The sequence below is a fragment of the Mytilus galloprovincialis genome, chromosome 2 (assembly GCF_965363235.1).
Source record: "Mytilus galloprovincialis chromosome 2, xbMytGall1.hap1.1, whole genome shotgun sequence".
NCBI classification, from domain to species: domain Eukaryota; kingdom Metazoa; phylum Mollusca; class Bivalvia; order Mytilida; family Mytilidae; genus Mytilus; species Mytilus galloprovincialis.
The window spans coordinates 92,466,914-92,582,366 of record NC_134839.1 but is presented as its reverse complement, the minus strand read 5'-3'; the positions used below and the strand labels follow the sequence as shown (position 1 = coordinate 92,582,366).

The window sequence follows — 115,453 nt, the reverse complement described above, 5'->3', positions numbered from 1 at the left end:
TCAACAATGAGCAAAGCTCATACCGCATAGTCAGCTATAAAAGGCCCCGATAAGACAATGTAAAACAATTCAAACGAGAAAACTAACGGCCTTATTTATGTAAAAAAAAATGAAAGAAAACAAATATGTAACACATAAACAAACGATAACCACTGAATTACAGGCTCCTGACTTGGGACAGGCACATACATAAATAATGTGGCGGGGTTAAACATGTTAGCGGGATCCCAACCCTCCCCCTAACCTGGGACAGTGGTATAACAGTACAACATAAGAACGAACTATACATATTTCTTATGAAGGGCAGACAAGTGATAAGCAATACTTCGGATGGACAAATTACGTTTTTTACTACTTGTTAGTATAAATAACCGACCATTCTTAACTCATTCAGAAACCCCTTGCAAGGCCGTAGCTACCCTTAAGGCAAGTGAGGCAATTGCCTCACTATAATTTCGACACTGATTATTTTTTTTATACATATATATCAATATAATAGTCATTTGTTGTTCTGTCTCAACCTTAATTTCTATATAACTTGTCATCATTCCTTTTAAACTATTCTTCCTGGATATAACTCAGCATCTCAACGGGTGATGTTTCTCGATAACATTAACCTAGTAATGATAATCATCATGGATCTCTAGTTAAAAACAGGCTCTTGCAGAAAAGGAAAAGCGACACTGAAGGTAAAGAAGGAATAATTCTAGTAAACTAGTTTCTTTGTGAACAGAGTCTGGGTATTGTATATAACTTCATTAGAACAATCCAAAAACGATAAGTAGACTGACAAATCAAGTACTGGTATTCGGAAGGGGGCAGTTCTGTCTGCGTATTCATTTCTCCGTTTAACCAACTTTTGACAAATCAAGTCATCGCAAGGGGTCAGTCCTGTCTGCGTATTCATTTCACGAACTTTAATCTTTCTCTTTACAGATAAGTTTCTATCCATGTTTCTTTAACATTAAAAATTGAAAGAATATCCCATATTCCAATTTGCTATTATTGAGGAATGGTAGAACCTTTAACACAGGATTTTGTCTTTACTTAGAATGAAATTCAAAACAGTGTGGCTGTGGTCATTGATTGACACATTAAATTCATCCATTGACTGGGACAATTTAGGTGAACGTTTGTATGTAACGACCACTGCTCACTGTGTACTTTTTAAAGACACTTAAACTATGGGGTCACCAAAGATTCTCAACACCTTAATAAAGTAATTCGAAAAATTAATCAGAAATAACACGACGTTTTGATTTATATCAATTATATAAATCAAAACATAAAGGTTATTCCTGATTAATTTTTCGAATTATTTTCTAATTAAAGGCGTTAAGAAACCTTTGGTGACACCACAGTTTAAATGTCTATCGTAGGTAAGTCGTGAACAGTGGTCGTTACAGACAAACGTTCACGTAAATTGTCCCAGTCAATGGATGAATTTAATGTGTCAATCAATGGCCACAGCCACACTGTTTTGAATCTCATTCTATTCGGGACTACGGAATTTCGTTTCTTTATATTCGGGGTTTCGGAATCGGACACCCCATACCCCTAACCCCTAAATTTATAGATTCTGGAACTAAAATACCACCAACTATTTCCAGAAATAATTTGAAATTATGGACCTACATGTAAACGTCAAAAAGTCCATTCCAATTCCCCTGTATCCATATCATATATACTCTATAGATAGAATCATATACATTTATCTTATCTCATTCTATCCCTAGTTTGTCTACTCTTTGTCAGCATAAAAGCGAGTTTAATCTTTTGTAACTGCAACTGTATGATGGTGCTTACAGGAAAGCATGGAAAGCTTAATTCCCTTTTGCAAACAAAACTGTTATTACCGATGCTGCTACCAAATTGCTGATGGAGAAGGAATTGGAAGAAGACATTGATCATTGTGTTGATGATAATGTGCTTCCTTTAGAAACACAGACTGCCCTGAAACGACTGAAAACTTGGAAAAGAGCATGCATGAGTGGCGAGAGATTGTGCGGGCTTGCCATGTTCATCGCGATAAGGATATCAGCAGACCAAATTATGATTCTGAAACGAGTTGACTGAAAAATTTGGCAAACTCTACTGAATCGATGTTTGTTCTATTTAATTCAAAATATTTTATTGTTCAAATATCAAATGTACATTTAAACAAAGGGATTGGACAAAAGGCAGTGCCTATACAAATCCTTTCCCATACAAGATGGATTGAATAACATGCATGATAGTATATAATTTTCTGATAAGCTAATAGATCATACGTTGTTGCAGTGAGTCAGGGAGGCAGTTCCTCCACTTCTTGAAGTATTTTTTTGTGTATACATATATAAATAACTATGTTAACAAAGTTAAAGCAAGACCTACTGAAGGTGATGTCGAATTTTATACCAAAATAATAAGTGTTGGTTAGGAATCAAGTAGATCATAAAGTGATTTTTACTCAAATTCACAAGCTCACTGCAACAAAGTTGTTCTATTTATATGAATAAAAAGAATTGATTGGCCCTTTTTTGCAATACATAAATAATTTAGTGTACCATCTTATTACATGACTATTAATTTCTTGATTTTTGAAAATATAATTACTAATACAAAAAATAAAATAAAATATATATAAATTTATTTGCAAAAAGATGCTAAACACAATTGGTTGTTTTTTGTGTTAAAAGTTAGGTTTGTCTTTAATTAAGACTAAAGAGTGGTACACTGTGGTTATAGGCTGGTTTCTAAACAGTATAATATCACATGAATTATTATAAAAATCTTCCAGTTTCATGAATATATGGTTGTACATATGTAAATATCTCTGTGTTTTCATCAATATTTAAGTCTGAGCAACCCTGTAGTAGGACATCAAGATTGACATTTTTAAAGTTACTTATTTTTCGAAAGAGCTCATATCTCTGATAAATGTAAAATGGACAAACATACAAGAAATGAAAATTATCTTCTACTGGATCTCCACATGCACACATAGAGCTGTCCGACAAATGATCACAGAAGAGATGATCTTTTAGATCACTAGCCTCATTTCTTAATTGGCAGTGGATTATATTAACTTTACGTGAACCAGTGGAAAAGAAAACAGGACAAGGACTTATGTCCTCATTCAGTTTTCTTTTAAATCCTGTGAAGCTTAAAATATTTTTAACTTCTCCATCAAGTGAATTCCACTTTTCAAGAGTATGTGGAATAAAACTGTTTTTATAGGCTGTGGTTCGACACTGAGGAGTTTTAAATTCCCTTTTTTTTCTCAGACCATACTGGTCATTAGTGTTTGTACATGACAAGATATCAGCAGCAATATAATTAGGAATATCTCCAGAAATAGTTTTATGAAGAAACAATAATTTGTTTTTCTGACGTCTATTCTGGAGGGAATCCCAACCTAATTCCTTATATAATTTCCATCTAGGAGTTCCCTTTCGAAGCCCAGTTACAATTCTGGCAGCAGCTTGTTGTACAGACTCAATTAGATCTGATTCTTCTTGTGTGCAGTTGTCCCAAATTATGTTCCCATATTCTAAAATAGGCCTTATAAATGCAATATAAAGTCTTTCAAGAGACTGTCTATCAATCTTATGTTTTAAATATCTCATAATATTAAGACGTTTACAAGCTTTTGAATAAATATCCTGTATGTGACTAGACCATTTGGCATTAGAAGATAAGGTTATACCAAGATGTTTATGTTCTGAGACATTTTCTAGAGGTGCATCATTCATGCATAGTGATGTGACATCAATATTTCTTTTTCTCGTAAAATACATAGATTTGGTTTTGTCTGCATTGAAGGTTACACCCCATTCCCCTGCCCATTGATCTAATGATTCTAGATGTTTGTTCTATGTTCTGGCAGCAGACTCAAATCAGTGATATTTGGATGATTATCTTACATATAAATTTAAGTAAAGTTGTTAAAAATTTGGTGTTAGTAAAAGTCTTAAAATATAAAAAAATATATATAAAAAGTGTCCAAATTCAAAACATTATCAAACTCTCTAAAAATGCCTAGAATGCAGGATTTTGCACCATTCATTTCATACCCTACAAAAAAACTTTTCGCCTCGCTTCGTTCGGCACAATTATTTTGCCTCACTAAAATAAGATGCCTAGCTACGGCCTTGCCTTGTCCATTGTCTGGCACACAATTGCATTTACCTTTTTATGGATTTTAATTCTTCGTATTTTGATCTATTGGTTGTTGCAATGTTTTCCATATTGATTGTTTAGTTATTTTACTACATTAAAAGCAGGACAAAGTTGCGCGATATGAATTAAACAGCAGGCTATTTATCAAATATGCAAAACTACTGTATTTACTACTAAACATATGATAAATAGAAATAATAAATACATATGTCTTTTCTCTTGTTTAAAAAAAACTTTTAAAATGTTCAAAATTTGTAAAGCCCCAGCCCCACTAGACCATGCATGATCGCACTACGCTCATCGCGATCTAAAATAAATTCAGATCGAGGTGAGGTCGCGGTATGAGCGGATTTTCATTGCTTTCACGATGCTGCTACGTCCTTATTACGCTTCTACAACGATCCCGCTATGATTATACCACGTTCTCACCGCGCTTATTCTGTGACCTCACTACGCTTATCAAGATCTTTCTACGCTCATCACGTTCTCACTACGACCATACCTCGAGTTATCCGATTGCAACACGATCTTACCACGCTTTTACTGCATTTATAGTACTTTCTTACCACGATTATGCTACGTTCATACCGCGATCTTATTACGTTATCAGTAATAACGTCAACATCGTGTTCCATATCAACACAATTCCATTCCTTCTATTTCTGATTAATACATAGATTTCTCGGAAACAATACAGTCATGCCACCAAACCTTCTAGATTACGTGGGCGTGGTGGTAGGGGTTGATGTAGAGGGAGCTCTGATAGTAACGAATCCTGATCGAGAAGAGATTTCGGACCAACCAATCCAACCTAAATTACAACCTTTTGCTGGTACATAAAGCTCCAATAACGATATTTTAGTGAACGATAGCAGAGATGACACAGGCAGATGTGTCAAACCCTCGGACCCCCCTTCTTGGTTCCGCCACTGATCAATCAATTATATCATTATATAAATGTAGTAAAATAACTAAACAATCAATATGGAAAACATTGCAACAACATATATATACAAAATATGGACCGTCGCTTCAAAAGAAACTATATAATTTACAGTGTTCTAGTTGAAAGCCTATTTAACATTTAACCGGATTTTTGCGCAATCCTGGTAAATTTGTACAGATATTCTGTTATCAAGTCACACATTAATAGAGAGACCAAGAAAACAAGATTGATACGTCTTCTCAAACAACACATAATATAGGATGGTCGGTCATATGTATAAGACAATTTTAAAAATAGAATTATTTTAAAGTTATTACGCCGGAAGCGAAACAAATGGAAATTCCCGGTCTATTTATAAATATGATAACGATACTTCTATTTATAGCGATAGATTTAATGGCAGACTAGAAGGTAAGTTTTTTTTATCTTAGCTGTTTTCCACTTTGATCGTTTTGTTACGGCTATTTTCAAATATATCTTATTGATTGTCATGTGAGTAATGGAACACAGGTGAGAAACCTTATTAAAACCTAATGTATTTCCAAAAGCAGGACAAAGAATTGCTGAATAATTTGAAAATAGTCAAGTGCTCACGATTACAAGGAAATACCCTCACTATGTCAGCAGAACATTACACCAATGAGACAAAGCCTTTTGTCTTACTATTATCTAAATCAAAATTCGAAAGTTTTCCAAGAGATAATCAAAATGTCAAAAATCACACAGCAAAAGTCACGTACAGCATTTCGTTTGTCAACTCAAGTTACTGCTTCATATATTATAGGTTAAATTATGTTAAAACAAGCAACATCAAAACAAGAAATAAAAACTTAATTTAACAACTTTTAAAATGTCAAAATAATGTCTTTATTAATATATTAGTGTCATTTTACCTGTATAGGAAATAATATTTCATGTTTTTGTTTCAATAAATCCTTCAAAGGAAAGGTGAAAAAAAAAAAAAAAAAAAAAAAATATATTAGTGTCATTTTACCTGTTCACACATGTTCAAGACAACAAAAACACACATTTATAACTATATATATATATATATAGACGTCGCGTACGGTGTTGGTGATAATACGGGTTTTGTTTTCCAGTTCGCCTTTATTGCATTTGTTAGAAGTTTCGGAATTGATAACTATATAAATGTATATATCAAAATGTGCGTAATTAAAAGTAGAAATGGAATATGCCTTAAAATCAATACTTTTATTAATTTTGTTACTCGAATGATCCCTAATAACACTGATTTTGAGCGTGTAGACAAGTAACACCGCGACATATGATCAGCGTTGCTTTGAAGTTATTCTTGTCAATTTTTAAACTTATTAAAAAAAAGTTGTACTCCTAGCAAGAGTAGTCTTTGGTGTTAATGGTGTATGTTTTATTTATGACGTCATCGTTAACTGGACGCGTCTGACCAGGACGAAAAGTTCACTTTGTTTTGTGGTCAAGCCGAAAATTGAAAAAAAAATATGGATAGGGGTGAAGTTAAGAGTGATTTTTAAAGGTAATTCAAATAGATTATTCCGAAAATGATATATCTTTTTATTCCGTATATAATCAGGAAAAAAAAAATAAAAAGTTGTGTTACAACATTTCAAAAGATCGTGGCAGAATTAATGATTTTTTGAAATTTGTATTTCTGTCACAAAACCCAAATCTCGCATATTTTTTGGAGCTCTTCAAAATTCGAACGAATGCTGCAGATCCAAACCACAATTTACATATCCACCCTTCCTGTGTCAAAATTATACAATAAATATACAACTTTTTATGTCTTCAATTAGTAAGTATTGTTTAAATTATGTCCTAAATTGTTCATTTTATTAAATCCGTTGAAATGTCACACTCGCAGTTTTCTGACGTTTTGGCGTATTGGTAAAGTGTCTTATGAAAAGTAATAGGCAGTTGCAGTCTTTTCTACGATATGAAATTTTATTCAAACGTGAAAACTTTTTTTTAAGTGTATGAACAAAAATTGTGTCGAAGTTTTAAGAGAAAATATTGGAAAAAAAATAAACGCGATCTTTTTGTTTTTGTCTAGTCAAAATGTCACAAAACGCCGTTTTTTACATTTTTGTTACAAGTATGCTAAGTCATATTATACAGTTTTGCAGGGGGGAAAATTTGAAATTATAATAGCACAAAAAATACTATATAACATTAAAATCTAATGTTCAGGGATTTTTTTGAACCCATTTTCGATCACATGTCGGAAGTATTAACGACACAGTCAGCGACTACTTTTGTCTAGTCATAATGTCACACCATGCTTTTTACTTGTTTTGACGTTACGTTCTGTAAAACTTGACATGTAGTGCCTAACGTCGAAAATTGTGGAAGCCTTTACGTGCCATGCTAATTAACTTTTTTCCAATTTGATATAACGAATTATGAATTTGATATAACAGATTATGAATTTGAAATAACAAATTATGAATTTGATATAACAAATTATAAATTTGATATAACAGATTGTTAATTTGGTATAACAAATTATCAATTTGAGATAACAGATTATCAATTTGATATAACAAATTATCAATTTGATATAACAAATTATCAATTAGAAATAACAAATTGTCAATTTGTTTTAACAAATTGTGAATTTCTCTACCAATAGTATGATTTAATTATAATAATGAGATTGGTTGAAACATTGCGTAACCCAAATTGGCGCATTTTTTTTGTGTATTGATTCATTGTTTATCTGACGTCCAGCGACAAATATGTCATTGAATGCTTATTCAAAACTTTCTTAACAGGTTTAATGTTTCTGAAATCCTCTCCCTCCCTTTTTATCTATTATTTGAGGCAGTTTGGGGGACTAGTTTGAATGTTCTCTATTCAGTACATGGGACCTGGTGTATTAGAACGAACGATTAAAATAGAAAAAGGATCAATTTATATTGCACATTTTCAAATCAGAAAGAATGGATAGTGTGTTTCTAGGGACATAGGAACATGAAAGGATAAAAAAAAGGCTGGAATGCTTCTTTATCAATTTCGATGGGCACATACAAGGATTTATAAAACATCCTTAAGTTCATCCTTGCATTTTTCTTTATATATTTGTTTCAATATTTATTTTGTTTGCAAACTTTTCATTAAAAAACAAAGACCCATGCGCGAGATCTGGAAGAGAAAACCCATGCACAATCAGTACAATACTGTTGATAAAGTTGCAGTAGGAACTGATTTTTCTCTTTATCTTGTCTAGATTGTGGTGCACATTCGCCTATACATTGTATTTTTATATATGTTGTTGTTTGCAATTTGATGATAGTATCAAGAAAAACGTAAATAGCTGAGTGACAACTATAGAACTACTTTTATTTCCATGATGAACCAAAGTGATCATATATATACATACAACTTTAATATTAAATCAGCATAAATTAATGCTCGTTGTTTTAGTATTATTCAACTAGGAAAGTTTTCGCTAAAATGGGCTATCGAAAATATAGCTGAACGGATTAATCCTGCGCTAAAATGGGCTCTAATGTCTGCGCTAAAATGTCCCCTAGTAGTTTTGCGCTAAAATTATCTGCGCCCATCTGTTTTCTTGTTCATAGTTGAGATTAAATTTCTTTTTGTTTATAAAATTGGCAAATTTTATTAAATTAATTTTATTGTGGTTAATTTGAATTTGCTTTCAACTGTTGATTCTTTTACCATTTAATACAGGCGATGAAACAAACGATTCAACTAATACAAATTTTATTTTCGGAAATTATCAAAAGCGGATAAAAGAATAAGCCCTCGACATGCACCATTTGCGAGTATGATGGTCTTGTGAAACAATGATAGTCCGTCGGAAGGGGGCGATAAATGACTGACCCGTGTTTTATTAAGAGAGAGCAATATCTCTTGCACATAAAAGTCACCAAGTTAGATTTCGAAAAGAGCAGGCTAAGGCTACAAGGAAGCATTCGCACCCTCAAAGTGGAAACGGATTAATATAAGTTGTAATAACTTGTTTCCCAATCCACTATAAATAAATATGTTTAAACTAAAAGAAAAAACAGCAGAAAAGACAGTGGTTTAAACTTTTTTTTTAAATATCCTGTTTCAATCAAAAGAAAGAGAAAATATCTTTGCTCCAAGGGGATAGTAATGTAAATGAATATTATTTTTCCGTTTTAATTTAACTGTACTTAAAAAAAATATGTGCCGCTTTTGCGTTTCGGTTCTATGCGTAGCAAGTCAAGCAAACCGCTCATATAAATTATGCTGTATAATTGAGCTGCACGAAATAAAAAAAAGTACGACGTTATCTATACAATGCATGAAAAATAACGTCAAAATAACGTTACCAAAACTAACACCAACACCGTACGCGACGTCATAGTGTTTTGGCAATCAATTTAGGATCATGTATATATATATTATAAGTATTAGAAATGAGACGATTACAACTGATTTACATAGAGAATAATACATGGCAAAATCCGTATCATGTGTCGTATCATCCCCAGGAGTTTAGGTTAGGGGGGCGCAAACATAAATTTTCCCTGAGCGGAGCGAGTCGAAAAAATTTTGGAGGTAAAATTATCGAAATTATTGCAATGTTCTTTTAGAGTGGGTGCAATGTAGATATCTTGCCAAGCAAATCGTGACGAGAAATATTTTGTGGTAAAACTAGCGAGAAATTTAAGTCTCAAGCTAAAACTGCCTCAATCCACCCTGACTACAATCACCACAATTAACAAGAAATCTTTGAGCTTATATTCATTGAGACTAGTCTACCTCTCTCTCTGTATATATATTTTTACTAGAAAACGGGACTGAACACAAGTAAAATAGAGATAATCCTGAGTGCACAAGCTGGCCCACCATATAAAATTATATCAAGCAAATTTTATGTCAATGGTTGCTACACCATATAAAATTATATCAAGCAAATTTTATGTCAATGGTTGCTACTGGTGTTGAATTACTATTAGTCAATCGGATATATTCGGGGGTTGGGGTCTTGCCCGTTTACTTTAAACAGGTTTGGTTATAGTGGATTTGGGAAACAAGTTATTACAACCTATATCAATTCCCTTCCACTTTGCGGGTGCGAATGTTGTCTTATAGCGGCATAATAGTCTGCTCTTTTTCGAAAGGGTTTTACGTGCAAGAGATAGTGCTCTCTCTTAACACAGGTTAGCCATTTATCGTTCTCTTCCAACGGACTATCATCGTTTCTCAAGACATCAATATCAGCCTAAGGGACTTTAGGCCCGAGGGATGATATTGGTCGAGGGTGATAATGCATGTGATACGGACTTTGCCGTGTATTATACGCTTTATCATATATTTCAACAGAAGAGTATTATATTAAAGGAACTGTTTTCTGATCCATAGCACTGGGTTACCGGCTTCAGTTCTACTTTTGTCTTGTTTCAAAGGCCTTAAAAGAACTGCTCAATTACTTATCCGAAGCACCTGGGTTACCTTCTGAATCAATTTGCGTGCTGTTGTTTTAAAATTTTTTGTTTATTATTTCATTTATTTGTGTGTTTTGTATTTTTTATAGTTTAGTGTGCCAAAAAAAATGAAAACTTGACGTTCGTGACGTCACATACAATATGAAAACTTGACGTTCGTGACGTCACATACGAAACAATGACGTCATTCAAAAAATTGACCGATTTTAAGGAAAATTTTTCTTAAGCAAAAAAAAAAAAAAAAACAAACAAAACTGACTTTAAGTTACAAAAAAAAAGGAGGTGTGTGATAAAGGGTATGCGATAAAGGTGCACATCAAAGTTGCGCGATATGAATTAAACAGCAGGCTATTTATCAAATATGCAAAACTACTGTATTTACTACTAAACATATGATAAATAGAAATAATAAATACATATGTCTTTTCTCTTGTTTAAAAAAAAAGCAGTTAGTTTTAACAAAACAGGAAAATTAGCATTATCTCAAGTTCTCCAGCTGCAGCAATACTTTCAACATTGTCACTGCGTTTTTATGGCAATATATATTGCTGTACTATCTTGTCTTTTTCTGGTTTAATATTGCCAACATTTATATAATCTATATAAATATAAATACAGTATGTACATACTGCACAGTTTTTTTTGTCAGTGTTTTCCACAGTTACTGTAATTTATAACTAATTATATTTTTCACATTTATATATTCAGAAAAACTCAACAAAAATGTCAGCAGACTCTGAGTGTACATTGTTTCAATGTCCAATATGTCTAGAAGAGTTCATCCAACCTAAAGCGTTGCCATGTCTACATACTTTCTGTAAGTCATGCATAAACGAATTTATTCTCAAGTCAACAACTGCAACAGACTGCTTTGTTGTATTTAATTGTCCGGTCTGTAGAAAAGAGATCAAACTTCAATCCTGTCCGTCTGATCCCGCGAAATATCTCCAGGATAATCATATAATACAAAGTATGAAGGAAGCTTGTCTTTCCAAAGGCCAACTCTGTAGCATTCATAACTCTAAGCAGGCTGACTATGTATGCACAGAACATAATCAAATTGTTTGTTATAAATGCATCATCGACAGTCATAGGTTCTGTAACGTTACAGAAATATACGAGGCTGTAGAAAGTAAGAAAAAAAGTATTACCCAAGTCCATAATCAACTTGTAGTAAGAAAAGAAAATATGGAGACTTCAATGTATGCACATCGTCAAGAGAAAAAAGGAATATTGGAAAGTGATATCAAATGTAAGGACGGTGTTAAGTTATACGTGGATGAGTTAAAAAATCTCATCTCAAAGTTACAGAGTCAAATTTTGGACGATATAGAGAAAAATACAAAACAAATGATTAAGAGAGTTGACAAGAATCTTGCGGAAACCAAAACAGATATGACATATCTTAAAACAATATTAGATGAATTCGACATAACACATCTCAAAGACATTACAGATTTCAATAGATTGACAGCAATAGACCAAGATTTAAAAACAGCACATCAGCGAATAAACAAAACATGTGACAAATCGTCAGCTGATATACACTTGCTTAGATTTCAGCCAAATATGGACTTGTTTAAAGTTCTCAAGGAAAACGATGTGATTGGGAAAATATACAATACGAAAAGGAGAGTAAATGTTAATGCAAATACGCCTAGAACAAAAGATGTATTAAAATTTACAGAAACAGAGGCTAAAACGGCACCGGTTCTTAAACGGCCTTTGGCAACTGAACATACTAGTTCTAGTGAGATAGAGGCAACGCACACAAAACCTGTGAACAAGGTGATATCATTAAAAGACGGAAACCAAAAGCTGATGTCTTTGAAAACAGAAATGGACAGGGAAGAATGCTTTATTACTGGAACTATTGTCTTGCTAGACGATAGCATGATTGTAGCTGACAACGGGAACATGAAAATTAAACATTTTAGTGCTGATTATAAGTTTGTTAGTCAAAAAGCCTTCTCTTCCGAACCATGGGATGTATGCAGAACAGGAAAAGACGACTTTATTGTTAGTTTTCCAAGTGATAATTTGATCCAGTATTTTACCTTTAGAAAAGGCATTGTCATTCCGAAGCAAGACAAGATAATAACGAACGGCAGATGTTATGGACTTTCCTATCATTGTAACAAAATAGCAACGTGTAATAGGCGAGCATCTGGTATTTTTGTAGAGGTATATGCGGGTCTAAATGGAATTATTGCTGAGTTCTGTGTTTCTGCTTCTGTACTTTCAGAGTGTTGGTACCTTTCGTTTTGCTCAGACGGACAACACTTGGTATACACCGATCAGACTAACAATTTCGTTTCCTGTGTTAATTTATTGTCAGGCAAAGAGAGGTGGAGAAAAACTATACGGTCTCCAAGAGGTATTGCAAGATGTCAGACGTTTCTGTATGTGGTCAATTGCAAATCGGCAAAGGTATTGTGTTTATCACAGGACACTGGCTTACCAAAAAGAGAGATTGATTGTAGCAGTTTTGGTGGTGAAGCATTTAGTGGTGTTACTGTCAATACCGATCAAACAAAAATATTTCTATTGCCGATGAAGGGATCAGATGCATTAGTGATCGAATAACTTGTAAAGATCATGAACAGAAAAGACTGATGTTATGGATTTCAGAATTATAATTCAATATTTTAAATCGAAAGTATGTAAATTAAATGTACTTACAAACTGATGATAAATATTGGATGCATATGTTTAATTTTGGGGAGAGAAATGTCTTCTTTTGAGGGGGAGAAATAAAGCCAACACTAGTATACCGCTGTTCATAAATCGATTGAGAAAAAAACAAAACCGGGTTACAAAGTAAAACTGAGGGAAACACATTACATATAAGAGCAGAATTACCACACAACAGAAACACTAAAATGTAACACACACAGAAACGAACACATATAACATTGGCCTTTTTCCTGACTTGGTAGTCTCGACATTTTAAGAAAAAATGGTGGGTTGAACCTGGTTTTGTAGCTAGCCAAACCTCCCGTTTTTATGGTAATGTTAAATTTAACATTAAAATTTAAGACAGAGAAACAAACAAATAATAGTTATCAAAAGGTACCAGAAGGCAGTCGTATTTCTATTTGCACGTCTTTTGAGATAGAATCATATTCAAAACAGTGTGGCTGTGGCCATTGATTGACGACCTAAATTATCTCATTGACTGGGACAAATTAGGTGAAGGTTTATCTGTAATGATCACTGCTCACTATGTACTTGTTAAAGACACTGAAACTGTAGGGTCACCAAAGGTTCTCAAAACCTAAATAAAGTAATTCGAAAAATTAATCAGGAATAACACGATGTTTTGATTTATATCAATAATATAAATCAAAACCTAAAGGTTATTCCTGATTAATTTTTCGATTTTTTAATTATTAAAGGCGTTAAGAACCTTTGGTGACCCCACAGTTTAAATTCTATAATAAGTACATACGGCCTAGCCACAATCAGATGTGCATTTTGTGTTTCACATGAAGTCAAAAATGAGTATCACCTCAGGGAAAAACTCTTTTGATATTTTGGTTCAAAAATGGTTTAAATTATGAAAAATTGCCATCGTTAGGCTAACACTGGAAGCATTTATATAATTACATGCAGTTTTTGGAAGAATTATTTAATATTTTTATTAAATAAATGGTGTTTAAAAACTGTATAATTTTCTTTAATGGTTGCCTTCAAGACATGGTCACCAGTGTCAGATTTTTGGTCAATGACAAAGACAACAAAATATGTTTAGAATAATTGAATATCAAACATTTTAATTGAAAAAAAAAAATGACAAGAACATGTTTAACTCACAGTTATTTCAAACAACAGTAGCTTTCTTTGATCATTAATCTTATCTGATAAAACTGTATCTAAACTTATCTATAAATAACAAAACTTCCAAAAAAAACCTTTCTTTTGGTGTATAGAACATTAAAATAACTTGATGCATATTCTTACAATAAACAATCAAACTTAGCAATACAATTTATATGTTTTGTCTACGGACAAGACATTGTATTCATATTTAATGAAATGCATTATTAAAACCTAATTTTGATATAGCTGAAAGTGTTCTCTTGAAAAAAAAACCATACATTTTATCAGGTTTATCTATCAAATGATGCTTAACTTCGAGGAAAATGGAAACAAATACATTTTGAAAAGTCTACGGACAAGACATTTTATTGATATTCAATTAAATGCTTTCAAAGATGATTGTTAAAGTTAAGATTAAAAGTTACTAATTAAATTTTAAGCTGTGTTTTTTAAATTTTGGAAAATATAAAAATGTAGCCATAATTCTTTACATATCTCAATAATTTATTGATTCAGCCAAAATGAAGACACATTCTTTTAACTGAAATCCATATATCTGACTGTTTAAAACAATCAAACTATTATTAAAACTCAATTTTGACATAGTTGAATGTGTTCTCTTGAAAAAATAACATACATTTTACCTATCAAATTAGACTGAACTCAAGGAAATTGGATACAAATATATTGGGGTAATGTCTACGGACGAGACAATTTCAGTTAAAAAAAAAATCTGTTAGAATTAATTGTGACTATATTTATGTTGAAAATACTGAGTTTTAATTTGAATAGATAACTTTCATCACCTATAAATAAGATTTAAGTTCCATAGCAGACAAATAATTGAATTTAATACTTGTTATGTACAAGTGTCTTGTCCGTAGACACTTCCTCGTCTGCTGTTAATACTGAAATGCAAAAGATAAAGTTAGAGAGAGAGAAGTACTTTTTCTTCATTTGATTTAGTTAATCTTTTAAGGTATGCAGCAACTGGAATAAACAATATTGAAGTAAAATAAGGTATGCTTTTTATGACTGATAATCTGACACTTTTTAAAATCCACTCCTGTAAAGTAATTTTACAAAAATTGAGAACACTTAAATTACCATTTATTTAGTAAATATAAGATATTTCTAAGTTTAAACAACACATAGGACTAATTAAGACCCATAAAGCCAAGCAATATTGATAAAAAGACATGTCTACGGACAAGACATTCTGACATATTTTAAAATTTTTTCCTCTATTAATAGATGGTAGAAAAAAATGTTAGTAGTGTTTTCATATCTACAAAAGAACAGGAACTTAGCAATGCAACATTAATGTAATTATGCTTCCAGTTTACTAGGGAATGCATGTCTACGGACAAGACATTTTTTCACTTTATTTGTATATCCAACTTTGATGGCATATATCTCCAGCTAGGGTACTGCAATTTTGATAAATGAGGTAGTTTTTGATAATGTATATACTGGAAGAGAAAACAAAACACATAATAGCCTAAATTTGATTTATTTTTCTCTTTAATCACTACACTGAGCAAGCTAAAAACAAAAGTACAAAATTGCATAACAAGCGCATAGTATTCAACTTTTTATCATAACTTTGTAACCACTGAAGATTTTTTGTTGCAACAACCAGTAAAAGAAAGATGAATAAATTGTCTATAACAGTGAACCAATAATGTAGTTCAAATTAAGTTCACTTATTAACTATCAATTATTAAAAACAGTGAAATTTTAAATGAAACAACATAACGTGAAATTTTGCCCATTTTCAGCGTGTATTTTAGTGTTTTTTTTTCAAAACGGTAACACCTATACAAGATATTTGATATTCATTGTGAAACCCATCATTCTCTTCTTCAGTTCAAAGATATTTGATATTCATTGTGAAACCCATCATTCTCTTCTTCAGTTCAAAGATGTATTACTTATGTAAAGTTTATCTTCTTGTCTTTACAAGCCTATAACATAGACCCAATATGAAATGCACATCTGATCTTGGCTAGGCCGATAGTGAGCAGTGATCGTTACAGACAAATGTTCGCTTAATCTGTCCCAGTCAATGGGATAATTTAGGTCGTCAATCAATGGCCACAGCCACACTGTTTTGAATATGATTCTAATTATTATCAACTGCTACATTAATATATTAATCATGGTAGAAAACATTTAAAAATACGTGATGAATTATATGTGTAGATTGCAACAATCCTTCAAATTGAACTGGTTTTTAATAATCTCGCTGAACACGATCATGATTTATTGTTGTAGAACTCCACTGTGTTTGATCAGTACTTCTTACTGTTTTTGTCTTTAAAGTGCATGTTTATCTTTAACGTTTTGAAGATACCAAAGATTACTGGTAATCTACTGAATGAAATGGAGTATTTACCAAACCTTCGATTATCTTGTTGTAGTCAAAATTCTCAAATAACATGTAATTAATCGTTAAACGCATCTGTTTCTACAAATTTTGGATATACATTTACAGGATCATCTTGTATTGACGTTGTGTATCATTTTATTTACTTATCTTTTTGGTCGATTATACATACAGTCTTTGAGGTTTTTTTGTTTGTTTTTTTTTTTTGGCAGGGGTGGGAGTTTAGTGTTTATGTTGCAGGTGAGCCCAGAGAAGCGATTCATATGCATGAGGTTTTTATAGTGTTGTTTTCCTTTTGTGTACCCTTATATAAAGAAGATGTGGTATTAATGCCAATGAGATAACTTTCAAACAAAACCAACATGTCGTAGAAGTTAACACATATATGTTACCGTACGGCCTGCAACAATGGGGAAAACCGATACGGTATCGGGGAAGAATGAATGCCTGATGTTTGTAAACAAATGGTAAACGGTTCAATGAAGCTTTCATGATGTCCCCAGAGGTCGGTGTCGATGATGCGATGATGGAAAAGCTACAAGGTTGTTTACGATTTAATACGTCTGGAAGACACTGTACTTTGCTGTTCTATCATGCAATTGGTGGGAGTTTTGTAGCATTGGTGATACGCTACTGCTTCTGTTGAAGTAATTTTGGACTTATGATGCGAATAGTCTTCGCACTGATTCTAGTTTGGACATGGTATCCTTAGTTATATGGTACCAGATGGTGCATGCGTATCCAAAAATGGTCTTATGAGTGTCCATTAACGAACAGTTTCTGATATTTTGTTAGAGGAATGCACTGTTTTGGTAAGCCTTATTCGTGATGTTGCTAATGTGTTGGTTACAGTTGACGGTTTCGTGTATCGTGGCCCTCAAGTTATTTGCTGCGTCGACTTCTAGGAGTCCATGTCCATACATGTTATAATTTCCTGGTATATGTTTATTATTTTTCTTTTAGTAGTAATCCGAAGCAGTTGACATTTCTTGAGGTCATGTCTGCTTACAACTGTTGTAATCCGTCCAGATCTTTTTGAAACTGGTTTTTCATCTCATGGAGAAGACACAATCATCTGCAAAATGCCTGGCTTTTGATATTGATTCTCTTGTAGATAATTGACGAAAAGTATAAACAAGAGCGGGCCCAAAACGTTCATTACAGTACCCAAGACTGTACAGGTGCTAACTCGAACGAATGTCCTTCAAGAGATACGTTGTTGCCTATCTATCAAGACGTCTCGTAGCCAGGCCAGATTTGTACAACGTATACTTTAATGGCGTGTCGTGTATAGAAGACCTTGGAGAAATCAAGTCGAGTGTCGAGTGTTTTATTGTGTTACTGCAATACTGTGTTTAAGGAAATTGACAGTTAGTGAGACAGGCCTATAATTTGATGACATGTCTTGTCTTCCTTTTTAAATCATGGGAACGATATTGGCATTTTTCAAGTCAGTTTGTAATGTACCTTGGTCTAATGAGGCTTGGGACACTGTTGTAGATATGTCGGAAATATTTGTAGCAACTGTTCTTAACAGTCTGGTCATTTACTCATCTTGTTTACACGCTTTGTGGAAGTTTAGGTATTATAGTTTAGACATTCCATTTTTGTAAATATATTTTCCATTGATTGAAATTGTTGTGTTTTCATACTTTTAATGATGGTTTGTCTTCTTTGCGTTTAAAATTTAAAAGTGTTCAATATGTTTGCTTTGACAGTGTTGTCTAAGTAGTGAGAACATCTTTGTTCTTGAGGGGTGCGATTCCTCCATTACCACGTCTTCTGCTTCTGATGAAACTCCTGAATTGTCTAGGGTTTGACTTTTGTTCTGTGATTATGATGTCATGCACTTAGGTAGAATATACCTTCTTAAATTGGTTTCTAGTGTATGCCTTTATTTCTTTGTAACGCTTGAAATCTTTTGCGGTACCGTTATGTGTTTTGTGTGCCTTTTTTGAAAGATATGTTTTACTCTTTCATTTGATTTTTTTTCTGCTCTTTTTCGGATATATAACTTTCTATTAAATTTGAATATCGTGCTAATGTCTTCGAAAAAACAAAAACTATGTTTTGATCACTTATTCCGGGTAATGATAACTGTTGACTAATAATGGTCTATTGTTTAAAAATGTGTCAATAATTGCGTTTCGTCTTGTTAGGAATTTTAATCCACAATCATTTACCATTTCAAGAAACCTATTGTTAACCAACGGAGTAGGTCCAGTAAGACCCCTTTTTGGCCCCAAAATATAGCAGTTTTACAAAACTGTTGAAATGTAAACTTTTAGTAATTTATTGGAAAGAAGAATGCTTCCACTACATAAGTATGTGCTGTCTTTGACAATACGATGCACATATATCGGGAACTAGCATAATTAAGTCATGCTTAATTACTGAAATCTTCACAATTTTACTATTCTAGTTAAATTTGAGCCCTTTTCCGTCTTAAATGAAAGTGGCCGGATTCGTGTTCATTCTTAATATTGAAATGTGAGTTGTAATTGATGATAATATATAACATATATAAAGGTTCAGGATGAACACGGATGCGGCCACTTTCATTTTCGACAAAAAAACATCAGAAAAGTGACATCTACTGATTCAGTTTCATGTGTTCGTTGTGTTTCCTCGTTATTTAAATAGTTATAATTTCGCTAATATGGTGTTTGTATTTATTAAGTCAATCATATTCAGTATGTTTTCCTCCTTGTTCCTTATGCTCTGCGAATTCACTACTAATATTTATGTGTTAGATGTAGCAGTAGTGTTCTTTTTCTGTACTGGAAAGTTTAAGCTAAAGATTGCATAAAATGCAGTCATAACCCTATGGAACTAACTTGATATCTAAATCTTCCAAGGTTTAAATATATCACTACTTTTAATATACACAAATAATAGTACATGGATCATAACAATCTAAACATCCTGTCCATTATCATTTTCAGAAATATATATCATTGATGTTATAGTTAAAAATTATATAACTTGTGCATCTTGAGGGAATCTTAGGATCAATATCAATGTAAAAGTAATCTTTAAGATTAGAGTTATCTTCCTTTGTCCTTTGTCCAATGTTTTATACACTGTAATGTTTAATTTTACTTCCCACTGATAATTTAATGTAAATATAACGGAATTTGATGAGACTGTCATCAAAGTGAGATGGTTAGCGCTATAAAACCAGGTTTAATCCACCATTTTCTACATTTGAAAATGCCTGTACCAAGTCAGGAATATGACAGTTCTTGTCCATTCGTTTTTGATGCGTTTTTTTATTTGCCAGGAAAATGGAAACTGTCATCTTAAAATTCGTTTGTTCTTTGTTACACTTCAGTGTTTCTGTTGTTTTGTTGTTTTCCTCTTATAGTTGATGTGTTTCCCTCGGTTTTATTCTTCAATCCGGATTTGTTTTCTCTCTCTTTTCGATTTATGAATTTCGAACAGTGGTATACTACTGTTGCCTTTATGTAGAAAAAAATCGGCATTCCACATATTACATATTGCTACACGATGTTTGAATTTAAGGCTTCATACACAAGTGTATATAGGAACATGCAGTCTGCATGGTACCATTTGGCGAAATCATTCCAATCCACGCATTTTTCTTTCCACCTTACTGTCTTTGTACATATTTGACAAGGGTATTTAGGTGTTCGTGAGCCTATGTTTTGTTTAACATCATTGTAACAAATCTCAGATATAGTGATTTTTTTTACGTGGGATAGGTAGCATATCATTCTAGACCTAGTTGTCATCTGAATACTAAATGAGTCCAAGAATTGTTTGTTATCTGATCTTGGTTTGTAACAAATGATCGCTCAATGTATGTTGTAACTACATATATCGGCAAAGCTAATAGAAATATTTTTTTTTAATATTCGTCAATTCCATAGTTGTTTGTATTGGTTACAATTAAAAAAATAAGTCGTGACCAAAATTATGTGAGCAAACCTCGTATTGCCTGATATTCAACAGGTTAAACTTTCTCATTCTATGCACGTTTCGGCAAAAGAGTTAATTTTTAGGTTGTCATCCCTATGGGCACAGATTGCTACCCTCAAATAACGTACTTGTTCATGTATTGCTAATAATAATAATAACAATAATAATAATAATAATAATAATAATAATAATAATAATAATAATAATAATAATAATAATAATCAAGCATATTTATAATTACAATACACAATATATATACGATACATAGAGACAAAACTAACACATATATGGTAAAATATATTGGCATTATTATGAGTGCAGTATATCCTTAAGTGTATGAAAAAAATTGCTGATATTTTTTATCAGGGATAACCCATGAAAGCTCTAAAGCTTGTTTCCAATGGGGTCCCTTCATGTAAACGGCTTATAGTTTCGACATACAAAAAAAGATAACACACAAATTAATATGACATAAAAATTCATATAAAAAATAATTTATATAAAAATATGATTAATAATATAAAAAGCAGTCTGATGAAGCCGCACTATAACTTTTGGTCAAGTGCTTTTTGACGCTAATTTTGAATTCCTTTATTTTCTTTATTTTTTAACATTAATTGGCAACATATTCCAATCTTGTATGCCATTAAAATAAAATGTGTCTTTTTGTTGAACCTAACTGGAGGAACCCAGAAGTTATATTCACTATTTCGTGTGAAATGATGATGTAAATGTCTCACCTTTGTAATATTTGAATACATATAATTAGGACAATGGTGATAATAAATATTATGTACATGGTTTAATCTCAATTGTTTAACACGATTTTCAATATCAACATAACCAATACTATTCAATACATTATGGTCAACTTTTGATCTATATCCAGTGTTTTTTTTTTTATAAATCTAACACATTTGTTTTGTAATACTTGTAACTTATCTTTATATTTTTTGCTGACACCAGCATACCATGCAGAACAGGCATAGTCCAAATGACATTGAATTAAAGCTGTAACTAAAGTCTTTCTTGATTGTTCTGATAAACATTTTACCTATATGTATAGGAACTTCAATCTTGAATTTATCTTTTGAATGATATTATTATTAAAATTTTTCTCCAGAATAATCTATATCAAGGCCTGAATATTTCACACAATTTTGCGAGGAAATTTTGTGATTATTACAAGTAACATCAAAGTTACGGATTTTAGATAATTTACGTTTTTACCCAAACAGAATAGTTTCTGTTTGTCCCAAATGAAGTGATAATTTATTATCAATCAGTCATTTGCTACAAGATTCAAGTTCCTTACCCAGTTTCTCAGATATAACTTCTGGGTTCTTATTAGAGTATAGTATGGTGCTATCATCCGCACATAATAAATTTTGCAGTCTTTACTGATACTTATAGACATGTAATTAAAATAATATAGGAATAAAAGTGGTCCTAAAATACTCCATTGTGGTACTCCACATGTAATATATCTTAAATCAGATTCAGTATCATTTTTACTAACTTTTTGTTGTCTATTACATAAATATTATTCAAACCATTTAGTACATTTGACACCCATTTTTTGTAGTTTGTTACACAATATAAGATGGTCGACAGTGTCAAAGGCTTTTTGTAAATCTAACATTATCATTACAGTAAAAAGTCCCTTAGCAGTTTCATTTTTAATATGATCTAACAAATGAATAAGACGTGTATCTGTAGAATAAGCAGATCTGAAACCAGATTGTAAATTAAAAAGTAGATCATTTTCCACCAGATATTTTTCAAGTTGTGGATATACTGATCTCTAACAATTTTAGAAACTACAGTTCAAATACTGACTGGTCGATAATTTCCGACATCCAGTCTACTATTTTTCTTAAATATAGGACACTATCTAGCTGTTTTCATCTCATCAGGTACTATGCCTGAAGTTATTGCTAGGAATCACAGAGTCTAGCAAAAATTTATTTTTGACGATGATGTTCCTTTGATCCTGTTACGGTGCGTATATCTCCAACTCGTTTGATATGCCTTGTATGAAGTGACGTTTATTATTTCAATGAACGTTATATATGTAAAACTGGAAAAATTATGAATTAATTCAAGTAACACTTTCATTGTGCGTCCGAACCACTGCTTTTCTGAATTTACCTTTATCAAAGCAGGGATTTCGTTACCAGCAATTACTGAAAACCTAAATTCTTTCATAGATACAAATTGTTTCTATTTTGAAATTTTTGTTGTACCTGAAGAATCATTATTGCAAACTGGATAACACTTAGTCTGGTATTCTTATTATGGTGGGGATGGTGTTTATAGAGCTCGTTAATGTATATATGTACTATCAATGTAATTTTATTGGTCCTTTTAATTTAATTGTTAAAGATTATCAATTTAACATCGCACTAATGTTTTAGAATATTGTCTTTATTTATACTTACGTTTATTTTCGTTTTGATAAATTAAAACACAAAATATACAATGTATACTGAATGCAGTTATGAACATTTCTCACATTAGCTTTGAACTAGCTTACAGAAACTGGGTATTCTTAGATCTGTATTTGTTTTGAGTGTGTGTGTTGTGCTCTGTGATGATCTAATGAGTCCTCTTTGAAACTGTTTTTTTTTTTTTAGGTTTTTTTGTTTGTTTACCTGTTAAACCGCTGTCCCAGGTTAAGAAGGAGAGTTAGGCCTTCACAAACTTGTTTGTATTTTTGCTAGCTAGCACTTGTTTGATGTAGATGACTAGTTGAAAATCATAGAAGAATAATGTTTTTAAATACTTTCTTAAGCATCTAGTATTCCATGTTATTAATCAGATTGCGTGTATAAAAGGAAACCAATAATCCATTGACGTACGTTGAATAAAATAGTAGTGTTAACAGTATAGCATAATTTGGCTCATATATTGAACATATAACTCAATTCAGAATCAAACACAATGGAAAACATAACCAGAAATCAATGTGTTGTTGAAAGACCAATAAATGCATTAAAACAAATAATCACAGGAAATGACTCGTGTGTCTTGGGAAACTGTTTTCATTATTTTCAGAAAACAATTATAATGAACAATAAAGCGGAAATATCGGCCGTAAATGACTTATAATAGTGCTGTCACAAAGTTGCTCTATAAAAGACATTTGTAAAGCAATAACGTTAACATGCTGGTTTCTGAATTATTGTCTCGTTAACTTGTAAAACAATAACAGTTATGCATTAATCTTTTAATAATATATCATCTAGTATTAAGTTGAAGGGAAGAAACTGCGTTATATTTCATATCATGTGTTAATGTGATGCCGAATAATATGTTTCCCTCATATAAACTTGACCTGCAATGGATTTGGCTATTCTTGTATTCCCCTTTTGGTTATATAGCCCCTCACGTATTGAATTACGGGTCTCTAAAAACACCACAAAGGATCTCCTTTGTCCACAAAGGTGCACAAGGACCACAAATAATTTTGATAAGAGCATAAAGGATCTGAATTTTCTTTAAAGCATATAAAAAATATAATTTCTGTGCTTAAAGAGGGTCATTTGTAGTGTTTTTAGAGACCGATCAATTACTTGTACTGTGTCGAATACTTTGATATAAAAAAATGGTTAGGGTTCCGGATTAATGTTAATGAAGGAAGGTGTTTTTGACTCTCCAAAAATATAAAGTTTATTTTTCTTTTATTTAAAAAATCAGAAACGCCACCGATATTGTGCAAAGTGTTTCCTTTTTAAACTTTTCTAATATGCCATTACCTACAAAATGTACTAGGTAAGAATTACGAATTGTTCATTCAATAATGAAATATTTGTAGTATGAACATGGCTATTTAAAAGATTGTATAACGAAGAAAATTATACATCATATGAGGTTTTAATACAAACATGGCTTCATGTAAATAAATGTACCAACCCACCAATATTAGTATACAGATGAATAAGTCACCATTTGACCACGGGAAAATGATACCGATGAAGGAAGACTTTGTTTCGATTATTAATCCTTTTTGAAATAGAAGTCCTAGTAAGTCAAGAACCTCTAGCCTTTGTTTATCTTGTGTGCTTTTTAATGTTGGTTCAATTGTATGTTTCGGAGTTTAGTGTGGTGTTCATTTGCTGACCTGTGTACAAATTTGTTTAGAGGCATCTGAAGCCCGCTTCTGGGTATGGGATTTTCTTACTTCTTTGAAGATCTTCAGTAGCCTTATGCTGATTTCTGCTCTTTGATCGGGTTGTTGATTGTTTGACACATTCCCGTTTCCTTTCTCTATTCTAAGATTTATCTAATAGAATAAAGTCTATATGTCAATTGGTATGAACTTTGGTCAGTGCTGAAGCAGTTCAGCTACAGGACAAGGAATAATGAATTGCTCTAGGATATATTGTGATGCTAAACAATTGCTTTGATTAGCAACACATTCTGGAATTCAATGAAGAAATAAAAGGTTTTTCCTGGCGATTAACAATTCATCAAATGACAGGTAACCATCATTGTAAACAATTTACGGAAGAACAAGCAGGTTAACTCCGCGTGAACTGTTCAAGATAATAACTCCATTAATGTCTTTCAAGATAAAAATTCTTGTTTTGATGATATCAAACATGAAGCTTTTTCGCTTTTAATTGATCATTGCTTATCATGAGTAACACAGCGAGTGCCACAAGTATATTGTAAGAATTCCTTGCCTTTTAGCGCACCTAAATCTACACGCACTGTTGTTGGGACTCTTATTGCTAAACCCCTTTTGACGTTTAAATACCAGAGGCTGAGGGATGGCAGTCTTTGAGAGTGCTATTAGCCAAATATCCGAATGTGCATTGGAAGTAACTGTGGCTTGATTCAAATGACTGCCCTTCCTCGTACACTTCACTTTATTCAACTATTTCTACTGCTTACTATAAACATTTTACTGTCCTATCTTTCCGATCTTTTTGGTCTACCGTCTTCGGCACAAATGACAACTTTAACGTCGATGGAAGTTTTAAATTGTAAACGACCTTGTCTGGTTATACAGCCCTTGCACGGTCGGTATCACTTTAACAAATGGAAGTTTTTAACGACTTTGACTGACTAAACAGCCCTTGCACGGTGGGTACAAAAGTAACTGAATAGTGATCCTGTATTTATACTACGAACGCGGACTTCGAAGAGATAACATTAGCAACAACTGTATGTAGGTAAAGCCATTGATAAAGGAATGCTTTTTGATGCCGTTTCCAATGATGAAAAGATCAAATGGGAAAATTCACAGAGAAATCTGAATATACATAACAGTAAAATTATCATAAAATTCTTAAACTGTAAATTCGTAACAATATAAAACAAACTATCAATATCATGCAGATCTTGTATAGCTTACTGTACGGATTGTGCTCATTAACGATGAAGCCTGCCGTACAGTGCCTATAGTTGTTAATATCTTCGCCTTTGGTCTTTGTTGGAATATTGTCTAATCAGCGACCATACCATAAAATCTTCCAACATTCATATAAAACCGGTTTATAGCATATATATATATCTTTATTCTCAATAAACCATCATTCTGACAAGGTATAGAGAAATACATATGTACAATATTTACAATATATACAATTTTCAATAAATACAATTAGTACAAGACATGTTACAAAAATAATTAATAGGGGTGGCGTCACACTAGATAAAGCCAGGAGTTCACACAGATTTATTTATAGTTTTGATAAATTTGCAGAGTTTAATCAACTTTACCTTCTTTTTTGATGACATTAATAATTTATACTTTAAAATATTTGGCTTTGTGTAGCTATACTTTTCTATGTATTTTTTCCTCTCCTGTTCAAAAAAATGGCATTCCAAAATAAAGTGAAATTAATCCCCGAGTTCATTGTTTTTACATAGAGTACAGTTTCTATTTTGTCTGCTGGTGTTTAACCATCTACCAGCTTCAATGGGTAATTTATGATTCGTCGTTCTAAATCTACAAAATACTACTAGGTTTTTGTTATCTAAAATATCTAGATAAGCTTCAGAACTAAAATTATCTTTAAATACTTTGTAATTTACAGCTTTTGGTGATTCTTCTAACAGTAAGTGCCAATTCTGTTCAAATTGATCTTTAAGGTTTCTACTAACTGTAAGACGTAGCCAATTCAAATTAATAAAAGTTTGTGAATTCCAAATATATGTTAAGCCACATTCATTCAAAATATTGTTTATGTTATCTAACCATAAAAACTTATCTCCATTTACAAATGACAATTGAAAACATAAGTTATAGACAATTTTTGACAATTTTGACTCCTTTCCAGAAAGAATTTTAACCCAGAATGATATCATTCTATTTTTTATGTCAATTTCTAGAGGATATCTTCCAAGTTCGCCATATATCATATACGATGGTGTAGAAGATTTAAATGTAAAAGCAATTTGCAAAATTTTAGGTGGACTTTTTCGATTATTTCGTTATTGCTAAAACCCCATACTTCGCACCCATATAATAAAATAGGCTTTATCATTTTATCGAATAATTCTAGTTGCGTTTTGATTGAAAGTCCGTGGTTTCTGCCTAATTTTAGAACCTCGTAGAAAGCCTTCGTAGCTTTATTAGCTATGGATTGTTTCGCTTTCTTAAAATTCCCACTTCTAGCTAAGTCTATCCCTAGATAATTAAAACTATTCACTATTTCTAATTCTGTTCCGTTCAAATTGAAATTTAGGTTTCTTGGAAGTGTTCCTTTAGAAAAAACCATGATTTTACTTTTATCTGCATTTACTTTCAGTTTCCATAAAGTACAATATTCTTGAAATGAGTCAAGTTGCTTTTGAGATCTGCAGCCGATTCTGCCATTAGCACAGTATCATCAGCATATAAAATTACAAATAATTTCAAATATGTATTTAGTTTGATTTCAATTTCGTTAGTTATCGTTTGAAGACCGTCTAAGTTACAGTTTGATAAATATGACTCTAGGTCGTTCATAAATAAGGCGAAAAGAAACTGAGATAAGTTTTTCCCTTGGCGTACCCCGTTACTACACGGGAAATATTCTGACTTACAATCATTATAAGAAATACAAGACTTTGTACCGTTATACATATTTACAATTATATTATACATGTTACCGTTCATATTATTCACTAGCAACTTGTACCATAATCCATCCCGCCAAACTTTGTCGAAAGCTTTTTCAAAATCAATAAAAACGCAAAACATTTTTTTCTTTTTGTTTTTTTAAATTTCAAATAAGTTAAAAATTGTAAACAAATTAACATTAAAATTAACATAAATCCACATTGATTTTCGTTTAAGATAAGAAATTCGTCAGATAACTTAGTTAACGCTCACTCAAAATTGCAGTAAAGAGTTTCCCGAGGCAGCTTAAAATTGTGATTGGTCTATAATTTTTTGGGTCCATTTTGTCACCTTTGTATTTGAAAAATGGTTTAATATTTCCAATCAGCCAACCATCTGGGACAACACCTGTTACAAAAATGATATTAAATAGTTGTTCGTAAATATCTAAGAATATAGTTTCTGTTGACTTGATATACTCATTTATAATCAAATCTTCTCCTTGGGACTTATTGTTTTTTAATTTTCTAATACATTTTTTACTTTCGTCTATTGAAATGTTTCTATTTACACTTTCGTTCAGACGATTAATATCGTTAGGGTCAATATATGGCATGTTAAAGTCTTGCTTGTCATTTGGTTCCTCGTTTAAAGATTTAAAAAATTCAAAAAGTTTTTCCATTGGAATGACGGGTTGCTCCCGGTTTTTCCCATTTTTTAATAGTTTCCAGAATTCTTGTGAATTATTTGATTTTAAATTTTTAATTTTCTTTGACAACTTTCTTCTGTGATCAAGAATAGCTTGATCCATAACTTTTTTATATCTTTTTTCAGCTTGTTTCCAGTCTTGAAAATTTTGGTCTGTTCTATTTGTTTTGAATTTTCGTTTGCGTTTTCTGAAATTTTGTCTCTGAAAGTGACAATCGTCATTAAACCATTCTTTTTTCAATTTTCCAAGTTTCTTTTTACCTTTTTTCTTAGAATTGGAAAATTTACACGTTCCAAATGTGGATTTCTCAGATTTACAGAATATTGAACATAAATGGTCAAGTAAGGTATTAATTTTTGTTTTATCGACTGACGAGTACTTTTTACTAAAATCTAGGTTTCCACTTTCAACTTCGTCTAATAGTATCTATAATTCATTCATTTTTGCCTTGTTCAATCTGATCTATAAATTCATGACATTTTTCATTATCCCATTTTTTAATTTTTTCAGAAAATGTTTGACGATTACGATTTTCCCCCGTTTCCTCTACATTTTTCAGGGATAACCCCAACAATGAAATTGCTAGTGCACAATGAACATCTGAATAAAAATGACTGAAATCAAGTACAGAAAAATTTCTAAAATATTTCAATAAACTTGTAGAACTTATACAATAATCTACAATGCTAGCATTTTTACATGTTAACTTTCCTGTCATTCTGTCTTCACCTATTCCACCATTTACAATAAATAAGTTATTTCCTTTGCAAAAATCTAAAATTTTGTTTCCGTACCTGTTTCTTAAAGGGTCTAAACTATTTCTTTTTCGTGGTATATTCAATAAGTCAAGCGTTAAAACATCGTTTTCTACAAAATTCGCCGCATTGTTTCCATGCATTTCTTTTGAAAGGAAAAAATCATCGTCGTTGGCCGTTCGTCCGTTAAAGTCTCCAATTAAGGCTACGAATTTGTAATTTAGTGAGAAATTTGTATACTCGTCCTCAAGTTGACTAAATGCATCATGTGAAGAAAAAGCAGTATATTCAGGGGGTATATATACTATACCTATAACAATATCTTGATCTAAATTTAAAAGGTCAGATGAGACTTTAAACCAAAGCACGTATTTACAATGTGTAGGTAAAGGTTTTATTTTACTTGCTATTTCTTTTTTGTAGCCAAGAATGATACCTCGAGATCGAGTTTTAGCTATAGCTTTTCTATTTTTCATATGAAATTCATATCCTGTTAGCTTAATTGTGTCAATATCATCAGTTTTTGGTTTCTATTAAGCAAATTATGTCATTTTTTCTTATTAGTTTTTCAAATTCTTCATAGTTCAATCTCTTCTTAATTCCACAACAATTTAGACCTATAATATTTAAAACATTATTATCTTTAGTTTGACATGTATCATTATTATGGTTATTTATATTAATGTTATTAACAGATAGATCATTGTCTTTTACTGATTCGTCTACACTGATAAATATATGTTCTCCTTGGCATTTCTAATGAGGTGTCTCAGGACTAGACCCTGCACGCTGTCGTTTGTATCGTCCATTCTGTGTGTCATTGGATGGAGTCATCAGAACGTCCCTGTATCCAGTGTTCCCTCCGCTACCTTCGCGCTGTATTTCTGTTGGTACTGGTTCTTGGTTTTGCGGAGTGGGGTTTTCTGTTGATCTTGGAATAAACAGTTTCCCATCGATATATAACTTGTCTCGAAACATTTTGACAAGTTTTCGTCCTGTTTTGCCAATTTCATAACGGGATAAAGCCTTTTTCGTTCTTCTTCTATTTCAACAGGAAATTGTTCCTGTATTCCGAAAGGTTTACCTCGTAACTTGTTCGCATTTTTAAGAACGTGTTCTATGTCACGATGATACAGAAACCGAGCTACTATTGGTCGTGCTCTATTTAGACTTCTCTTTCCAAATCTATGGACATTTCCAAATTCAATTGGATGTTGTATATCAAGTTCTTCGTACAAGAAGTTTTGCAGCTTTTGTTCACAATTTTCATATTTTGCAAAGGCTAAACCTTTAAAAATCAAATTGTTTTTCATGGACCTACATTGAAGATCTAAGATCGAATCTTTAAGTTTTTTAATTTCATTGAGAGGAAGCTCTAGTTGTTCTTTTGGACTTTGTTCTATAGATGAGTAATTCTTCCATTGTGGTGAATCACTTTTCTCAAAATTTGTTCGGATCGAGTTTGAATGTCATCAAAAAGGTTGCTTATGCCCGCGTCACACTGTCCCGATTTTTATATACGATGGACACCCGAATGCGAAAATTGTAAGTTCGTACGAAGTTGGTCCCGATCTCGTTAAAATACAAAAAAGTGACCGAAGCAAGTACGATGAATAACGAAGTCTATACGATGGTGCCGAAATTATATACGATAGCAAAAGATGGACATACGAAGGTTAACCGAAGACGGGTATTTAAGCTTCATATCTCAGCCGAAGCCTACACGATGGATCACGAAGGCTACACGATGGGTTACGAAGGCTACACGATGGGTTACGAAAGCTACACGATGGATTACGATGTCTAAAAGACGTCGTGTACAGCTTACGATGCATTTAAATTATATGCCGAAGGCATCACGCGTTTTAAATTGTTTGATCAATATTGAATAATATATTATATTGTACATTTAATTTCTGGTTTAATCATAAGACGGAAGATCGTGGGCTTGAAGGGTAAAACAGAATTTCGACAACATATCGTTTCTGTACAAGTCTGCCATGCATGGCGGGAAATCGATCTTTTTGTCTAATTCTTATAAAACTTAGTTTATTATCCCCTCGCCTACTACATGTAAGTTGCGTGTAGATAAAATTGTTATGGACACTCTAGAACCAAAATGCTCAAAACTTGGTATGGTGCTACTCGTTAATAATGTTTTAAGCGCTATTGACTTTAAAGTTCAAAGGTCAAGGTCACAGTGGCAGTTGTAATACAAGGCAATATCACTCTTGTGGACACTCTAAAACCAATATGCTTCGAACGATTTTAACCACATTTGGTATATTGTTCCTCCTTGTAATGATCTGACCTTTTTTACGTTCAAGGCCAAAGGTCAAGGTCATGCAGATGGACTTGTTTTTTCTCCTTGAAATAGCATAATACACAGGAAATTGGTTGCTCATTTTTTACCTGCTTGTTCTAAAGACAATATTAAAGGTATTTCCAGTTACTGAATGTTTTTGTTGATTTCTAAAAAAATAGTTTATGTATCAAATATGCATATTCAATTTACCATTTTCTGCATGTGTCATATACAAATATAGTGTCCATATTTGTCCCAAATATGTTACATACGAGGGGATGCCACGCTCGTCATTGCCTTGTTTGAACTGTAAAATGTGTGCACTAGTCTGAATAATCACCCATAATTATGCCCATATTTACTGATCTATCTTAAAGGTAAGGTAATGGGTTCGTTGATCCCTTTTATTCAAAAAGAGCTCTTTCCAGGAGAATATCATAATAATATAGACAAAAGGAAGGATGTTGGGGAAAGCAACAAATGCGGCAAAATATGACATATAGAAAACAAAACGGTTATGGAGTAAACATTCGTGTGACGACAACTCAGACGATACATAAAAAATCAGAATAATGAAGAAAAAGTCGGTTTCCCTATATACGTGTACCTGTAGTGTTGGTGTACGAGGCGCGTTTATGATTTTCATTATGTTACTTGATATGAAAAATTGACAAAAAATAATATTTTACTTGTAAAAGTAAATCCTGAGCCTGTAATAGCTGCTCTTCTTGTTCCATTTGAATAAATTAGAAACAACGCTGTCGCCTTTCTTGTTCTCATAGAATCATATGATATGAGCTCCATGTTTTGTGAACGTCTTTCTTAACTGTCGTATTAGACTGACCAGTGCATATCGCGCATGGCACTTTAAATGTATTTTAGTGCGAAAATTAACTTACATTTAGTTGAATTCATTGCCGTCGTAGTTCCATCTTGTCGCCTTCGTACTTTTATTCGATGGCAACACGACGGGATTACGAGGTCTTTACGAAGTCGTGTTGCCATTGTAAGACCTTCGGGTAGCTTCGTGATTCATTCGTGTAGATATCGTAATGTCAAAACTGCCCGATGGAAACGATGGAAACACGAATGCAATACGATGTTCAAAGATGCATTCCCGGTGACATTACGATGGTGAGGATGATGATACGAACTGAATACGAACCCTCAACATCGGACGCACCTTCGGGAATTTTTTAACATGTTAAAAAATTTAGAACCCTTCCCGAAGTTGTCCCCGAAGGTTAGAAAAAGTGGTCGATGGTTCTACGATGGTTAAAGATGGCACTACGAATAGCCCGATCTGGATACGATCAGTCCCGATTTTGAAAATTTTCATAATCGTGTTGCCATCGGCGTAAAAATCGGGACAGTGTGACGCGGGCATTACGCCTTGACAACTCGCCTGGCAATCGGCAAGCTGTACGTTGATCTCACTTGTCTTAGTTTCCAATGTTCTAACTCTTGCGGACACAGACAGCATAGATTGGTGAAGGTCATCTATACGTTGTCAAGTTTCGTTTCCATTCCTTTAACTCTGGAATCAATGTTAGTTACCACTTTCAGGATCATATTAAGTAGATCCATATTATTAGGGCCATCTTGTCCAGTCTCAATTATTTTGCGGGTTTACTCTATAAGTTTACCGGTTTCGTTTAGTGACATTTTACAGAGGTCATAGGTCAAATTTATTATACAGTTAGTTGATTTTACAAATTTCACAGAGGTACAAAGTCCAACTTCATTCAAGGTGTTGTGAACTGTTTTATCCGTAACGTTTCGCCCCTGGGTATATTCGAGCCAAGGTCTCAATGAACAAAGAAAATATTAATAAGTGCTAATAAAATGTGCATAAGACACCTCCAAACTACTCAAATTTTACACAAAACTGTATACTAAAGTCAAGATATTTACGTTTTGCGAAAGATACCTGGAAATTTAACCACGTGAAAATATTTTCAATTTGATTCAACAACCTTTATCATACAACAAATTCAGAGAGAAAACACAAGACAAATAAACATACCAAAAGTAAAACGGATGAAAGCATAAACATGACATCAAAAATAATCGTAGGGTAAACGTACGAAACATGCAGTTCTCTATTATTGATAGTGACACTTGTAATATTCTCTGGGCCGTATATGGCGATAATAAGAATGACAAAACAAAGCAGCGTGTTCATTTGTATTCCACACGAATAAAGATACAAACAATATATGGGGTTTACATAAATGATATCAGACTGATACCAAAGGGAAGTAACTCATCGAACGTAAATCAAAGTACGTAAAGTACTATATAAGAATAATGTTACATCTCCCTTCTCAACACAAATAAAAATAAAATAAAATGCACAAGCTATACAAATACAATAGACAAATTCAATTAATGTTCCAATATAAAGTCAGTGTTCAATAATTGTCCTTGCATAATAAAGTTCATTACACAAGCATAAAAGACTCAAAATGCATGTATACACCATATATGAATTAGAAAAAAATATAAGCATATACAGGAAGTTACATTGATTCAATGATTTTAGGCTTTACTATACGTCCAGATCTTGTAATGTATAAACCATCAGAAGGAATTTGTTGGGTTTCTGTAGTTTCTGTATCGCTCGTAATTTGGGGCGAGTTATTTATGTTCGAAGTAGGTTCGGCTAATTCCGGGGGAGTTAGGTTGCACTGCGGTTCGTAACGAACAGGGGGTACAATTGTGTCATTTTCAACAGAAGTAAGGGGTACTTCCTCTCTGGTTCCTATTATATGACGTCTATTGCGTCTATAAATACCACCATCTTGACTTTCTACAATGTAAGACCTACTAGCAGGGTGTTGACTAGAGATAATAGCAGGTTTCCAGAGTCCATTACTTCCCCTTATTCTGACAGAATCTACGGAATTAAAAGATGTTAATTGTTTTGAGCCCTTGTCATAGTATGTTTTTTGATAAGACTTTTTACAATCAATTTTATTCTGAACTTCGTTATAAATAGGTGTTTTTGGTACAAGTCCCTCTAGAGTGGTAGGTAGAACTGATCTGAGTTTTCTGCACATCAGTAACTGTGAAGGGGTATATCCGATATCCAAAGGAGTTGTGCGATACTCCAAGAGAGCTACATATGGGTCTTTACCATCCTTTTTACATTTATTAAACATATTTTTTACAGTTTGTACCGTTTTCTCTGCCAACCCATTTGATTGAGGGTAATGGGGACTGGATGTAACATGTTTAAAATCCCATTTTTTCGCAAACTCACTAAACTCTTGGGACGAATACTGAGGACCATTGTCAGAAACAACGGTCTCAGGGATACCAAGTCTAGAAAATGTACCCTTCAACTTATTAATAACAGTTGTACTTGTAGTACCATGTAGTTTATGGACTTCTAAATAGAGACTATAATAATCAACTATTACAATGTAATCGGCATTATTCCAATAAAAAAGATCAGTTGCTACAACTTGCCAAGGATATTGAGGAATTTTGTGCGGTTCTAATGGTTCTTTAGCATTAGAATTTCTACGTTCCAAACAAACTGAACACTTTAACACCATGTCCGAGATATCCAATGACAATTTAGGCCAAAAAAGAACATCACGAGCTCTGCGAATACATTTCTCTACTCCCATATGCCCAGTATGAATTTTGTCTTACATGAGGGCCCTCAAACTAGTTGGAATAACAATTTTGTGTCCCTTAAAAATAATACCACTATTCACAGAAAGTTCATCTCTATGGTTCCAAAATTCTAAAATTTGTGCTGGGCATTCGCTACGAGATTGTGGTCAACCTTCAAGAATTACAGATTTTAAAATATCAAACTGGGGGTCTGACAATGTGGCCTTTTCGATTTCCTCTATCTTTCTATCACTAATCGGTAGACTAGAAAAAATCATGTGAACTTGTGCCTCAAAACTATCAGAAAGACCAGGGTAAGTGTCCGATAGAAATTTGCGCGACAGGGTATCAGCCACGGGGATACATTTTCCGGGCAAATGTACAACATCGAGTTCATAACGCTGTAACCGTAAAATCATGAGTTGCAATCTTGCGGGGGCGTCTAATAATGATTTCTTCATTATTGAAACTAGCGGTTTATGATCCGTTTCAACCCTAATACTACGGCCATAAATGTATTGGTGAAATCTGGTACACCCAAAAACAATTGCGTACATTTCTTTTTCTATCTGTGCGTAATTTATTTCTGATGTTGTTAAGGATTTTGAAGCGTAAGCTACCGGTTTGTCGTTTTGCAGTAAGACTGCGCCTAGGCCGTATTTGGATGCGTCAACTTGTAAAGTTAAGTCTTTGGTTGGGTCATAATAAGAAAGAATCGGACCGGGTGACCTCGTCAAAATCTCCTTGACTTTTTGAAATGCCGCGATTTGAGGTTCGTCCCATGCAAATTCAACATCTTTATTCAATATGGCTCGCATTGGGCTAGTGATTTCCGCTAAGTTGGGCGCAAATTTTGAAAGATAATTGACCATACCCAATATAGTCTGCACTTCAGCTTTGTTAAAAGGGGTGGCATATCCGAGATAGCCTGGACCTTGTGAGGATCTGCCCTCAGACCAGATGAGGTTATAACATGACCAAAATAAGTAACCTCAGTGACCCCAACCCTTAATTTATCATCGTTAAGTTTCGTGTCTTTTTCGCGAGAGATCTGTAATACTCGCCGCAGGTTAAAATCATGTTCTTCCCGGGTTGATCCGTAAACCAGTATGTCGTCGACGATCGCGACCACACCGTCAAGTTCTGCGTAGAACTCGTCAATCTTCGCTTGAAAAAGGTCTTGTGAGCAATTGAGACCAAATGGCAAACGCTTGAAACGATAACGACCGTAGGGTGTATTGAAGGTAGTAAAATATGAAGACGGCTCGTCAAGACTAATGGTCCAATAACCTGATCGGACATCAAGTTTAGTAAAGTAATCAGCGTTCGATAATTGGGGCAGAATATCCTCTAATGTTCGCATCGGATAGTGCGGACGCTGAATCGCAGAGTTCAGATCTTTCGGGTCTAGGCATACCCTTAGCTTACCATTAGGTTTTTCGACGACGACAAGGGAATTAACCCAAGGTGTGGGGCCGTTTACTTTACAAATAATGTCAGCGTTCACCATGTGATCTAATTCGGACTTTAAACGACCACGTAACGCTACACTAGGAACGCGCCGTGGGGGATGTACAACTGGGGGTACCTCCGAATCAATGTGTATTGTTGCTTTGCCTGAAACCAGACTGACACTTTTAAAATATCTGAATAATCTTTTAACACTGACGACTTAGTCATTGGGTCAGAGTCAGAAGTACACGTAGTTTCAGTGCTGTATACCAATTTTATCAATTCATAATCCAAGCAAGACTGCATGCCTAATATTGGTGAGGAATTAGTACCTAGATAGTAGAATTCTAATTTACTATTAACAGAACCATGTTCATAAGGGAGACAACAGACGCCAAGTGAGGGCAGGGCATTACCATTATAAGCAGTCAAGATAAGAGGGGACTTTTTGAGAGTGCCATTGAATTTGAGACTTTCAAATATATGTTTAGGCAAAATATTCACTTGAGAACCAGTGTCAAGCTTAAACTTAATTGGTTTTGAAAAAACATTAATTGTAGCAAAAGCTTGATCTCTCTTTACCTTATTCTTATCATTAATGAAGGTATTATGTTCATTTATACAATCAATAAAAAACTCTTGGTCACTGTCACTATCTGTGTCTAGCACTACTTCGTCTACCCTTTGTTTGGATCTGCATACTTGGGCAAAATGATTCCACTTTTGGCAACTGTTGCACTTCTTTCCCTTCGCCGGACATTCTTCGTGTTTGGAGTGTCTTCTCCCACAATTTCCACATCCTTGCTGTGAAGAATAATGATGGGGTTCTACTTTAACTCGATCTTGGTTGACTGGACCCGTCCTAGTTCGGTCAGACGTCTTGTGGTTCTTCCTAAATGAGGCACTGTTATACTGCGAGTGTCTCGGAAGATTTAATTCGTGTACGACTGTAGACGGTTCTAAATTTTTCATCTCCTTTAGTTGTCCTTGGCTATACTCAAATGCCTGCGCGATCTGAATAGCTTTTTCCAATGTCAATGTGTCACCTTCGTTTAAAAGTTTCTCCTTCACTTTAGGCGAACTTGTCCCGAAAATAAGACTGTCTCTCGTCAGTGTCCTTAAAATTACAACAGTCTTTAGCAATGAGCTTCAGTCGAGTAATAAACTGCTCAACAGTGTCACTACTTTGTGTTTCATGTCTAAATTTACACCTTGCAAGTAAAGAGTTCTGCTTTGGTTGAACATATGTAAGAAACTTGTCAAAATGGACAGAAAGTTTCTTTGCATCGTCTTCACTTAATTGCCATGTGTTATAAATATCTCTTCCTTTTTCACCAACCCACAATAGTAGATAAGTAATTTTTACCTTCTCGTCTTTTTCGGCGAGCGGTCCATCGAGGATAAGTCCCACGTGTTGTTTGAATTTTTTCGAAGTATCAACTAGATTTGTTGAATCCCAGTTCATCTGAGGCTGTGGTACTCCGTTAAGATCCATTTCCCGTATTTATCTGACACCATGTAATATTCTCTGGGTCGTATAGGCGATAATAAGAATGACAAAACAAAGCAGCGTGTTCATTTGTATTCCACACGAATAAAAATACAAACAATATATGGGGTTTACATAAATGATATCAGACTGATACCAAAGGGAAGTAACTCATCGAACGTAAATCAAAGTACGTAAAGTACTATATAAGAATAATGTTACAACACTCTCGTCTGTTCGTCTCTAACGAATAGATGTCTTATTGACAATCATATCATATCTCGTTTGTTACATTGTAACTGTCAATCAGTAAATATGATAGTTTTTGTAATGTTTCTGCAAAATGCAAATTCTGATTCATGACAAGGGTTGTGCATACATAGAAAGATATGGTTTTTTTTTTCAATTGGTATGTGTTTCATTTGATTCTCTTTATTTTCAATGTTCATTTTTCATAAGATATGTTTGAGACAAAAAAGTTAGTTAAAGTGCAGTGAGAATAAAAAATAAAAGGTATAAACTGAACAGCAATAACCATGCACATATTAACAGTATAATATAATAGGCTGAAACAGTTGGTTAGATACAAATTTTATAAACAGGGCTCGTGCTAGGATTTTGGGTTAAAAATCTCTCCCTATTGCAGTGCATGTTTGCTGTTGAACCATACCTTAGTACTTACCTGTTGTTCCGACAGTTATAGACATATATTTAAATAATATTTCTTACCAGAAAGTTTACATAGCTGTAATATGTTTTCTGACAGGCTCCATACATTTAGGTTTCAGTCTTGTTTTATACATTTAGATCTCAGGACGGGCGCCACATGTGGAGCAGGATCTGCTTACCCTTCCGGAGCACTTCAGATCACCCCTAGTTTTTGGTGGGGTTCGTGTTGCTTATTCTTTAGTTTTCTATGTTGTGTCATGTGTACCATTGTAATTTTGTCTGTTTGTCTTTTTTATTTTTAGCCATGGCGTTTTCAGTTTATTTTTGATTTATGAGTTTGACTGTCCCTCTTCCATGCATTGAGGTTTCAGACTATAGTTCCAAACAGTTGGTTTAAACAAGTATCAGACTGAAAGGGTTTTAGACAGTTTAATTTACAAGGATCGGATTAGGTTGATAGGTGTTGAAATTCGTTTTATATAGTATTTGTTTTATATTTGGTAGTATAACTGTTTGACTTTTTGCATTACACTTCAAACGCAGGAAACTGGTACGAAACCGAGGATAAACATATCAAAACATCCCTGCCCGGTTACACAATATTTTAGGATTTAATTCTGTTAGAAGATTATTTAATTACAACCACACAATCTTTGTAAAATTATCGCAAACATTTTTAAACTAGAATCTCTTACTTTTACTATGATAGCTTCATTGTATATTTCATCCTGTAATTTCATTTCTTGGCTATTTTCTTTCAAGCAGTGTCTATATTATTTAAAGATACTGCATAGGATATTTACACTTAAGATACATAATCGGAATATCCAACCATGGAATTATTGTTTAATCGTTAAGTTTTGTGGTTAATGACTTTGTATTAGCAAACTATGATCAACTATTGATTGGAAATTTATCATTACAAGGGTAACTTTCTACTGTTACCGCTATGCTACACCAGTTTTCGAACTACGATAAAAAGAAATATACCAATTATCTCCACCGATTGACAATTCTTTCACTTCAGAAGCATTCTTTTTTTTTCAAATCAATGAAATCAAAAATATATAATCCACTGGTGGGAGAACAACACTTGTACTTCAATTATTCGCGAAAAGATGTTTAATATGCATATGTTTTTCGTATTCGTAGGTTATTCTATTGGTTGTTGTGTATAATTTGACAGAGAAAAAGGTGTTCTGCATGAATTATTATGGAATCGCTAATTTTATATTTTTTACTCTGAACACCTTCTTATTAACACTTCCTCTCTCGATTAACTCATGTTTAAAAATGAGACATAACAATAATTTTTCAAGATGATGCAACAATAGGATACGTTTGTCAATGTTCCTTTTTCATGCTTTGAATTTAGAAAATAAGCAGGCAATATAAATGTAACAAATATTTCCCTATAGTGTTTAATAAGGTCAGTATAACTAGGGCACAGAAATAGAAAGTGACATTCACGGTCACTGTGCAATACAAATATTTAACCTATAATAACACCTCAAATTGCTCTTTTTAAGGCTGTTGAATTGTCATTCCGAATGAACTATTTTATTTTTGATCATAGTTTCTGTAAAACTACAAGCTTTATTTTCTTTAATGACTTTTCATAATATATAAGAAATATTTGTAATAAAAATTATATTTTAACATGGATGAATAACAGAACTAACATACACACAAGACAGCATTTTTTTCTATCTAATGTTTTTATTTAAATGCAATTTTTAGTAGTAATATAAAAAATTATAATCCAAACCGTGAATACCGAATTAACTGTTAATCTATTGTCTGATCGATGTTTCATTGTTTACAATTTTACATTGCTTAAAGTTAGTCAAGGGGATAGTGAAGTCTTCCATATTAATTGGTTTTAATGATTTTTCAGGATCCCTTGATCAGAGATTTTAAAAACCGAATGGGTCTATGAATACACATGCTATATCAATTTTGACCCAAATAAGGAATATAGTAATTGTTATCTAATAGTTCGTTTCTGTGTATTTTGCACTGTCGTTTGTTTTTGTTGCACTTCATAAATTTGATAGATGCTGATAGATAGTTTGTGACCCGGATTTATTTTCTCTGAATCGAGCTGTGACTTTTGAGCAGCGATTTACTACTGTTGTCTTTATTTATAGACTTTTTGCATTGACAATACGGTTTGATACCCAACGACACTCACAAAGGAAGTTATTTTGAATAACCATAGGTGTGTTCTATGTTCCTTTGGAATTTCAAACAAGGATGAAAAAATGGAATTTTCTTCACTGTATACGATACATACATCACATAAATGTCATTACAAAGAACGTTATAGTGCTTGGCCTTCCAAGTTCTCGACGTAACCTTTTCTAAATTATTAATATCAATGTTATCAACAATCAAAGCTGGATTTCAAGACGCAAAATTTGCATACTCTAGGATCAGAGTGAATCAGATGTGGATACTAAACAATTCAAACGATCTGTTAGAGTAAATACAATCTAAATCTCTTTCGGGATTATTTCCTCTAGCAATAGTACTACAATGTAGTATTAAAAGTTTAGTGTCCTACCCTTCACACAAGTATTCTACAAAATAAAAGACAATTTGAAAAAAAAATAAAATAAAAATAATGGGGAACGTAGATACAAATTTGTTGTCCATGGGTAGGATAAATCGTACTTAGTCGAAATCACTTTGATTCATACAACAATTCTCTTTAACTAGCAATAACAAAATGCTTGTTTTCTTGATAGACAACATAATTCATACCTTATAAGGACGTGTTTTGCAACAAACTATTGGCATTACCAAATAAGTTTGGTAACTATGTTGAACTCTTATGTCTCTGTGTTATCTAAACACAAAACATACAATGCGGTCGTTTTGTTTTTTAATCACATGGTAAATTTAAAGTAGGTATTTTTTGTCAAGACTTTAGAGCCAAGTTCGAAGTACAGAATGCAATTGCTGTAAGGTATATGGTTTGCTACTGAATCCCTGCATATCCGTAGAGGGTTAGTAAAATCCATAGGGGGTGAATCCGAAGGTTGAATCCTCTATGAAATTTACTAACCTTCTATTGATCAGTAGGGGGCAGTAGTGAACCGTAAAACGATTTTATCGCGCACAGGACTTTTCCTGTAAAGTTTTAAAAATTCACCACTGCCCCATATGTATCAATAGGGGTCAGATCGTGCTGGTGATAAAACAATCATAACGTACTTATTTAACCGAGGTGCGATAAAAGCGTATATATCTGCCAAAATTAATTCTTTGTTTTTCCCCATCCAGATCATATATAACACTCCAAGTTAAGGTTGATCACTCCCTGCATTAATGAATGTTTGTATCTACAAAGTTTATCATCTTGTAACTTGCATGTTGTTTATATGTATATATATAGTTGTACGTTTGAAGTGGGATTGATCTGACAGTACCTTGGTATATTTATCGGGATATTGATATGTTACTGCGTCAATTAGAAAACTATAAAAGCCATGGACATGCAATACATTGTTGACTGATACAAGCTTTAAAACTGTGGAACAAACAAAAAATAATACCTATGGTTTATTATAAGAATTAGTTATAATGTTTATTTTACCAGAAACAAAATCTTTCGGTTTATTTTTGTCGAAGGCTCATGAAAAGTATTCGCGGCGAATGACGAAATATTCAAGTTCTGAAATCGAGTAACTTTTGTATTACACTTTATTTACAACCAACATTAATTTTGCTGACAATGTTAAGCCTTTTCTACAGTAATGTTCTATTTATTGTAAATCGTTCAATAGCCTCAGTCTAATATTGTCCATTGTGTCCCAAGCAAACAACAATTAAAGTATCGAATATGAAAATAAACATTAGTTGGATACATGCATCAAAGTTCTTTTACGATACATTGTATTCCAAATATAGATTGCTGATTTTAATCGCAATACCTCTTTATATAAATGTCTTTAAACAATAGAAATGACCGTATCTACCAATCAATAAAATCAATGAGGAACGTACTGATAATTAACCTTAATTATAGACAATAAGTCAGTCTGTACCATGCATTGGTTAACCTATGTCATAAAGTGCTTCTTTATAATTTGTGTAAAAGTTTCACTGTACTTGGAACATGCCTTCCTGATTGATGGATCATGTAGATATCTCAGAAATAGTAATCTACATTCATAAAATATATCTTCAAACAGCATTTTACAATTTTTGAACCGTCTTGGATATAAAAGGTTTGGGTGTCATATGGGTTCCTGAACTTAATAACACTAAGTATGAATACTCATAATGTACGTAGAGTATCTCAGGTGGTATATTTATCATATGTATAGTGTTTTGAAAAACAACCTAACAAAGAAAATAAGTATGCTTGCTCCAAGACCAAAACTGGAACCTGTGTCTTTCACTTATAACTTCTTCGACAATACCGCTTAGCATTGCATAGTTGCTTTACCCCTATCCGATTAAAACTAGCTTTCGTTTCGGGAGTTGTTACTTTCTATATATATATATATATATATATATATATATATATATATATATATATATATATATATTCTTTCTTTATTTCTTATGTATTTACACACAATTCAATAATTATGTTTCTACTCTTATATAATTTAACGTTATTTGATATCAAGTGATTTATATGTATTTATACAGCTCGGTAGCTATCAGTGTAGTTTAAATATAATGCAGTCAAATTTTGAATCATACATCAAACGTATTTTGTACGTACATTTACTGTTAATTTTTATTGCAACGTTAACATCATTCAAAATATATTTAATATCTTATACATGTGTATGATAAAACAGTGACAGTAGATACCAGGAAGAGAATCAAACAACATAAGAAAAACAGATAATTATACCATGGTGACTAATGACAATGACAAAAAGAAAAACAACAAAACACTTTACAGAAAACTTAGACTGCGCAACACGAACCCCTAAAAAACAGAGCGATCTCAGGATCTCCGGAGGAGTGAGCAGACCCTGTTCTACTATTGACAGCCATCGTGTTGCTTGTAGCAATATACAACAAGTACAAAATTGTTGATTCGTCGCATTCAGCGAAGTCGGAACCAAAGAAAAGAGGACAGAATTTTGACTAACGTCACAAGTGTCTACGCAGAAAGTTGATAGTGGCAGCTTTAGCCCAATTTTTGTTTTTACATTTTTGCCTATTAAACATGTTTGTTTTACTCACACATTGTTTTTAATACAATGGAATTTTACGCGACTGTCATGCAAGTGAAACGTTTAGCTAGCTATATGTAAATCCAACATTTTCTACGTAAGTAAATGCCTGTACCAAATCAGGAATATGAAAATTGTCTTCCATTCACTTGATATGTTTGCGCGTTTTGATTTTTGTAGGTACTTGCCGTTTTGAATTTTCCTTGAAGTTCAGTATTTTAGTTATTTTACTTTTTGGGACATATCCGTGGTCATTTACAAGTGACTTAATTATCCAATATCATTATATACCTTACAGCTCAGCACAAAATAAGTATGTAGCCAAGAATATCATCAATTATCATAGGCTTTTTTTTCCAAAAAGGCCTTCCTGGGTTGCTGTTCCCTTTGTTTCATATATTAGATTTCACTATCACATGAGCTAATGCGGGCATGAATAAGATTATTATTTAACACTGGCCGAAACAAGCAACTTTTCTCAAAAATTACAAACTACATATGTGATCGTTTAAAGACGGTACTGACAAAATAACTAATGATATAAAAATAAAATAGACCACTATCCGGCCTTCAGCAATGACACAAAATCATACCGCATAGTAAGCTATAAAAGTCCCAGATATATCAAATGTAACACAATTCAAACTAGAAAATAAACGACATGACAATGTACAAAGCAGAAATTAAATATAAAATACAGCAACATACGACAACAACTGAATTACCAGCTCCTTGTGACAGTACACACATAATGAGGCAAGGTTAAATATATGTTTTTTATTGCCCATGCACCTAAACCAGAATCAGACTGTGGATTATAGCACAATATAAGATCAGAAAATAAAAATCAGCTGAGCAGGTTTGCCTTATCAGATCGAAACAATTTGAAAGCTCACTTTCAAAACTCACAAAAGACTTCAGAAAACAAAATTATGATCTGAGAATAATTGCAGTTACTGCATGAAAGCTAGTTGAAATCCAATAAAAACTATTTAAAAAATCATGAATCAAAGACAAAAATATCAATCAGTACACATTTAATAAGTTTAGTGTCCAAATGTAATTGTCAGAAAAAAAAACAGGATCACTTCAATTATGTCAAATATACGTGCATTATAAAAAAAAAGTACTAGGTGTAGTTGATCTTGATCATGTTGATAGTCGCAGTGAAATGTTTCTGATGAACTTTGTTGTTAGAATGGTTTGATTTGTTAATCAGGATTTTCATGTCAGTAAATAAAAAAGAATCTATGTTTGTTTGGTTAAATTTTAAACAGACATGATAACACGCGGTGTATTACTAAAGAAACGAAGAGATAAACGTCTTACACCCCACTCCGTCAGACATATGTTTTAAATGAACCCTCACCTGAGTGATATTACATAAAATTGTTTACAAAGGTAGAAACGTGTGAATATTCATTTTAAATTATGTGTACCAGCTACACAAAATAACGGAAGTTAGCACTAACAAATACTATCATGTGTAAACATGGGCAAAGTTTGGAAGACAATATATTAAGTAAGGTACGTACTTTTAGTTTTGTGGTTACGAAGCACACATGTTATTAAATTGTTTAAATGTCTATGATTTTAAATTAAATATTTAATTACAAAATTTAAACCCAGATTCCGGTCACGCTTCTGTTAAGTTTGATATATATGCTTTTGATGAACAGAAATTTGGTGTACCAAACCCACGAGACTGATTTGTAATAATAAAACTGAAGTGTGAATATTACAATTGAAAATGGTAACTGATTGCAACAGTTTCTTCAACCCTCAGCTTCAACCCCTCTTATCATCCACAAATTATGATAAAATAAACAAATACATTCGTGGTAAAAGTTATGTAGTATGAATCATATCAGTAATGAATTGGAAATTTCATTTAAGAATTCCCCAATTTTGTATTGTTATTGCTCCTTTGATAAACAGTTGTCAACATGACGTATTGGCTAGTTTAGTATTATAATAAAGTTTTATTGCAATTAATCATGTAGTAGGTATTGTAACTTATATCAACTCCTTCCATATGAAATATACATAGATATAATAAGATGTGGTATGAGTGCCAATGAGACAACTCTCCATCTAAGTCACAATGTGATAAAGAAAACCATTGTAGGTCAAAGTACTGTCTTTAACACGGAGCCTTGGCTTACATCGAACAGCAAGCTATAAAAGGCCCCCCAAAAAATGACTAGTGTAAAACCATTCAAACGAGAAAACCATCCATCTAATCAATATAAAAAACGTGAAACGAAAACGGGAAACACTCATGAACAACAACAAACAAACGACAACAACTGAACATCAGGTTCGTGACTTAAGATAGGTGCAAACAAATGCAGCGGTTTTAAACGTTTTAATAGGTACCAACCTTCACCCTTACTTGAAACAAATGTGTAACATCACAACATAAAAAGACACACTATAAATTATCAATTGAAATGGCTTAAGTCAATCAAAAGACATATCAACACAAACAAATGCATATATATTGGTTTATTGTCAGTAAAACACATACAAGAAAACATTAGAATTTATATAAGAAAGGAATATGGGTACAAATAGCAAACACTATAAAGACTAGCTTCTAACCAACTAGAAACATACAATTTTAGAATAACTTTTCATATGAAAAATAAGGAGATGGGATATCATTACCAATGAGTCAACTATCAACCATAGTTCAAATGAAGTGCTTGGATATAACAATTATAGGCAACCGTGTTGCCTTTTTATTGAGACGATAAATTTTACCATACATTCTTAAGTTCGTCCTTGAGATTGCACATGTATGCTTGATTTTTAACATTAAATTTTCAAAATCAAACTCATCGTTCATGTCAATAAAAATGTCTTCAATTGTCATAGTGTCGACATCTTCAACGTGAAAACCGCAGGTACGTTAAGGATTAGCAGTAACTGATGAAACTGCATATTTAGACCTATACCTCGAATTTGACATACACGGTTATCTTATTTCTAGAATATATGACAAAAGAGACGATTTTATTTTGAAATTATCAATTTCCCCCACCTTAGTAGCAATATACCAACTTCACCTGCATATGTGATGCTAGTATACATTTCCCAACTTATTCGGTATTCAAGAGCTTGCAGCTCTTAATCAGACTTTGTTAAACATCACCAGTGTCTGAGCAGAAAGTTGATGAACCAGGAATATGTCAAAGAACGTCTCGTCATTTTTTTTTAAAGTTCATCGAAAGGTACCAATACCTTGTTGATATTCCATTTCATCTTCACAAATAATACACGATGTTCTTGAAGTACAGATTCTGGGTACTTTGTTTATCATCTTATTAACGTTTTACATATAACTATTTTGATCTGAGCGTCACTGATGAGTCTTATGTAGACGAAACGCGAGTCCGGCGTATTAAATTATAATCCTAGTATATACCTTTGATAACTATTTACACCACTGAGTCGATGCCACTGTTGGTGGACATTTCGTCCCCGAGGGTATCTCCAGCCCAGTAGTCAGCACTTCGGTGTTGACATGAATATCAATTATACGGTCATTTTAATAAATTTCCAGTTGACAAACTTTAATTTTTTCGAAAAACTAATGATTTTCTTATCCCAGGAATAGATTACCTTAGCCGTATTTGGGCACAACTTTTTGGAATTTTGGGTCCTCGATGCTCTTCAATTTTGTACTTGTTTGTTTATAACTATTTTGATCTGAGCGTCACTGATGAGTCTTATTTAGACGAAACGCGTCTGGCGTATTAAATTATAATCTTGGTACCTTTGATATTCTTTTATTTGTCTTTATGAATATTACTAGTCTGTTTTATTGATATTAAATGACGTGGCTCGGTACTTGTACATCCCGTCATTGTTCTTTGATCATTCTCGTATTCTTGTCTTTCATTTTTGCTAATGTGCTTTGTCTATATGCCTTTTTGTGTTTCTTTTATACAATTGACGTGGCTCCGTACTTATACATCCCGTTATTGTGCTATTGTAAAACATTTTTGTATTCATTTCTTTCATTTTTGCTTATGTGCTTTGTCTTACTGCCTTTTTATGTTTCTTTGATACATATATGATGTGGCTCTGTATACTTATACAACCCGTCAATGTGTTATTGTACTATGGTAAATTTGTGTATTGTCGTCTTTAATTTTTGCTAATACGTGCTTGGTCTATATGCCATTTTGTGCTACTAGTATTTATTACGTATTTTTGTGATTTTACTTTTTATACTTTAGTATCTTAATTTTCTTTGCAATATTTTTAATATTTTCGAATAACCGTAACATTTCTGAATTAAAATGGCTTATATAATTTTAGTTTGCATTAAGAAATCAAGTGTGTATTTTTTTTTCGTTTTAAGTTTTTAAATCTGGTACTAGATGAACAATTGATCAATTATATACATCTAGGGAGTCTCAGATCATAAGTTAACATTACTTTTAATGCTATATCGTCTATTAACATCTGATAATACACTTATGTAATTTAGGACAATAATGTGTCCGGGAAAAAGGGGTATGTTGTATCAATTTATGACAAAAAGAAATCCACCTGTAGCAAAGCAAATGCGCTTCTATTACTGTTCTTAGTAAAGTTCCGGTGATGACGCGAAACTCTTACCTCACTGCAAGTTTGATAGGTCCCTAAAGCATAGGTTTGAGCGAATGTTTTTTTTTTTTTTTTTGCAAGAGAAAAGCTAACACCTTACCCAAACTTTGACCTACATGTTACGGTTCGTTGCCTTAAAGTAGGGTTTTACGATAAAGGTCAGATATTGAGTTGTAAATCAATTATATAACTTTATTCAAGGATGACGTATATCAGCTTCCTATATATAAAAAAAGTAGATAACTGTGTGACGTTTATTTACAGCTCATTGATGTGAAGTAAGTTTGTGACCTACATTTTTTGTTGTTTGCTCACTTTAATGACACACGCAACTAATATAACCCTTCCCAATATCACCTATACAATAAAAACCTGGTTTTGTTGTTTTTACCCTTGCACTTTTTTGATTAAAAAAAAAGGCAGGATGAGACACTTGCAAAAAAAAAAGTCAGGACGACAATTTAGGTAAAAAAAGTCAGGATAAACTAAAAAAAAAAAGGCAGGACCGAACAGAGTGAATAATAAAAAGGCAGGACAGAGATTACAGCTAAAAAAAATGCAGGACAAAATTTTTCCTCCTAGCCCCCCCCCCCATAAAAATCAAATGGTAGCTCCCTAAATGATAAAATAAATCAGGTTTATTCTCCAAAGTAAACACATTTCTGTTTACTGTCTAAAACTGTTATTTATGATGGACAATATAGGCGAAAATAAACAAATCATATAGCCGAGAATTCAATCGGGTAATTTTCTCATGTTGATCAAATGAAATAGAGCACCTGCTACTGTTATAATCAAGTTCTTTACATCCGAATACAGTTCAGATTCATGATGAGGTTGCTGTTCAAGAGCAAATCATAAGTCGCTACTTTAATATATTTCCATACTATGAATTGCTGATTCCAACATTATATGGAGGTCACAAATTTAAGCCGCAATACTCAACTACCTGACTACACCATATTTTTTTTATAAACATATTATCACATGAATAAAGAAGGAAAAGGGAAACATCAATTAAGACGTCCACGTTTACCAATATAATGTCTTGATGGCCAACTCTACATCGTCTCGAGTTAATACTAGTTTTGGATGAAACCAAACCGAAAAATGAATAAACATACGCTATTTGAACGGCCTACTTCGAATCGTCCAACTCGGGTTGACTCGAGTTAAAAGATGAGTGCTTATGTAACCTTTCCTAATCGAAGTCAAAACTCTACCATCGAGTTGACTATCATAAGGGAAGTGAACAAAATTATATTTACTTAGCATTAAAATTAACAAAAAAAGCATTATGTTTCAGAATGAAAAGTCCTGATCCTATATGCTTTTGAAAAAATAGTTTGTGAGTGAAAAAACTGAGAGAAAAAAAATCGTTCTGACAGAAAAAAAAATTCTGTTTTATCTATAAACGTCACCGACAGTTGATACACACATGAACAATATTTGTTGATTCCGAAATACAATAAAAAATAAATTCCCCTTGTCAGCCACTTTCCGACGGCTGTATTTTGTAAAAAACCAGACATTTTGTATTAATTTTTGATGTTGCATTTATTTGACGCCATCTTGAAACTCGACTATAAATAAACATGCCCCGACCCAGGGTTGATGTCGAGTAAACTCAGGAAAGTTCAAAAGGTAAAACTCGGGGGGGGGGGGGGGGGGGAGTTCGGTTGTCAGTCCAAGTAAACTCGGCAGACTCTACTAACTCGAGTTGGACGAATCGAAGTAGGCCATGTATACTGGTTATATACGAAAATCTCCTCAATGTTTGATATCAAAGGACCGCTTTCTGACGCTACATGTAGAATGATTAAGTGATTGTTGATATTCATAATTTTGTTCAATGACATCACTGATTCAAGTGTCCAACATTTCTAACTAGCAATGTCTAAGAAAATATACGAAGAGCTCCCATACATATCTTTTGATAATTCAATTGTCTTAGAAGGCATTTGAAAAATTAAGATGCTAATAGGAGTGGTATTGAAAAACTATTGTAATCATATATCATGGTGACTTCTTTCACGACCCATTTTGTCGGACAGGTAGCATGTTTCAGTGCAAAATTTCTGTCACCAATCAAACCACAAATGGAAGTTTTTAACGACCTTGACTGGCTATACAGCCCATGCACGTTCGGTACATCAAACAAGCCCTCATTTCCAGTTTAAGTAAGAATTTCCCGCTCTTATTCACGGTCGACGAACCATTCAGTAATTATCTGATCTATTGCTTTATTTTAAAATGTTTATCGTCCTGAATATGAATGAAATATTTGCAACAGGACGCAAGTCAATAATCCGACTGGACGATGCTGAGTATTTGTACATCCCACTCAGTCGAAGTAAGACGGAGAAACTGGGACCAACTTACATATCTCGGGGCACATCAGGGTCTGCATTAAAAAAATAACCATTTCCACGAAAATAATAGGCCTTACCCCGAATGAAGAATAAGGTTTGTTAGAAAACTTGTATTATACAGATGTAACTGATATTTGAATATCTATTGTATTTAAAGAATTATACTCTGATAAATTAGGTTTGTGGTCATATCCAATGAATATGAAGTATGTTACTGCATTGTTCAATGTTGAGTTTTATCATCAGGCGAAAGTTATCAACATGGTAGATAATCTACTTCCCTTTGTGTAATACGAGATAATCAAACGACTTACAAAGTCAATGTTATTATACATACATAGCAAACATGCAATACGTTTAATTTTTCCTTGAAATTTTTATATTTTAAGAGACTGTGGTTGTCTTACGTCAATTAAAATATTTAAAATATGATTTAAAGAATGTTAACATTATGTTAGGCAACAGTGAAAAAAAAATTATAACGCATTTGTATTATTTGTGTTGGCACAACACCAATTACACAGATGGGTTATTATATTTCGTAAGAACAGAACGTCTTTTATTCAAGCTGAAGATATCTGAATATTTTTAAAAAGCTATCATGTCATGCATGATATAGATGTGGTACATGGCCTGAAGTTTTTTCTTGTCTCTTTCAGTTATAAGGAGCTGTGTCTGTTATGTCGCTTTACATGTGCGTTGATCAATCAGTTGTCTTTCTCACATCAAATTTGATATCATTTGTTCAGGTCAAAGCAACCGTTGTTTGTAGAATGTGCGATCATGATTTGTAATTACTATTTTGTGAACTGAGATGAGGTTTTTTAATTCAAAATCTTAAAAAAAGAAATACATGTGACACGTTCACTAAGTAATCTTTTTCTTGGAAAATGAAATATGATTTCAGATTAAACATCAAATCGAGAAATAAACGAAATAAGACATACATGCACTGAGTGCAACACAAATTCCAAATCAATGTTTCCGCCTCTTTGGTCTCGTGTTATAGTCTTGAGTGCAAGAGTTCATGGATTCGTAGCACGCCTGAATCAAAGACTTTAAAATTGGTATTTTCTGCTTCTACTCTATGCGCGCTGCTAGAGCAAAGAATGGTTGCCTCGGAGTCGTCAGAATAATGTATCCGGGTAGAATGAAACATCTTCTAGTGGACTAGTATATTAAACTCCGGGTCAGCGTGTCGGTATAGTTCAAAACAGAAAAACCACTGGACGTTACATACCCATTCACCTATTACAATTTCTTCGTCGATTTGATTTGTCGCAGTAGTTCGTTAGTTAACTAAAATCTTTTTTCCGATATTTGTTTCCCTCTTTGGTGTCGTGTGTTCGGTATTTGTTCTTCAAATCAAAGTATTCGTACACATAACATGCAAGTGTTTGGCACGTTAGCGCCTACCAAATGAATCATGATTTTGATCATAGAAGATATGTTTTCTTGTTCAAACATTGTGTAAATTAGGTGAAAACATGTCTTTCTTCTAACAATGTTTATATTGTCTGCTATAAACCTGCAGATGGCCTCACAGATTTCACGCTGTCTCATTTCTCACTGCAGATGTTAGAACAGTTTATGTAATTGTTTATCATATAATAGTAAATGAGGCAGGAACCGAGATGCTGTGTAAATCATATTTAAAATTTCATCTCAGTATTTATTTATATTCACGCCAATTAAATACAAAATCCTATGAATTCCCCAAGGATATGTTTCAGTTTGTTATATAGAACAAGTTGTTATCTTTAGAAATTCTTGCCAAAAACTTTCTTTCTAGCTTGAGATTTTCACATTGAGGCTTTGAAGGTTAATTTCTGAAATATTTTGTTACAGGTGCATTGCCTGTGTTCTACGGTTGCATAACTATTTGGAATTTAGGACTAAAAGGAAAAGGTAAGAGATGTTTTCTATACTTAGAATTAAATCTTTGTTGGGATGTCCTGTATTGAATTCCAAGGGTATATTGACGTGACCAAACGTCTGAATTAACTTTAAACACGTCACACGAACAGTACATATATTTTAAGAGTATTTAAAACGCTAATAGCAAGTTCATTTAATTTTAAAGATCGATAAAATCGTATAAAAACGCAAAAAAAAAAAAAAAACTTGAAATTTGGTCAACTAATAACAAGGAGGCTATTCACACCAACCTCTAAACACAACTTCATGGAAATATGAGAAAAATGAATTTGAGAGAACACAAAGAGATGCATAGGGCATTAACAACTAAAGGCCACCGTACGGCCCTCAACAATGAGCAACGCCCATACCGCATATATATAGTTAGCTATATAAGGCCACGAAATGACAATGTATAACAATTCAAACGAGAAAAACTAACGGCCTAATTTATGTACAATAAATGAACGAAAAACAAATATGTAACAGATAAACAAACGACAACCACTGAATTACAGGCTCCTGACTTGGGACAGGCACATACATAGAGAATGTGGCGGGGTTAAACATGTTAGCGGGATCCCAACCCTCCCCTAACCTGGGAGTGTAATGTGATGTAAAAAAACAAAGGATATGGGATATCTATGATTCCATGACACATAATCAGTACATGCACGCACAACAACAACAAAAATAAACATACGTAAAAGTAAAAGAACACCGCTATTCTTCATCTCAAAGTGACAGTGAGGCCTTCAACACGGAGTAATTAAAACTCTGTTAAATTCTATTAGAACTGTATCTATGCTGTATTCTGATAACCGTTCTTGAAACTATGTATTTCAGACAGACAAAAACATAATAAATACAATAAGACAAAGGTGCACGCGATATTGAATGTAAACAAACAATTAAAGTAAAAGAAGGAGGTAGTATACAATACAAATCCCAACTAACATTACACTAATCTATAAACAATACCATAAACAAAAATTTGTCATATATACAACATTCTTATATACAACAACAAACGACATCCACTCAAATAAAGGCTTCAACTTTGGTTGGGTACATACAAAAGAGGGCGGGATAAAACATGTTAGTGGGCGCTCAACCCTCCCCTTACCTGGGACAGTGGTGCAACATCACAACACAATTAAGAACAAATTATACAAAACAATAACCAGAAAACAAATATGGTAAACGAATACCAGTAAATAACAGGGACAGGCACTTATAGAATGAGGTGTTGTTAAGCATGTTAGTCGGAACCAATCTCACACCTTGGACAGGAGCATAACATAATAACAAAATATAAAATTAATTTATACAAAGCACAAAAAAAAACTACTAACAAGGCACAAACTACAGATCTGAGAGTACTCGCGGCTACTCAAAGTTAACAAAAGCCTTTACAACTAATAAATATCATGTATTTATAGAACTGCTTTCTTGTGGAATGTAAGACAATCTTCAAAGTTCAATTGGAAGCTTATGATTGACCATTTCAAACTTACAGAGGGTGAACATATCTGTGTCTTCCATACTATTGAAATATTTTTCCAAGTAAACATTTTCTTTATAAATTCTATAATTTAATGTTTCAAACCAGTTCTTTACATAGGGATTGACAATGATATGCAACACGGCATTTTGCAGAAGTTGGTGATGCCAATGATATACCATTATGTCTTAAACCTATAGTGACTTACCCGAAAACTCTCCCTTTAACTCCGCTGATAGAATAAGACGCGAGCCATTTGCAGTAATATAATTTCAGGATAGAATACATGTAATTTTATATATTTGCAGCTTTTGTCAGTACGGCTGCCTGACTCTCAATGAAATAAGCACTTCAAAAAGCATAATAATTTAGAACTTCAAAAGAACATATTAATTAAAATGTTTGCTAAGTTACAGTCTAATAAGAGAACGCGGCTATCGAATGACAATTTAATATTACAATTGCACTTAAACAGGCGGAAGCCCGGTTGAAACAGAACAAAAGAATCAAAGCTCTTTGTTAGAGAAGGCGATAAATGCTTACTGTAATGTTTACTATAGAAACAAAAAGTTTAAAAGTTAATTGAAACAAATAAAATGACAACTTTCTTCTCAATTACGAAGTGTTCTATTTTAAAAACACCATTTGCATAAGGTTTCAATTTATCTATTACATAGTTAAGCAGAACAATTAGATATCAAGTCAACGACATGGGTATCTATCAAGTTGGATGTAGAAAATGCATAACCTCCGATTTTTTTAAAAAAAATTACCACGGACGGAGAACATATTAATCTATTAGTTCAGTAATTTTCGTTTCTGCCCTTCCATTATGTGACTCAAGCAAAAATTCTAAAAAATGGGTAACAATTGTATCGAAAATAGAAAATCGAGTGCACCTTTTTATGTTAGGGTGTGTTTAAGTTGAATATTTTGTCTTGAAAATGTACAAGGCAAGAATATTTGATACATCATCTCGCTTCAGATTCTAATATTTTATATATTAAAGCTACAGGTTGACTTAATAACATAAAAATATCACAGTACTAAAAGATGAAATAAATGGGTCAAGTGAAATACCTATCTAATGAGTCATAAAAACAGAGTAGGTGTGTTCGAATAGCTGTTTTTTTTTACTAAAAGTACTTGACGACAGTCTTTCAAGTTGGATGATGAAAATGCATATCTTCGAAAAAAATCAACTTTTTGTGTGTGATAACTAAGGTTTATAGTCTTCAACCACTAAAAAAAATCTAGTCTGCCCTTCCACGAAATATTTAATTAGAATTTTTTTAAATGTTTATGAATTTTTTAAAAATTCCACCTGGCAACCGATTAGACAATAGTTTTAAGTTGAATCAATGCAGACAAAATCATTAACTGATGCTCATTAGCAAGTAGATATATTTGTCTTTTATAATTCAACTGACATATAAGGATCGTGATGGTGCTATGCTGATAAATTTATCGGTTTCCAAGAGCAAAATTGGCAGCGCGTCATCCCTACAATGGCTTCCATTTCTACGATTGTGAAAATTACCTGGCGTAATGGGGAGATAATTTTGACGAAGTAGATTCCTGACTGTAAAGGATTAAAAAAAGAAGACAACACAAATACGTCGCTTGAGTTTCAGGCTGAAGTAGCGCTTATTGAATTGACTATATGATCAATTATTCTTTACGTAAGGCACCTTATAAATATGTAAAGCTGTGACTTTATCTATTATTCATCAAAAGTACTAACTTATACCAAATTTTCTTATTTGTAAAAATATACTGACACTCACTTGTTACTTAAAACATTAAAAGCTTTATAAAGAAAATTGTTAATAAAATTACTTTGACGTACAAATTTTGCAAATCAAATGATGTCGATAGCTTGGATCAGGATGCCAGGCTAGCTTAGCACGACAACGACCGGAATTTCTCGTTGTTAAGGTCAAGGTGAGGTCAAAGATTTCGATGAAAATCCCCTATCAACTCAATTGAACTTTTAGTGCTACCGTCTGGCCTAATGTAACAGCAAATATAAAAAAAATATATATATAATTTACCACTATCTACAAGTCAAAAAATGGCCCATCAAGATTTTCTAAGTAAGAGGTCAGTCATCATGTGGACATTTACCGTTGTGAAGTTCCTCTTTGGTTCTTTTCAGGTTCAAAGAACAAGAAACTAGATAAAACAAAGGTTTTAAGTAACCTTAACTCGATAGAAACATTCTTTCGACCAATCTTAATTCATATATAATAGCGTATATCACTGTGAGGAAAAGAGGATAATAATTTATACAGTTATTTATAACTTCAATAATCAAGGCCCCTGATGAATTCAATAGGACTTATAATATCGACATCACGAGCCTTTTTAATATACATACTTTCAATATTGAAGTATATTGTAGGGTAAAAAAATGACAATTTTCAACGCAGGAAAACACAATTTAAGCTATAAGGGCTTGCAAGGGCATGCGGTGCTCTTTGTGACGGAGTATTTGTATTGTTATCGATCAATTGAAACAGTCTATCCGTTTACATTTTTGTTTTTATAGTACAGATTATTCAAGTGGACACTTAAGTTATTAAGGAAATTCATTGATTACTAATATATACAATCATTTGTTTCAATATATCAAAAATACATTTACATCCGATTTTGGGAAATTAGGATTAACTTTTGTATAGATGAGCTGTGTCAGTAAAGATGACCATGTAGTAAATGGAATGAATGGTCACCATACCTCATGTTGATTTCATGTGTGTTAAATAAACGTTAAGTACAAAGGAAAACACTTTGTAAATATTTATCTATTATTTACAATACTAATATACTTAAGTTACCTGGATAAGATATGTTGTCACCTTACATGTACATGTATTCAGGTAAGATTTTAAATGTTTTTCGGACAAATAAACTTTCAAATAGCACCGCAAAATGAATTGGAATAAAACGCGAAACAAAAATACCATTTTTTTTTTGTATTTTATAAGAGTTAAGGAATTTTGCATACTCTATGATCGTTCGGTGTTTTGAAAGAAGTACATTATTCTTCTAAACCCTTACTAATCAATAAAAATGTATTCATGTATTTAGACGTGAACCAGTCACGTGCGTGTCTATGCTGTTCTTTCGACAGCATTCTCTACGCTAACGTCATTTTCAAACCCCCGTTAATTAGTTTGTTCTTAAACTCAAGTTTTTCTACTGTTTTACACTTTATTTCCATACCAGCTTATTTTACCAGATACAAGCCTTGGCGAGTTATTGTCATTCCTATGTGTTTGTCGTTGTCAGCCTTTTTGTTATGCAACCTATGATCTTCAGCTACTTTAGAAATTCCGATTAGCCTGAATAATCCCCGAGAAACCTAGTACATGTATCAGGTGTGTGATCTTAGTCTCTTTCAACAAACTTAAGTTGCTGCTATCTTTAAAAATGGGTAATATGTAAATTAGTGTCCAACATAGACAGAGGATAATAACTCTCAGCGTATACATTTTTCAACGACTAGTTCTAACAATGTGTGGCAATACTAGAACTTAAAGACGAAACATTTACAGAGATTATGCCCTCAAACGACTGTTTCTGGCTAATGATACATTTGTGTCCATTACCCTACAGAATCTATCAGTTGTTTGCACCCTCAAATGACAATGTTTAACCAACAAGTTGAATCACGCCTCTGGGTGTTGGATTTCCTCGCTGTGTTGAAGACCCATTGGTGGCCTTCGGCTGTTTTATGCTCTTTGGCCGGGTTAGTGTCTCTTTGACACATTTCCCATTTCCTTTCTCAATTTTATGACATCCATCACTGAAATAAAAGCAGGTGATTGTTTAACATCTTAAAAAACTGTAGTAGATATACATAAATATGACTGGTAAAAACGCTTGGATCTTAAAGGGGCACTAGCTGTCAAATTCATGTTTACCGATTTTAATCAAATTCTCATATTTGATTTATAACAATGTAAAACATTAATCCAGACAAAGCCAGAGGGATACGATGGAACTCTAATACTGTTCTAGAAGATCTTGACTTTGCTGACGACATCGCACTTCTTTCCTAAAAATTTAGCGACCTTGATGAAAAAACACAGAAATTAACAACTGAAGCTGAAAGAGTTGGAATGAAACTTAACCCCAAAAAGTGTAAAACTCTGAGACCCAAGCAAACAAAGAATAAAGAGTTGATAACACTATACGAACAGAAAGTAGAAGATGTAGACAAGTTCACATACCTGGGAGCAGTTATGGACAAAGAGTGAGGAGGAAGTTGTGACATCAAAAACAGAATACAGAAAGCAAGAGGGACATTCCATCGCCTAGAAATATATGGTATGCAAGAGGAATCGGCCGAAAAACAAAAATACACCTATATAAATCATTAGTTAGACCTGTATTATTGTATGGATGTGAAACATGGAAATTAACAATCATTGAAGAAAAGAAACTAAATACCGTAGAACCCCAATGCCTAAGAAAGATCCTAAAAATAAGATGGCAAAGTAAAACATCGTACAAAACAGTAAACGAAATAGCTAACACCAGAAACATCAGTTGTGAAATCAGAAGGAGACGGTGGACATGGATAGGACATATATTAAGGCATGAAAGAGACAACAACAGCTATGTAGCTCTACAATGGGCACCTGACGGGAAAAGAACCAGAGGAAGGTCAAAAACTACATGGAGAAGAACAACAGAGAGAGAATGGAACCAACAAGGATGGACAAGTTGGAACGTAGCCAGAACAGCGGCAAAAGATAGAAAAGGGTGGAAAAGCAGCGTGGAGGCCTTTTGCGACTTCTGGCGCGGAGAGAATTAAGGTTAAGGTTAAGGAAAACATTAATCCAAACTTTTAAAATGTCTGAAATAATCAATTAACAAGGCACGGTCGCGAAAATACGTAGCTTCGTTTCGTGTATATTTTAGTCTAGATGCCATCTAATTAACTATCGAGTTGACCTCTAAAGTCATTCGATGACCATATAAGCGATGTAATTAAAACATAAATATAGATATAAATAGATTAGCAAAGTCGTGCTGTTGGATTTTTCTAGGTCTACTTAATTTCATATTATAGATGAAAAATAAAAGTTTATCATCGTTTTTACCTGTATAAGAAAGATTTTTTGTGGATCGAATCAGTCAATCAAATGATTTTCCTTTGTTTCACTTTCAATGTGGACATTCTTTTCCTTTAAATAACTTTACACATACAATTCACGTAAGCTAAGGGGTTAATTTGAAGTTCACATGAATACGGAATCAATGAGGTCGAATTATTCACTTGCAAGTGAATAATTCATAATCAATATTTTTTTAGCTTATTTTGACAAAATTAAACCATACTAGCTACTAAAAGCGAATTGTTATTTGCATTTCGTTAATGATTGAGCCAAAAAAGAAATAGTGTATTAGATTTTTCATATATCTCGTAGCTAGTGCCCCTTTAAGAAGCTTAAGAAATACCTATCAAGTATCCACACATTGGCATACGAATTATTAACAATTAATTTTAAGATCCTCCTGTGAATAATAATTGATATATATTCTGAAAATCTAAACTTTAAAATTGATGAACAAGCAATTTAAGATTTAATTATCATTTCATTGGTTGTTGGTATTTTAATGAATATCTTTTCTAATGCAGCAATATTTGTGATATTAATTTTGACTGGATAGCGCAAAAAGAACATGATGGCGAGCCATGATTGATTATCCGAAATTGCTTTCATGTGACTGATATTAAATTATGATTTTGCGGTGTATTTGTTCAGTTGCAATATAATGAAGATAACAGTATTGTATTTTTACATAAACAAATAATGTGACCCTTGCACTGAAGAAAAAAATAAGTTTCTTGGTCTTTCCCCAGATTTCGCTTAAATGGACTAGAATGCTGTTAATAAACTGAATTGATTTATTTCCAGAAAGGCAAAAAAAAAAAAAAAATATCGGAAAAAAATAATGCTATTTTGTTAGGTGACCTGTTCAGGTTTATGGGAGCCTCTCTATTCCATTTAATGGCTACATGAATGCAATATTCGTCAATTCATACAAAATGGCATCTATGCAAATGCGTCCGATAGCACATTTCTGGATCTACATCAGGAACACTCAAAATCGAATATTTAAAAGCCAATAATGTTTAAGAAAACCCGAAACAGTTGCAGTTAGAGCTATATGACAAAAAAGGACCTGCATTATGGCTTAAACCTTTCAAGGTCAACTTTTCAAGAGGAAGTATTTTTAAATTTATAAACTAAACGGGCAAATTATGAAATGTTTGTTATAGATCTTGTCAGTATCGAAGTATTGACTAGCTACTGCGGTGATGATACCATTGGGGACGTTTAAGGGAATATCAGAGCTTAAACCTTTGCAGTCAGAGTGTGCATGCTGTAATGGATAGTTAATCGTACATCGATGTTATGTAAGGAAGGGGCCTTATATATATGATCTGAAGTACCAAATAAACCATATGCCGATTAATACACAGGTCTTTGTTTTTCGGCAAACAATTTAACCCTAATGGCAATCGATTAATTCCCTTTTAATTGCAGAACCGTATATTGATATAGTAAATACAACGCTGATATGGATGCCATGAATATGTATTTAATTGGGAGTCTCTGGAGATCATATTCGGTTTAATCAAAATTATGAAAATATCTCATCGATAAAAGATACACTGAATCTAGCTAGTAATAGTTATTTGTGAACTTTCGTTTAGAACTAGAACTGTAAAGTTTCATTGAAATGAGACTACTTTCACGTCTGTTGTTTATTTGCTTTTTCTTTTATGTAATTATAAAGTTAATGAATATATCTAATAGAAAAATTCAGGGTTATTTGCTTGTTCAGGTTTATAAATATTAATTTTTCTATTTCAGCAACTACATAAAGAACGGCATAATTAAAACACGCAGTTAATACAGTTCGTTCAGTCAGTATAGGTCGGTATAGCTAACACGATGAAGCTATCACCGTTTCTACAAAATATGAGAAATCATTAATGAGTGTAAATCCTATCATAGATTCGATTATTTTAAGCATAAGTTTACAAACACAGAATGTTGGAAATATAGATACAAGTGTAAACGTGGAGCCAATATACTTCATCATGACGAAGTGATTAGCAGCGAATGGTTGAGTGGGAAAATAATTACTGAAAGAAGTAAGACATTTTATTAGAATTTTACAAATTTTAAAAGAATAATGCACTAGTGTTTCTAAAAATCAAACAGTTTTATATTTTTAAGTCGACGGCATAAACACACTTTTAGCATTATCGATGGCAAATATGTGGAATAAAACAACCGCAAGTAAAATTCTTGCACCGATTTTTCCATACGAAGACGACGGAAATTCAACAACATTAGGAAATGTATCACGGGAGCATTTTTCCCTTGTGGAAACAGCAATTTTCGGAACATGGATATCCATTTCAATGGTGTTTGCTATTTTTGGCAATTTGATGGTCATAGCAGTTGTTATACGACATAGAGGCATGCGGACTAGAACTAATATGTTTTTAGTGAATTTAGCAATTGCAGATTTTTTAGTTGGAGTTTTATTAGCACCGTTTTCTCTGACAACATTAATTGCGAAGGATTGGATTTTTGGAGATATTCTATGCTTTATAAATAGTTTTTGCAACGCAGCATTTCTTATAACATCCATACAGACTTTAATGTATATAAGTATACACAAGTATTTATCTATCACTCGCCCGCTTACTCAAATAACAAAATGTAAAATCTTAATTATGATTGGTGCTGCATGGGGATGGGCTATTGTATGTGCATCCCTCACAACATTCATTCTGAGTACATCAAAATATAAAGAAGGAACGATGCAATGTGGACCTAAATACCCTACATATTCTACAAAATCGCTTACTTTCCATTTCATAATCCAAGCATCTAACATATTTCTTCCGCTTTTTCTGATGATTGGGTGCTATGTCCGCATGTTTGCAGAGATAAAGCAGCACATGCAGAGATTAGATGAGAATACAGCACTAGACCGCAAAATGATTTTTAGTCAACAGAGGAGAGTTACCATCACATTATTAATTGTCCTATCTTGCTTTGTATTATGTTGGATACCGTACTGTGTTTACTCTAACTACGCAGCATTTGTACGAGACAAGTCAACAATACCAAGATATGCCAATGCTATTGTAAGTAAAGTTATTCTATATTCATAGCTATAAATGAAACTCTCTAATTCTTGTGAAATGGAAGTATCTGTATTTATTCTTTATTACTTTATGTATGTATTGTTTTAACATGCATTATCTATAGAAAACAATAAGTTACTTTTGTTTGTAATGTTTGTTTCCTTTAATTTATATCATTGTCTTGTCAGTACACCAACTAGCTGTCATTTTATTTTTCTTGCACCGTAAATTTTGTCAGTGTTTTGGTGTGTTTTTTTAGGACATTTGTATTTCTGATTGAATGGGATGTGCACCGTATCTTTCCATATATAATGTCATTTCTAGAACCGAACTGTCCTTTGTGATTGACTGAAATATGGCAACAGCCTTGCTTGCGACATCACAGACAGATACATAATCAACCACAAAGGCAATCAAATTCTTCTTAATTTTCGAACACAGCCAGCAAAAAAAAAATATATTGGAAAAGTGCCACGTTTTAAGATTTTTTACATTAAAAAAAATATATCGTCAGCAGTTTAAGAATATAACAATGTACAATTCAAAACCAGCAATACATGAATCATTTCTAAAGACACAGAACTCAGTTGATTGATAACTTTTTTCGTCAAAATGTCTGTATTCAACTGATAATAAACTGGCTCGTTTTCAATTATTTGTTGTTTGAAATTTATTTTTAACAACACACATTATGTCATGATATTACATTTGAATCATATTTGCGTCAGTCACTGACGAAACAGCAAGAAAAACAAAACAACACAATACCGGCATTTATGTCTATCAGCAGAAAAAAGTCGAAGTTCGGCATCAAGTAATTATAAAAAAAACCATTAAAAATAGATATTACTACTGCATCACACAAAAAAGACGAATAGGCCTGGAGGTCACCATACATTCTTCAACAATAGTCTGTTTACTCACCAATATATCAAGAGTTGTAAAAAATAACAAATATCTGTGATTAACACGAAGAACCGATGGTTCATACAAGAACTAACTAGAAAAAATCAGTACAAGAAAAATAGTTAACGATATAACAGATAACAAAAACACAGGCGTTTTGTTACATCTCAACAGAACACTACACTGGATGTACAATTCTAAACATACTACAGTTAAAAGGTTTCCCTTAGTAAATTTTCAACATGCATATGATGTATATTACTCCACGTTAATACGATAATACAGTGCAACGAGTTGTGCCCTTCCAGTAATATCAAACAAATGTGAATACTTATGAATTCAAAAGTTTTTGTTACTAAAATTAATATATTAATTCATTTTTTCTATATGCATTGCTTGTCGCCATTCAAAATTGGAAGGACGTTACAATGGTGTTGTCTGTGTTTTTTCTTCACTTGTTGTTATTGGTTTTAGCAATGGTGTTGTATGTGTTTATTCTACACTTGTTGTTTTTGATTTTAGCAATGGCGTTGTCTGTGTTTCTACACTTGTAGTTTTTGATTTCAGCAATGTTGTTGTCTGTGTTTCTTCACTTGTTAATTTTGATTATAGCAATGGTGTTGTCTGTGTTTCTTCACTTGTTAATTTTGATTATAGCAATGGTGTTGTATGTGTTTCTTCACTTGTTGTTTTTTGATTTTAGCAATGGCTTTGTCTGTGTTTCTACACTTGTTGTTTTTGATTTCAGCAATGTTGTTGTCTGTGTTTCTTCACTTATTGTTTTTGATTTTAGCAATGGTGTTGTATGTGTTTCTACACTTTTTGTTTTTGATTTTAGCAACGGTGTTGACTGTGTTTCTTCACTTGTTATTTTTTATTTATGCAATGGTGTTGTCTGTGTTTCTTCACTCGTTGTTTTTTTTATTTTAGCAATGGTGTTGTATGTGTTTTTTAACTTGTTGTTTTTGATTTTAGCAATGGTGTTTTATGTGTATCCTCACTCGTTGTTATTAATTTTAGAAAGGTGTTGTCTGTGTTTCTTCTACACTTGTTGTTATTGGTTTTAGCAATGGTGTTGTATGTGTTTCTTCACTTATTTTTGATTTTGGCAATGGTGTTGTCTATGTTTCTTCACTTGTTGTTGTTAATTTTAGCAATGGTGTTGTCTGTGTTTCTTCTACACTTGTTGTTATTGATTTTAGCAATGGTGTTGTATGTGTTTCTTCACTTGTTTTTGATTTTGGCAATGGTGTTGTCTGTGTTTCTTCACTTGTTGTTTTTTTATTTTAGAAATGGTGTTGTATGTGTTTTTTAACTTGTTGTTTTTTATTTAGCAATGGTGTTTTATGTGTTTCTTCACTTGTTTTTGATTTTGGCAATGGTGTTGTCTGTGTTTCTTCACTTGTTGTTTTTTTATTTTAGAAATGGTGTTGTATGTGTTTTTTAACTTGTTGTTTTTTATTTAGCAATGGTGTTGTATGTGTTTCTTCACTTGTTGTTTTTGATTTTGGCAATGGTGTTGTCTGTGTTTATTCACTTGTTGTTGTTAATTTTAACAATGGTGTTGTATGTGTTTCTACACTTGTTGTTTATGAATTTAAGCAATGGCGTTTGTGTTTCTTCATCTGTTGTTTTTGATTTTAGTAATGGTGTTGTCTGTGTTTCTTCACTTGTTGTTTTTGATTTTTGCAATGGTGTTTGTGTGCCTTAAATTGTTTTTATTGATTGTCCTGTTAGTGTCTTTAAAATTATGTCTTATTACACGCTGTAGTAACAAAACGTTTGCTTAATCATCAAAAACCCTCCCAAATGGATACATTACATAATTCTAGTTTTATACTTTTTACAAATAAAACTTAGTAACAGTTATTTGTGAAAGAATAATTTCAAGTCTATTAAACATAACTCAGATGCTAGTTTACTTTAATTGGTTTTATGTTCTAGTGTTTGTAAAGTATTACATGTAATTTCATTTATAAATATTACATTGTAAAACAATTTAAATGTTCCAGACAACACTAAATATTTACGTAGCATTTAATGGTTTGCATAATAGATTGGTTTAAAATCAACTAAGGGCTGTGGAACCGAATTATTGGAATTATTATTTATTTATGTGTTCGTTCTTTTCTAAAAGCATCTCTATTTGTGTGGTTATGTTTTTTGTTTTTATATTGTTTGTTTTGTTTTGGGTTTCAAAATTTTGGGAGGGGAGAGGGGGGTTATTTTGTGCTCTTACTGTCGCAAGTTCTTGTGCGATCCAAAAAGGTTATTGTTCTAGTCAATATTTTTTCTCATGTTTCGGACTGAAAAGTGTTACCTTGGCAACCGAGTATTGTCTGTGTGACAGTAGCGGAACGTGGTACTACATTGAATTAAGGGGACATTAGCTACGATTTGGACAAAAGTCCAAAATGTGATTCTTGTGTCAAGTATTTTAAAGTCGGAATTTTGAAATATTATTTCGTTAGAAGCAGTCAGTTTGGCTTGAATTTGTTGAAATAAGCTATTTTTAAACTTAATAGTTTTTGGGGCCGTTTAAAAAAGATTACCAAACAGTACGGATTTTGCTCACTGTTGAAGGCCATATACAACGACCTATTATTATATTTGTTAAAATCATAGTCCTTTGGTTTTGAAAGTTTTTCATTACATATAATTATGTATATAAACGCTATATATATTGTAATAAATAATTTGTTTTCTTATCTTTTTTCAACAGGCCTACTGTTTTGGTTATATGAATTCCGCCTGTAATCCTATTATATATGCTTGGCGTAGTCCGTCCTTTCGAGAGGGTTACAAGGAGATATTATGTCAGGAACCATCCTATGTCGTATCTGATGGTAAGTCACTTATATATGGTTGATCACTTTACATTTGTTAAGTATCTCAATTTAAAAAAACACGGGAATGCACTTACAGCGATCTTGAGTTAATTGTTTATTTGTTACAGATGTATTGCAATTCATCAATTATACTTTATTGTATAATCATGTAAACATGACTCGTTGATTTCTTTTCCTGTATTATATTAAGAAGCTAACAATTTTCAAATTGTAAAGATCAATTTAGGCAAATGTAAATAAACTTTATTAGAAAAAAACCTTTAATATCGTCTACTCAATTCGTATAGCTTCCAATTGTATGTTGCTTATACCATGTATATATTCATCTCTTAAACTTTCTTTTTATTTAGTGGCTTTAAGTATTAACTTTTATACAAATCAAGAACATGTATTATCAAATTATAAAAACACAAAGACATCCATTACAGGGTGCATCAGTGAGTTTTTGGCATCACTTGGGTCGTCTGTTTTTGACTTTGTAAAATATATTCTCAGTAATTATTATTCTGCAAATTGGTTCAAAATCCGAAAAGATGGTAGTGGCAATAAAAATCCAATGTAGGAGTCTAACTTTGCTATTTTTACGTTTCTAGACTAGAGCACTGAAAATTTGAAATGCGTATTGTAAACTTTTACTGCTATTCTTTTAACATTTGAAAGTCCTGCCAACGGTATTTAGGGGACTTTATTTTTTTTTGTGGTTTAGGTGTTATATCATGAAGTAAGGGATCACATCCAATTGAAAGATTTCGCTGTTTCTGAACGTAGAAATGGGAAAAGCTCTAGTGCGAGTTGGGTCTGAACTCATAAGGACACACATTTATATATATATATATTTTTTTTTATAAATCTCATTTATTTTTATTAGTTTCAATTGAATCGACCTTCTTGACGCCTTTTAATTTTTTGATTTATTTTCATTTTGCTTTGCAGAAAATGCCGTTAATATATCTCTTAGGATGTTTTTTAATGTTTCACTGAATAATCAAATGAGGGTTTCCATACAAGTACTAGTCTGGTAAGGCTGGGTACGTTAGAATTATTCTGTATGGATTCTGAAAGTTATAGCATTATTGCATAGTTTGCATTCAAATGTTTGAGCATACATATATTATATAATTATAACAGGAAAACAGTTATGCTTTATAATTAATGATTTTTGAGGTTCATAGAGCATATGTGTAAGAAGCTTCCTAATCTTAGCAGGTCAATTTTAAAGTACTCTTAAAAGGGTATAATGAATTGTTGAGACTCAAATTATTGCAAGGGAAATACTGATGCGTATACATTAGGTTCCTTTTTATAGTTGTTTTATATGCTTTAATTTTTATTTATAAAAGATAAGATATTTTAGCTGCTGTTTATTGACATACTTCATCAATATAGAAGGTTATCATTGTGTAAGCAGTCATTTCCCGAGTAGTCCTTATTCTAAGTAGTTTTAAGCAAATTATTAAGTTCTTTTCAACACATACTTTATACGATAATAGATTTGATTCATTAAATGAAGTATCTTGCTTGGTCATATCTCACCTGAACCTCATGCATTCATTGTTTCGTAGAACGTTCCTATTCTTAATATATAAAATAATACAAAGATTAGCCTGGAGCCAAATGTCAATAGCCTATTTTCATATTTTGAAAGCATTCGCTTGCATTAATTGATTGTGACCATTGCTTGTGTATTATTATATATTAGGTCATGAAAGAAGTTTGGGTCATGAAAGAAGTTTGCATGTTACACGAAAAGAAAGATAGTAAATAAAACACACAATAGAAATAAGAGATATATAAGTTCTTAAAGTTCTAATAAAGAATTATTAATGAAATTTAATTGTCAGATAAAATAAACTGCGTCACGTCCACGTTGCCCTGTTACTGCTTTACCGGCCTTTGTTTTCACTACTCCATGTTTGAATGATAATTATAAGGACCAGGTCATTCACTAATATTTGCACTTTCTCCTACATTCTTGTTCAAATATTTGACGTTTTTGGGAAAATTAATAGAAAATTAAATTGACTATGCATAGAACAAATACACGCAGCTGTCAAAAACTGTAATATGGTTTGCAGGCATAAAAAAGTGTACGTTCAATTGTCTGTGTGAAAAAATAGAAAATTATCATGTTCGAAGGTAATGGTTTTCCTGCTTTTATTTTAATAGTACAGGCCAATTAAGCAAGACTGAAACAAATGAAAATTCGAATGTACATTGTACTCTTGTTTTATGCGTATGGTCTGTTTTTCTTGTTTCATCCTCATCATATTTAGAAGTGCTTTGAATTCATTACTTTTGGAAATACTAAACTGGGGTCATTATGTTATATGGTTTTGAGAAAATAATGCACATAGTCATGATTATTTACAACGACCCCTCTTCCAAATACAAACAAGACCATTTATAATTTGTCAAATTGACAGAAAAGAACCATTGGTTTAGATAATCGGATATTCGAAAAATAAAATGCGATAATGATAAATAAATGCGAACAATAGGTTGTTTAGTATATATTTTCTATGATCTGATCAGTAAAAAGCAAATAAGTACATATTAGGGCAAATATATACTCAACTTCTTAGTACATGTGTAGGTTACCCATGGCATAACATGTACTGAAAATGTCTATGTTTGTTTACTTACAACTGCTTTCTGTTCAGCCAATCTATCTCAAGCCCCTGTTACAAGACATTACATCAGAAGACCAGATAAATCTCATATTAATGGAGAGTATGAGGTATTTACGTTGTATGTTCAGAATATGTGCTCATAGTCTTGTTACCATTTTAGTTTGCCGGAATTGTGATAGAATTGGTTTAAGTTATGCTTTAATAGATATGTGTGTAGTATTATTATGATTTTATTGAGTGTAAAAATGTTTTGTGACCTTCCCTATGCATATTGATGTTATTTCTGTTCTTGTCTTGAATTTTGTTGATATATGCAGAAAGAAAGAAAAACATGTATCTTATGTTAAATAATTTTGAAATAGTGAATAATTTTCAAAACGCTATGTATTCCAGAGAAAGCCCGCTTCAAGTTTGTATGATTAAGAAGAGATATGGGTATACATTAATGCGACAGCCATCGAAATACATACAAAAAGCAACCGAAAACACACGAATGAGTCAACTTACAGACTTTAACAATAGAAAGTGTTCATACAGGAAGGAGGTGGTGCCCCCTGTCCCTTAAAGTTAACATTAAAAAAAATCCCCTTTGAAGGTTTATTTGTCTCTTAAATTTGACTCTTTTTCATCACGGGAGTGTTTACTCTGTCTAAAATTTACAATTCGGGGCGGGGGGGGGGGGTACCTTTTTATGCCTTATCAAGGGTCATTATGTCTTTTTGGTCTGTGCGTCTGTTCGTCCGTCTATACCGCTTTAGGTTAAAGATGTTGGTCAAGGTAGGTTTTTATGAAGTTTAAGTCTAACCAACTTAAAACACAGTACACATGTTTTCCCATCTGAATGCCAATTTAGAGTTTTTATCCCAATTTCACGGTCCGCTTAACATAGAAAATGATAGTGCGAATGGAGCATCTGTGTACTATGGACAAATTCTGGTTTTAATTTTATTACTGGTTAGGTCTATTACATTCAACTTTTCTAATTTGATCACTTATTGTGTTTCAATAGAAGGTTCTAATGTAACCTCCTTGGTTCTGGGCTTATTTGGAATGATGTTTATGAAAATAGTAAAACAGATATAATCAGACGAGTTTTAGTGAAATACAAAACATTATCATGATTAAACTTACATGTCTGTAGCTTTGCAAAACTTTTGCAAGCTACAGACATTTTAGTTTTTTTAAACATGTATGGAACTTAGCTAAACATGTATGTAGCTTAGCTAAACATGTATATAAAAAAGAAGATGTTGTATGATTGCCGATGAGACAACTATCCACAAAAGACCAAAATGACACAGACATTAACAACTATAGGTCACAGTACGGCCTTCAACAATGAGCAAAGCCCATACCGCATAGTCAGCTATAAAAGGCCCCGATAAGACAATGTAAAACAATTCAAACGAGAAAACTAACGGCCTTATTTATGTAAAAAAATGAACGAAAAACAAATATGTAACACATAAACAAACGACAACCACTGATTTACAGGCTTCTGACTTGGGACAGGCACATACATAAATAATGTGGCGGGGTTTAATATGTTAGCGGGATCCCAACCCTCTTCCTAACCTGGGACAGTGGTATAACAGTACAACATAAGGACGAACTATAAAAATCAGTTGAAAAAGGCTTAACTCATCAGATGGACAAATATACAAGTGGACGTGGCCCGGTACTTATACATCCAGACACAAAAAGACACAATGAACAGACCTGAGAGTACTCGCAGTTATCTGACAGCTAGTTCAAAGCCACTAACAACTAATAAAAAAATCATGCAACTAAGAAAAGTTTTGAAATAAGTTTAACTTCGTAGAAAGACGAGATGCTGATCTATAGCCCTTTTCACAAAAAATCTTTAGTGTAAAACTTATCGTAAGTCTAAAATATTCCATGACAGTTCAACTAAATATTTTCTTTTACACTTATTTTTTTTAAGGGCTCCTTAATAGATATGACCTAGTAGTCTTTAAGTAGTTCATATACATTTGTCATTAGCCTGTCAACGCTGAGGTTGTGAGATCGAGTCCGATATTTATTGACTGCATTTGCCAGTTTTAATGTCGTAGGTAGGTTGTTCTTCTCGGATACTCTGGTTTTCTCCACCAATTAAATCTGACCGTTATGGTATAGCTAAGTATGCTGAAGGTGGCTTTAAACACCAATAGTCAATCAGTAAAATTTGAATAGATATGTGTGCTATCTGCTCCAAGTAAATGCTATATACAATTACTGGTCAGTAGTTCGAAAATAAATCAAGGATAATTTCTTTAAGTTATTCATAGGGAAATACAGATCAAGATATCATTTGGCTGTAATTAGGAAATTTCTTCGTCTAATTTGAATAACATTATTCCGTTCACGTTGATGAAGCTTGGAATGGAGAAATCGTGCTTTGAATCACGAAAATCCTTTATGGAATAGATAATGAACGGTGGTGAATTGTAATATTCCATTTCATAATCAACCCATTGCTAACCATATCGGAAATCTGACAACAATTACTATGGACTGATGAATTTGCAATCAATTGTCTGATATAATGGAAATTATATTTAGAGACATGGCCTCAACGATTAATGCAATAAATCACAACAGGAAAGGAACGATGAAATAATTAAGATAAATCCCTAACAAAGAACTATAACTGTTAGATAATAACTTTGATTGATTGATTGTTACTTGCTTAACGCCCAGTGGCAATTATTTCATTCATATTCAGGAACAGAACAAATTAATGATTAATACAATAGGTAGGTTTTAATGTAGATCGACTGGGACGAGGGAAGGGCGGAAAGCTTAATTTTAACATATTTTATTTGCCAAATTTCTTCTGTGGACTGCATTTCGAAAATGAGGGTATGTTGGATAGGACAGAAGCATGCCACCTACACACGTTTACGGACGGTCCCCATCTATTCGGTTCTTTAACATGCAGAAAGCGCGCAACTCCAACAAGACATCCGAAATTAATGTCGCGCATTATGACCCCGTACCAAACTACGCGTATATACACACCTCAAAGTCAAATGAACGCCCCACTTAAGAAAGTATTTTACTTTCGTGCGGGAGGTCCAGGGAATACTATATTTTCACAACCCGTCAACATTTGGAAGACTATACAATAAGATGTAGTTTGTTTTTGTATGCCAATTGTAACTAGGTATGCTATGGGTTTTATAACCAATTCCACATGACATTTTAAAGATAAGTTTTAACTTTTTATTGTCAAACATCAACTATGACCTGTCATTGTATCTCCCCTCCTACAAATACCAAACGCAACAGTAACAGTACAACAATACATGCGTTGGTACTGTGTTGTTCTTCGGTAATATGGCCCAAAACAGTTTGTTAAATATTTTAAAATCTAGAAGCTCAAACTTGGGTATACTTCTAGAATATTTTAATGCAATGCGTTCTAAATGAAAACTTGCTATGAGGTTAGGATATTAATGGATATAAAAAAAAACCGTGTGAGAAAAGTGATTGATTTTCTGTGGTTGAAGTTATCATTACGGGTGGTGTCTTGTCTTTATCATTGATATGTTTCATGCTTATTTCTAGAAAGGTTAACGTTTGAGCTTCATATAATGTTAAACATGTATTATGGGTAGTAACAAGGCTTGGATAAATGTACATCACTGACAAGAATAACCGAAGATTTATTAAATTATACGTCAATGAGTCGAAATAAGAAGACATTCAAAAAGACTTATAGGCATAGTAGAATTAAACTTCAATTGTATCTTTTTATACAAAAAAAATCTTCAATTTTTATCGCAAGGAAAATTATTCAAAATTCATGCGTTGCCTTCAATTAGAATTAAACGAATGTTCCCTAATTGCGAACTATGAGTCGGCTAAAGAGATACGAAATGACAACTTACATAAAACAAGGGTGCCATCGTTTACGCAACACATTCAGACTGATAAAGATGGATTGTAATTTTATCTCAGTAGAATATCTGCTTTAGAAAAAGACTTATAAATTATTTAGTTTCTTATAAATTGTCTGGTAGATTAAATTATCTCCAACATCATTCTTCGAAAGTTCTATGTAGCTATGCTACAGGGAATTCTATTTTATACATGTTTTGTTATCCATCGTGCGACTTTGCAGTTTTTAATTAGTTTTCAACAAAGCCATGCTCGTATATTGGAAATTTTCCGTTGATGAATAGAAAGAAGTACATAATAGTCCCAATTGTCCGTATTCTAGTTATATTATATGTACATTGATGTTTTGCCATTTGAACAATTCAAGTATAAAACCTCCAGAAAGATGTTCTAGATGGGTTTGATATTGATTAAAATAGTCACTGAGCATACATGCTGATGACAAATGCATTTTTATTACACAACAGCTCTGAATATTGGACTTCGCAATAAATAAGCTAGCGATATTTCACATTATGGCTGAATGGGGTGTCATTATAAAGGTTGAACAATAAAGTTGTGTATCTTTTGAAGGTCCATTAGGTACAATTAATATCAGAACAAGAAGACCAACACCAGAGATAAGTAAAGAAATACGGAATCGAAAAATTTCTGGACCTTGACTAGGGTAAATACTGGCATGACAATCTTTGGATCTTTTGACTTGTCCTAGGATAATATATAACAACTATAGCTAAGTAGAAGCATGTTTAAATCAAAGGGTTACTCAGTGAAGGTGTGGAAACCATCAGTGTTAATAATAGGTCAGATGTGTTTGAGTAGAAATCTAGTGGTACGGCAAAATGAATAGGAAGCATGTATAGCATCAAAAGTAGATTCTACACGAGATAAATTGTGTGTCATTAAAATAGTCACAAAGTTCTAAGACTATTCATGTTTTGCAAGATAGTTGTAGTAAATAAAATTAGGTATGCACTAAACTATTGCAGCTATCTTTTAGCTTCGAGTGAGGTGAACACGTTATCTTTTACATATAAATCACTGAACTGATATAAGAAATATAACTTGACAATCCATTGATCTTGAATATATTATTTGATTTCATAGTGGTAGTAAGTATATTATTTAAATAATACACTTTGCTCCTTTGAGAGTCATCTTGGTTTGTTCTGTGACGATTTCTAATCTACAACATTACAAAATAATGGCATGCTCATATAGAAAATGTCTTACTCAATAAGATAGTCTATTGTCTCATCTGAGAGTAGCAATATTTCTTATAGTCATTGAATTCCATTTAGTAACAGGACTTGCAAAAAATACAATATTTGGACATAACTACCAGACACCAGCTGTGACTATATATTGAACTCTAGATGTCCTTTGTTTTTGTTTTATAGGATTGCTGTCACATTGACGTAAATGTCAAATGTCCAATTATTCATATCATATATCTGGTCATGAAATATTTTGCATTTTGAAGATCATTAGAGAAATGTACAGTTGGAATAAGAATCATGACTAATAAGTTCATTCTACTTTGATAAGTTTTCTACAAAATCAAACTAAATTGACTTATTTTATGCATGCTATATATCTGTTGTAGGAAACAAACATTAATTAGAGAATTAAAGTCAATAATTCAGGATAATTGGTATTGCAGATCTGTCATTATTTACTTTGATGTCAATTAAATAAAACAATTTACGTAATTGTAGATTTGCGTGGATTTGCAATTGAATATTGTTAATTTTCATTAATCCATCAGTATTGTAAATAAAAAGCGGAAAGAAAGAACGAAAATTGATTTTCGCTAGCATTAACTACATTTCCAACGTCTAAGCATAATTTATATTTTTAAATAACTAGCATAAAGGAAGAAACAAGCCAGTTCAATTTGGGGTAACAGGAGTGTGGTTGTGTCCACAGTAAAAGGAGACATCTTATTTGTACCTTCATTTATTTTAGTATGAAATTACAAGGTGTGATATGATTAATCTTCATTCTAAATAATAACACCAAAAGAAATGGAAAGTCAATCTTTTTTTTCTTTCTGATCATTACTGTTCTGAAAGTCCTTTAACGCATTTACATATAGATTTTACATATAAAGTAAAAATAAGTAAGTCTTATTCTTATGTTTTATTTAGCAATGATGTATATCGTCAGGTTACAGGCATTATAACTAAAACAAATAGTGTAACCAATGTGATGACAATACTCCGGTTCTCTCGATGAATCCACCACCCCCACCACCCCCACCACCACCACCCCAACCCACTAAAATCAGTAGAGTAGATTTATTCAGTTATGTAATATTATTTCACCAAGGCCCGTTTATTGTTTGTTGAATCCAATTTGTTATAAATGAGAGTAACCCATGTGAACTTGTAATATTCCACTAAAATCAGAGGAGTAGACAGTCGCTGCTGTTTTAAGTCGATCCATCTGTCGGTCTACCTGTTGATACCAATGTTACATAAGCTTGTGTCAATCATATCTTTGTCATTTGGCAAAAGCTCAATTTACCTTAAAATGCATGTCAAGTTCGATTGCAACACATTATGTATTATCTATAAAACCACAGATTGTATGCTGTTTGCTTAACGTCCGGTGTTTACTATAATAGATATCTATGGTTTATCAGAATATGAAAAAACACATCGGTTAAGCTCTAAGTATCATACAGAGGTAATATGTCTTTCGAAAATTCCATATAACGATAAAAGGACAAGATATGACAAAATGCGAAATAATTCAATCAAAAATAGCAACGACCTTATTTATGTTGAAGCAATAAACGACAGAGAGCAAATAACGACAACTACTTAATTACAGGCTCCTCACTTGGGATCGCATGCCGTATATCGCACGTAAAAAATATGGGGAGGTTAAACATATGTTTGAGTGCTAAAAGTTACCCTTGCCTAGTACAGTGGTATAACAGCACAACGTAAATACAAAATGTAAAAATCCATTGGAAATAGCTTGACTGACCTTAAAGTACTACTACTCGATGTTACTAGTAGTTATTTTAAAGCCAACAACAACTCAACAATATTTCTAGTCCGAGATTACTCTGACGTCCAGCGGCTGTTTTGCCTGACAAGCTGGGGCCGTGGGACGTCAGAGCTCGTCCCATATCAAAAAGTGGATATTTGCCCACCCAAAATAGATGCGCTGCTTCGTCGCTTCTGGTGCTGATTGAGGGCCTTGGAATTATATAAATCGGGCATCAATCTGTTCATTTTTCATTTATCTCTTCATTTATGTAAGTTTCACCTGCCTGCCAACCTTTATTTTTATACGACCGCAAAAATTTTAATTTTTCGTCGTATATTGCTATCACGTTGGCGTCGTCGTCGTCGTCTTGCGTTGTCTTGCGTCGTCGTCGTCCGAATACTTTTAGTTTTCGCACTCTAACTTTAGTAAAAGTGAATAGAAATCGATGAAATTTTGACAAAAGGTTTATGACCACAAAAGGAAGGTTGGGATGGATTTTGGGAGTTTTGGTCCCAACATTTTAGGAATTAGGGGCCAAAAAGGGCCCAAATAAGAATTTTCTTGGTTTTCGCACTATAACTTTAGTTTAAGTGAATAGAAATCTATGAAATTTTGACACAAGGTTTATGACCACAAAAGGAAGGTTGGGATTGATTTTGGGAGTTGAGGTCCCCACAGTTTAGGAATAAGGGGCCAAAAAGGGGCCCAAAGAAGCATTATTCTTGGTTTTCGCACCATAACTTAAGTATAAGTAAATAGAAATCTATGAAATTTAAACACAAGGTTTATGACCATAAAAGGAAGGTTGGGTTTGATTTTGGAAGTTTTGGTCCCAACAGTTTAGGAATAAGGGGCCCAAAGGGTCCAAATTGAACTTTGTTTGATTTCATCAAAAATTGAATAATTGGGGTTCTTTGATATGCTAAATCTAACTGTGTATGTAGATTCTTAATTTTTGGTCCTGTTTTCAAATTGGTCTGCATTAAGGTCCAAAGGGTCCAAAATTAAACTTAGTTTGATTTTAACAAAAATTGAATCCTTGGGGTTCTTTAATATGTTGAATCTAAAAATGTACTTAGATTTTTGATTATTGGCCCAGTTTTCAAGTTGGTCCAAATTGGGGTCCAAAATTAAACTTTGTTTGATTTCATCAAAAATTGAATGATTGGGGTTCTTTGATATGCCAAATCTAACTGTGTATGTAGATTCTTAATTTTTTGTCCCGTTTTCAAATTGGTCTACATTAAAGTCTAAAGGGTCCAAAATTAAACTAAATTTGATTTTAACAAAAATTGAATTCTTGGGCTTTTTTGATATGCTGAATCTAAACATGTACTTAGATTTTTGTTTATGGGCCCAGTTTTCAAGTTGGTTCAAATCAGGATCCAAAATTATTATATTAAGTATTGTGCAATAGCAAGAAATTTTCAATTGCACAGTATTCAGCAATAGCAAGATATCTTCAATTGCACAGTATTGTGCAATAGCAAGAAATTTTCAATTGCTCAGTATTGCGCAATAGCAAGAAATCTTCAATTGCACAGTATTGTGCAATAGCAAATATTTTCAATTGCACAGTATTGCGCAATAGCCAGAAATATCTAATTGCACAATATTGTGCAATAGCAAGAAATTTTCAATTGATTGGAGTTATCTTTCTTTGTCCAGAATAGTAGTTGAGTCAACTTAAATCATTGTTTTATACAATATACAATGTATATTCACTTTTACTACCAACTGATAAATTAAAACAATCTTTACCATTCAGTGATAACAAGCACCTTTTGTTACATTTTAATATTTTATGATGTATTTAAATGAGTAGTTATTGTTGCAAACTCCATTAGAAATTTGAATTGAGATCAGTTTTGGAAAAAGGGAAAGGGGGATGTGAAAAAAGGGGGGGTTAAATTTTTCTCATTTCAGATTTCATAAATAAAAAGAAAATTTCTTCAAACATTAATTTTTTTTGAGAGGATTAATATTCAACAGCATAGTGAATTGCTCAAAGGCAAAAAAAAAAATTTAAGTTCATTAGACCACATTCATTCTGTGTCAGAAACCTATGCTGTGTCAACTATTTAATCACAATCCAAATTTAGAGCTGTATCCAGCTTGAATGTTGTGTCCATACTTGCCCCAACCGTTCAGGGTTTAACCTCTGCGGTCGTATAAAGCTGCGCCCTGCGGAGCATCTGGTTCCATATTTTAACAGTTTTCATAGAGACCCATCGATTTCTGCATTTTGACTTTCACTTTCAAATGGACGTCAAGTTACGAGAGAGTTCGAAGCCTCGAGACTCAAATATGCAAATATTTATATTTTTTCACCTCCTTTATAGGAGATCGATGTTTAACATTTAGAAGCCAATCACGATTTTTCACCTCCTTTACAGGAGATCGGTATTAAGCATTTAGTTCCAACCACGATAACAATCGGAAGCTCTCGGACATTTAGATAACTTGCATCGTAAATGAACGAGGTGTTACATTATGGTCATTTGCACTGTTTTCTCGTGGTCACGTGATAATCTTTGAAAATGAAAGTCAAAATGCAGAAATCGATGGGTCTGTGTGAAAACTGTTAAAATATGGAAAAATAAAGGTTGGCAGGTAGGTGAAACTTACATAAATGAAGAGATAAATGAAAAATGAACAGATTGATGCCCGATTTATATAATTCCAAGGCCCTCAATCGGCACCAGAAGCGACGAAGCAGCGCATCTATTTTGGGTGGGCAAATATCCACTTTTTGATATGGGACGAGCTCTGACGTCCCACGGCCCCAGCTTGTCTGGCAAAACAGCCGTTGGACGTCAGAGTAATCTCGGACTACAATATTTCATGTTCTCCAACTTATGACTAAAATTTGTTTCTTAAGCAAAAGAATTCTTATGATTTCGAGGTTTTTTTTTCTAAAAAAAATGATCCTTATTGAGATCATTCCCGTTAGTTAAGTGACTTACTGCAAACCATTCTCAGTAGTTAAAATTAACCATGATGAATGTCGTGTATTTTAGGTTATGTTAAGATATTTGCTTTGCGAAATCTTAACTGGGTATATTGTTTTATCATTGATCACACGTTATCATCATAATGAAGTTATTTTATATAATCTTTCAACAATATTGCATAATTTTGCGATTATCAGACATTAGAAGCAACTAAAAATGGGATTTATTGAAATTTTCTGATAATGATAGCGCCAATTATATCAAGTGCTTTATAATGAATGGGGATTAGTGTGAATCATTAATGTATCTAATTTTAGATAAAGCTAACTATATAATAATAGTGCGAAGTTAGTTTCGAAGTTTTTTGTGACCATTCCGATAAAACTTGAGAACGCGCCATTTCGCAAGTAAGGGATGTTAAGGCAACAACCATTTTCTTATCTGGGGGGGGGGGGGGGGGGGGGCTGGGATTTTTTTGAAAAAAATATTTTGATGGCCTAGCTGACCGAAAAAAAAAAATATATTTTGCACTGAAGCTGAAAACAATTTTATGCTAACACCTGCTTGAAATTTTTTTTTTGCACTGCTGAATTTGAGAATGGTGAAACTAACAACAGACGAGACAGTAAAACAGCAGATTATAAACATCTGTCTAGTATACAGATTAAGCTAAGATTTCTATTTATAGATCTTTATACCTTATAACTTTTTGTATGTTCCTATAATAGTGTTTGATCCAGAAATATTTATAAGAATTCCAAATCTCCCGCATATATATGTTACTACTGTAAGACCATACTTAAAACTGCAACTATTATAAACATGAAATGGTCATTTTATAACAGGAATAGATATGGTATCATAAGCAGTCTTTTAAGATAGCCCTGATTGTGTATGACACAGACTTGTATACTGGTAGTATTTTCCGTTTGGAATGTCAATTATCATAGTTGGAAACAGTGGATTTTATAAGTTGGAGCTACTCACTATTTGCCATTACATATGGCAATGGTGGCCACTTCAATTGCAGTATTAAAATTTAAGGATACCTGTATGACGGACTCCTAGAATATCATAATGTAGAAAGTGGGCTAAAAAAACCAACTGAGACAACATCCAATGCCAGGATATAGACAGAGCCATGCACTTTACATTTTACATCAATTAAAAAATTAAAATGAATTTTATGTTAATTTTATGGTTTTGTGAAAAAAAAATTGTATTTCTGTTCCACATTATAGGAAAAAAAAAATTTTGCTTTCCTTCTCATAAGAAAAAAAATATTTTGTCGGAGGAAGGTTCTGAAAAAAAATTATAAACACAATAAAAATCCCAGGCCCCCCCAGATAAGAAAATGGTTGTTGCCTAAGTTTATTAAATTTAAATGAAATTTGATTTCTGAATTATTTTTTTTAATTTTAACTATTTTTGGAGGTTGAGCTAAAGCTAAAAACAAATAATATCTGGATTATTTTTGATGAATGATATTAAATGAATTATAAACGTGTTATTGCAAATGAGACAAATATGCACTAAATATCAACTTTACACAGTGATAAATAATGCAGGATAAATAGGTATAATGTATGTCGGAATGTCAGATTCATATTCATATTTGAACGCAGGGATACAGAAATAATATTATACTTAAATCGAGACTCTTATAATTTTACACTGGCTTTGATGATTATGTAACAAAGAAAAATGTTTCTTGCAGATGCTTTATGAAGTTGCGAAAGCTGTAATGAATCTTTCGTTGCCTTTCTTAAAACAATAAACAAAGTTTTACTTGTACTAAGGATTTATATTTGTACTGATAATAAATATACACATTTTCTGCCGATATATCATTACCAACCTTGCCTTGCTATATTAAAATAGAAAGTATATGACGTTGTGTTTATTGTCATTGAGGATATTTTTAAAGATCAAAACAAAGCCATACGGGTAGGGCCAATGTGTAACTCACAAGTTCATAAGACGAAAGTTGTCAAAACCTTCAGGAATTTGAATATTAATTTTACGTGCCTCAAGTTTACATATTTCCTCAAAATTGAAATGTTACTCTGATACACGTTGGTGGTTCTACATGTTTTTTTTTTGTTTTTTTTTTAAGATTTTGTCAAAGAACACCAATTCGAATCTAGGTATGTGTGTCTGAAAAACAAAACACAGAGCTTCAAATTACTTTGAATACAATTTTGCTTTTAGTTTAGAAAGTATTTCTATTTTTTTTTTTTTTTGCGATAATTATTCGGAATTAGTCAAGTTCTATCTTCAGTAACTAATCAAAAATACACCACGATGTTTTAGAACACCTGGTCCATGAAAACATTTTGTAAAGTAATAATACTGTGAAGATATGGCGCTTGTACAAAATAAATCCAGGCTGAATTTACCTTTTACCTCTTTGAAGGAGAAACGGGAAGTGTTCTTTTTAAACCAATACATAAGAATATTTTACAATACAAATAATATAACTAATATTTGCTGCTCTCCTATCAAAACAACAGAGGAAAAACTTTTTTTTTCCAGCTCGGTGCCCATTAAAGGTGAATATATGGTTTTAGTTTGACTAGTTGTTTAAGGCCGTACGATGACCTAATGGTGTTAAAATCGGCTCTGTTGGATAGTTGTCTCATTAGCAATCATACCATATCTCCTTATTTTATATTGTAAAACAATTTGACACTTATAACATAAGAATAATAACACCTCATTAAATGAATACCCATCAGTTTCAAAGTAAAACAATTGTGGTTATATTTCTTTTTATTGTCGGTTTCTTTCATCATTCTGTATTTGATTGCTTTCATTGACTTTTTCATATGATTGAAATGAAAGAATTTTCTATAAATGAAATCACAGCGAAATCGAAAGATATGAACGATACAGCGGAAAATCACCACCTTGGGAAATAGACCTCGTTTGTTAACTTCATATATATATATAGTATCATTTCCACGAGAATTTTAGTATAAAATTCAAGCCTTAAGTATTCGAAAATGGCCTGTTTGTTTAAGTAAACTTTACATACATTTATGTATGAAATATCTATAACTTGTTCCTTATTTTAAAAATTATATAAAATTTAATCGATTATCAGTCTTGCACAATTTTCATTTGGTTTATTCCAATTGTGTTTCCTGAATAAGACATTAACAAGAATATTGAAAGCGTAAAACCTCTTGAAAGCACAAGGTGTATTAAAAATATATACGAGACTGATGACAAGATATGATATTAATTCAAAACATATTTTCTTTATATATCATTAATAACTGTGTACATATATAGAGAGAGAGTAGTTGTATATATTTGTGCATGCAATCTTTTCGCCATATTCCAACAATTGAAGCCAACCATTTTTGTGCGTCGTGTCGATCATTTAAATAATTTTTTTGCAACAGATTTTTCAGTTTGTTCTTTTGTTAATTTAAATATATTTTATTGTTCAAAATGACAAATGGATCAGACACAAGTTTTACATCTTAGTAACGTTTTCTCCAAAACGTTCTTTTTCTTTTGTTATGCTGTTAGATCACTGTCCCGGTTTATGGGAGGGTTGTGCCATTACGAAACTGTTTAACCCCCACATGTTGTATGTGCCTGTCCTAAGCCGTTAGTTTTGTCGTTTAAACTTTTTCCTATTTTTCAAGTAGTTAAATGTACGGTATTGGTGAATTCACACTGCCATCTTACATTCTTGCTGTTGGAGATGACACTGTTGTCAGATTGCCATCTTACATTCTTGCTGTTGGAGATGACACTGTTGTCAGATTGTGCTGTAATCCTCGCATTCAAATAGTTTTATGATCATCTACCTTATTGGTGAACAAAATAATGCATCAAATTTTAAACAAGAAAACAATTCGCTTCCATATACGCTGAGACGGAAAATGTCCGCTATCCATAAACTTTGTTAAATAGTCCGATAAATGGTATTTGTAGAGTAAATCCACACAGTCCTTTGAAAAATCCGATGCACAATTGATGTACTCTTGATTGAAATATTTGAGTTCAAAAAGTCTACGTACGAGAATACGAAGTGAATATATTCTATACACAGGGAAAATTATTACATTAGACAATGTAGTTCTATCTTTTATAAAAAACAAAAAAATCTTCATGTATCTTCATCAACCTAAACGGTTGCGTATTTAATTATTTCTAAATTGTGTGAATATAGGACAATATAAAGAGGACATGAAGCATTATAATATAAATAGTTGTAAATAAATTAATACAACATATGGAATTATAAGCATTTATTGTTTATAATAAATCCTTATGATGATAAAATTATGGCTTTTTTATAAATAAAGTGCTCTATTCACCAATTACGCATAATACATCTAGGCATATTGCGTGCATGTTGATGGGCGACTTGTTTTTCATAAGTTTGGAATGCACTTGAACATTTAAACTATATCCGTTCGACAACAATTTATAATTGAATCCAACTTTTTAATGCAAGTTAACTGCACTCTTCAATACATGTACTGCTTAAACACAGGCGCATTACTAACTTATTTATATCTAGCCTACATTATATCATTACAGTAACACGGGACTTGATGTAGAAATGATTAAAGAAGAAAGTAGATCAAAGCTTTTCTCCATCTTGAAAAGATTTTGCTGGCAACAATTTACAATAAAAACAACTATTGCACACACTGAAGGCGTAAATGACAATAAAATGATTTTCACTGACTAGAAGTACAACGTTGTTACATATTAGACGATAGATGATTATTTCAAAGGATTGCATGCAAAACTTTACCAGAATCGAAATTTCATTATTTATCATAATTGATTATGAACTATATCTTTCATCGAGCTTCTATGTAGGACATTTATTCATATCTCTACGCTCATTTTGTTAAACAATGTTGTGTAGCGAAAAAACGATCATCGTCTATTATAAGAAACAAGACATCCTTGAGAAGTTTTTTGAAGAAGAAAATAGCTTAATTTCTATCCCATTAGCCCTATGTAAAGAATGTTCCACCGTCTGCTCACATAAGATGTAAGTTTGAAAATCAATTATCCAAGAAACATGCTTGCCAAGTCATTAAAAATGATTCAATCAAATCAACATTTTTACGAACATGTCTAGCAACTTCCATTTGTGTATTTTTAAAAATAATTTTGAAACAATTTAAATCTTAATAACCTATACAAATGCAGATCATTTTACATGTATGCTTCTTGTACCTATCTTGAAGCGAGTCACAACACTACGTTAAAGTACATTAGTAAGCAACTCTTTTCGTATTTCCCTGTTATAGACCTAAATAGACGACTCATCCATAACTTTCTTCGTTTACCGGTGTTTGAATAGTTTCATATTTGGCATGTCGTTGACCTCTATACTATATATATACATGTAGTTGACCGTACGGCATGGGTTTTTATCATTGTCCAAGACCTACGGTTGAATTAATCCGGAGCGATGGGACACTTTTTGTTATTTGTCTTATTGGCAATCATGCTCCATTTCTTTATTTAATATTCATAAAATTAAAATAACTATATATACGTTTATAACAAATATGTGTGCGTCTGGACAAGATCTTTAGTGATAGTATTATCCTCAGATATAAGCAGTCCACCAGCAGCAACATCGATTTGGTGCTAAAAAGTTTGTTTCTATCTTTCTGAAAACTTGAAGTTGTCATTTCGTATAATAGTCTAAAATATATATATAAAAAAAAAATGAGAATGGAAATGAGCAATATGTCAAAGAGACAACAACTATTAAATGTATTCATGCACATGCTCAAGTTGTTAATAGTCACAAAATTGCAAGTGTTGTTTTATTCGAACAAATGTTTTCTCATGATATTTCTGAATAACAATTCGCAGTATAGATATACATCCGTTCGTGCATCTTTTTACAAAAATATTTAAAGTTTTCAGTATAACATTATAACAGCTTCGTGTGTATACGTACGGAAATTATAACATGTTAGTTTTTGAGAAAATATAATGATAATAGAATAAACGTCCTTTTTTGTTCCGATATTAAGTTTGGGTTTTAGGAACTAAATCTTAAAGGAGGGGAGGTGAAATTCTCACATGTTTAATACCACTGTAATGGTGACAGTATTAACACTGCTATTTTATAAAATATTTATACTAGCAAGGAAGCAAATACACTGTTTTAAGTTATAATGTTAGTTTTTATTGAGTTTGAATAATTTACTTTGATGAACTTGATGTTTTTCCTTCAGATGACCCACAAGAGAAATTACCTAAAATGCTTGTGTGTATGTATAAGTCGCATGAGTTTATTCTCCAAAATTGACGGTGTACAAAGAATGTGTTCGCTATATGAATCTGTAAGCTTTAAAATTGTTCGTAAATGTATGTCGTGAAGTACAAATTGTATATTCAGACGTTTCTATGCGTCCCGACAGCTATTCTATTTACAATACATACGAGCGGACAAATCTACCACATCTCCTTGGTGTTTTTTTGTTTTAAGGAAGTTTGTATAGTGAACACAGCATATAACTTTAACCTCTACCAAACCTAAACGTATATGACTAAAATTTGAAATCTAATGTGATCTGTTGGCTACTACTTTCAATCCTTTTTTTAAAACTTGCATGATTTAGTTTCCCTCATCCCTTTCGATTACAATGGATGTATGTAAGTAACTTGTGTAATGGACCACGTGTGATTATTGCTTTATTGCAATTAAAATAAAAAAAAAAAATCAAATTAAATTGGTGTCCTTACCAGTTACTGTAGCTCACACACATATATCATTTATATTAACTTGTATAGTGTCAATAACAAAAGTATATCATTTATAATCACTTTTAGATCGTGTCTTTTGGGATAGTAAGTTATTTTGTTTTTAAATAAAAGTGGGTAGGAAAGTTGCCAGTAATATTTGTTTGCATGCTATAATTGTTAACAGTGTGTTCCTGATGCAATTAAATTTCATAATATCATGGCGTTTACACCCACATCATGGTAATTGCTGTTAGCTACACGGTGCTAATTCAGAACCAATTATTTGATAAGAAAATATGAACTCTTACAATTAAGACACCGTTTAGATTGGATAAAAGAAACATTTTGCACTGTATCAACATTGTTTGAGTTTATACTTGGGTAATACACCTGACGGGTTGTTTTTATTAATGAATGTGTTAATGTGTTTAATATGATGCATTAGAGTTCTGCATACACATTTCAATTGATTTATTAAACCAAAATATATGCCTCTAATAGCGATCGAGATGTCTGATATGTTTTGATGTGTATTGACTTGTGTTCAATGAAACTGAAATTATACTCAAATCATTCTGCTATGATGCTCCATATAAATACATGTATTTACACCCAATTTACAATAACCTTGACAAATCTCACTACTAGTCTTATTTGTAGTTTGCTCGACTGTCTTCTCTACTACCTGATAATAGATTGTCTTTTATTGTTCTTTGTATCCCAATGAGTTCTTTAGAAATTTATTTAGTAACGCTTCGAATACCAGATAATAAGTTAACTTGACCGTATAAACTAGCCAATGAGTAGATAAGTAATTATCATATTATAAATAGGACTAAATTTTATTTTATATAACTGATTTAGGCATAGTTGTATTCACCTTATGTTTTAAATAAGCAATCATACGAAGTTCCCTATTATAATTTCGATAGATCTCTGGCCATAGGCCACAATTAAATTCCTCTATTAGTTCTTTATAACGTTTTGTCCCATTAAAAAATGCACCAAGTCTTCTTGTCAGATATGTTGTGTATGTTAAGTACAGAATTAATCCAAAAATATATCCAAAATTCAGAGAGATTGAACTAATCCGTCTTACAAATTTAGCAAAACGCATCCACATCCTTATGGACCAGTCGAGAGATGTTCCGAAATCTGTTAATATGACCCTTTTGCACATGGCCTAATTTCTCTTTGCATATCAAAATCAGTTAAAATACAACATCCAAAAACTTAGTATTCTTTTTTTTTCATTTCCACCCTAAAAAAAAACTAAGAAATTAACGAGGAAGGGAAAGAAATAAAAATAAGATGAAATTCACTAAAAAGGATCCATATTCGTAAAAGAATCGCATGTACAAATTTAATTGGGTCGATTTTCAGGATATTTTTTTATGTAAAAATTTATACTAGTATACAGCAAGTACTGTATATTTACAAATAACAACATTCACTTAATATAGAAATAGACTTAGACGCTGTAACTTGTTCTAGACCTTTGCATATAGCCATCTCAGTCAATTCACGTGCGTATGTAATTTATATGACTATGCAAATACATGTAGTATCATAACTTTAAAACATTCTTCACATGTATGCAAGTCTGTGTGATATAGAGGTTGGTATGATAAATCTTTATGACGGTGTCCAATAATAAATATTAAGGTATTTTCGACGAATCGTCTGTGATAAAATCCACAATGGTTCATGCCAAAAGCGTCCCTGGGACGTAAGCAACATTTTCTAAATCAATCTATTCATGTCTTGAGCATTAGAAACGAGACGAAATCCATTTTAAGTTCCCTCTAAAATATTGAAATTTCAATTCCAAATGGCCCATGAAGGAGGTTTTCCGTGTGAGTATATAGGTCACCGTACGGCCTTCAACAATTACCAAAGCCAATATTGCATAGTCACTATTAAAGGCTCTGAAATGACAAAAGTAAAACAATTCAAACGAGAAACCTAACGGCCTAATTTATGCATAAAAATGAACAAAAACAAATATATAACACATCAACAAACGACAACTACGTGCTGAATTACAGGCTCCTGACTTGAGACAGGTACATTCATAAAGAATGAGGCAGGGTTAAACATGTAACCGGCATCCCAATCCCCTCAAAATCAATTGAAAAAAGCTCAACTCATCAGATGGATACACAATACTACACAGAATGAACGTTGCCGAGTACTTGTATATCCTATCAACAAAATGGCACTAAGTACAGATCTGTGTGAAATTATTTTTCAAATTTGTACGATTTTGACGTGCAAACATTACTTTTTACTTTTGTACACCTTTATTTTCTACATTGTGTTGGGTATAATATATATTTTCTATTTTCGTTAATTCTGTTTGGGCGAGGTTATTTATTTTATAAGTCTTCACCAGGCCAGACTATTAATTTTTACAATTCTGCACCTCTCCTCGGAATATCAAGTGATTGTCCCCTAACCTACAGAGTCAAAATAAAGGTGGTTACAGCAACTTTAAATAATTATACGGTCTACACCATTATATTCAAACCAGATACCCTGTAGTCAGGCAGAAAGGACCCGACATGACAAAATGTGAAACAATTCAAACGAAAAAAATCAACTCATTCTCGAAACAAACTTGCCTTAAGAGTTACAAGTGATCCATTAGCAAACAAGATTAGGCAAGAAAGAGTAATCAGGTAATTGATGAGCTATATACACCAAACAAACTAATTTCCCGGTATTCGGAGTGTAAACTAAATAAATTTCTAAAGAACTCATTGGGATACAAGGGACAATAATAGACAATCAGGTAGTAGAGAAGACAGTCCAGCAAACTACAAGCAAGACCAGTGGTGAGATTTGTCAAGGTTATTGTAAATTGGGTGTAAATGGATATATTCAAGTGATAATTTATTTCTTGCTTATACACCAATGCAGGTACATTACAATTGGTCAGCTGTATTTTTAGCAGTGAATGCCACTTGTGGATCAGAAGACTAATTTATTTTTTGGGGTGCAAAGATCACACAGTTTTTGTGTTTGGTACAGGCTCCATTCTGAAATCTTATTTGTTGAATATTTGATGACTATTTGTTTGTTTTTTCGTCATTTGCTGTTTTGCAGTAGTGTCCACAATACTTAACATATTTTTTATTGTCGATCCCAAACCCCCTGAAAATATTTTTATAACGTTAATAATTGTGTATTAATTTTGTTTATATCTTTCATTATCTTGTATATTTTAAAAACTTGACACTATTTCTAAATTAAATTATTTCCAATGCAGATAACATTGAAGTATTATATGACGAAATAAACGGATACCGTTTTATGTTCAAAGGTATACCATTAACATCCTCCTTCTTCTCCTCGATACAATTGTTAGGCTAGCTATATATTAAATATATACATATATTGCTCAAACTATAGAAACTTATTCTTAAACTGATTCAATTTCTGTCAGTGAATTGTTTGACTACAGTATAGGCAGTTGCATGCATGTTAGGTAGTCTCTTATTCTAGAATTATCATCATTCAATTTCACATATTATATTGTACTGTCTGGAACATACCGATTCTCACAATGACAGTTGTTTTGCTTCTTATTATTCTTAGATAAATCTTGTATATATATATATATATATATATATATATATATATATATATATATATATATATATATATATATATATATATATATTATATATATAAAATGTCTAAATAATAGTCAAATATTAGATATTTAATAAATGTATTGAATAAGAAGTTGTAATAAAATGAATTCTAAAATGTTATTTTTATAACATTTGCATGTTTTCCATGTTTAACTAATACCTTTTTATTTCTGAATTACTTGCTTTGTTGTTTTGTAATGCATTAATTTTCAAACTGATTGATTCAATTAACCAGCCATTCTATGCATGTCTTTGTTGTGATGATTATTGTATTATGAATTTTCTGTTTTTGATTGTAGTTAAATCTTGGTAGATTTTAATAACTAACTTTTCCTACATGTTGAACTTTCTGAATTTCTAAAATATTCAATATTTTTATTTTACGATTTTGCTTGAAAGTTAAACTGTTCTCTATATATTTATATATATGCTTTATCGTTAATACTGCACATGTTTTTCAATTTTAAAAGGTGGTAGCAATTTCAATTGCTTGAACAATAAAACACTCTGTATTGTATTCAATTTGTGTGTCTGATCTACATTTATCGTATTTTTTTCTCACAACTTACCATTTCTATTTCAGATACACTTCATGACAGCTCCCCGGGGCCCCTCAGAAGACTGTCTACGATGATCCATGCCTCATTCCGGGGGTCGCGTCATGGTTCCAGACGAAACTCAGACGAATCTATTCATTCGTTACGGTTAGGCAGAAATAGTGTAGCATCACCAACAACTCTTTCTTCTCATAAATTAATTCGTCAACTTACTTCAAAAACAGCAAAAGGTAGTTCTCTCATTAGGAGAGACGGTTCTATCATCATGATTAAAAATGGAAAAATTATATCAATGAGACGAGATCCCTCTTTTTCTAGAATGTCAGACGATGTATTTCTTCCTTCGCCTTCTGAAACGACTCTTCATTCAATGGAAATGTCTCATTCTAATCATTCTGCTCTGAACAAAGTTAAAGAGGAGAGCTTTGAAACTGAACCTCTATTAAACGACGATAAATCTAGTCAACAAATTACAACTGGAAATGGACATGTCAGTCATATTGAAACATCACCTGACAAAAATCATAACTTGAAAAACAATTCGAGTATTCCTGAATCTAACAAAGCTAATACTCCACGGAAGCGATTGACAAGAATGGCGCGAGTGACATCTAATTCAGACGATAACATTGCTGTAAACACATCAGATTGTGGTATTCAAATTTCTATTTTTGATCATGATTCCAGTCCGGAAAATACAAATAGCTTCAAATTTCCTTCTAGTCATCAAGACTATATAAATAAAATCCATGACAGAATTTATACAAATAACATGAAAAGGGCAAGCAGTGAAACAAATATGAAACTACACAATGCAGCAGCGATATCAACTTTTAACACTACGTCTAAAAGCTCAAATATTATATATAATGTTCCATATTTAGAATCATCTCTTAGAAGCTCTAGTGACCTTAATGAACAATCAAGTTCTAGTGACCCAAATATGACAAAACAGGCGATACCCCAGTATCGCCATAGGTATACTGTAAGTAAAGAAAATATCAGATGTAGTCCAAAGAAATAATAACAGGATTTTATAGTATTATATGTGAATTTTTATAATTAAATGGCATAAAATGTATGAAAGGACATCTGTCTTAACTTTCAGTTTAGAAATACAGGTTAAATAGTAAATGACATTAACACAAATTTCACGCATAAGGAAACCTGAGCCATTAAAGGGCTGAGTGATTTTGTTTATAGAAGTAAATAATATTTAAGGATAAAACGATACATAAGACAGTCATGACCACAGAGTCATTGCAATGACAGTCAGTTGATTCAATTCAATTAAAAAGTTATTGGTACATTTAACATACAGTGGCGGATCGGGGGGGGGGGGGGGGGGGGGTAGGGTTCCGGGGGTTGGAACCCCCCTTTTTTTTGGCCGATCAATGCATTTGAGTGGGAGCATATAGTTGGACCCCCCCCCTTTACTCTGGGTTGGGAACCCCCCCCCCCTTTTTAAAATGGCTGGATCCGCCACTGAACATATACCAGTAAAAAAATCTGAAATAAAGACAATATAGAAAAAAACAATAGACTGTTAAATATAGCTAGATATTGTATAGCACATACCCTTCAACCAAGGAAACAATTGAGATGCTACGGAAGGTAAGCCATTTCATCATTTTATTAATGCGTCACTCTAAAAAAAAAAGTATCGAGATAAAAAGTAACGTGTGTCTTTTTGGAAAATCATAATGGAAGGCTTTCGAAACAATATCTTAGTTTTATTACTGGCAGTAAAATCAAGCAATGAATATGCAAGTCAGTTAAATTAGCAACACGGAAGACGATATTCATGTTTTTTTCCATAAACAACAACCATTTATAAAGACAACAACTAATTGTCCACTCTTTGAACTCTTGACATACTATTCACCGTAAAGGATGGAATAACAAAAGTAGAAATATCTTGTTTTAAAAAGGGAAAAATTATTCTTAAAAAAATACATAATTTATCGCAAATCTTTATCGCAAAATTTGATCTAAGCGTCACTGATGAGTCTTGTGTAGACGAAACGCGCGTTTGGCGTATTAAATTATAATTCTGGTACTTTGATAACTATTTATACTAGTAGTAGTATCATTTTTTTTCTCCCACGGCAACGCAAATGCAAAACAGAACATAAAAACAAAATTTGCCAGAATTCAACTTTCAAATAAGTTCATGAAAGAGAGGCGAAAAATATCAAAGGAACAGAAAAACTTATAAGTAAAAAATAAACTTACATCGTAATGGCTAAAACAGAAAAGACCAACAGACATATATCAGTGCACAAAACACAACATGGCAAACCAAAAACTCAGCAACACGATCCCCTGTAATACTTGTGGTGCCTGTAAGGTCACGTAATCCTGTTCTACATGTGGCACCGCCGTGATGTAGGAAAGTAGAAGGGGATAGTAGTTACGAAAATTGGAACATATCCGTTGTCATCGGTGAAACGGATTCCATAATAGTCAACACACTTATGTTTCTTGATGTTCTTTCACTATATAATTCAAAATTTGGTGACTATGTGGAACGCATCTATCCAATCGAGCTAGAGATAAAGAATACTACAGATACAGTTAAGTCGGCCTCATATCTTGACTTACATCTAGAAATTGACAATCAGGGTCGCTTGAAAACAAAACTTTACGACAAAAGAGATGATTTCAGCTTTCCAATTGTGAACTTTCCATTTCTTAGTAGCAACATTCCAGCAGCACCTGCATGCGGGGTATATATCTCCCAATTGATACAATATTCCCGTGCTTGCATTTCCTATCATGATTTTCTTGATAGAGGGTTGCTGCTTACAAGGAAGTTATTAAACGAAGAGTTCCAAATGGTGAAGTTGAAATCACACCTTCGTAAATTTTACGGACGCCATCACGAGTTGGTTGATTGTTATGGAATAACCGTTTCACAAATGATATCGGATATGTTCCTTACGTCGTAACTACGTAACAATCCCCTTCCCTTTCATGAATGTGACCTACCGAATTAGACTATTTACCGGATTTGTTATCACATAAGCAACACGACGGGTGCTGCATGTGGAGCAGGATCTGCTTACCCTTCCGGAGCACCTGAGATCACCCCATGTTTTTTGGTGGGGTTCGTGTTGCTTATTCTTTAGTTTTCTATGTTGTGTCGTGTGTGCTGTTGTTTGTTTGTCTTTTTCATTTTTAGCCATGGCGTTGTCAGTTTGTTTTAGATTTATGAGTTTGACTGTCCCTTTGGTATCTTTCGTCCCTCTTTTATGATGGCATCCTAAAAATATACGCAAGGGTAATTTCAAATTCGCTACTCGGAACTCTTGTGCGAAATTGTTATGTTATAATAATGAGCTACAATGATTTTGGTATTTCTCTCTATTTTTTTTTAAATCGCTGTACACACGTCTAAGATCAATTTAAAGAATCAGAATATTGTCAATACAACTACTAATGGGACATTAAGAACTCTTAGTCGAGAGAAAAAACAACACAATTACAAAACAGGGAAGACGAGGAAAGACACAGAAGTTCATAAAACACTAACTAGAAATTGACTGAGCAGGACTAACCCCATACAAAACTTAGGGTGATCTCATGTGATTCTTAAGGGTAAGCAGATCCTGCTCCCAAACTGGTATGGCGTCCGTCATGTTGCATGGTAAGTTTATTTGGCAAATAGTCTCCTTCGGTGATATCAACATTGAGGGTAAAAAGGACTAACTTGAGGTTTCAAATTGAACACATCAATATCCTTAAACGGTCAACCAAATCGTGATGGCGTAAATCAGAATTTCGAAGGGTTGCCTTCTTCTACACACGGAACCGTTGGTTCAATAGCTTTCTTATTAACATTTACCTTTTATCAAGTAAGTAATGATAGAAGGTCTAAAATATCGTTTAACTGAAAGATAAATATCCATATACAGACGCTGATCCAATGTTGCAATATAGAAAAAAATGGGGAATTCAATATATGAAAGCTGAAACCCCTCTTTTGTGGTAATTAAAAGATAGCATTCTTGTCAAAATATAAAATGTCGTATTATTGTCGAGCCTGCAACTTTTGTTGCAGAAAGCTCGACATAGGGATAGTGATCCGGCGGCGGCGGCTACGGCGGCGGCTGTGTTAGCTAACTTCTTAAAAGCTTTATATTTTAGAAGGTGGAAGACCTGGATGCTTCATACTTTGTATATAGATGCCTCATGTTACGAAGTTTCTGTCAGTCACATGTCCAATGTCCTTGACCTCATTTTCATGGTTCAGTGACCACTTGAAAAAAAAGTTCAGATTTTTTGTAATGTTTAATTCTCTCTTATTATAAGTAATAGGATAACTATATTTGATATGTGCGTACCTTGAAAGGTCCTCATGTCTGTCAGACAGTTTTCACTTGACCTCGACCTCATTTCATGGATCAGTGAACAAGGTTAAGTTTTGGTGGTCAAGTCCATATCTCAGATACTACAAGCAAAAGGGCTAGTATATTCGGTGTATGGAAGGACTGTAAGGTGTACATGTCCAACTGGCAGGTGTCATCTGACCTTGACCTCATTTTCATGGTTCAGTGGTTATAGTTAAATTTTTGTGTTTTGGTCTGTTTTTCTCATACTATATGCAATAGGTCTACTAAATTTGTTGTATGGAATGATTGTAAGGTGTACCTATCTAGCGGGCAGATGTCATGTGACCTTGACCTCATTTTCATGGTTCAGTGGTCAAAGTTAAGTTTTTGAGTTTTGGTCTTTTTATCTAATACTATATGCCATAGGTCATCTATATTTGGTGTACGGAAATATTTTATGATCTTTATGTCAGTCGCGCAGGTTTTATTTGACCGTGACCTCATTTTCACGGTTCATTGCACAGTGTTAATTTTTTGTGTTTTGGTCTATTTTTCTTAAACTATAAGTAATAAGTCAACTATATATGTTGTATAGAAGCATTGTTAGCTGTACATGTCTGCCTGGCATGGTTCATCTGACCTTGACCTCATTTTCAAGGTTCATTGGTCTTTGTTTAGTTATCTTGGTTAATTTTAAGTTTATGTGACAGTTGTATTAAAGCTTAGCTTTATACTTAGGACTATCAACATAATATCAATGATTAGTATAGAAGGCGAGACATTTCAGCGTGTGCACTCTTGTCTCTTAAACTGGTGTAATAAAAGTTCAACATTTTTCATTTTATAGGAAACTAATACAGGCCATTTTTGATATTTGATTGTATGATTTACGCCTAAATATATTTGTTTTATTGACATTAATGTGTCATTAGATACCAGTGTTATTTATCCTCTGTTAAATGTATAACTATAAGACTATGATAAAGCACATCTTTATTGATTGTCAAACTCATAATCAATGAATAAAGTCCGGAATATTTCAGGAACATTATTGGATGCCAATAAAAAGTAAAATCACAAAAAAATTGAACTCAAAGGAAAATCCAATCGCAAAGTCCATAATCACTTGACAAAATCAAATGACAAAACACATAAAAAACGAATGGACAATAACAGGATGGATATAGTCAAGGTTGCAAAGATTTACTCTACTATAAATATTGTTACAGACATCACTGTTTTATATCATAAACATGACTAATGATTCTTTCTATCATTTTTTTTAGATACAATATCTTTGACATTTCCCAATTTTTCATATTTTTGCATTTAAGCATTACACATGTAGTTTATCAATACACATAGATTATACGTTACATTTTTGTATACTATTTCTGAAAACATCCACGTTGAAGTTTAATTGAAAATAATATATATACATATATATAAACGAGTCTAAATTGAAAACTACGTTCAAACCTATGATTGCGTTGGATAAAAATCGCAATTTTTATACGTGTGCATGTAAAACAAATTTCGCTGTAGAAGGGTCTAAAAACAGCACAAACAACATTTTCCAAAAGACCAAAAAAGTTAAAAAGTATATTTAAACAAAACGCATTTGACTAACAGGTCGAACAACTGATGTTCTTTAACCCTGCTGACTGCCATTGGCAATTGCCAAATAAAATTTATCACAAGATGTAACAAAATGGATCTTAATATATATATATATAAGTACGTCTGAGTCAGTGACAACTCTACAACAGATGTATCCATCGGATCGCCATCAATGATGGTGATACATGGCTGTATACATTATGTATATACAACTCGTCTAAACATCAACCCAACAATGTTAGATCTGTAAATTTGCTTTCACAAATTTTTTGTTCTTCCCTCGCCGGGATTCGAACCCATGCAACTGTGATATCGTGACACCAAATCGCCTGCACTGCAGCCGTCCCGCTAGACCACACGACCACCTGGGCTCTACAAAAATAAAGCTTTCAGTGGCCGTGTGTTACCTTTCCTCGTCAGTTTTAATCTAAAATACACCCAACAGTGTTAGAATTATATTTTTATGCTGACAAATTTTTGTCCGTCCCTCAGTGGGATTCGAACTCACACCTTTGATACACTACATCACCAATCGCTATATATATAATGCCTTATGTCCAGCACTCTAGACCACTTCACCACATCCGCTATATAATAATATAACTTCAATAGTCGTAGTGTTTTCTTGTCACGGTAGGCGAATCTAGAGATAAGATAAAGACATGTGTTTATTTCAGCGTGCCAAGATGTTATTTTATTATTTTATACACAACGTTTTTAGCTCACCTGGCCCGAAGGGCCAAGTGAGCTTTTCCCATCACTTGGCGTCCGGCGTCCGTCGTCGTCATCGTCGTCGTCCGTCGTCGTTAACTTTTACAAAAATCTTCTCCTCTGAAACTACTGGGCCAAATTTAACCAAACTTGGCCACAATCATCATTGGGGTATCTTGTTAAAAAAATGTGTGGCGTGACCCGGCCAAGCAACCAAGATGGCCGCCATGGCTAAAAATAACACATAGGGGTAAAATGCAGTTTTTGGCTTATAACTCAAAAACCAAAGCATTAAGAGCAAATCTGGCTGTAGTAAAATTGTTTATCAGGTCAAGATCTATCTGTCCTGAAATTTTCAGATGATTCGGACAACCCGTTGTTGGGTTGCTGCTCCTAAATTGGTAATTTGAAGGAAATTTTACTGTTTTTGGTTATTATCTTGAATATCATTATAGATAGAGATAAACTGTACACAGCAATAATATTCAGCAAAGTAAGATTTACAAATAAGTCAACATGACCGAAATGGTCAGTTGACCCCTTTAGGAGTGATTGCCCTTTATAGTCAATTTTTAACCATTTTTCGTAAATCTTAGTAATCTTTTACAAAAATCTTCTCCTCTGAAACTACTGGGCCAAATTAATCCAAACTTGGCCACAATCATCATTGGGGTAGCTAGTTTCAAAAATGTGTGGCGTGACCTTGCCAACCAACCAAGGTGGCCGCCATGGCTAAAAATAGAACGTAGGGGGTAAAATGTAGATTTTGGCTTATAACTCTAAAACCAAAGCATTTAGAGCAAATCTGACGGGGTAGAATAATCTATTAGGTCAAGATCTATCTGCCCTGAAATATTCAGACGAATCGGACAACCCGTTGTTGGGTGCTGTCCCTGAATTCGTAATTTTATGGAAATTTTGCAGTTTTTGCTTATTATCTTGAATATTATTATAGATAGAGATAAACTGTAAACAGCAATAATGTTCAACAAAGTAAGATCTACAAAAAAGTCAACATGACCAAAATGGTCAGTTGACCCATTAAGGAGTTATTGCCCTTTATAGTAAATATTTAACAATTTTCGTAAATTTTTGTAATTTTTTAGAATATATTTTCCACTGTAATTACTGGGCCAAGTTCATTATAGACAGAGATAATTGTAGCAAGAAAAATGTCCAGTAAAGTAAGATCTGCAAACACATCATGATCCTCAAAACACAATTTTGTCATGAATTTATCTGTGTCCATTGTTTAATATGCACATAGACCAAGATGAGCGACACAGGCTCTTGAGAGCCTCTAGTTTTATTTGTCAGCAATCTAACTCAACAATTTTAAAGACCGTATGGGATAATGATTCAATTCATTATACAGTCACTAGAAATATATCATTTTATTCTGGAATCATCTTAAGTTGAAAAAAGGTATAGAGAAAAACATATTAATTTACATAAAGTTGCGTTGTACATTAGAAGACCCAAATGTCGGGAATACTTCGAGATTTTTGAAAGGTATTCAGTCATCTTCTCAAACAAAGGTACAACATCTCTTTTCCTTAAGAAAGTGTGTTCAAATAATGCATTATAAAATCCAAAGTATTCAAAATAACAATGACTAATGATGACATTTTCGACAATCGTTTTTCTGTTAACATTCCCACCACAAGCAAATCTTTATTTACACTTCCAGAAAAGCGATTTACACACGAGTCCTTCCAAACATCGTTTATTTTTTTTTTTATTTTTTTATTTTTTTTTTTTCAGATATTCTCTTTTCAAAGTGTTAAGATCTACTAACCTTTTAAATTAACACATTCAGCAATTAAATTCGCTCTTTCGATTTACAGAAATTTCTCAGGCGATTTGAAGATCTTTGTCAGAGAACCTGTTTGCAAGTCCCTCTAGCCGTGACATATAACTAAATCATTTGAATTCCCGCATGTATTGGAGTTTCAACCAAAGATGAAAAATGTATTTTCCTTCAATTTAGTGGATACTCCAAATTACGTAAATGTCCTTACATGCAATGTTTCATTGCATGCTTTGTCTACCAAATGCTGTACGAAAGCACTTTCAGAACTTTCACTTTATGAACGATAAGACTTTATTTGCTCACCAATCATAACCGGTTTTAATAGCTACTGTTAAACTACTTACTCTAGGGACGAAGTGAATCTAAAAGTTAGAGTAAATGCAATTTAAGACTTTTTTCTCTTATAGACCATAACATTTACGAAGGGATGATTTCAACTTAACCACTTTGAACTTTTGGTTTGATAGCTTCCTTGTAAGGATCAACGCGCTATCAAGGAAATCCTGATACTAGTAGGAAAAACAAGCCTTGGAATTTAGTATCAACTTTGAGATATTTATTTCATATGCTGGCGTCGGTGGAATGTTGCTACATAGAAATGGAAAGTTTACACTAGGGAAGCTGTAATCATCTTTTTATCTTTGATTTTTTTTAACCGACGCTCATCGCCAATGTTTTAATATGTAAGGCCGACTTAACTGTATCCATTGTATCCTTTATCTCAAGTACGATGGTATAATTGCGTTCAACATATAGTCTCCAAATTGTGAATCATCTAGTGAGAGAACATCATCTATATATCGGAAGCTAAGTTAAAGCATACTGCTAACTTCTTTTATTTCTTCCTTCATGTAAGAATTCAGCCTCATATGAACAGAAGAACAAGCCAGCAATAAGAGGGACACAGTTGGTAACAAAAGAATGCCGATTGTTTGTTGAAAAAACACGTCCTCCAAACGTAACAAGGATTTTGTCAATCAAGAAATTAATCATCTTGATATTGTAAGTTTCAGAGAACTTTTGTTTGAAGCAGAGTGATGTCTTACAAAGATGGAATATCCCTCCCCAGGACAAGTTGCTACGTTGGCCATTAGTTTTTTTTTATGAAACAAAGCTGAACCAACGTTTTCAATATGTCTTTAAGTTTGGATCAAATTAACTCAAGAAATTTTACGGTCGCCATCATGAGCTGATTGGCCATTATGACAAAAGTGTGTCAGAAATCATATCAGATATTCTTCCTCAGTCATAATAACCTTCCATAACTACTGCAAGAAATGCTTACCCTTCCGGAGCACATGATTTCACTTCCGGTTTTTAGTGGAGTTCGTGTTGTTTCTTATTTATAACTGTTGATGTAAATGTCTTTGGTTTTGGAATGCGGAATACTTGTGTAAAGTGACAAAAGTCAAATGTTTAATAATATAGAAACGAAAGAGTCTTAGGTTGTCTGGATTTTTTTGTATGTACACCTGATTCACGCCGCCTCTAGACTAGGAAGTTTCACAATAACTTTGAAGCTCGGCTTTTATTGCTGATAACATTGATGTTGATAGAAAGTGTTTTTGCGGAGAACTTAGGAAACCCAGCAATATAACGTTCTCTGTAAGAACACTTATGTAGTTTAGGTATCCTATAAAGTGACGGAAGATCCAGTTTTTTTTTGTTTTTTTTTTTGTTTTTTATCTTTGATTGAAATTCCAAAGGAACATAGATCAGACTTATGATTATTCATGATTTCCTCTTTGGTAAGTGTCTTGGAGTGTCCGAGTGAATTTTCAATATCTAGTTCATTTTTACAGCAGTTTATCTGCGGGGACAACAACATACATGTATGTGGTATGGTGGTAGGACAAGAGTTTTGCGACATTCAGTTCTAAGATTGATGCAGCATGGGTATTGATAGACTCATTCAGTTTCTTAATTCTGATTGTTATCAACGACCTCACAACCTTATTCTGTTTTGTAATATTATCTACGTCGTCTTTCTGGCATATAACCAATTTTTTGGCATAATCCTTAACGGAATCCATCAGTGTTTTGAAGTTGTGTTTCCGATTGATGGATTAAGGATCATGACATTTAGGGCCTTAGATACCATATTTCGCAAACACGTGTTATTAAAAATGTTTAGGTCACCATGGCCAGTAATAGCGTGAACAAACGTACTGTTACACAGTATATGATTGGGAACTAGCAGATGTACAATCAGCATTTTTGGACACGAAGTCGTCAATATTCAGATCCTGCAATTAAAAAAAATAGTTGAAATTGGTTTTGTATAGATATGAAAAATGATAGGTACAGACTGATCTTTGAATAAAGGTACCTTTAAAATTGATATTATTGACATCGATAGCTTTGTTGGCAAAGGAAAGTTTAAGAAAGAATCTTTTCTCCTTTTCATCTCTTCCAATGCGAACTGGTTTGAAAGGTCGTTGACTTGCAATATCCGAAACGATAGCTATACATTTGTTTTGTTTTGAATGAGGGTTTGTACTATAATGGTTTCTAACCATAAGTTGTACAGAGCATGCAGTTTTGAAAGGGGGATCAATTAAGCTTTGTGCGATTGTGATGAATACCTTACGGCTCTTGTATAAATGGCAGCAGCTCATCAACATGTACATCATGGGGAGTAGGTGATGTAAATGACGATGACCGCCTATGTCGAGGAGTAGAGTTGAAAATGTGAATTACATTCACTAAAAGTGAGCAGGTGATATAGACTAACTGTTTAGTGTCTTTAAATATCAGCTGTATTTGTACGAGGCTAGAAAACAAGGTGTATGCGAGCTTTTAGCGAGCTATTACACCAGTTTCGAGCCTGCGACTTTTGTAGCAGAAATCTCGACATAGGGATAGTGATCCGGCGGTGGCGTTAGTTAACTTCTTCAAAGATTTATATTTTAGAAGGTTAAAGACCTGGATGCTTCATACTTTAATTGTATATAGATGCCTCGTATTACGAAGTTTCCGTGTGTCACATGTCCATTGTCCTTGACCTCATTTTCATGGTTCAGTGACTACTTGAAAAAAAAGTTACGAATTTTTGTGATGTTAATTTCTCTCTTATTTTCAGTAATGGGATAACTATATTTGGTATGCGCATGCTTGTAAGATTCTCATGGCCGTCAGACAGTTTTCACTTGACTTTGATGGATCAGTGAACAAGGTTAATTTTTGGTCGTCAAGTCCATATCTCAGATACTATAAGTTATAGGTCTAGTATATTCGGTGTATGGAAGGACTGTAAGGTGTACATGTCCAACTGGCAGGTGTCATCTGACCTTATTTTCAAGGTTCAGTGGTTATAGTTAATTTTTTGTTTTGTTTTGTTTTTCTTATACTGTATGCAGCAATATGTCTTCTATATTTGTTGTATTGAAAAATTGTAAGCTGTATATGTCTGCCTGTCACGGTTTATCTAACTTTGACCTAATTGTAATGGTTCATTGGTCAATGTTTAACTTTCTTGGTTAAGTCTGTTTCTTAGAAACTATAAGCAATGGGTCAACTATTTTTAGTGTATTGAATGATTGTAAGGTTTGGTTTATATGAACGTGACCTTATTTTCTTGGATCATGATTATTTTATGTGTTATTTGTTGTAAAGCTTTATACTTACGACTTTCAACATAATATCAATGATCAGATAAAAAGTAAAATCACAAATCTAAATTAATCGGAAAGTCCATAATCACATGGCAAAATCAAATAATAGATAAGAATAATAGATAAGAAGGCGAGACATTTCAGCGTGCGCACTCTTGTTTTTTAATTTACTGACAATTCACGAGGTCTGATCCTAATTTAACAATGTAATAATACCAAAACTATACTTCTTAAATGGTTATTTGATGAAGATATGATTTTGGATTTGCGTGATGAATTTTTATTAGGGTGTTATGGTGATTATAAAATGATTCATTAATCGTGAGAAGGCACGATTGTTATGTTCTTCGTACATCTGATAACAATAGTTTACAATATAACCGGTAAAATGTGAAAACGGAAAGGTTAAAATGTTCACCAAGGAATATAATCATTACATGCTTTATGTTTGTTTGAAATAATACCGACTATCCAGAAGATGATCTCTTAGTCTTTTCCACGTCGAAGAAATTGAAAAGCTTTACTCATAATGGAATTCTAGAATTTTTTACATGAAACTTGCTTTTACATTTGAACTGTTTGCAGAGGTTTAAGTTTTGGTATAATGACGAATGCTTAAGTTTTCATTAAAAGGTAGAGAATTTACCAAGGTACAACAGAAAACTTTAAATGTTCAAAACCATTTTATTTCACACCATCCAATAGAACTGCAACTAAGCATTTTATAAATTTTAAATGCATTTTCCAAAATTATTAAAGATTTTAGTAATTTGCAGTTTACTAAATTTGCCGAAATGAATATTTATACATGATCAACTAAATGATGAAGGCATTCGTCAAATCCAATTTTGAAATATTTCCTCTAGAATTTTCACCTAGTTAAATAGTACTGTACTTGACATAATTTCTGCTGATTCATACAACAGCTGCATTTTACATACCTGCTAACATTGTTTTTTGAAGCGTCCTTTATACTCCTGTTTTTTTTTTCAAGATATTTACAAATGTTAATTGTCTATATATCTGGTGGCTAATTATTAGCATTTTAAGCACTCCTGCATAATAGTTTTCGTCACTCTTTTTTTCTTTTATCTAAGAAAACCTACTTTTTACTTCAGCTTTTCAATGAATTGGCAATACAGATTTTTCAGAAAGTTGCTTCTCAGTTTTAAGAGGTATAAGATTTAAAAAAAAAATATTCGTTGATTGTAAATAGTTAACAATTAATGAGTGAAGAATTTCGTTTACTTTTTTTCTGGTTGACATAAATATTACTATGAATTGTTAAAGGGGCACTAGCTACGAGATATAAAAACAGACACAATGTGATTTTTGTTTGATAACATTCTTAATTTTCGGAACACGTTTTAGAAATTCAAATGTGACGTCATGTTGGGCGTTGCAATGGCTTTAGCTAACACGGCTGTGATTTTGTAATGTATTCGTTTTTATTTTATAGCTAGTCATCACTTCAGTTTAATCATGTATATCTATTATATAGTCATTTAAAAAAAAAATACTGTTAGCAAAACTATGTATTATTGTTGATAATAATGCTAATTTTATCCCAGGCGGATAACCCTGGCCGTATTGGTCACAACTTTTTTTGGAACTTTTGGTCCTCGGCGATCTTCAACTTTGTAATTGTTCCGGCTTTCAAACTTTTTTTTATCTGAGCATAGTTTTGTGTGGACGTAACGCACGTCTGGCGTATAATTTTTTTTAACCTGGTACCTTTTGATGGCTATTATTCGTTTGTTTCTCTGTCCTATATTTTCTCCCATTTATTTATTTGAGCCCTGTCGTGTAATGTTGTCATTTTAATGGTATAATTAACATTGCCATTAAAGCGAAAGGTTCGGTATGACACAAAACCAGGGTCAATTTAGCATTTTTCATAAAATGCCCTGTACCAAGTCAGGAAAATGGCCATTGTTACATTAAAGTTCGTTTCTGTGTGTGTTACATTTTGGTGTTGTGTTTCTGTTGTGTCTTAGTTCTCTTATATTTGAAACGTTTCCTTCAGTTTTAGTTTGTAACCCGGATTTGTTTTTTTCTTTATCGATTTATGAATTTCGAACAGCAGTATACTACTGTTGTCTTTATTTGTTAAATCATTAAAACAAGTGTAATAATGAAATAATAATGCGCTTATAGAAGAAATTGTGTCAAATAAGCTAAGAAACATTTCTGATGAATTATTCACTTGCAATTCGACCTCATTGAATCCGTATTTATGTGAACTTCAATTAAATCTTTTGCTAGGAATGGGTTACGGATGAATTAGGCATATTCAAGTTTTAAATGAAAAAGATAGTCAACAATGGAAGTGAAACAAGGGTAAGCCTTTTGATTGACTGATTCGATCCAAAAACTATATTTTACACAGGTAAAAACGATAATTAAGTTATGATCTTTAACCTAAAACATGAAATCAAACAGACCTATAAAAATCAAATTGGACGAGTTCGCTATATATTCATATCTATGTTTATGCTTGACCGTCGACAGTCTCCAGAAATTAACACGGTGGTTAATTAAATGGCATCTAGACGAAAATAAGCTCGAAATGATGACACTTGTTATCAAGCCTAAGTATGCACTGTTAATTGGTTTTTTTTTCAGTCTTTCTATACATTGGATATACATTTTAGTTCGTTTGTTATAAATCAAATTTGGTGAACGAATTTGACAGCTTATGCCCCTTACTTTAGGTACAACGTATAATCGAAGCGCATTTGCAGCATGATAAAGGATTTGTGTAGACATTTTGTCCCATTATTTCACATATATGTGTAGGTATGTTGTGATGGGCTATTTCATGTATAGCAAACATTTATATTACTTTGACTCATTTTCTTTTAGGTATTGTATACCTATTTGGTTTCATTCCAGTACGTAGAGGAGCATTTGGTTAAACCTTTTTGACTGTATAAAACAAATCTGTTTTCTATTACATGTATTTGATGATGGAAGCGTTTGACGACATTGACTGACTATACAGCCCTCGGTTGAAAATCTATTATTTTTAACTTATATTTTGACTTACATTTTTAAATTTATTCATGAACGCTGAAATGCGTTGTTATTTATATATTTTTTGTTATGTACATGAAATATATTTTTCTCTTGGAGATTCCGGATGGTTATTGTTCTTTGAGCCTCTGACATGATTAATAATTCGAAAAGGAACTGGGAAATATAACTTAAAGGAAGCCAAACAATATGATTGAAAGAGAAAAGAAAAGCATGAAAAAAGTTTTTGTCAGAAAAAATATTTTTTCTTCGTATGAGGCTTTATAGATAGAAACTAGGGCAAGGTGAGGTTTGTCGAGCACTTCGACGTTTCATGCTGAAAACAAAACAAAGTTTATATTTTTCTGACATTGACATCTTATTATTTTTTTACTGCAGCTATAAATGGCTGCAATTATATCTATGAAAATGTTATCCCTTCGTTATAATATTTGATAGATAAAGAGAACATAGAATTTCTAGCTAAACTATAAAGGGGAGTATAAGAAGATATTATTACTATGTGCAGTATAAGGGGTTGCAAATGAGGTATTCTAGCTGTGATACACATGGGAGTACAGGATCAAATGTATTATAACTATAAAGACTAAGATAGCATCGCACTAAATTCATGCAAGATGATGTAACCTTTGGTACCATGTATAATGCTGCTAGTGATAAAAAAGTTTTAAAAAATCATAAATAGACATCATTATAAAAGTTCAATCTAAAAAAGGCAAAATATTTCCCCTTGTTTTTATTTCGGACTGTTAAATGTTAGATAACGAGTGACTATGGTTTCATACCAGGACACAATGCATCCTGGGTTATCTTCTTTAAGATAACAAAACATCTACACAATCTGGCCTTTCTGCTTTATGTTTACAAAACACCTACACATTCTGGCTTATCTACTTTGTGATTACAAAACACCTACTATTCTGGCATATCTGCTTAATGATTACAAAACATCTACACATCGCGGTTTATATGCTTTGTGATTACAAAATACATACCATTCTGGCCTATCTGCTCTACGATTACAAAACATCTACACATCCTGGTTTATCTGCTGGTGGACGTTTCGTCCCCGAGGGTATCGCCAGTCCAGTAGTCAGCACTTCGGTGTTGAAATAAATATCAATTATATGGTCATTTTTATAAATTTTCTGTTTACAAAACTTTGAATTTTTCGAAAAACTAAGGATTTTCTTACCCCAGGAGTAGATTATCTTAGCCGTATTTCGTACAACTTTTTGGAATTTTGAGTACTCTATTCTCTTCACCTTTGTATTTGTTTGGCTTTTTAACTATTTTGATCTGAGTGTCACTGATGAGTCTTATGTAGACGAAACGCGCGTCTGGCGTATAAAATTATAATCCTGGTACTTTTGATAACTATTTACACCACTGGTTCGATGCCACTGCTAGTATACATTTCGTCCTCGAGGGTATCACCAACCCAGTAGTCAGCACTTCGGTGTTGACATGAATATCAATAATATGGTCATTTTTATAAATTTTCTGTTTACAAAACTTTAAATTTTTCGAAAAACTAAGGATTTTCTTACCTCAGGAGTAAATTACCTTAGCCGTATTTGGCACAATATTTTGGAATTTTGAGTCCTCAATGCTCTTCAACTTTGTATTTGTTTGGCTTTTTAACTATTTTGATCTGAGCGTCACTGATGAGTCTTATGTAGACGAAACGCGCGTCTGGCGTATAAATTATAATCCTGGTACTTTTGATAACTATTATCTATTTTATAATAACAAAACACCTATATATACTAGCGTATCTGCTCTAGGATTACAAAACACCTATACATACTAGCTTATCTATTCTAGGATTTCAAAACACCTTTACTTACTAGCTTATCTGCTCTAGGATTACAAAACATCTACACATCCTGGTTTATCTATTTTATGATAACAAAACACCTATACATACTAGCTTATCTGATCTAGAATTACAAAACACCTATACATACTAGCTTATCTGCTCTAAGATTACAAAACACCTATACATACTAGCTTATCTGCTCTAGGATTACAAAACACCTATACATACTAGCTGATCTGCTCTAGGATTACAAAACACCTATGCATACTAGATTATCTGTTCTAGGGTTAAAAAACCACCTATACATACTAGCTTATCTGCTCTAGGATTACAAAACACCTACACATAATAGCTTACCTGCTCCAGGATTACAAAACACCTATACATACTAGCTTATCTGCTCTAGGATTACAAAACACCTATACATACTAGCTGATCTGCTCTAGGATTACAAAACACCTATGCATACTAGATTATCTGCTCTAGGGTTAAAAAAACACCTACACATACTAACTTACCTGATCTAGGGTTAAAAAAAACACCTATACATACTAGCTTATCTGCTCTAGGATTACAAACATCTACACGTACTAGCTTACCTTCTCTAAGATTACAAAACACCTATACATACTAGCTTATGTGCTCTAGGATTACAAAACACCTACACGTGTTTGCTTATCTACTTTAGGATGATAAAACAAAGTTGAGACAACAGTATTGGCTAAATTGATACATTGCTTCTATTATTAACATGAATATATTTATAACGATATTTAGATTAATAGTCAGTTCTTTCATGTGTAAATAGTGTGGGATGCTAATATTAACATGAATATATCTATAACGATATTTAGATTAATAGTCAGTTCTTTCATGTGTAAATAGTGTGGGATGTTGACCAGAAGGTAAAGGAATTATTTCTTTTAGAAATTTATTGTTGAATTTTTATCGATATCAATATCTGATGAACACATTTCATCAGCTATATTCTGTGAAAGGACAAACCAATTCATAAATGTATGATTAACAATGATCGGATGTTCCAATTAATGATCAATGTCATACATAGTCCCTTATGGTCAATCAAGTCATGACGAAATGATATTTACCATGCTATTTCACAGCAGTTATCGTAAATCACTGAAATCATGTTCATTGTGTTACTGTAAACAAATACAAATGTAGCACTAGCATTAATATCAAACCTGTCACTGGGTTGGTACTACTGCTTGTAGACTTCAGTCCCATAAGGTGAAATCCATCTATCAGTCAGTCATTTGGTATTCGGGTCAATTATATGAAGCATAGTTATGATGAATTATCTGTTCGTAAATTGTGATAACTGTACTTAAAGGAAGATAAATGTTTAATCAAGTAGTTCTATAGCCGAAATATCATTTCATTTTTTATGGATTTTTAAAAGAAAAAGAAATGGAAGTCTTTTGATTACAAATTCAAAAGCTTTTTTGGACTTAATGTAACCATATCAGTTTGAAATGAGATTGAAAAAAGTAAGACGTTAATAGAATGCTCTGTATACAAAACGCAAGATGTTGATAATCGAACTGTGATGTCATGGTTATCATAGGGTCTGGATGAATATGAAAAAGATGTGGTATGATTACCATTGAGACAACTCTTCACACAGAAATTTACAACTGTATAAGTCGTCGTGTGGCCTTCAACAATGAGCAAAGCCCATACAGAATATTCTGCTATAAAATGACGAGAAAAATAACGACATAATGTATGTACAAAAAATAAACAAAAACAAATATGTAACACAGCAAAAGACGATATAAAACCACTGACTAACAGGCTCCTGGCTTTGAACAGGCACATACATGTACATACAGAATGTGGCGGGGTTAAACATCTAAGCAGGATTCTAACTTCCCCTAACTTGGGACAGTGCTGTAACAGTAAGAACGAAACATAAAAATCAGTTGAAAAGAGGCTAAACTCATCAGATGGATACAAATAAATAAACATCTATCATGCATTTTACATGAGAGAGAATAATAGGCACAAAAGGCAGAATAAAGGACAAAATAGAGAAAAATTGACCAAAATAGAGAAAAATTGACCAAAATAGAGAAAAATTGACCAAAATAATATTAAATAGAGAATAAAATAGTTCACCTAGACAATAACCATGATAACGGGTAATATAAAGAATTAGTTTAAAGAAGAATTCAGAAATGAAGGACCCCCATCATCACTCTCTTGTGTAAATGTAGGCATGCTGCCGTGAAAAAAAAATATCATTACGTTCGTCATGTCGTCTGCGTTTAAACCACTTTCAAAAAGTCCGTATGTATGAAATAGTCCCAGTTCTTAACACAGTACGTTATGTCCTTAATGGATTAATTGTCTGAAGGATGTTATGTTTTAACTAAACACCACAAAAAGAAAGTAAAACTTGATCTACATCACTGTTGCGTATGGTGTCACGCGAGAGGATTGATGTGCTTGTGATTTGGTCTGGACCAGTGCTAGTGTGTATTGATTCTAGTATGCTAATTGGTTTGTTAACATTGTTTAAGAATTTCGTCAATAAAACAATCATAATGATATTGTGCAGATTAATTTTCAGCAAAATCTTTTACGTTTTTCACTTAATATCTACCATCTTTTTTCTACTGCAAAAATCATCAAATTGACAAAACGATATAGACTAGACCTGATAATGATTGTCGGTCTGTTTGTTTGTCCCTCATCATCCAAAACTGATCCAGAACCTCTTGATAAGATTTTGCGACACTCTTATAAAGTCTTAGTCAATCTATGGTCAAACGATGTATTATTGAACAGGACGAATAAGTACCTAGACACGTCAAACGGCAATAACCAAATTACCACTCAACAGTAAAAGTAATAAATCATAAGGACAAATAAAGAACACTATAACACGTAATTAAAAATCGGTTAAAATGATAAACAACGTCAATACCTAAAATCCATACTTGAAGACCATCGTGTATTGTTTGTGAGTGTATACTGAATATTTATCAACAAGGAACTTTGTGCGTGTCCTTTTTATTGCCGATGTGCATCAGACAATTTTTTTTATTATGAATTCAGAGACTCTGTTATGAATTATTGTTTTATTGTTTCAGACATCTACTCTATAAACTAATGGACCAATCTGTCCATCCAATGAAAATTAAACTCGAGCAATACTATATGAAAATCCCTTTATCAAGTTAGTGGTTGTGAACCACTGTTTAGAATTTACATCTAAAGGAATGAACACATACTAATGCAGATTAAAATGTTGGACAAATAATTGAAGGGTTATTTATACCGCCCGTGTACAATTAAAGCCTCTAGCTCTATAATCATTATTTCAATTTATTGGGTTTTTATTGTAATTATTTCGCTTTAAAGAGAATTTGATATATCAAAACAATAGATGATGGTGACAGATTGTGATAATCAGAATGATCTAATTCTGGCTATCATGAATATAGTTCTATCAATATCAGGATCATAGTCTATCAATTTCATTGGTCTGAATGAATATGTTGTAAAATAAGGTCTTTCAACCTTTACTTGTCAATTAAGCTGGAATTGATTTTTGAAATCCTTGCTGTCAATAAAGGTCAACTATCAACTTTATGTTCTAACTTTTTACCTTTGCTTTTATTACTATATTCGTATTATGAAAACCCGATTTCACACGAAATATGGGAGCGATGCAGGATCGGGTTTTAATTAGATTGTCAGAAACAATAATGTATATATTGACAAAACCCTCTAAATTACAAGAGGCTACTGCAATAACTTTGGATTAAATTAATACGATGGCCTTTTAGTCATATATTAATAGTGGAAACGGGAAATTTGTCAGTGAGGCAACAACCCGACTAAAAAGGAGTGTGATAGGATAAGGCCACAAATGGGTCTTATACACAGCGAGAACATTTTGCACTCGGATGCGGCCCTAGCTGGTACAGCCCGTAACAGAGTAGTGATCGAATTCGCGTTTCTTTACCGTCAGAATAAGTTACGTTATCGACAAACTTATTTCAGAAGTGACATAATTTAATTTTCTTCATCGACAAAATATTTCATGTCCAACGTGTAAGTTTTCATTGTTTAAGTCGAAGTTTTTTTAACACAGTAAAACATTTTTTATAATCAACCTCTGTCATTGGCCTTTTCATTTTAACGGTAAAGGATCAAATACGGGATCTCCGAAATTTCTATCATTTGTTACGAGGAAATCATTATTCAATCGAACATATGTCTTTGTTCATGACACATATTATGAAATACAAAGGAGTTGAAATGATCAAATACTTTCGAACTGACGGAAACAAAAATACATAATCTAGAATGTGTGTTCTGTCATAAACAATGGCTTCGTCGTGCGAATCGACGAGATCATGTTACAAGTAACTGAACTTAGGTGACAGAAACCAGTTATTTTACAATACATCTTTAGAATTTCATGGATTTATGATTTTATTTTCTTAAAAATTCATTCAAGCTTATATACAAATAAAATGTATGGTTTCAAGGAACTAAGATGTGTGCGTGCTTGTGTAAATATATAGAAAACCTTTAAATGTGGGTGTCTGTCCCGCATGGAGATTTAAAAATTTATAAATGCATTGCAAATATGGCAAAAAATGTGATGCTCTGAAACCAATCTAATGCTCTAATGCAATCTAATGTGAAGGAAATCCCCAACCTGTGTATGCAACTACTTACTTGTGTAGTACACTAGCCTAGAATTTACATTCATTTATTTTTTTAGTCCACATGATGCAATTATATACCTCAATGCTTAACTATAACAAAATTTCTGCGTGGGACACATGTTCTGGTACACCAAAACTGGTACCTGCCACCTTAGCTGTAGAAACAATTGGTGCGACCTCGAAAAAATCTTTATCAATTTAATATAAGCGATAAATATTCATGACTACAATGATAATGAATTTATTGGAGTCACATCCACTGTTTCTAAGTGTAAACATGAACTCGTCGGTTAGTGCAATGAAGACACTTTTAAAGATTGAGATTGTTGGTTAATTCTTTACACCTTCGAGGTATTAAAATTATTTTAGTGTTTATAAAAAGTTAAATTTATTTTCAAATCTCTTCTGTTTAAAATTGTCGAAACTTCTGTTTAAGATTTCTGTGGTAAACTATCTATTCTATAGTTATAGGACCATTTTATAATAAATACCCTTTTGTACAAGAATACTTTCTTTATAGAAGTATAGATCTGCTGGTTATAGATTTTTTTTTTATATTTTTCATTATTGTGAAGACGCGCTATGAAATTCAGATTAATTTATAAATGAAGTTGTATATAAATTTTTGGTCATAAACACAAATCTTTTAAACAGTTCGACCAGTGCGTCAATGTTACAGTAGTCTGTTTACTGTAAGTTACTAAGCTTGGCCCGATTCATCTGTCATTTATGGAAACTAATTCACCACTTTCTGAGACATTCATTTTTATTTCACCATCAGACACGGAGCTACATTTGTAACTACAGGAAAACTCTCAAATCAAAGAAATTTGACATGATATACTGAAACTTTCTTATAATCAATTAAACGACTGCTTTTCTTAGATATGTGATTTTTCATGGTCAAACTTTTTCATTGTTAACGGACATTTTGAGAATTTTTGTTGTAAAAAAATGTTTTTTTTTTTTAAAGAAATCAACATTCAAAATTTAGAACTTCATGAACATGTACAGGAAGCTGAATTATTGCACATTTATGTACTACTTAAAATTGTACTTCGATCTGTTGCGTCCTTTAATGTACGGAAATGTTTCGGTAAATTAAATTCAAATCCGAATTAAATGTTTACGACACACAAAAAGAGAAACCAGAATCTCTTGATGACCAAACGTATGTACACGTAGAGCTTTTCTGAAGGAGTGAGATTCCCCCCTTGTTGAAAGCCTTGTGGAGACCTCTAGATTTTAAAATTCCCTCCGTTTTTCTCATGGATGGAGTGTGGTCTCTCTGTAAAGTTTTCATAAATATTGTTAGATACCACTAATAGTTCCAACAATCAAGACAACAGAGACAAACAGGGAAAAAATATGAAAATGAAAAGATAATGACTTAAGTGTTAGCATGTTCAGGGAGACGGCACTCAATTTATAAAAAATAATTGACGTTTCAAGGAACTGTAGAGGTCTCCACAGGTTTTCAACAAGGGTAGAATTCAAAACCTTGAATATAAAAGCCTCGAAATCCATGATACTTTTTCTGTGCGGTAGTTATATCTACAAAATCCAATCATGTACACGACATATAATACATGTATATTTATGATTATATTGGGAATTTATTTTTGTTTCCAAACAGAATTATAAGGTTAAATATTCACTGCACAATTGTAAATTGTCTTCCTAAAGACCAGCAAAAATAAATGGCACAAGTTCACATAGTCATAAAAAAAGTCGTATAATTTACGTTATCGAACAAAAATTCAGAAATATGGAATATTATATGTGAATTGTTAGGAAATCCGTTTCCCCTACATGTTTTAAAAGTCAAAGAAAAATGTTTTCCCTGATACAAACGTTTTAAGAACCAGCTTTGTGTAACCTATTATAGACAAATTCGACTGGATATAAGGAAGTTAATGTGTTTACTCTGATTTGAAATTATCTTTTAGAACTTTTTTTTAGTAATTGAGAACCTATGTTGTTTATGGGTAATAGGTGAAATGTTGCATGATCCCTCAAAATGACAGCAAGCGCAGTTTTCCGGACGATTTTCATTTGTACACTGCTAAAAACTGTCAAGTCCTGGCCATGGTATATTTTGGAGAATAATTTTTTTTACTGATTTTTAATTTTTACTAAAAAAAAAAATTATTCTCTGTGTGTGCCATTGCAAGAAATAGTTTTGCTCGTTATTTTGTCATATTAAAAAAAAATTCTCAACAAAATTTTCCCGTTTAAACTGTACTAGAAAAAAGTTTGGCATGTGAAACGAACGTAGACATATTCTAACAGAAGTACAAATACCAGTCCTCCCTTTTGTGTATACATATGAAAAAACATTTCAAAGTTATTGATTGAATTCAAATCCATCACACATACGGTACACATTGTAGTCCGAAAAAATAAAGGATTTCATTCCTATCAAACACCTTTTTAATTGTTTACCAGTATATTTCTTTTAGTTTAGGGTAAAATTGTAAAGGAAATAATACTATCAAGACGTCCTTCCATAACTCTTTTTTTTCTGTTCTGACTTTGAAGAAATGACTACTTTTCGTCCAATCGAAATGGTGCATGGACATATTTTGTTTCATATTATTAGAATTATTTTCAATATTATCGGTATTAAACTTGATTATCGACACATGAAAGTTTGTCAGCATTGTCAATCTTTTTAACGTTAAAGTACCAATAGTTCGGTCACTACTCAATTAGGTTTGTCGATAACGTAGCTAATTTTGACGGTAAAGAAGCATCAATTCGATCACTTCTCTGTTACGGGCTGTACCTAATAGTTCAGAGAAATGGACGCACTAAACTCCGAAGCAAACAAATAAACCAAAATTAAAAAATAAAATAATAAAGCTTATACCTACAATGAACACTGCCTTTTCCTGAATCTTGATATATGTGTCTTTATCGGAAAGCTTAATACAAAACTTTTATGAAAGAGATGATTTTTCATTTCCTATTGTCAATTATACATTTTTAGATGGTGACGTTTCCTTGTCACCATCTTATGGTGTTTATATATTTCAACTTGTTCGATTCGCTCGTGTATGTAACAACGTACTAGTATTTGATTTTAACGAAAGAAATCTATGTATTAATGAACAATTATTACACCAGGGTATCACAAACTAGTCAAAACATGTACTATTTTTTTCATTGGTACAAGCACATCATTCGTTATTATAAATCAATATGCAGACATCTTATCGGTCAGGTATTTAACATCAACATTCTTAACAAAGCACAAATATGTCGGCATTCACCTGATACGGGTTATGTTCTTCTCGTATATTATATAATGGTATGATACCAAACCTCTTACGAAATGGATTGTTTATTTAAGTCTGGGGCTGGCATGTCAGTAACTGCTAGTAGTCCTTTGTTAATTTATGTATTATTGTCATTTTACTTAGTTTATATTGTTACCTCTTCTGACATCGGACTCGGTCTTCTTTTAAATAGAGTTTTACTTTACGCATTGATGTGTGTTTGTTTTTTCTACATTGGCTAGAGGTATAGGGGGAGGGTTGAGATCTTACAAAATGTGGGTAACTCCGCCACATTTTTATCACTGAATAGGTAAATATTTTTGTTTAGGGCCCAGCTGAAGCACGCATTCGAATGCGCGATTTTCTCGCGATGTTGAAGACCTATTGGTGTCCTTTTGCTCTTTGTTGTCTCTTTTATACATTACCCATTTACCATTCTCATTTTTAACACGAGACTAGACAAGCTAGAGGTTTAAGTCTCGTCGCAAATGATATAATAATAAATTTCTCTCTCCCTTTTTATCTCTCTGTATAAAAAAAAGGTAACAAAGGAAACTAAGCAAGATGACAATAATACATAAATTACCAAACTTAGGACTACTAGCAGTTATTGACATGCCAGCTCCAGACCTCAAATATATATATATAACCCAAAGTGAGACGTAATAGGGTCGTAAAGCTACGGAGCCCCTTAAGTGCTAAAAATCAAATGTATGATAATTTGTGTGATCGACCC

General features: G+C 32.8%; 2 protein-coding genes across 18 annotated transcripts; both read left to right on the top strand.

Moving 5' to 3' along the window:
- The first annotated feature begins 11,231 nt into the window (after nucleotides 1-11,231).
- Nucleotides 11,232-14,221, top strand: LOC143064879 (uncharacterized). The gene has a single exon (XM_076238068.1). It carries the CDS (start codon nucleotides 11,272-11,274, stop codon nucleotides 13,132-13,134), a length of 1,863 nt encoding a protein of 620 aa, XP_076094183.1. The 5' UTR covers nucleotides 11,232-11,271; the 3' UTR covers nucleotides 13,135-14,221.
- A 31,104-nt stretch (nucleotides 14,222-45,325) lies between these two features.
- LOC143064877 (beta-4C adrenergic receptor-like) lies at nucleotides 45,326-90,866 on the top strand. Of its 17 annotated transcripts, XM_076238053.1 has the most exons (8): nucleotides 45,337-45,492; nucleotides 48,850-48,863; nucleotides 52,806-52,865; nucleotides 61,275-62,566; nucleotides 66,195-66,318; nucleotides 85,051-85,086; nucleotides 88,833-88,886; nucleotides 89,804-90,866. In XM_076238053.1, the coding sequence occupies exons 4-8, from the start codon at nucleotides 61,676-61,678 to the stop codon at nucleotides 90,799-90,801; spliced, it is 2,103 nt and encodes a 700-aa protein (XP_076094168.1). In that variant the 5' UTR covers nucleotides 45,337-45,492; nucleotides 48,850-48,863; nucleotides 52,806-52,865; nucleotides 61,275-61,675; the 3' UTR covers nucleotides 90,802-90,866. The 17 variants fall into 17 exon arrangements, 16 of the variants coding, with proteins under 16 accessions (XP_076094177.1, XP_076094175.1, XP_076094176.1 ...); XR_012975342.1 differs by lacking the exons at nucleotides 48,850-48,863; nucleotides 88,833-88,886 and adding an exon at nucleotides 85,649-85,666 and having other exon boundaries at nucleotides 45,327-45,492; nucleotides 85,051-85,158; nucleotides 89,804-89,920; XM_076238052.1 differs by lacking the exon at nucleotides 48,850-48,863 and having other exon boundaries at nucleotides 45,333-45,487.
- The last annotated feature ends 24,587 nt before the right edge of the window (nucleotides 90,867-115,453 follow it).

Bases quoted from the DNA above. Each gene is read 5' to 3' on its own strand.
- LOC143064877 (XM_076238052.1), top strand. From the start codon at position 61,676: ATGGCAAATATGTGGAATAAAACAACCGCAAGTAAAATTCTTGCACCG. The intron at 62,567-66,194 runs GTAAGTAAAGTT...TTTTTTCAACAG, and splicing joins CAAGATATGCCAATGCTATT to GCCTACTGTTTTGGTTATAT. The intron at 66,319-85,050 runs GTAAGTCACTTA...TTTTTCCTTCAG, and splicing joins ATCCTATGTCGTATCTGATG to ATGACCCACAAGAGAAATTA.
- LOC143064879 (XM_076238068.1), top strand. From the start codon at position 11,272: ATGTCAGCAGACTCTGAGTGTACATTGTTTCAATGTCCAATATGTCTA.